At 36.2% G+C, this 143,320-nt stretch overlaps 12 protein-coding genes, 4 long non-coding RNA genes and 1 other non-coding gene across 19 annotated transcripts; 8 read left to right on the top strand and 9 right to left on the bottom strand.

The window, feature by feature from the left end:
* The first annotated feature begins 22,590 nt into the window (after window positions 1-22,590).
* On the top strand, window positions 22,591-25,496 carry LOC115976425 (peroxidase 55). Its single transcript, XM_031097691.1, has 3 exons — window positions 22,591-22,943; window positions 24,407-24,598; window positions 24,700-25,496. The coding sequence occupies exons 1-3, from the start codon at window positions 22,740-22,742 to the stop codon at window positions 25,273-25,275; spliced, it is 972 nt and encodes a 323-aa protein (XP_030953551.1). The 5' UTR covers window positions 22,591-22,739; the 3' UTR covers window positions 25,276-25,496.
* An 888-nt stretch (window positions 25,497-26,384) lies between these two features.
* LOC115976423 (protein NUCLEAR FUSION DEFECTIVE 4-like) lies at window positions 26,385-31,241 on the bottom strand. The gene is made up of 3 exons (XM_031097690.1): window positions 30,372-31,241; window positions 27,296-28,227; window positions 26,385-27,201 (listed from the first exon to the last, which is right to left on the bottom strand). The coding sequence occupies exons 1-3, from the start codon at window positions 30,726-30,728 to the stop codon at window positions 26,682-26,684; spliced, it is 1,809 nt and encodes a 602-aa protein (XP_030953550.1). The 5' UTR covers window positions 30,729-31,241; the 3' UTR covers window positions 26,385-26,681.
* Window positions 31,242-40,656: 9,415 nt separating this feature from the next.
* TRNAS-UGA lies at window positions 40,657-40,738 on the top strand. Its single transcript has one exon. It is a non-coding gene; the product is annotated as a tRNA-Ser (tRNA).
* Window positions 40,739-40,868: 130 nt separating this feature from the next.
* Window positions 40,869-44,077, top strand: LOC115976421 (nuclear transport factor 2B-like). Its single transcript, XM_031097688.1, has 2 exons — window positions 40,869-41,295; window positions 43,765-44,077. The coding sequence occupies exons 1-2, from the start codon at window positions 40,999-41,001 to the stop codon at window positions 43,837-43,839; spliced, it is 372 nt and encodes a 123-aa protein (XP_030953548.1). The 5' UTR covers window positions 40,869-40,998; the 3' UTR covers window positions 43,840-44,077.
* Window positions 44,078-45,456: 1,379 nt separating this feature from the next.
* Window positions 45,457-54,109, top strand: LOC115969839. The gene is made up of 3 exons (XM_031089464.1): window positions 45,457-45,874; window positions 51,725-51,948; window positions 53,721-54,109. Exons 1-3 carry the CDS (start codon window positions 45,663-45,665, stop codon window positions 53,933-53,935), a joined length of 651 nt encoding a protein of 216 aa, XP_030945324.1. The 5' UTR covers window positions 45,457-45,662; the 3' UTR covers window positions 53,936-54,109.
* On the bottom strand, window positions 47,964-48,518 carry LOC115976422. The gene has a single exon (XM_031097689.1). It carries the CDS (start codon window positions 48,323-48,325, stop codon window positions 48,119-48,121), a length of 207 nt encoding a protein of 68 aa, XP_030953549.1. The 5' UTR covers window positions 48,326-48,518; the 3' UTR covers window positions 47,964-48,118.
* Window positions 54,110-55,032: 923 nt separating the features above from the next.
* LOC115978224 lies at window positions 55,033-58,758 on the bottom strand. Its single transcript, XM_031100240.1, has 2 exons — window positions 58,426-58,758; window positions 55,033-55,401 (listed from the first exon to the last, which is right to left on the bottom strand). Exon 2 carries the CDS (start codon window positions 55,391-55,393, stop codon window positions 55,184-55,186), a length of 210 nt encoding a protein of 69 aa, XP_030956100.1. The 5' UTR covers window positions 55,394-55,401; window positions 58,426-58,758; the 3' UTR covers window positions 55,033-55,183.
* LOC115978223 lies at window positions 58,012-58,451 on the bottom strand. Its single transcript, XM_031100239.1, has one exon. It carries the CDS (start codon window positions 58,423-58,425, stop codon window positions 58,213-58,215), a length of 213 nt encoding a protein of 70 aa, XP_030956099.1. The 5' UTR covers window positions 58,426-58,451; the 3' UTR covers window positions 58,012-58,212.
* Window positions 58,759-63,998: 5,240 nt separating the features above from the next.
* On the top strand, window positions 63,999-64,733 carry LOC115957446. The gene has a single exon (XM_031075692.1). It carries the CDS (start codon window positions 64,013-64,015, stop codon window positions 64,220-64,222), a length of 210 nt encoding a protein of 69 aa, XP_030931552.1. The 5' UTR covers window positions 63,999-64,012; the 3' UTR covers window positions 64,223-64,733.
* A 1,764-nt stretch (window positions 64,734-66,497) lies between these two features.
* LOC115976418 (truncated transcription factor CAULIFLOWER C-like) lies at window positions 66,498-83,978 on the bottom strand. Of its 2 annotated transcripts, XM_031097685.1 has the most exons (8): window positions 83,660-83,973; window positions 71,202-71,277; window positions 69,540-69,601; window positions 69,301-69,400; window positions 67,489-67,527; window positions 67,289-67,405; window positions 67,089-67,205; window positions 66,498-67,005 (listed from the first exon to the last, which is right to left on the bottom strand). In XM_031097685.1, exons 1-8 carry the CDS (start codon window positions 83,842-83,844, stop codon window positions 66,886-66,888), a joined length of 816 nt encoding a protein of 271 aa, XP_030953545.1. In that variant the 5' UTR covers window positions 83,845-83,973; the 3' UTR covers window positions 66,498-66,885. The 2 variants fall into 2 exon arrangements, with proteins under 2 accessions (XP_030953545.1, XP_030953546.1); XM_031097686.1 differs by lacking the exon at window positions 67,289-67,405 and having other exon boundaries at window positions 83,660-83,978.
* Window positions 66,966-67,431, top strand: LOC115976419. The gene is made up of 3 exons (XR_004088311.1): window positions 66,966-67,055; window positions 67,140-67,255; window positions 67,340-67,431. It is a non-coding gene; the product is annotated as an uncharacterized LOC115976419 (long non-coding RNA).
* Window positions 71,295-78,443, top strand: LOC115976420. The gene is made up of 2 exons (XR_004088312.1): window positions 71,295-74,551; window positions 74,713-78,443. It is a non-coding gene; the product is annotated as an uncharacterized LOC115976420 (long non-coding RNA).
* Window positions 83,979-100,449: 16,471 nt separating the features above from the next.
* Window positions 100,450-104,629, bottom strand: LOC115978351. The gene is made up of 3 exons (XR_004088687.1): window positions 104,195-104,629; window positions 101,736-101,877; window positions 100,450-100,617 (listed from the first exon to the last, which is right to left on the bottom strand). It is a non-coding gene; the product is annotated as an uncharacterized LOC115978351 (long non-coding RNA).
* Window positions 104,630-105,618: 989 nt separating this feature from the next.
* Window positions 105,619-114,757, bottom strand: LOC115976417. Of its 2 annotated transcripts, none has more exons than XR_004088309.1 (3): window positions 114,534-114,757; window positions 114,290-114,374; window positions 105,619-106,264 (listed from the first exon to the last, which is right to left on the bottom strand). It is a non-coding gene; the product is annotated as an uncharacterized LOC115976417 (long non-coding RNA). The 2 variants fall into 2 exon arrangements; XR_004088310.1 differs by having other exon boundaries at window positions 105,747-106,264; window positions 114,538-114,577.
* A 6,965-nt stretch (window positions 114,758-121,722) lies between these two features.
* Window positions 121,723-124,476, top strand: LOC115969831. The gene is made up of 4 exons (XM_031089452.1): window positions 121,723-122,123; window positions 122,409-122,693; window positions 122,811-123,963; window positions 124,198-124,476. Exons 1-4 carry the CDS (start codon window positions 121,723-121,725, stop codon window positions 124,474-124,476), a joined length of 2,118 nt encoding a protein of 705 aa, XP_030945312.1.
* A 13,557-nt stretch (window positions 124,477-138,033) lies between these two features.
* LOC115969823 lies at window positions 138,034-139,662 on the bottom strand. The gene is made up of 2 exons (XM_031089443.1): window positions 139,474-139,662; window positions 138,034-138,348 (listed from the first exon to the last, which is right to left on the bottom strand). The coding sequence occupies exons 1-2, from the start codon at window positions 139,660-139,662 to the stop codon at window positions 138,034-138,036; spliced, it is 504 nt and encodes a 167-aa protein (XP_030945303.1).
* A 2,331-nt stretch (window positions 139,663-141,993) lies between these two features.
* Window positions 141,994-142,563, bottom strand: LOC115969814. Its single transcript, XM_031089433.1, has one exon. It carries the CDS (start codon window positions 142,561-142,563, stop codon window positions 141,994-141,996), a length of 570 nt encoding a protein of 189 aa, XP_030945293.1.
* Between the last annotated feature and the right edge of the window lie 757 nt (window positions 142,564-143,320).

Raw genomic sequence — 143,320 nt, 5'->3', positions numbered from 1 at the left:
TAGCATGTGTGCATGTGTGCATGTGTGTTAGGGAGATATAGTAGATTGGGTTTGTAACTGTATTTCCTACTTTAGTGATTGGGTATATATTAGAGAATGCTCATCTATATTAAGTGTTGAATTGATTCTTGATGCAATACAATTCTGTTAAGAGATTTTCCCTTTCTCTCTCTCTCTTTTCTGTTACACTTTATGGTGTGTGTTTCATAGCTTTCTCTGTGTTGTTACATAGTATCAGAGCTTTGATCCTTATCAATGGCTTCCACATCTTCATCTTCTACTTCTGGTTCAACCCCTGCTGTGACTAATACAACTTTACCTACAAATGCTTCATTGCTTCTTTTATCCAATATGTCTTCGATGATGACTGTCAAGCTTGACTATGGCAATTACATTGTTTGGAAGCATCAGATTGAGGTAATTCTTGAAACTTACTCAATGATTGACATTCTTGATGATTCAATTACTGCTCCAGATCGTTTTTTGAAGGATTCTTCTAGTAATCTCACTACTGAGATTAACCCTGGTTTCATTTCTTGGAAGAATTGTGAACAAGCAATGTTCACTTTTATCAATTCTACTTTATCTCCTTCTATTCTTGCTTTTACTATTGGGCAAAAATCTGCTAATGGAGTATGGAAGGTGTTAGAAAAGAGGTTTGCCTCAGTGTCAAGGTCTCATGTTATGAATCTTTGTAATGAACTGAGTGCAGTGAAGAAAGGTACTGATACAATTGATGGTTATTTCCAAAAGATTAAGCAGATTAGTGATAAATTGGCTGCTGTTTTTGTTTTCTTGGATGATGAAGAGCTTCTCCATATTGCTTTTGATGGTTTGCCCTTAAAGTATGATTCTTTTAGTTCTGCAATTAGGACTCGTAGTGATGTTTTTTCTATTGAAGAGTTGAATACTCTACTTAATGTAAAGGAGAGAGTGATCAAGAAAAGGTCTAATAATATTCCTTCTCCTTCAATGGCTATGAATGTGAATTTTCAGTCTCAAATCATGGTTTTTCTAATCAAAGAGGTAGAGGAGGTAGATATTCTAATCAAAGAGGAAGAGGTGGAAGAGGCAATTACAATAATCATAATGGTTTCAACACCAACAAAGGAGGATTTCGTAATTCTGGGTATAATACTAATCTAGGGCAGTCTTCTAAGCTACAAGGCACTCAAGGACCTCCAAGCCAGCCTCCATCTAATAGGCTATCTTGTCAAATTCGTGGCAAAGGTGGTCATTCAGCTCTTGATTGTTATCATAGGATGGATTTTGCATACCAAGGAAGGCATCCACCTACTAAGTTGGCTTCAATGGTGGCTAACTCTTCTCAAGTGCAGGGTTGCAATGGTTGGCTTACAAACACAGGTTGTTCAAACCATGTTACTCTTAATTTGTCTCAATTGTCTCTTCATCAACAACCTGTTGTGGGCAATGAAACTGTTACAGTAGGCAATGGACAGGAGCTTCCAATTACTCATGTTGGTCATGGTGAGCTTAAGACTTCTACTCATAACTTTAGGCTTAATAATATACTTAGGGTTCTTGATCTTGCTTCTAATCTCTTGTCTGTTCATAAGTTGTGCCTTCAAAATAATGATTTCTATTCTTTTGATGCTCACAAGTTCTTAATTTAGGATTTGCCTTCGGGGAAGATCCTTTACAAAGGATTGAGTAAAGATGGTGTACATCCAATTCCATCATCTTCCTCACTCTCATCTTCCACTACTTTCAACTCTACCTCAAATGTGTCAGCTTCTAAATCCATCAAGTTTGATGTTCTTCTGCTTTGGCATTATAGGCTTGGACATCCTAGTTCTAGGCTTTTATATTATGCTCTTAAGCCTTTCTTTCATTCTGTTACTTTGTCTCAAATTGAAGATTGCTGTTCTTCTTGTGAATATTGTATAAGTGCTAAGATGCACAAGTACCCTTTGACTAAAACTCCAATTGTGTCTAATTCTATACTTTCTGTGGTTCATAGTGATGTTTAGGGCATGGTTTTAAAAACCGATACAGTCAATGAACCGGCAAAGGGACTAATTACCGGTTTTATGGTGGTCAAATCGATGGTCGAACCTATGATGTCATAAATAATTTAATTTAAAATATTTAAATAAATTTTATGTGAATTTTTATTTTTCATAAATTATATTAAGAAAATATTTTAAAAAATAAAAGATTTTCTTTATTCTTCATTTTTTTTCCTAATAAATAATTGTTGAAAAAGTATAATTTGCTATTTAAGTTCCATATATATATATATTAAATAATATTTTTTTTGCTGAATTATATAAATAATAGTTTGATATTTAACTATCAACTTTTAACTATATATTAAAAAAAAAAAAAAAAAAAAAAAAAAAAGGGAAAACCAAAGTTCAAAAGATCAGAATGACTAGACAAGTCATTCATTACCTTTCTTACTTTCATAGCATACTTTCATAGCAATTGTCACACTCACTGACTCACACATGTTCACTCTTCTTTTCTTTTTTGTTTTTTTGTTTTATTTTTTTTTTCTCTTAAATCTATAACCACACATTACCACCTACCCTCAACCTTAAGGCCTCAAATCAGATTCAAACTCCTTTTTTAAATTTTACTCCTCCTTAGTTTTCTTTCCACACTTACTCAGTAATGCAGTAAATTTCGTCTCAACCACGCCCTCTCAAATCTCAAGTCTTTCTCTTTCTCAAGATAAGTTTTTGATGGTCTTTCTTTACATTTTATTCCAGTCAAAGCTCAAAGCACAAATTTCTTATACATATCATCCAATAGAAGTATTTCTTTTATTTTATTTTCACCACAAATTTTCCCCAATTTTACTTTAGTGCAATTCTAAGAAGTTTTTTCTATTTTATTCCAGTTTTTCTTCTTATTCTTCTTCAGATTCAAGAACCGGTTTAACCATAGCGGTTTTCGGTTTTTCTGATTTAACCGGTGATTTCCGGTTTTTTCTGGTTTTTCTTCTATTTTCAGTTTTTAATGATAACCAGACCAGATTGGTGTTCGGTTCTTAGTTGAACTGGCTAGTCCGGTCTGGTTTTAAAACATTGGTTTGGGGTCCAACACCTTTATCTTCTATTCTTGGCTTTTCCTATTATGTGATTTTTGTGGATGATTATACTCAGTTTACATGGTTATTTTTGCTCAAACATAAGCATGAAGTGTTATCTGTGTTTCAGCATTTTAATTTTTAAGGCACTTGTTGAAAATCAATTTTCTACTAAACTTAAAGTGCTTAGGACAGATAATGGTACTGAATACACCAATTCTGTCTTTCAAGCCTTTTGTTCCTAGCATGGCATTTTGCATTAAACTTCTTGTCCTCATACCCCTCAAAAGAATGGGGTTTCTGAAAGAAAACATAGGCACATTGTTGACACTGGTCTCTCTCTACTTTATAGGTCTCATTTACCTTACAATTACTGGTCTTATGCATTTTCCACTGCATTTTTTCTCATTAGTAGATTACCCTCTTCTGTGTTGAATTTCAAGTCTCCTTGGGAACTTTTGTACTCTAAACCACCTCCATTTCAAGCTCTTAAGGCCTTTCATTATGCTTGCTATCCTTATCTTAGGCCTTACAATAAGAACAAGCTACAACCTAGGTTTCAAGAATGCATTTTTCTAGGTTATCCTCCACTGTCTAAGGGCTATATCCGCCTTGTCCTACCAGCAATAAGATCTGCATTGCTTGTTATGCCTTATTCAATGAGTCCTTGTTTCCTTTTGCTCAGTCTTCCTTCTCAACTGAACCTCATACCCTTTTCACTACTACTTTTTCTCTTTGGTTTCCCAATTCCTCATTTGTTTCTTCTACTGATAGTGTCAATCTTGTCACATCTAATCCTTCTGCTTCTATTCCTTCATCCACTTCTTTAGACCTTATTGCTTCTTTACTTCCTTCTTTGTTACATGTCTCCATTCCTATTCCTGTGGTTCCTCCTTCATCCAATACTCCTTTTCCCATTTCCCCTATTTCTGGTCCTAGTGTGTTTGCCACTGTTATTCCACCTTCCACTGACCTTCCTAATTCCAATCCTAATCCTAATTCTGCTTCTAATTCTTCTTCCTCTCTTCCTATTTCTCACAATTCACATCCTATGGTTACAAGATCAAAATATGGTATATATAAGCCTAAAGCTTTAGTAGTTAAGCATGACTATTCTAAGACTAAACCTCCTTCCTATGCTATTGCTGCTAAACACCCTCAATGGGTGGCTGCCATGGACTTTGAATTTCAGTCCCTTCAAATATAGAAGATTTGGTCCTTAGTTCATTTGCCTGCTAATAAAAATATGGTCACTTGTAAGTGGGTTTACAAATTGAAAAGGCATGTTGATGGCTCTATTGCTAGATATAAAGCCAAGTTAGTGGCTAGGGGTTATCTTCAACAATATGGTCTTGACTATAATGAGACATTCAGCCCTGTGGTTAAGCTTGCTACTATGAGACTTCTCTTGGCCTTGGCTGTGAACAATGGTTGGGAATTAAGGCAGCTTGATATGAGTAATGCCTTTCTCCATGGCATTTTGAAAGAAGAGGTTTATATAAGACTGCCTCAAGGTTATGTTGATCCTTAGTTCCCTCATCATGTTTGTTTTCTTCACAAGGCCCTTTATGGTCTCAAACAGGCTCCTAGAGCCTAGTTTGAGAGATTTACATCTTATTTGTATCATATTGGATTCTTTGCTTCTAGTGCTAATGGGAACTTATTCATCTATAGACATGATTGTCATTTGATCTTTCTTTTACTCTATGTAGATGACATTATTCTTATAGGGAATGATTCTGTCTTCACTACTTCTATCATTCAGCTTTTAAGTTCTGCTTTGATCTTAAGGATCTTGGTCTTCTGCATTACTTTCTTGGCTTACAAATTGAGTACACTGATTCAGGTTTATTTGTGCATCAGACTAAATATGCCACTAATTTGTTGTCCAAGTTTGCAATGTCATATTGTAAGCCTTGCAAGACCCCTTGCTCTCCTAATCAGCATCTTATGCCTCATGACAGTCCTTCCTTATCTGATGCTATCTCTTATAGAAGTCTTGTTGGTGCCCTTCAATACCTTACCTTTACTAGGCCAAACTTGTCTTCTGTTGTTCAACAAGCCTGTCAGTTTATGGGTGAACCTACACAGAATCATTTGCAGGCCTCTAAACATATTCTGAGATATCTTAAGAGTACACTTCACTATGGCCTTTCTTTTACTCTTGGTTTTTCCTTCCTTGTCTGCCTACTATGATGCTGATTGGGCAGGTGATCCAATTTATCTTAGGTCTATTTCTGGCATTGTTGTTTTCTTTGGCAACTGTCCTATTACCTAGTCTGCTAAGAAGCAATCAACTGTTTCTAGATCTTCCATTGAAGCTGAATATAGGGCATTGGCTTCTACTACTGCTGAGTTGTTTTGGATTAGGATGCTCCTTCATGATTTGGGCATATTTCTTTCCAATCCTCCTTTGTTATGGTGTGATAATGTTAGTGCTTTGGCCATTGCTTCTAATCCTGTCTTCCATGCTCGTACAAATCACATTGAGGTGGATTACCATTTTGTGCATGAGAAGGTTCTTAGGAAGGATCTTCTGGATAAATTTATTTCTTCCAATGATCAGCTTGCTGATATTTTTACTAAAGGGTTGTCTTCTTCTCGGTTTCACTGGTTAACTTCCAAACTCATGTGGAAATTCCCATTTCGTTTGAGGGGGAATGAAAAGCACTAGCAATAGTTGTACACTTGAAGAAATTGAAGATGAGTTAAGTCCAGTCCCAACGGTAAAGAAGAAACAGGGCAAGTCAAATGGAGTCGTTTTAGATAAATAGAACGGAGTCATTTTAGATAAATAGAACGCAGTCATTTTTGCCATGTTTAACTTAAGTGTTAGCACGTGTGCACGTGTGTTAGGCGGATAGAGTAGATTGGGTTTGTAATTGTATTTCTTGCTTTAGTGATTGGGTATATATTAGAGAATGCTCATCTGTATTAAGTGTTGAATTGATTCTTGATGCAATACAATTCTGTTAAGAGATTTTCCCTTTTTCTCTCTTTTTTCTGTTACACTTTGTGGTGTGTGTTTCATAGCTTTCTCTGTATTGTTACACAAGTAATGTGAAATAGTTTGCATCCAAATGTCACCCCAGGGGTCTCAGTAAAGTATGTGCACATTTAATTTGACAACTAGTAAGTAACATTGAAAGAAGAAGATGAACCGCCCTCAATTTAGTTGACCTTGGCTTATTGATCGGTAAAGGATTATCGGCTGCACTTGCTTGTGCTCGGCACAGCTCACAGCTCATCTTTTAGAGCTCATGGGACTCACTTCACATGCGCACTTTAAGCGAATTGATAAATTACTTTTAAAACTAAATTCAATAGCTCTTATTAGACCAAGATAAACATAAAATAAAATTATATTAGTTTGATGGAGACAAATAAGAACTCGGAATCCTTTGCTCGGTCAATCTGTAAGCATTTCTCTTTAACCAAGTCTTATGTCCTTCTATTCAGTTGGGAAGAGACAAAGAAAAGAAACTTCCCTCTTCTATCACCACATAAAGCAAGCTATTTCTTGAAGATCACCCATAAAAAATATTCTGGTGAAATACATAGCCAAATAGTTAAGCATATCACTAAAGTATCCAATTCTCAATCATGGCCTTGTATATGTAGTTACCAACAAAAGAAATGCTGGAGTAAAATAACCATCTTGCAAGAAGCAGGACCGACCTTTAAGAAGATATATACTAGAGACCAAGTGTTACAAAAGTTCAATTTAATATTTAGCATGAGAGCTAGTTTATTTATTTTTATGAATATGAGAACAACTAGTTGGAAAATATGATCTGATGGAAAGAACAAATTTCTAATTTAGCAACAATGTTAGAAATCTATATTTAATGCATTTAAGAGGCAACATACAAGTTAGAGACCAAACAATTTGGACCTACATCTCATAGATTCTTAATAAGAAGATAAAAACAAAAGAAGACAGTTGCCTTTGGTGCGGACACCAAATATGCCTATTGTACCCGATTGATTCTAAATAATCCTAATTAATGTTGATTGATGCTGATAGATGTTGAGCACTTTTAGCATATAATTAATGCTGCCTAGGATTAAAACTTTCATATGGCAATGCTTGCACCATAGTATTGGAGTTGGAGTGTGTCTTGTTCAAAGATGTCTCAACACAAATGATGTCTGTCCTCTGTGTGAAAATGAGTCTGAAACGATTATACATAGACTTAGAGACTACCCTTTCTCCAAGAATATCCGGCACCGACTGGGCATAAATTCTAACAGCAACTTTTACGAGGATGGCCTTTAGCTTTGGATGGAGAAAAATTGTAAAGACCAGTCCCACAAGCTACAGCATTAGCCCCCGTGGAAGATTATTTTTCTGTTTTCTATTTGGTGTATATGGAAGCATAGAAACAATGTTATCTTTTGAGATCGTTCTGCTCAAATTGACATTCACCGAGATATTGTCTTTAGAGCTTCAGAATTCCAATACTGCGTTCTTAATCCTACACACATGGGCAACAAGACAGTGGTGCAAATTAGATGAGAAAAGCCCCAACCTAGGTGGATTCGACTCAACACTGATGGTTTAGCTCTTGGAATCTAGGTAGAGCTGGAGGTGGCGGTATTCTCAGAGATGACCAAGGGAACTGGGTTGCGGGTTTCTCTAGGAATATTGGTTTCTCCACCAGCTTTATTGCAGAACTTTGGGCTCTTAGAGATGGGCTTACCCTTTGCAACAATTTAAATTTAAATGTTGTTGACATTCAAATTGATGCTAAAGAAATTATTGTCTTGCGCTCTAATCCTTCTTACTCTAACGACTTTGCTATGCCTATTGTTGATGATTGTAGGCAGTTGATTTTTTGGATTCCCCAAGTCCGGATTGGGCACTGCTACCATGAAGCCAACTCTTGTGCGGACTTCCTTGCTAGGATAGGTTCCTCTCAAAATAGAGATTTCATTTTGTACAATGATCTGCCTGTGGATCTTCAGGAGCTGTTAAGCACAAACTCTGCTAGTTTTTATTGTAACAAACTACTATCTAAGCCCCCTTTCCCCCCTTAATTTGTTGGTTTAATGAAGTTTATTTTTGATAAAAAAAAAAAATGCTGATTGATTCTGTGATCATATAGGTTTGGAATTAAATTGTATTTTCCACCCTTAACTATAGTGTAATCATAAGCCTAATCTTTCAAAAAAAGTTTCTTTGTCGCTAGTGAAGTTTGGGTTCCCTACCCTCTCCTAGGCAATAGAACCATTGTCCCTCTTCGAAGGTGTTGTTTTGTCCCTTAGGGTAATAACGTTACACTAAGGTTTTGTTGTGGGTTTTCTTCTTCGAGGATAGGGAAACACTCATCATCTCTTGCACCATGGAGGATCTCACTATATAGTGGAATGGGCTCTCTTTTTCACACAGGGAAGGACCTAAGTTCCGGTTACACTCAGATTTGGCTTCTATCGAATATACTATTATTGTAAAAATTTTGACGAAGCAAGCTTTAAACACTGATGCAATTGCAGCAACTTTCAAGTCGTTATGGCAATCCAAAAATGGCTTCAGGGTGAAAAACCTTGGTAACCATGTTATCTTATTCACTTTTGACAATGAGGAAGAGGTGGATACGATTATGGCCAATGAGCCGTGGAGTTTTGACAAGCATCTTATGGTCCTACAACGATATGGTAAGGACTCAATTGTGGAAGAACTACCATTTAATCTTACTCATTTTTGGGTGCAGGTACATGGCATTCCTTTAGGATATATGAACTCGACAGTGGCGGCAGGACTTTGTGAAACTGTAGGGAAAGTTATCTGCCACCTAAAAATGCCCATTGAAGATGGTGGTGGTTTCATGAGAGTGCAGGTTCTTATCGATATATCCTAACCCTTATATCGGGGAAGGGTTATTTGCCTTGAGGATGATAAAGAACTATGGGTTTCATTCAAATATGAGTGGCTACCCAATTTGTGTTATTGGTGTGGCCGCCTAACACATAATGACTGTGATTGTGAGTTGTGGTTAGACAGTGAAGGTACCCTTGAGGAAACAGATAAGCGGTATGGTTCACGGATATGAGCTCATCCTTTTGTGAGCTCGCGCAAGGCAGTGATTACAGTACTGAGTTTCTATGTCAAAAATAAGGACATACCAAAAGGTGGTAAATCCGACGGCTTATCACGGCGGCTGCCGGCGACAGATGTGCTTTTGAAACGTACACAGGGAGCCTTTCAGACTAATCAGGAAACTACTAAAACGGTAGAAGCAATAAATGCAAATTCAAAAAATTCTTTCCTTACACAGAATGGTCATGCTGGCCATGATTAATCAGGTTCGGATTTGGCGCAATCATAGGTTAGCATGGAAACGTTGGAGAAACAAATTGAGGAAATAGACCGAGAATTACGTAAGTTTAACTTACCTGGGAATAAAGTTCACGAGCACAGTATGGACATTGAAGATACTTCCCCACAATATACCCCCCTTCAACCAAAAATATCCTCCCATAGCCCCCCTTCCTTCCAAAACTCTAATGAATCAGCTGAACACCAACAAAATCCCAACCTGATCCCATCACCCCTCCATACTCCCAACATGGCCCCACCACCCATTAATACTCCCAACACTACCAAATATAACTCGACCCCACCACCCTTCAATACTCCCAAAAATCCCACAAATAACCATGCTTTTCCCATACTAGACATCACCCATGCAAACACCCACCCCATAATCACACGTACCTCCTTTCCCTCCAAAATTCCTAACCAACTTACTACATCTCAAACACTTCCAAACCCAATGTCACCACCCCATCATACCTCCAAAACGGCCTCTGTTTCTTCCTCCAAAAATAGAGCACCAACTGACACCCCACCATCCATCCATACTCCCAACATAGTCCCACCAACCATTAATACTCCCAACACTAACACAAATAACCCGACCCCACCACCCCTCAATACCTCCAATAACACCTTTGGTCCTCCCTCCAAAAACAAAGCACCTAATGGCACCCCTCCCTTAGCTACTTGGAAACGTATCCCAAGACCTGGAACACAAGAAGCTCTAATTAAGACTGAACCACTGGGGCAGAAACGTGCAGCTCCTCATCATGCACATTAATCTGAGTTACCAAGTAAGAAATATATGGCTTCTCAAATTGATAATGAAAACATCTTGATATTGGCGGAGGCTGGTTCCCAGCCCTAACAGAAGTAATGAGTTTACTAGTATAGAACTGTCGTGGGCTTGGGAACCTATGTACAGATTATCGGCTTGCGGATATGGTGTGGGCAAAAGATCCCTCGGTCATGTTCATAGTCAAAACATGGACCGATAAAGCAAGGTTGGAGAGAGTTCAGAGAAAAATTCAATTCAAAAACATGTTTGAATCACCAAGGAGAGATAAGGCGGGTGGACTGGCCTTATTTTGGAAGGAATATATTCCACTAGACATTGAAACTTTTTCTCCAAATCATATTGATAGCACAATCAACAAAAATCAGGTTAATGAATGGAGATTTACGGGCTTTTATGGAGAACCAGCTACACAAAAAAGACTCGAATCTTGGGCCAAACTACGACAGTTGAAAAATAAGAGAGCTTCACCATGGTTGTGTGCTGGAGATTTCAATGAAATTACCTGGCAATCTGAAAAAAGGGATGGAAGACCAAGGCCACACAGTCAGATGCAACTTTTCAAAGATGTGGTGGACGAATGCGCTTTTATGGACCTTGGCTTTGTGGGCTTCCCTTTTACTTGGCTTAAAAACTTTGCTGACCACAATATTTGGGAACGGTTAGATAGGGCTTTGGCTATAAATGAATGGTTCAATATGTTTCCTGGAACAAAGGTCCAACACTTAGACACAACAGTTTCAGACCATAGGCTAATTTGGATCAATCTTGAAGGCATGGAAACAAACTTTCAGAAATCTTTTCGCTTCGAATAGATGTGGATGACTAACAAGGGGTGCGGGGAAACCATCGAAGCAATGTGGATTGAAAATAGCTTAGAACCATGGGACACTAGAGTGCTGAAAAAAATAGACAAATGTGGCCATGAATTATTACGTTGGAGCAAGAGGCACTTTGGCAATGTACGACGAGAGTTGGAGAAGAAGAGAAAAGAATTACAGCAGGCAAAGAGATTTTCAGTCTGGACTGGAGATTCTAGACGAATGAGAGTATTGGAATCAAAAATAAACATGCTTCTTGACAAGGAGGCACAAATGTGGAGACAACGGTCCAGGATTTTGTGGATGAAAGACGGTGAGCGTAACACTAAATTCTTCCACAGTAAAGCATCTCAGCGGCGCCGATGTAACTACATTACTAAATTGTATGACTCCAGGGGTAGGTGGTGCACAAGACAAAGCCAAGTAAATGACACCATTCTCGAGTTCTATAGGGAGCTCTTTACATTTGTAAACTCGGAAAACTTGGCAGATGTGTTAGAAGTCATTCCTCAGGTGGTCACTGAATCTATGAGTGACACACTTACAAGGACTTTCACCATTGAAGAAGTTGAAGAAGCAGTGAAAGAAATGGCACCCTTGAAAGCACCCGGCTCCGACGACATGCCCCCTTTGTTCTATCAAAGCTATTGGTCCCTGGTTGGTTCAGATGTATCTCAATCCATTTTACACTATCTGAACACAGGTACATTGCCACAATCTCTTGGTCATTCCTTTATAACTTTAATCCCTAAAGTAAAAAATCCGGAATATGTGTCTCAATTTAGGCTGATAAGCTTGAGTAATGTGCTTTATCGTATTTTTGCTAAAGTCTTGGCAAATAGACTGAAAAAGATTATGCCTTAGCTTATATCAGAACATCAAAGTGCTTTTTTGTCTAATCGGCTGATTTTTGATAATATTTTAGTGGCTTTTGAAACCTTGCATCATATGAGAAATTACAATAAAGGAAAGACAGGTTTTATGGCCTTGAAACTCGATATGAGTAAGGCCTATGATAGAGTGGAATGGTCTTACATGGAGCATGTTTTGGTTAAGATGGGTTTTCATAGTAGATGGGTGCACCTTATGATGCTCTGTATTACAAATGCATCCTATTCTATTTTGATTAATGGCAAACCCCATGGCAATATTACTCCTACAAGAGGACTTAAAAAAAGGGATCCCCTATCCCCCTACCTCTTTCTCATGTGCACTGAAGGCCTACACGGCCTAATAAAAAAGGCAGCCCATAATGGCGATATAAGAGGAGTATCTATTTTTCAAAATGGACCTAAGCTAACTCACCTACTCTTTGCAGAAGATAGTGTGATTTTTTACAGGGCCAAGGAAAGTGAATGCCAATGCCTACTTGATATTTTGTCTAAATATGAGAGTGCTTCGGGGCAACAAATTAATCGCACCAAGACTACTCTTTTCTTTAACAAATCCACATCCGAAGAGATGCAAACTTCAATAAAAAAACATGCTTGGAGTTTCGGACATTCAACAATATGAAAAATATTTAGGCCTTCCATCACTTTCGGGTCAAAAAAAGAAGGAGGGTTTCACCCATATTAAGCAACAAGTTTGGAAAAAAATTAGCCGGTTGGGAAGCAAAACTCTTATCACAAGTGGGAAGAGAGATCTTAATCAAATCCGTGGCCCAAGCTCTACCCACTTACACTATGACATGCGTCAAACTACCACTTTCCTTATGCCATGAGATAGAATCAATGATATGCAGATTTTTTTGGGGTCAAAAGGGTGATAATAGGAAAATTCATTGGGTGAAATTGCAAGATTTGTGTAAATCCAAAAGCCAAGGGGGTATGGGCTTTAAAGACCTTGCTTTGTTTAATGATGCCCTCCTAGCCAAACAAACTTAGCGTCTACTTCATAACACGGATTCTCTATTCTACCAGGTTTTTAAGGTGAAGTTTTTTCCAAATTCTACAATCATGGAAGCAAAAAATCTAGCAAATGCCTCATATGCTTAGAAGAGTATTTTGAAGGGGAGGGATGTTATCAAGAGAGGTGCAGCATGGAGAATAGGGTCGGGCCTATCTGTCAATGTATGGGGGGAGAACTGGCTGCCTACTAAACATAATCCTAGAATCATCACACCTGTGGTGGTTGGATGGGAAGGTGCAAAGGTTTGAGATTTTATTGATCAAGGGCAAAAAATATGGAAGGCTGATTTAGTTGATGGAGTTTTTTTATGATTTTGAAGCATCAATTATAAAAAAAAAAAAAAAAAAAAAAAAAAAAAAAAAAAAAAAAAAAAAAACCCTCTGTGCCGCTCCATTCAAGATGATGTTCTTATATGGCCATTCACGCCGAACGGAATTTACACGGTCAAGTTGGGATACCCTTTTTTTACAGGAAGCCTCTAGAGTGCAACAACCGGGTCAGTCATCAACCCAAGCTCTGAAACCATTGTGGAATAAAATCTAGGCTCTTGATGTTCCAAACAAAGTGAAGACACTGATATGGAGAGCATGCAAAAACTCTCTACCCACAAAAGCAAACTTGTTTCGGCGCAAGATAACACCTGATGTACGATGTGAGATATGCAAACAGGAAGATGAAGATATAATGCACACACTCTACCGCTGTCCTGCCTTGCAATCTCTCGGAAATTCCATACCAGTGTGGAATCAAGGCTCTCTCAAACAGAGCATATACTTCACTGACTTTATTGGTTTTATTTTTGCAGGTACAGTAGATCCGGCGCTCTTTTCCTTGGTGTTATGGAACTTGTGGAATCGGCGAAATAATCTTCTACTCGGGAAACCAACACTCCCACTGGACAAAGTACTGGAACACTCTTGGGAGTGACAACTTAAGTCCCATTCTAGTCCCATGACGTCCACAAAACAGAGAAGAACGCAGACAAGAACATGGACTCCGCCCCAAGATAATTGGTACAAGATTAATTATGTTGGTGCCACATTTGCCGACGATAGAAGTGTAGGACTGGGTGTTGTCATACGAAACAATGAATGCCGAGTTATGGCATCATTGTTGATGATGCCGAAAAATCGTCAGTGAGCTACACGGCACTCACGTGCTCGAAACAACGCCTGCACAACACAAAAAGAGAAGACCTCGCAGAGAGTACCGGTGTGGTACCGGCCAAACACCCTCCGAAGGTCAAGTTAGAACTATTCTCACTGCTCTAGAGTGCTAGAGAGGGTAAATTATGCGTACCTTGGTTGGTGAGGGTATTGGGGTTTTTATAGTGGTAAAGGGTTGACCTCTCCTTATTGGATTAGAAGTCTTTTCCTTATAGGAGTCTCTTTAGACGTATTTTGCGAGATCATTTCCTTGTAGGAGTCTTTTTATTTAACACCAAGCGTGGGGCGCAATATATTTATATATGCAAACGTGGAGACCAAGCAAGGCCACGTCAGGGTCGTCAGCTTCGCCTACCCCCTCGTCGGGGTCGTCAGCTTCGCCTACTCCCTTATTAGGGTCGTCAGCCTCGTCAGGGTCGTCAGCTTCGCCTACCCCTTCGTCAGGGTCGTCAGCTTCACCTACTCCCTCGTCGGGGTCGTCAACCTCCTCGTTAGGGTCGTCAGCTTTGCCTACTCCCTTGTCGGGGTCGTCAACCTCGTTAGGGTCGTCAGCTTCGTCTACTCCCTTGTTAGGGTCGTCAGCCTCGTCGGGGTCGTCAGCTTCGCCTACTCTCTCGTCGAGGTCGTCAGCCTCGTTAGGGTCGTCAGCTTAGTAGTGTCAGCTTTCCATTTATGACAAGTTAACCCCGTCTTCCTAAAGCTGTAGACGTCCTAAAGCTGTTCGACTGCCATTTATGACAAGTGAGGCCGACGGGTCTATTTTGAACGTCGCTTCATGATACTATATTCATGAATATTCACATTCACAATTTTATCCTTATCAATTGTCTCAAAAAATACCCCTGCCAATGTCAGTCATCGAGGTTGAGGTTCTTGCAACACGGAGAGCTCTTGAACTTGTTGTGGAGCTGGGTGTTAACCACATCATACTAAAAGGGGATTCTGAAATTTTACACAGGGCTTTGCTAGCAGAAGGTAGGAACTTCACACCCTATAGACATTTAGTGCAAGACATTGTATACCTTAGTAGTTTCTTTTCAGCTTTTAAAACTTCTCTTGTATGCTGCTTGGGAAATAAGTTAGCTTACTCTCTAGCAAGGAACTCAAAATCCCTCCATCATATGCAAATCTGGATGGAAGATGTACCACCAGATCTATTACTTGTTGTTCAGGCTGACCTTACTAGCCTACCTTAATAATATTCAGTGACCTTTTTCTATAAAAAAAAAAAAAGGTTTGGAATTTATTTTTATTTGCTTTTATTTTCATATTTAATGTAATAGATTCCTTCCAAATAAAACAGAATCACATGAAAGTTTAAATACTCATATCTAACCAATTATTCCATGTCCATTCCATACAATGATGTGTAACTAGTCTAAAAAAAAGGGCTGGGGTTCAAGTCTCTAGGAGGAAGCTTCACACACATATACACTTAGATTAGGTTAGAGTAGAAATTCTATCTTGTATCCAAAAAAATAATCTATGTTTATTGATGGGTTCTAATAAGAAATTAGTCTGGACATTTTTTTTTTAAAGCTTTGGATATGCCACCCAATACAAATTAAAATTTGGGACCTTTACAAGTCTTGTAATAGCGTATTGTTATAGTGTCATTTTCATCGCTCTAATTTTAAAGCAATCTCAACTTCTATGCCCTCAACCTCTCATCCAAAATAAAACATAAATAATTCTAAGTCCTCAACCCATCTACGCCAACTTACCAACTCAAGATTCTCCAAAAAAAAAAAAAAAAAACCAAGGCAACACATAGCTGCTACCAAATTTAAACTCCAATCAATAAGGCTGCTCTAATAAAAATAAATAAATAAAAAATAAAAAAGAAAGAGAAAAGGACCATTTCAAAGGGTCTGATTGTCACTTGGCCTAAAGGACGCTGATACAATTTGTAACAATGGTTGACCATGGTAACAATGGGCTTTAAGATTAAAAAGGGGAAGAGAGAGGGACACTTTATAAGGCATGGTCCTTAATCCAATTTGCTATCCCATAAGATTAGTAACATTACTTGTTTTTATTAAGATAAACCCAATACTAGGCTGTTGTAATATGAAAGCACTTTATCATCCCATTATGAAGTTGAAGGTGTGCACATCCTTCTAATCTAGGGCTTTATCAAGCTCTTGTTGGGTTTAAATCTGGAATCAAATCACCTTACCCCGTCCTTTGGTTGCAAACATTAATTAAAAAAGTGTAGGGAAAAAAAAAAAAAAAAAAAAAGTCATCACGTACTTTTTTTTGAGAAACCAGCCGAGGCTTTATATTAAATGGACAGAACATTTATGTTGATTATTACAAGATTGGTTGCATCACGATGGATGTCTTCTAACCAAATTTGAGGATCAAGCGAGTACTTTGCAAGTTTTGCGAGCTTATCAGCCACTGCATTACAACAATGTTTTACATGAGAAAAAGATGAATGTTGTAACCTTGAGACAAGTGACCGTGACTCCTTGACAATGTGTCCGAATGAGGCCAAGCAAGTCGAGTTGGTGGTGATATGTTTAAACACAACTTCAAAGTCTCCCTCGAAGATTACATCTTGTAGGCTTGTAGCCTAATTTCATGTGCTAAGGTGATCGATTTTCTGCAAGCCAGTGCTTCTAGATTTGATGGGGGTAAAGGTACTCGTTTCGATAATGCAGCAATTACCATTCCTTCAGAGTCTCTAATGACAACACCCAATCTGGCACAATTGATGTCAGGGAAGATTGCTCCATCATAGTTGGCTTTATACTGTGCAGGCGATGGTGGAAGCCAGTGAGCAAGGTAAATAGCTTCATTTAAGAGCACCCACAGTAGATGTGGGATATGTGCCAAATGCTAAATATTTGGCACATATCCCACACCAAACCCATTTTAATCCCAATTATCAGATGTGGTATATGTCATATATTTTGCAACATTGAACAGTACCGTGACAAATTTGCCACGGTACGGAACAAATGTGGTATAATATTTATTGATTGTTTATTTCTCTCTCTCTCATCTCTCCGTCGGTCTCAGCTCTCTCAAACCCAATCCTCTCCTCTCTCTCTCACCCCATTCCTCACTGCTCTTTCACACCCACGCCCACGCCCACACCGACGATCACTTCCACGCCGACGCCGACGATCACTTCCACGCCGACGTCGACGCTGAAGCCGATCTCTCTCTAACAATGGTTTTTCTGTTTTTTTTTTTTTTTTTGGCTGTGGTTTGATGGGTTCGGATGGGCTAGGCTATGGGTCGGCGATGTCGATGTGGGTCTATTGTGTGGGTTGGCGATGACGGTGACGGCAATGAAGATAGTGGGTTTGGAGTCTGGGTTATGAAGGTTTTGGGTTTAGAAGTGGGTGTGGGTGAGGGTGTGGAGGCGGTGGGTTTGTTGGGGTTTGTGTTTGAGGTGGTGGTGGTGGTGGTGGTGGGGCTTCCGATTTGGTGTTGGTGGGCTATGGGTTGTGGGTTACTTGAATTGTTTGTTAATGGGTTGGTTGGGGTCTGATGGGTTGGGTGGTTACTTGAGTTTGTTTGTTTGTTTGATGGGTTTGGGTTTAGAAGTGGTTGTGGGTGAGGGGGTGGAGGCGGTGGGTTTGTCGGGGTTTGTTTGTTGCGGCAGCGCTCGATCCACTTTCAGTAAAACCCAACAAAAACCCACACTTGCTACTTGCTAGTTCAGAATCGGAGACTTGGGAAAGGGAGGCCATTTTGCAAGAAGCAAGAACAATGGCGCTTCTTCAACATCTGGGGCGTTCAAAGAGCGTGGCGAAGAGGTCGAAGAAGTACTTAGAGGAAGCACTTTACACGAGGCTCTTCAAGGAAGTACTTGAATTGTTTGTTAATGGGTTGGTTGGGGTCTGATGGGTTGGGTGGTTACTTGAGTTTGTTTGTTTGTTTGATGGGTTTGGGTTTAGAAGTGGTTGTGGGTGAGGGTGTGGAGGCGGTGGGTTTGTCGGGGTTTGTTTGTTGCGGCAGCGCTGGATTTGTTTGTTGCGGCAGTGCTGGATTTGTTTGGGTTGGGTTTTGGCTGGAATTTGTTTGGGTTGGGATTTGGCTGGGGTTTGCTTTGAGTTGTGTTTTTGGTTGCGGAGGATGTGGGGGTTGTGTGGTGGTGGCTGTTGGTTGTTGGCAGAGAGCTGTTGGTTCTGTTGATCGGTAGTAAATATTATTTTAATAGGTAGTAAATATTATTTTAATATATAAAATTGAATTATAGAACATCTGATAAATGGGATGCTGTAAAATAATGTGGTAAAATAATAAAGTAAGCATTTGATGTGGTAAAATGGCATAATATTTAGAACATCTGCTACGGATGCTCTAATGGCAGCGGGGTATCATTGGCCATTTGATACTCTTGGAGTCGTTCCACTATGTCATCCTACATTCATACAATAAGTTTAGGGATATAACTTTTGCCATAATTTTTTCATAACTAGTTGAAATGATCTGATTGGGAGTGATAGTTAATCACTTTTAAATAAATTTATAATTTTTCTTTCACCACTTATAGATGATCATTTCAACAAGTTTGAAGCATTTGGGGCAAAAATTGTGTCCCTCCACTTATTCACATTCCAATATCATATTAAATACCTTGAATTGCCATTTTCCCCTCCATCTATTGTTGTCTACTGTGCACAAAGGTACATTCTAGGAAATTCTATATGTTGATTATTAGTCGAGTTTACTTATGGTGTGTCTTGGTAGGCCCACCCCCGGACCAAGAAAAAAAAAATTCTAAGTTATCTAATTTAGGATGAACTGAATGGTTCTCATTTCTCAGAATTACGGGTTAATAAGGTACAGTTTGTATTCGGAGTACATGTTTGTTTATGGTATGCTAATATTTAATGAACCTACTCCTCTATGTAGACATTGATGAATCGGTGACTTTATTGATTAAGAAAAATTTGCAATTTTAATTGCGGGGTGAAATTTGTCTTCAATGTATGACGGAGTCAAAATTTGACTTGAGGGGAGACAATTTATAATTGACACACATATTCTTACATATACCTACAAATATGGTTGTCAAAAATCCCAATCTAGATCCTACGATCCTACAATTTTATGATCTCACCTGTCTAAAATTATCCGGACCTTTCAAGGATCTTTGCGATCTTTCAGGATTAGTAGAATCGTATGATTATAACGATCTCAAACAATCTTGATTTCTTATAATCTTTTTTAACTTGACAGACAGCTCAGATAAAACCAAATGAAAATAACATCCTAATAAACCAAGTTTTGTCATTCCAATGTTGAGAGATATAGTGTTCGTTAGACCCAAATAAAAAATAACATCCCAATAAAGTATCATGTTTTGAGGTTTTTGGCTTCTTCAAATGATGCTTACAAATGGATGTAACGATGTATGGTAATTATATCAAATGGATGCAAATATTTGGTTTTTTTTTTTTTTTTTTTGAATGTATAATTTATGTGATTATTTAACATACCGATGTGTTTTTTTTTTTTTTCAAATAATGTAGGATCTTATAATTCTCGATTTTACATACCCCACGATTCTACATAGGATCTCAATTTTGACAACCTTACAAGCATATGTAACTACAAATATATTATGGCATAATTCACTCGCATATGCACACACATCTATATCTATATATATATATATATATATATAAAGTCAAAGTTAAAAGAAAATCCAGTTACATTCTATAAGTTGGATTTCAATTGTTGTTTAATTTTGCGTCACATGTCCTATTTAAGTTTTTTTTTTTTTAATTTTTGTTCTAAGTGAGTTAATATTGTGCAAAAGATGAATAGTCTAATATAAATAAACCGTAAAAAAATCCAAAAAAAAAGGGTAAACTCATGTGTATATAAAAATAAAATAAATAAATAAAAAAAGCTAGAGAGAGAGAGAGTAAAACTCATCTATGACTTAAAAAACGTGTAACTCTTACACTAGGTATAATTTGACCACAAATATATGTGTAATTGTGATTATTTTTTATTGTACTATGCATATACACAAGTTATACCACTAGTATATATAATACATATATACATAAAATGACACTTATATTAATATTCTTAATGTTAAAGTCCATAAAAAGATCGATAGCAACTACATTCTATTGAGTTTTTTGTGGGATTTATTTTCATATAAGAATAAACCATGTTATTTTATTTAATAGTCAAATTTTCACTTATTATTCTTAGGTAATGGTTTTTACTTTTTAGTAATTAAAAAAAAAAATTAATTACAACTTATATCATTATATTAAACTCATAAAATGATTTTTTGCAAAAAAAAAAAAAAAACTCATAAAATATAAATTATAACAATTTAAAATCATATACCATAAACCCTAGAGTTTAACTTGAAAACAATATAAAATCATTCAATTATTTTTTCCATTTTATAAATATACGCACTTTTATAAAAAACAGTAAATTATTATATAGATATTTGGGGGTCTGATTGAAAGATAACAATATTTTTTAAATAATTTTCTCTTCAATTAAATGTTTGCTTCTTTTTTTATTTATTTATTTTATCTTGAATTATATTTTATAACTTTTGCATTGTAAAAAAGATTCTGTTGCATGTGATGATTTTTGACAAATAATATAGCTATTTAAACAAATATAAAATACAAAAAAAAAAAAAAAAAAAAAAAAAAAAAGCATACCATGAGGGGGAGGGGCTGTTTGGGTGGGGCTCTACCTCCTCTGGCTCTGACTTTTTTTTTTTTTTTTTTTCCTTCTGAAAAACAAATACACACAACCTTGATAATGCATCTGTGTGTTTTTTTTTTTTTTTTTAATTATGGAGTAATTTAATTATTTCACGTCTAAAGTCTAAAGTCTAAACCATGGAATGGAATGATACCAAATTTGAAAATGAAATTAAACATCATTATTAAATATTAAGAAACGGTGCTCGTTTATTGACAAGTTCTAATAATATAGTTCAACTGTTTGCAATTGACCTCTAGAGACTAGACAAGTCTTCTTGAGCTAGCTAGTGGAACTTCCAGATTTATTTGGGATTTGTTATTGTGTCATTTTCATCTCTATATAACTTGCAAACAATAAGGTTATAAGGGTGATGCATCTGACCAATTCCCATAACCAGGGGCGGCCCAACATAATTTGGGGTCTAAGGCGAAAAATTTATGCGGGACCTTTAATATGTAAATATTAATTAAACAAAATTATTTAATACTAATCACATTATTTTCTTGAGAGACTAATACTAATCACATTAAGGTTAATTTGATACGTTAAATACATAAATAATACCAATTAGACTAATGTTAATTTCATATAGAGAATTAAATATCATAGTTGAACTATAAATATTAATAAAAAGAAATAAAAATATATTGCGATTGAAAAAGATACTTTATTTTGGATATAAGACGATGTATAGTTAAATAAAGTTGTAATCTAACTTTTAATTTTACATTTTGATTTTAAGAGAGAGAGAGATAGATATTATTTGGTGTGTGACTTTGTAAGATATTAGTTTACAAAAATCAAAGTCTCAAACTATTAGAGGAGATTAATTTATAATTGATGATTTAACACATTTGCAACATCTTTTTGAAATATTTTAGGGTTTCAATTGAGTTAAGGTTCTATTGGTTTCGTACTTTGAGAGTCTTAATAGAAATGAAAAAGAAAAATGTGCTAATTAAAAACACTATAAAATGTTCAAAATATAATGTGACATTGTCTCTCATTGATGAACTTTGTCAATTTAACTAATAAATGTTTATATCACTTTTTTGTGATTAATAACATAGCAATTTGTAAGCCAATAGTAAAATTTGTAGTATTCTTAACATCACTAATAAAAAAAAATGTACAACTTTTAGAAAATATATATAATTTTATAAAAATTTGGGTCTTTAACTATGAAAAGTAAGGCCTTTTTCCTTAAGAAAATTTTTGTTTTTTAGTGGGGCCTTAGGCCTAACTTGCCTAGGCCTTGGGCCGGCCTTGCCCATAACCCATGCATCTACACTTAGCATTTATACCAAAAGGACAAATTATTCTTATTGGAGTAAACTGTAATACTTATTAGAATACATATGAAAATAGTAATAATAGCATTTTAAATCAGGTTTATAATACATTACATAACCAGAGTATAACTATAAAAGGGTCTAACTTTTGTAGTTGTAAACTGGAGTTATAAATAGTGAACACTAAACACATACAACCAATAGATGTTTGGTAAAACTATATAAAACAATTTGTTTATGATAACTCTTTTCAAAATGATTGGTAAAGAGACATTTCATAGGCGCCTCTACAAAGTACCGTTTAAAATGTAGAAATTGATTGTTTATTTATTTAATATTTTAAAGCTTATTGGAGCTCTGAGCGTAGGAACTTGGAAGTCCACCATGCAATAATGGAATAATATAATGTGGCTAAATCTTACTGGGTAGGCGGTCCAATAGCACTATGACTAATACCCAATAACACGTTAAAATAAGGTTTGGTTATTAAAATGTTGAATCCTTCCACGCATAGACCAAGTAGGCAAAGCATGCATCTCGCTATGTTTCTTTCTTTCCTTATATATAACAGTCATTACTATTGAGCAATAGCTACAGAGAAAGAGAGAGAGAGAGAAACAACTAAAGAGGTGAAGAGAAAAGTTGAATATAGATAAGCGAGGGAAATGGGGTTATGGAGAGGGATAGTTTTGTTACTGGCTTTTATGATCATATGGAGAGGAGAGGGGCAACTAGTTGAAAATTTCTACAGCTCGAGCTGCCCAAACGTTGAGTCCATAGTGCAACAGGCAGTATCTACAAAGTTTAGCCAGACTTTCACCACAATCCCAGCCACTCTGCGTCTATTTTTCCATGATTGCTTTGTTGAGGTATTGAGTTTCTGTCTCAGTTGTATTAACCTGTTAACAATTATTAGGTGTTTGATATTGATACTCTTGAGACAATAATGGTATCACCAATATGCATTCATAGTTGTCACTTGTCAGTTGTCACAGGGTCTTATTGTTCATACAACAAGGAAGTTCTATATAGAAGGTGTAGTCATGGTGATAGTGGAAACCCAAAATTGCTTTTTGTAGTGAATACGCAATACATGAGGCTCTGAATTACTGATTTTTTTTATTATTATTAAAAAGATAAATTTATTTTATTTAATTATTATTGGAAACAGTCACAATTGGATGCTGTTGTATTCATGCACAACCTGGCATGACAGAACTTTTGACTAGCTATGAGGCAACTTGAAATACTAAATCACATAATTCTAAATGGATAGCGACATGTAACATTTAAGTCTTCAACAACTATTTGTTTGATTGAGATCACAAGGACACAAATAATTACTAGATAGTTCATCAAAAAAATAATTACTAGATATATATATATATATATATACATATATATGATATATCCAAGTAAAATGTTTGTGAGTTTCCTTGGATATAATTCTTTTAGATTTGTCAATGATTTCTGCTTTCTAGTGTCTACATGTGTTTTTCCATTAATTCCACAGGTTTGAAACTTTTACTCTTTTTTTCTTTTCATTCATGGAATTTATATATGGTCATTAAAGGGATAGTGAGAAATTGACCTGAAATGCAAAGGATTCTACTCCGCATGTAGGAAGGTCACGGTAGAGTAAAGTGCACAAAAGGTTTATAAGGCTTTGTAAAACATGACACGCATAAATATGCCTAACCTATCTAGAGAAAACTTTTAAAGCCTGCAGGTTTTTCAAATGCTATGATTGACTAATTGTTCATTAGTGTGTATTTGGGAAAGGATTATATGCTTAATTTTTTTTTTAATGTATTGTTGGCAGGTTTTACGTTACTTTTTGTCTCAGCTTTATTTTTAATAATTTAATTTTTAACATTTTGAAAATAAGTTAGTCTTTATACTTTTTGTCTTGTATCATGCAAATATGCTATTGGAAATGAGCAATTTTCACTTGTATCCAATAACAATTATAAATATGTTTAGGGAAAGTGTTATTATTTTTTTTAAAAAAAATGTAAGGTAACATGGAATAATATTTAAAAATAAGATAGAGATAGCATCTTAAGTTTAGGTTAAATAGAGAAAATAAAGGAAAAAACCTAAAACTTAGGAATAATAAATTACTCTTCTAACCAATTTGTCTTTTTAATTTAAAATTATTTAAATAAAAGATAGTGATATTTTAGAGAGATTAAGTATTTTAGTATATAAAATGTTGAAACTCAAACAGAGAATCCTCTTATTAATAAATCCTCTTATTAGATACATGCATACATGGGGTCTAAAACCGTTTACAATTGGCTATAATAATTCTCTATACTTTTCTTGGTAGGGATGTGACGGCTCAATCATGATATCATCGCCAAATAGTGATGCAGAAAAGGATGCCCAAGATAATCTTTCCCTAGCTGGAGATGGGTTTGACACTGTCATCAAGGCAAAGCAAGCCGTGGAACAAGCCTGCCCTGGCAAAGTCTCATGTGCCGACATTTTAGCTATTGCTGCAAGAGATGTTGTTGTCCTGGTAAGACTGGTTTGGTTGCTTATTCAATTATCTGTACTTCAAACCAAAGCTAACTACATTTCTATCTTACATAATCGAACTAATATATACAAAACTCTCAGGCTGGAGGCCCTTCATTCAATGTAGAACTTGGACGCCGCGATGGCCTTATTTCTCAGGCATCTCTGGTAGCTGGTAATTTGCCAGAACCAACCTTTAATCTCAACCAGCTCAGCACCATTTTTGCCAAAAACAATCTTAGCCAAAATGATATGATTGCATTGTCTGGAGCCCATACTGTAGGCTTCTCACACTGCAGTCGCTTTTCAAACCGCTTGTACTCATTTTCATCATCCTCTCCTGTCGACCCTTCTTTGAATCCTACTTATGCCCAGCAGTTGGAAGCAGGTTGTCCTCAAAATGTAGACCCCAGCATAGCTGTTGATCTTGATCCTGTAACCCCGCAAACTTTTGACAATGTGTACTACCAAAACCTGGTTGCAGGAAAGGGCTTGTTAGCTTCAGATCAGGTGCTCTACACTGACCCAACATCTCAACCTACTATAGTTGATTTTGCAAACAATCCTGGTGATTTCAATGGAGCTTTTATTGCGGCAATGAGGAAGCTCGGTAGAGTTGGTGTTAAGACTGGTAACGATGGACAGATTAGGACAGACTGCACAGCATTCAATTCATGAAGATAGGATATATCCTAGCAACAATTACAGGTTCTAGTGAGGAAAGTATGATCATTGTGAAATAATACCCTCCGAAGAACAGAAGAAGTTAATCTGTAATCACGAAAATTGATTACTATATATAATATAGGTAGCAATTGCTGCACTTGTATTATTATTCATTTAATTAGAATATGTCGGCTGGGTTGTAAGATATATTCAATTATAATGTGTTCCATTATTTAATTCTCGGTTATAAAATTGCTTCCAATAAGAGTGTTCATTAAGCTGGTAATAGATGCCTTACAATTTATTTATTGAGTTGTTGTATTGAGTTGTTGAAGTGGTACCAATTGCATTATTTATTTATTTTTACATTAGTTTGTAAACTTTTTATGAGTTTTTTTTTTTTGGGGTGTAGGAAGAAGATATTTCATTAAAACAAAGCAATACAAATTCAATACATCAGATTGATTTGGATTATGATTTTGTAGCCTTCTGGCCCAAATAATTTAATTAGTTTGTAATTGGACATTTTTCTTCAAATACATTTTGGATAAATAGGAGCACTAATTTTAGAATCCCATTATAAAGATATGAAAGAAATAATGTACAGGAAATATGCATACCTTGACCTCATTCTGTGAAATTTCGGCCATAAACCCAATCCAAGAAAAATATATAAATATATATATATATATATATATATATATATATATATACAAGCTAAGGGTCCAATAGGAGTCCACACGGTGAAGTGAAGAAATAATGTGGACCACGAGCCCATTTATGATGTAATTGAAATTAGATCGTGAGCCCATTCCCTAGAGGTGAAAACAATTGTGGACCACGAGCCCAACTATAAAAGTATAAAGAATTCTGGGCAAAGGCTCATCCCATGTGGTTGGATACAAGTTTGGCCTCATTTGCGTTGAAGTTCAAATTATCTTGAACTAAAAGCTCAACCTATGTGGCTGGATACAAGCTCAAATGAAATTACACCACATGGCATGAGAAAAAACAGCCTCAACACATAGCACCTTGAAAACAATGGTAAAGAACAGAAACCAAGAACATACTGGGCAAGCATGTTTTAGTCATTTGTGAAGCACAGTGGACAAAACTGGCAGTGATTCTAAAAACTTCAAGCCAATTAATGTTTGGAGAGGTAATAAATACAACATCTCAACATTCAAATGAGAAAATCTCACACAACACAACTAAGCCCTTGGTGACCAACTACAACACACTACACGGAGCAAAGGTCTCACTCTCAAGAGAAGTTTTTGGACCATGCTTCTCAAGAGAAGTTTTTGGACCATGCTTTCCTTCACATCATTCTCATGATGTATCATGAACGTTTATAATAACATGGAAGATAACTAGAGAACCTTGAACAAACCACAATAATTTGGATGATAATCTGGTTATGTAAGCCTAGTTGAACTTGATTTCCCATAGAGGTGAGCATATACAATCTTGGTCCGATAAACAAGAATCATGCTTAATACAACTGCAATAATGCAGAATCCAGACATTATTACTGAAGTTAGAAAGAAGCATACTGCACCTTCACACTTCAGTGGTTCATCCACACCAAACATGCCTGAGAAAATTGATACCCAATTCTGCTGCTGGGAATGGTGTTGATGAGCTTGCTTCTCTGCTTCACGGTCATATATACTGCTAGCAATTAGACCAGAGAAGACTAAAGAACCTGCAGGGTTTGCCATTGTGAGGAAATTGTACAAAGCCCCAAATTTTTTCAAACCAAACAACTCGGAGGCAGCAGCTGGCACAATCGCCCAATGAGCCCCATAACCAAGTCCAATCAACAGCGTACCAATGTACATTGCCCCAGGCCACCCCATTGCAAAGAAAATATGACCAATTGCCATAATGAATTGCGCCACAGCCATTGCCACCGGTCTTGGATAAGCATAGTCCCTATTGAATAAAATCACATGGGTGAGGGGGAAAAAACTCAAAATCAAAATTAAAGCTTAATATACATCCAGCAGGAAATGAGATCAACTTGTACCTCACAATAAGCTCAGAGAAGTAACCACCACCAATTCGACCTAAAAAGTTCCAAATGCTGATCATGGATACAAATATATGTGTGTTATCATACCCTAGAGACTGGCTCATCTGACCCAGATTATCAATCACTGTCAACCCAGATCCAGAACCCAATAGAAGTGAGAAAAACATAAGCCAAAAGTCTGCTTTAATTAAAGCTTGCATCAGGGTGAAGTCCTCCCCTCTATGTGGACCCCTCCTCCTCTTGACCCTTACTGCTCCATCTGCAGCTGCCTGGAAGAGTCTTGCTTGCAATTGGGCAATTCGTTTTTGCCTCTCTGATGCTGGAAGCAAGTCCACTTCCTTAGGCTTTTCATCTTCCAGCTCACTGAATATTAGCTCACTAGACTCCCGTTGAAGTCCGCCAGGTTCTTGTTTCTGTGGCTCAGGCAGAAGTGCCTCTTCTTCTGGAGGTCTTGGATCTATCAAAAAACTCAGTGACACGGGAATCACAATTGGAATCAGGAGAAGGATAAACAAAATTACAGTAAAAACTGTGATCACTGTATGGTTCAAATCAACCAGATCTTCAACAAGCATGACCCCCATCAAATAAGCAGCCAGTAGGATGCACACACTATAGATATATGTGAAGCATACGCCATCAGTTGGCCGGACTTGTTTGTGACCTTTAACAGGTCTGACAAGGAACATTAGAGCAATAACTACCATTGCTGGACCGACTGCAACCATGAAAATCAGAGATGCATGATCAGGGGAATGAATCACTGCATATATCTGAGTCAAAATTGCACCACCCAATCCAGCAAATCCTTTCAGAATTCCAACCACAGGACCCCTACTTTTTGGGAAGTTTTGCACACAAGAAACCAGAGCAACTGTGTTGAAGTATGTCTCACCATTTGTTCCCACAAATATAAGAATGCACATCTGCATACTGATTTCTGTTAATGATATAACCAGCCAAGATGGTATATAAGATTCAAAAGTTTTCTAAATATCTCAGACTCAGAAAACATAAGCACTGTTTCTCAAAAAAAAAAAAAAAAAAAACACAAGCACTAATGTTGAGCCTTCAGATAATTTTCTTAATATAGCAATACATTCTCGGAATCTAGAAGGGGGGAAAAGAAAATCATTACGAGTGTGAGCCAAATGTCTGGAGTCCTTAATAGCAGTCAAGTAATGTGAAATAGATTGCATCCAAATGTCACCCTAAGGGTCTCAATAAAGTATGTGCACATTTAATATGACAACTAGTAAGTAACATTGAAAGAAGAAGAAGAACCGCTCTCAATTTAGCTGGCCTTGGCTTATTGATCAGTAAAGGATTATCAGCTTCACTTGCTTGTGCTCAGCACAGCTCACAGCTCATCCTTTAGAGCTCACAGGACTCACTTCACATGTGCAGTTTAAGTGAACTGATAAATTACTTTTAAAACTAAATTCAATAGCTCTTAGACTGAGATAAACATAAAATAAAATTATATAAGTTTGATGGAGACAAATAAGAACTCAGAATCCTTTGCTTGGTCAATCTGTAAGCGTTTCTCTTTAACTAAGTCTTATGTCGTTCTATTCGGTTGGGAAAAGACAGAGAAAAGAAACTTCCCTCTTCTATCACCACATAAAGCAAGCTATTTCTTGAAGATCATCCATAAAAAAGATTCTGGTGAAATACATAGCCCAATAGTTAAGCATATCACTAAAGTATCCAATTCTCAATCATGGCCTTGTATATGTAGTAACCAACAAAAGAAATGCTGGAGTAAAATAACCATCTTGCAAGAAGTAGGACCGACCTTTAAGAATATATATACTAGAGACCAAGTATTACAAAAGTTCAATTTAATGTTTAGTATGAGAACTAGTTTTTTTTTTTTTTCATGAATATGAGAACAACTAGTTGGACAATATGATCTGATGGAAAGAACAAATTTCTGATTCAGCAACAATGTTAGAAATCTATATTTAATGCATTTAAGGGGCAACATACAAGTCAGAGACCAAACAATTTGGACCTGCATCTCATAGATTCTTAATAAGAAGATAAAAACAAGGATTTTACTAACGTGTGTCCTAAGGCACACTGTTGCCTTTGGTGCGGACACCAAATATGCCTGTTATACCCGATTGATTCTAATTGATCCTTTTCTTTTTTTTTTGATGGTGGATTCTAATTGATCCTAATTAATGTTGATTGATGCTGAGCACTTTTAGCATGTAATTAATGCTGATTGATTCTGTGATTGATTCTAATTGATCCTTTTCTTTTTTTTTTGATGGTGGATTCTAATTGATCCTAATTAATGATTGATGCTGAGCACTTTTAGCATGTAATTAATGCTGATTGATTCTGTGATCATTTAGGTTTGGATTTATTTTTATTTGCTTTTATTTTCGTATTTAATGTAATCAATTCCTTCCAAATAAAACAGAATCACATGAAAGTTTCAACTAAACTATAGTATCAGCAAAAATAATTCATTTCACTTTCTTGTAGTAAAACATCAAAACCAGAGAAAATCAAGATCTCTGTACAGAATATGAGTTCAAAAAAAGGGTAAAAACTAAAAACACAGAACGAATAAGATTGGTAATCTTTTGGATCACTGCAACTTTTCTTTTATTTTGAGTTCAGATACTAAAACAAGAATGGTACAGAGCAGGAAATTTTGAATATTCAACGAAAAAATTGAAATAAAAGTCTGAAAACATGTTGCATTAGAATTCTTCTCTCTTTCAAAGAAACATACAAACTGTAACACATGCAATTTTAAAATAAATCATCAACTAAATTTGTGATGAATAAAAAATAAGACACAGAAATTTAAATCATCGGAAGCTGAAATCATCAGCTAAACCTATGACGAATAAAAAATAAGAGACAGGAAAAAAGGCCATCTCTTGATTGAAAGTTGAAACTCACAGAGTCACATGATCCCAAAAACATCAAAACAGCCAAACACGATCAACAAACAAACGAAACATCGAATAGACATATGGCAAAGCTCAAACAAACAAAAACCCAACAAAGAGAAAATAATAAAAATTCAAATGGAAGTGGTACTTACAGCCCACAAAGGCAAAGTTGGGACTCTCCCAGTGACAACAAGCCAAACCCAGCCATACCCAACAAGATTCTGGACAGCACCAACAAGAAGAGCAGCCCACAAGGGCAAGACCTCACACAAGCTCCCAGCCAAGAACCCAACACTGTCACCTAAATCCTTAGCCACACCAAGCCTCGCAACCTGCCTCTGGTTATAGCTAAGCGAGCTCTTTATCACAGGTGATATGCTACCAAACAAGTACCCAATCCCTGCACACGACTGCAACCACATTGCTGCCACAAACACCAGCCATCTGTTGTTCACAAACGAACCTAAACTCTCTCTCCAAAAACCCACCATTGTTGTCGGATCTTTCATTCATTCACTCACTCAGACTCTCTCTCTCTCTCTCTCTCTCTCTCAGTCACTTCACACCATAGCTTCTGATTTTTAAATTCTCTGAGGAAAGAAAAGGTTGACGTTTTTTTAATTATTGGGAACAACGACAACAACAAAAGCAAACAAAGAGTGAGACACAGAGAGATAGGTGGGGTATGATGATTGACGATGATGATGTGTTGGGTTGGAACACTGAACTGGGTGACAGGCTTAGAATTTTTTTTTCTTTTCTTCTTTTTTCGAGATAAAAAAAGAGCTGGATTGGAATTATGTTCATAAATAAAAAGCCAAAACCAAAAGCAAATGTACTGTACGACAAAAAATAAAATTAATATGTATTCATTTCAGAAATTTACAGGCAATGACACTATGGTGACTCGGTGAGTCATGAGTGACTCGTGAGTGTTTAAAAATTAAAAATAGATGGGAGAATTGACAACGAAGCGACAACATAATATATACTGTATATTCTAATGGTACTGTGTGACAATGATGTTTTTTTTTTTTTGGGAAGAAGAAGAAGAAGAAGAAAGACAAGGGTTACTGTTTATGGGAAGAAAAAAAATGATGATGGTTGACCGTTTCCATGGCCGATAATCTTGGCTTCCAACCTCTTTGCCTTATTTTAAATATGGGATGACAAAGTTGAATTGGATACGCAATTTACATTTAGTACATGTTTTTAGATTTGTACTAATTGACATTGATTATTTCCTTTTTTAGTTTTCTTTTCTTAAAAAGACAAATGATAATAATAATAATAATAATAATAATAATAATAAAAGTTAAATAAAATAAGTAAGTAGCCAATGAAATTTGCAAATGATTGAAAAAATAAGTGTTAAGGACACGATTTTGTAACTACCCAAAATGATATTGGGCTCGCACGTAAATAGGTCCAAATAATATAATTTGTAGAGCATGGGTATTAAGAACTAGATTAACTTTTTTGGAATGAAAAGTTTCACCCTCATATATATTGAAAGCCCAGAACTGGCGCAACAATCGGTTTTTCTCTTGTAATTGATACAGTTCTTTTACTTTTCACGTTCTTCTTCTTTAGTCTTTCCTTCTCTTTTCTCTTTTTTATTCCAATCCCCCTTCTTGCATGTTCTTCTTTCAGTTTATATATCACCCTCTGTGTTTCATCCTCACCACACACGTGTAGGTTGGATTCGGAAGATTTCTTTCTGTCCCATCTAGCACCTCCTGGAACTTCCTATAGGCAGCTGTAAGGCTGCCTCCTTATTGTTCAGGTATCACCTCCACATTAATGCGGTCAGAGAGTTGGTTGAGAGGTAATTAATGCGGAGACAGTTGTAGTTATAGATATTTGTTTGTCTTTTCTTTCTTACCCTTGGTCTGTTATCCCATCTTTAGTGGTGACATAATTCCGAGGTCCGGTTGTAACAAGACCGCGTCCTGATCGTCCTCGGACGCATGCTGTCGAGGAGTATGGCGTCCTCGAACGAATACGGAACTCTATCTTCGTGATATTGACTACCACCCCCCCCTCGATAATTACCCTTATGACCTGACTTGGCCTCCTCGGGCGGATATGCATCCTCGGATGGGCCACAGGCCTAACGATCCTGACCTTAATGGGCCTGTTGATTGACTGGCCCCCACAATAAGTAATAAATTTATAAGTATATCTCAAACAAGTACTAAAAAATCATAATATTATTACATGCTTTGGCTATTGATACTTTATACAAATAGAACAGTAACAAAAGTAGATGGGGAGGAATTTGCATTAGTTACGGCAAAAATTTCTGTCTATTTTAGTATAAGAATCTAATTTTTCTATTTTACTTAACTACTTTCCAAAAACATCTACATCCTTTTATCTATTTTAAAATTTGTTTCAATAAAATATTTATTTTTTATTTACATAAACCACTTTTTAAAAACCGAAAAATGAAATGAGAAATAAATAAAATATATTTTTACACTTGAACAATAGCTGTGTAAATTTACAAGGGCATTGCAATTGTGGGTAAGATATTATAATTTTTGACAAACTAATGTGGATGCTTTTTTTTTTTTTTTTGGTTAGCTAGTTGAATTTTTTCGTTTATGCCATTTTGTATTGACTAATGCAAGTTCTCTAGTTACAACAATTGAGATTGAATGAAATTATGCTACTGAATTATAAACCTCTTTCATTTTTAAAAAATATTTTAAAACCACTATTTTTTTTCCCAAATATTTTAAGTATCCACTTTGAGAATTAGTTCATGAACATGGGCAGACTAATAAATTATTAAACATCTCATTTCCTCCTTTTGTTTATGGAATATTTCTCATGTGAAAAAGGGAAGCTATCATGACTCTCCCTACTCTAACTCTTTGATTCTTAGGTTTGTGTTTGTTAATTGGTTGGAGTTTATCCTCAGTTCTGCTTTTTATGCTTCTGTTTTTTAGGAAAATAGGGCAGATAAGGTAATAGGCAGATAATCATTTTGAGTGAGAGAAAGAACCTCCTCCCCATCAACAACCATAATTTCCATTCCTTTACAATCTACTTCAAACAACTCTCTACTAAAGTCTGGAAAGGAAAATTTCAATTTACAACTCACAAAAAGGCCAACAAGATCCAGCTTCAATTAACATGTTGTAAAACAAAAGATATGGTGGATTATGGAAATTGATCACTCTAATTTATCCTTCTGTTGTAACAAAGTTGACCAAAAAATATGGCAAAGATTCAGTCCACAAGGCTAGTGCATTGAAGCTCTGCACCCAAGCCAAGTCCAAAAAAAAAATTTAAAAATTAAAAATTAAAAACAAACGTTTTTATTTGGATTGGTGGAAGCAATATCCATCTTTGGTTTATTTATGAAACCTGCCCTATTTTTGTATATGAGCAGTATATTAAGGATAGTTTTCAAATAGACACTCATAGAAAAGTGCTTGTAGACGTGTGGTCCTGTAATTTATTTTCTTTTAAATAAAATTCCTCTTTGCACAAATATATATATATATATATATATATATATATAGATCCATCATTGGTCGCAATAATTCAAATTAGTTACTATTTTGTGTACTTCCTTTCCACCCTTCAATTAATAAACATTACTTTATACTGCATTATGTACAAGCGGTCAATCTCAATACTGAGTGGGGGAGAGAAAATTTTATTTGTAATTGGAGAGTTATCATTTAGGACATGACTTTAGAAAACCCAAGCACTCATATGTCATTGTTTACGTAAATTTGTATTTTTATCCTAAAAAAATAGGTCTGATAATTGATATCCTCAACAATTATGATACTACTTTCGTTTTCGTGCTTTTTATCTTATTTTATTTTTTTGGTACGTGGTTGTGATTGTTAGATTATCAACTTGATTTGTTTATTTTCCCTCGAATGGTAAAATACACGTCACAAGGCACAAGCTAGCATGTTTGCATATTACATTATTACCAATCCCATAACGTGGGAAGGTAGGATTTACTTTCCCAACCATGAAAGCTAAATCAAAATATAGAATGTTTAGAGAATAAGAGTATAAAAGATGGGAGAAGTGTTATACCTATAATATTTTCACAACTTTTTTATAACAAATCCTATAAGTGGCAGGTTGTTTTGGTTATTATGTGTAGGCAAAAAAAAGTAATATAAGTTGTGGATTCAAATTAGAACCAATAACAACTAACAATATATGATTTATTGTAAAATTGTTGTGGACATAACAATTCTCTTAAGGATTGAGTAATAAGTTATATTGAATCATTGGTATAATATTCAAATTCAAAATATAAATTGATAATTGACCTATTTCAAATTGCGTAAATTACTAAATCATAATATAAATGTTAGTTGCCTTGTAATGCATTATCAATATCAAAAAATTAACTGATTGAGTGATTGAGACCTAATTGACACGTTTTCATATACAAAGTGGTTGTGGGTTTAGGAGAAAAATGTTCAAACTGTGATGTTAGCAGTATATTGTAACTATCTAAAAAAATGTTATTATAAACACATTTATAGATAATGACAAAATTTGGTTACAAATTTAGTTATATCCAATGGCAACAACTCCCATTAAAAAAAAAATTAACATAACTATATATTTTGAATATAATTGTTAGATTGTATGTTCTTTATGTTCTTAACATGCATGTCAATAAGATATTATTTATTATTCAATCCATAAATTTTAATTTTTATGCATAATTTTAGATCACAAAAATTTTAAATTAAAACATTTGATTTACGACATAGTTAATGATCTTTAATATTCTAAAATTTTTGCAAGTATGAAGGATATAAGAAGAAAATGTAATTTAATTGTGGATTTATCAAACTTGAAATTCAATAAAAAGATATTGAATGGAGTTATAGCCGTTGGTTACAATTAAGTTTATAGCCAAACTTTTTCCTATAGATAATACTCAAGTAAAATAAGTCATAATTCTCTCCAAATATTAAATTAAAAAAATTCTTCCAAATATATGTCAAATGATGATACGTGTATATAATAGGTTATAAATATGGAAAAAATTTGGCACTAAACATGTTTGCAATTATTTTTTCTCACTCATTACGTGACGATTTATAAGACTACCTATGTATATTATTTAAACAAATCACATGACTTATTAAGAAAGTCATGTGACTAAAACAACACATGGATAGTCTCTTTGATCGCTACCTAATAGGTTGGAATAAGATAACTCTAAACATATTTGAAGTTAAACTTTTCCTATATATATAGCATTAGTGCTTTTCCGTCCTTTATTTTGTGTATAGTTTAGCAATATCACAAAGTGCTTGGGTCAAGGGAAAAATGATTCGAGCTGCATAATTAATGATATATTGTCACTATCTTAAAATAATAATAATAATAATAATAATAATAATAATAATAATAATAATAATAAAATCTTTCCAACATTTATTACTTTATTATCATGCCATTTAGTTATCAATTATTTTGATCACGTAATTACGTTTTATAATTGATATAATTACAATCTTGGTCCAATGTACCATCAACAAATATATTATTAAAGAAAATGTTTCATATAATATTCGTGTGGCTTATAAATCACTAAGCACGTGACATGTGATTTGAGAAATATATGGAGGAACTATTCTACATATTTAAATGATAGTGACAGCTTAGCAAAAAAAAAAAAAATGATAGTGACAGAATTTTTTTTCTAAAAACCTTTTTTTTTTTGACAAAGAAGTATATGATAAATGGTAAAGACCTGGAGTGTGTCATACATGTATAACATACAATTACAGCTAAGCAATCACCACCAAAAGGATCTTTACATTTTGTCGAACTATACGAATAAAATAATCGGGTACCTCTTGGAATAATTTGTCAATTTTTTCATAAATGTAGAAAACCATGTGGGGAACATGGTCACGGGGTGGCTATCAAACAAAACTTTAGGAAATATGGGATTTTTTTTTTTCAAAATAACCAAAATTTTCAAACAATTTCATTAGTTAGTAAGGTTTTGAAACTATTTAGCAATCTCTGTTACACTTAATTTTGCTCTTTGAAATCGAGCGAGCTGGAGTCAAGTTGCAGTTGGAAATTGAGTGTCTCACACTCGAGTTTCATACTCGAGAGTGAAACACTTGAGTTCCATAGCAAAAACACCAACCCAGAGTAAGGCGGAAACAAACTCCCCAAATCTCCTTGCGAGGCTACGAAATCCAATGACTTAGACAAGACAAAAAAAAAAAAAAAACCTACAACAACAACAAAGATCAAACATAGAGATGGAGGGCGTAGGTTTGTTGTTTTTGCTGAAGATCAAATGAATTAGAGGAAAAACATAGAGATGGAGGGCAAACTTCCCAAATCTCCCTGCGAAGCTACAAAATCCAAAGACCCAAACAAGACAAGAAAAACAGCGAAGATCAAACATAGAGATGGAGGGCGTGGGTTTGTTGTTTTTGCTAAAGATCTGAAGGCGTCGGTTTGCTGCTAAAGGGAGATTTGGGTTCAAAGCAGGGCGTGGGATCTAGGTTCTTGTTGCATGAGTTTCTACCATGTTTGTTTTAATATGGAACTCGAGTGTTTCACACTAGATTTCCAACTGAAACTCGACTCCTCCTGGATCGATTTCAAAGAGCAAATTTGAGTTTAAGGGACTCGATTTGTTAGATTGCTAAATAGTTTCCAAACCTTGCTAACTAATGATATTTTTTGAGGGATTTGGTTATTTAGAAAAAAAAAATCCGGAAATATGTCTTGGTCGAAATGCATGACGAGGCTGTCCTCAACGTTTCTCCCTTTTTTTTAATGTTGTCCTATATAGGAGCTGTGGTTTTTGTGATCTATTTAGTGTTTTTTTTTTTTTTGGCTGAATAATCTATTTAGTTTGTTTGTTCTTTCAAATTGGTATTATCATATTGTACTTTGTAATTGGAATTCGTTCCTAAGATTTTGAATTTTTGCATTACGACAATAATGTCTCTATAACATATAGTATTATTTAAAAACACTGACCAAAAATGCCCCATCAAACGGTCATATATCCCCAAGCCATGTACTTCTTCTCTAATTCATATCCAAAAATCTTCCATTTTTGGACCTTGAAATAGTTGCATACCAGTCTAGATAGCGTGGGATGGGGGCCTAGTTGGACTTTTATTTGGGCAGTATTGCTGCTATTGCATAAGATTGTATTTATGTTTGTTTTGTTTTGTTTTGTCTTCTTTTTTTTTTTTTTTTAATTGAAAAGATTTAATTAAATCATAATAATTGTAATAATACTCCAAAGGCAATGAACAACTATCAAACATAAGGTTTGTAAAAAAATTTATCAAACTTAAGGGCTTTTTCGACTCTAGAAGGGAAGGCTGTTGGCAATGGTCAACCAGAGAAATTACTAGGGAAAGTCCACTCTCCGAGAGCTTGATTTGCTGATTTTATATTTCTTGCAAGTTCTAACTTCTAACCCATCTAAACAAGTTTTCAAAAAAAAAAAAAAATATTAATGGTCTGTTTGGATTGAAGGGAAAGGAGAAGGAGTAGAGTAGTTTTGCATCAAAATTAGCCTATTTTCAACAAATTCTACCATACTCACGTCCACTTTCTCTCCTTCCCCCCTTAATCCAAACGGGCTCTAAAGGTTTCATGGATGAGTTTTCACCCTATAAAGAGGTTACATAGAGAGAACATTGTTTTAATTACACCTATGTACATGTAGAGATTATAAACTAGTAAAAATACATGTTTCAATCACCTTGCACTCTTAGTGTGATGGTCAATCTACAAGTACAATATTCTTATGGGATGGGGGGCAAGAGATAGGGTTCAGCTCTCTAAGAGGAAGTTTCACACACATATACAGTTAGATTAGACTAGAGTATAATTTCTATCATGTATCAATATATATATATATATATATATATATGTTTCAAGGGTGTCATTTGCTAATAGAATTAGACAAAAAGACCAAATTAACTCATTTGAAGCGAGGGGCTAAATTGACAAAAATTAAACTTTAGGAATTAATTTGACAATTAAATTAAAAGTTAGAAGACTAAATTGAATTTTTGCAAAAAAAATAAAAATATTATTAGGAAACATCTCTCAATTTGGTTGCATTTTGGAGATTATTATTATTATTATTTTTATAATTGTTACAACTTACAACAATAATAGATAAGGTTTGTGTGTGTGCGCGCGCGCGCGTCATATTGGAGTTTATTTTTGGGTCAGTCACTAGAGTTAGCATCCCATCAAAAAACTCTTTTTCAAACCTTCTTCCCTTGCCATATTGACATCCCGCTCAATTAAGTTTATTTCACATGAAAAACATTTAATCATTATATAACACTTTTTAAGTGGTACAGACCTATGGTGTAGAACTGGAGATACATTGGCACAAAATGATTGTTATTTAATATATCCTCTTTTTATTACTTGTAATAAATAATTCGACTTATTCCTCAAAAAAAACCGACTTGACAAATGCTCATACTCAAAAGAGGTGTAGCACCATTATAGAATATCTCCCATTGTTGTAACTTGTAACTAAAAAACAAAGAAGGGTAACATCCGAGAATGTTACATAATTCATATTTGATCTCAAGATTAAGATATATATATATATATATATATATATATAATTAAGTTTAAAATTCTTTAGAATTCTTACGGAAACTCCATCATAGAGTTTCCAAAATTTTAATTATCAATTAAAAATATGTGGATTATATTTTGTCCAATTTGTTTAGGACCACACTATTTGTCCCATCATGTTGGAATGGTTGACCGTAAATGATAAACAATCACTTTTATATAGATCAACTACTTTTTTTTCTCATCACTCTTGAATGTCGACCATTTCAGAGTTGTTCCATAAAAGTTGTGTGTATAGATTTTCTCTCTATTTTTTCTAGTCATTATAATGTTGATTCAAAATAAATGAAAATGATTTTAGAAATTTTATGGTAGATTTTTTATTTTTTATTTAGTTCGATGGTTATGCTTATAATAATAGTGGAGGGAGGATTTGTATCTTAAATCCCTTTGTAAAGTAGAGTTGACATTATCATTGAATTATAAGGTCCTTGACTTTACGCTCTGTTTGTTTCAGCAATGACGTTTTCTAAAAAATGAGTCATTTTCCAATAAGTATTTTCTATAAAACTATCTCATTTTCTAATGTTTGGTAGCAACTTTAAATAAGTTGAAAAATAACCTCTTAACTTCTCTTGTTTAGCTTGCTGTGAGATATAATTGTTTTCCAAAAAAATTTAATAGAAAATAATCTCTAAAAATAAGTCATACTTTTTATGTTGACCAAAAATAGTTTTCTTTTAACTTATCTTTTTTTTATGCTATCAAACACTAGAAAATATGAAAAACTATCTTTACATAAATTTTTCCATCGAAACTAACGGAGTGTTAGGCAGAATTATTTTCAAAATTCAAAATTCTTAAGAATGCTAACCCATTTGTTTCTCCAAAAAAAAAAAAAAAAAAAAAAAAAAAAAAAAAAAGCAAACCCATATCGTAATGTAGGGTTATACACCCGTCGCATGGAGCGCACTTTATGCAAGCATGCATTGTGCTGCCTATTTGTGTATTCTATAATAGGATCACGTGAGGTCCACATCGTCTGAGCTGTCTCTTCCTATCCCTAGCATTAAAAAAAGGTTATGGAAAGCAATTCTTCCAGTGAGGCCTACAGCTACAGGGACTAAACACACTGATATTATTAGCACAATAATATTTAGGTTCGGACTTCGGATCAAGTGGGTTGGAAGGGACAAATTAGAGAGAATAATCAAATCAACATACAGAATTTAAAATTTAAGTATTAAAGTGAAAGGGAGGTGTAGATTGTAGAGTATTAGTTATTATGATGATTTGTGTTCAAAATCAACAGATTCTGTAATATCTAGTAGCCTTGATTTTCGCTTATTCCCTGACAACAACAAAGCAACTTCTTCACTCTCCTTTTAAAGCTTATCCTGTTCCCCACCTTATTGGTTGTTACCACTTACCAGTGTCATGGCAAAAAGGGCCAAAAAGGGCTGTGACATGTGACCAGTAGAGTCAAATTCCACACGGTACTATACTTAAGAAACAAGGGGAATTTTAATGAATTACTTGAACACTGCCACTAATAAGTGACTTTTGTGTATAGAGATTTTGTTTGGGTTTTTATTTTTTTTGGTTGGGTAAGTGTTTATGCAAGGGATAGAACCCTTGAGTTGAAAGTCACTAGCATGGCTCGGTACCACTTGGGCCAGTAGGCCCGGTGGTAGAGTTTGTTTGGGTTGATTTTTAAAGAATACACACACATATATATATATATATATATATACACTACAGTATATATTGTTTGAACAAAGGATTTGTACTAAAAAGATTATACTAAAATTAAAACAAAAGAGCGATTTAAAAACAAGCGTCGATATGTCCGAGTGGTTAAGGAGACAGACTTGAAATCTGTTGGGCTTCGCCCGCGCAGGTTCGAACCCTGCTGTCGACGTAATTTTTTTATTTTCCCAATAAAACCAATAGGCCCCAAAAAAAAAAAAAACTACTCTTTTTTCTCAATCTGGCGGCTGTGATTTGCCTTTCTTTTTTTGCCCTAGCAGACACAATCAAATAATAAAAGGCCCCACAGGAATTTCCAATTCTCAAAAGGTCACACACTTTTGCGAGACAGTAAGAGAGAGAGAGAGAGAGGAGAGAGAGAGCCGCAAAGCAAAGGTGAGAGAGAGACTTGAGAGAGGATCGAAAAAAAAAATGAACCCAGACGAAGTGTCGAAGGCGTTTGTCGAGCACTACTACTCGACTTTCGATTCGAATCGATCTGCTCTGTCGAACCTGTACCAGGAAGGTTCGATGCTGACCTTCGAGGGGCAGAAGATCCAGGGCTCACCCAACATCGTAGCTAAGCTCACCTCCCTCCCTTTCCAGCAGTGCAAGCACCACATCACCACCGTCGATTGCCAGCCCTCTGGTCCAGCCGGTGGCATGCTTGTCTTCGTCAGTGGAAATCTTCAGATTTCCGGCGAACAACATGCCCTCAAGTTCAGTCAGGTATTTCTTCAAACACCTACCATGCCCAACACGCACACTTTTTTTTTTTTTTTTGATAAGTAAATCCAAACACAAACATTAGAAAGAAAACAAAAAACACCCAGATGTCCTCGTATCTTGTAATTGTATTCTGTTATATGATAGTCATATTATGGCTGCTTATTGTGAATTACGGAGCATTGTATTTGGTGAATGGATAATGATGTTTGGCATTTAAGCGTGAATGAATTGGGGATGCTGTGATCAATGGCATAGCAAGGTTGGAAATAAGATAAGGGAAGTGAACTTGATAGTGAAGTTGTGGTTGAGTGGAGTAAGTTAGTCTTGTTTTCAGGGTTGTGATGAGTGAGGTGGTGTCTCATGTAATGGGTGTATGCAACCTCTCTTTGACATGCATGTGAGGTCTAAAGATGTGGGTCGCATGCATTTGTGTGAAAGGAGCATTGATAGTGCAGGGAATGCGTTACTAGGGACTCGTCTTGTCTCTAAGCATGATGGGAATTAGAGGGTCTGACATTTTGTTTATTTAGGTAGGACTAGATGGTGTAGAGTATGAACTGAATGGGTATTGAGGCTTTTGCTATGGTCAACTAATAAACTGTATGAAAAGAGTGTAGTTGCACACATTTATGTTAATTGTTGCTTCAAGGGTTCTCAAACTGCATATTACATTATGTGGAAATTGACAAATATAAGAAAAGTGAAACTAATCTTAGATTGCCAATATTATTTTCTTCTTCTCCTCGGGCACTTTAATTGCCTGAAATATTTAGCGAATGCTTGTTATGAAAGGCGTAGCCATCGATTTATGCATGTGTAAGTATTCTATATACCTTAGTCCTAAAAATTTTAAGGTTGACTATGGATCTTCAACAAACAAAGTGAGGTCAGCCTCATTTATTCTTCTACACCATTCTATTATAAGTATAACCAAATTCATACTCTTTGTTGCATAGTAAAAATGTCCATCTTTGTTACTTCTAGTGTTATTTTTAAGTTGTCCCTACCTATTTTTGTTCCATGTACTTGAATCAAAATTATTCTTCTTCATTGGTGCATTAATTCCTCTTTGCACATGACCAAACTATCTCTAGGGACATGTAAGTTTGGTTTGTTTCACTGTAAGCCCACTCATTAATCTGTTGCCATCTCTCCTTGTTCATGAGATGTAAATTTTGATAGGTTTTGTATCTTGGTTGTAGTACGTGCAGTGTTGTTAAAAATGTGTTTAAACATGCTTAAAGCTCAAAACCACAGGTCTAAGCTTTTTTGCTTGGTTGAGGAGAAGCTTATTTAATGAAACGTGCTTCAAGCACACTTTTCTGGTGCCTTTCAAGGAAGCACAAAGCATGTCAAGGCTTTTTTATTTTATTTTAAAATTTTTACTAACAAATATTTGAATCATTAAAATTAAATGCTAAACCTTGAAGGCAATGACATGGACCATTGATTTAGTATATAAGCACTGTTCTTAAGGTGCTTTACAGCACAAATAATGTTTCTTTTACATATCCAAAGTATCGAACAAGGATAATTTATGATTTTTGTACTTTTTGGTCTTTGCCTTGTGGATATATTTTGATTGAGTGATATACTTTATTCTGATCATAGCTATCATAGAATTAAACTTTATATGACTAAATTCTTTTCATGTTGTCCATTTATTGAGATATATATATATATATATATTTTCAAATTTACTATAAAAAGTTTAAGAAATAGAAATAACTTGATGTAAAATTTGGGCTTACAAATCTTGTGCAATAGCACTATCCATTCGAGCTAAGACAGAAAATTTATTACTTTTTTGAGTTTATAAACCTTCATATATATATATATATATATATATATTATATGTTATGAATCTTTTTATTAGAGGTTATTATATCTAAAAATGTGCGTCTTCCTTCAATTAGCTGCATGCTTGCTTGTGTCTAGTCTCTAAGAGGCATGTGTATTCAAGTGCACCTGACACCTCTATCAACACCAATTACATGCTGAATAAGGAACACGAGTATTTAAGAGTATCTTTGCTGAGTCTTTCTTTCTCAATCTTATTTGTTGGTCACTGTACTTTTAGAATTTAACTGTTATGTACATCTAATATACATTCTATGTACTTGGTGATTCCTTATTTCTAATAAAACTTATTACTTATATGTTAAAAAGAGGTATATCTTTGCTGAGTCAAGAGTTAGATTTTTACTTCACACAATACTGCAGAATAGCTGGTGATTTTGATTGATTTTTCCAATGTGAAACTTACCAAAGGGATGAGATTTTGTTAAAAGCTCGCTACCAACCTGCCATAATGGGGGAACTTTGGGATTGGTGTGTTTACATTGTTTTCTGCTAGAATGGCGGGCACTTGGTGTTTGAATGAGTAGATCACTCATCAGTGAAAATGTTCTAGTCAGTCTGGTGTGATTCTTGCCTTCTAACCCTATTTACTGCCTTATTTCTGTGTAGATGTTCCATCTGATTCCAACACCGCAGGGGAGCTTTTACGTATTGAATGACATATTCCGCTTGAATTATGCATAAGGACTGTTAAGACATCAGAAACTCGACAGGAGGAGTTTTTTTTGGTTTTTATTGAACATCAAAAAACAAAACCAAGTTGTGTAGTGTTGTTTAGATTTTATGCTTTTGGAATGGGTAAGGCAAACTTTATCTATGGTTGGCAGCTTTGCTTGTTTTCTATGTTTGATCATCTGAAAGAATACTAATTTGATTGCATGCATTGTTTTCAAGTAGTCCACTTGTTTCAAACTTATGAGAATGAGTTGTGCCGTGCATTTGGATAAAATATGTGATTTTTAGTCTCATCTTCCTTAATTTGGATGCAAGCAGTAGCTTGGGAAGGTTCCACTTTTGTCATACTTGGAAAAGTTGGGATAGCTAAATTTTTTGGATAAAACTTATGTACAATACCTTAAGTGTTATTCTTTAGGTTCCCTTCTAAAAATTCTGCCATGTGACTGCTTAACAAAAAAATACACTTTCATCCCATAAGAAAAAAGCCACATGGCAGAATTTAAAAGGGGAACTTAAGGAATAACATCTAAGTACTGTATCTAAGTTTTGCTATTTTTTTTTGGGGTTAGTCAACTTGGCTAGTGAATTGTTTTGAACATCTTTTTATCCATGTTTTACTCAAACTTTGGGGTTACCCCTGGAAGCGAACAACGGCACCGCCTCCTTTCCTTTTGTTATAGTCAGGTGGTCAAGGTTAGTTTGTTTGTATTTATTTAAAAAAAACTAAAATTCAGTAGTTTACAACAATGGAGGTGCCTCCTTGCCTTTTGTTATAGTCAGGTGGTCAAGGTTAGTTTGTTAGTTTGTTTGTTTTTATTTAAAAAAAAACTAAAATTCAGTAGGTTACAACAATGGAGGAGGGATGATTCAAACCTTGATCAATAAAGGAGAGGAGACTATTCCGCTGAGCTACAAGCCCTTGGTGGTCAAGGTTAAATTTGCATTGGATACAAGAAATGTATATTATGATTACTTCTTTTCCTTGAAGATATGTGATGTTCAAATTTAGATTCGTGGAAATACATACGGTTCCCATGGAATCAAATAAACATTCAATGTTATAATCAGGTTGGACAGATGAGAATGCAAATTTATCTATGGTGTACATTCTAAAATATTGGAGGGCTATCTAGAAAACTCCCAATAGCACCATATCTTTGGAGATGGGATTAGAGTTTGAATGGTCCCTGTTGGAACTTCATGAGAATCATTTCTTACTATACGTTTTAAACCAAATCCAGTTTGCGGCCACAACATCCACATTTCCAGTATGAACTATTAGATAACCGACAAATTAGACTATAGATCTGTCATCTGTTTGGACTGCACAACTGGCTCGTAATTTGGTCCCACATCAAACTGCTAAAACATAGTAGTGGCTTGCTCATGGGGGTAGCTACGAAAGTCACCACTAGAATGTTGATCTCATGAGCAATCATAAAAAGTGCTTTTCACCCACAAAGTCTAATTTCCTCTCAAAAGCAACGAGATTATGGAAAAAAGAGGTTAATACGTCAAGCTTTTACCTATTTTTCGGATTAACTAATAGTTTTGCTAGGATCAATTCAATAATACACGTACTATATGAGTGTTACTTCGAAGTTTCCTTGACCGTAGTGCGTGTGAGGTGTATAATGTGAATGGGTATAGCTTGATGCTGTAACGTTCACTTTCCAAGTCATCAACTCCTTGTCTCTTCCTCTCTCCCAAAGCAAAACCCACATTTTATAATCATCTTTTAGTCTATTTTTTGCCTACTCAAAAGACTTTTAAGAGAGATAACAAAAGAGATCTGGTAGAGAGAGAGAGAGAGAGAGAAGGTGAAGAAGATGTCTGATTGGGGGCCGGTGTTTGTGGCAGTGGTGCTCTTCATATTGCTCACTCCAGGTTTGCTGGTTCAGATTCCGGGCAAAGGCCGATTCATAGAGTTTGGCAACTTCCAGACAAGTGGAGCATCCATACTGGTTCATTCCATCATCTACTTTGCTCTCATGTGCATCTTCCTATTAGCTATTGGGATTCACATGTACATCGGCTCATAGCATAGCCCCCCCACAATAAACAACACCCGACATCCACAAGTTTCACAGTTAGTAAGATTGTTGTGTTCTGCTCTTTGTTATCATGTCCTCTGTATCTTTAATGGGATTGAAATTATTGAGAGTTAGTCATAAATGAATTTAGTTGAATACAAGCTTGCAAATTCTCCATGAATTCTACCATTAACTAGAAATGGTTTTGTGTTTGACTGGTTGGTATATATGGTTCTTAATTACTCATCCGAATTTCAAACACAGGATGATATGCAATTTGACATAAATCATTTGTTCGAATTTTATCTTGGCTAATATGATTGTCAATTTTAAGGTAAAGAATTTTCTTAATTTTATTAGAATTTAATATACGTTGTTTGTTGCCCTTTGGTTCACTGATCAATATCTACTATGTGACTGTAAACGTTTTGCTCGAGGATGTCCTTTCAAATTCATTGATGAATCTCTTTGTGAGTGAGTAAGCGTACTTGGAGTGATCCGAAAGGATCTGGCATTATAAAGATCACATAAAAAGTTCTATATCTTACAATAGGCTAGCTTCCATTCCCATTGTATTACAGACAAATTTAGCAAAGATTCATTCCTGTAATTGTGTTGGCGATTTTATCTTGTTGAGAGGATAGCAATTACATAAATAAGGTGTGTGTTCATTATTCAATCTCATGCATAATTGGATTTAGCAATAAATCAGTAAGAGGAAAGACTGGAGAGGAGACCTTATCAAGTTGTTTCCTCGGTTCTGAAGGCCAAAATGGCAGGTTTAATTAAGAAACACTGAGTTTTGTATTGAGACTAGCGCATATGGTGAAAGCAAACATAACAATAATAGGTTTGGCTTACCTCTAGTACTTTTTTAACTGGAGGTGTCTTTTTGTTTTAAATACACAATAGCAAGTGATAGTGTGTTTTAATCTCCACTTTCTATTTAGTTAACGGGTTGATGTGACAGTTTCTCATTAAAAGAAAAAGAGGTTCCAGTTAAAAAAAAAATACTGGAGGTAAGTCAAACCCAACAATAAAAATGTTTTATTAATGAAGTTTTTGACTCTTGGATTTGGGAGTTGAGGGATCAGTTTTGTAGTCCAATGCAAAAATTTGACGCTTATATGTGTTTCCTGTTTGAGATTTAGACCAGTTGTTTATATTAATGTGAAAATAAAAGGCTAAATTTAGGATAAGCAAGCACATCTCAATGATAATTTTCCTTATTTTTACTAAGAGTATTAGGCTACTGGCAATCTTATTTAGATTGAACAAAGGCATATTACGGAGGCTTATTAAGGAGCGTGCCAAAGGCAAATATAGAAAAGTATCAAATGTTCAATTATAAGTTATAATGCACACATGTTAAATGTTTAATTACATGTTACAATGTATACATGTTAACTGGGGAAAAAAATTGCAATGATTCATCTATTTTGCACCCAAAACTTAAAGTATTGGTTGGTTGTGTATGCTTTTCTTTTAAATGATTTGCTTTATTTTTTAAAAATAGTAAAAAAAAATTATTAAATGAAATTTAACTTTGTGTTCTTAAAATATTCATTAATAACCAGGTGAGTTGAGCTTGATGATACCTACCTACTCATATTTTAAATTAATTGGATGAGAGAATACAAGAGTTTAGAGCATATTGAGGGGAGGATGAGATATTTATGTAGTATTTTTAAACGGTTAAAAAAAATAAAAATAAAAGGTACTCATTAATAAGGCTATTTTTTTAAAATAATAATAATAACCCGTTAGTGAGCTCAAAGGCTTAGGAGCATATAAAAATCCCCTGCGGCCCTGCCTATATTTGTACCTGTTCCCAAAACAACAAGGTCTCTCAGAAACCGATGCTTGCTAAAGAACATATCAAGTGAGGTTATTGCTAATTATTTGTCATTATCTTTTGAAATACCACACTGTGATTTGTCTTCCTGCTAGTTCTTAGTTCTTACTCAAATTGCTAGCCCAAGAAACATTCTAACCATGCGACAAGTAACTCTATATGACTCTATCATGAATGGCAAAGTAAATCTCTTTTCCCATAGTAATGATTAGCTTGACAAACCCTGCTGAAAATTGTGGGAGACTGAATGATAATTATAATCCCTTCATTAGCAAAAAGCTGATTTCTTGAGAGCTTACATAGACCAAAAGCAGAAAACAAAAATAGTATATATATATATATATATATATATATATATAGCATAAAACTCTTTGTCCTAGTAGAAGCCTATTGCTTCCTAGACATAGAGGTGAATGTTAAGAATAACAAGAAACAAAATAAGAAGCAAACCGTAGAGAACCGTGTGCACAAATATGGAGCCAATACTAGTCTTCATGCCCATTAAATCGAGTGGCTGATTCTTTCCGGGCATTTGAAACAGTGTTCCTGGTGACAAAAGTGCAAACAGTGCCGCAGCTATGAGTGGTGCAGCCCAATCGTTCATTCTCAGCCTTACAAAATTGTCCAAAACTTCACCTTCCAACACAGAAGAGGAGGAAGAAGAAGAAGAAAGAAGAATAATCACAAAGGCATAAAAAGTATTAAAAGGGCTTTGGATACCATATTATTACTATGTCCTCAAGACCATATAGGAGGAAGAATAGGAATCCCCTAAAGCAAGAACATAATAAGACCAATCTAACGTTATCAATCGGTCACTTTATCCTTCTTTTGAGTTTTTTCGTTTTCTTTAAAGTTTCTAGTTTTTTTTTTTTTTTTTTTTTTTTTTTTGAATTATTTAAAGTTTCTAGTTGCGCCGTTGGATAAGGCAAAGAATCATTTTCTAATGTTGTCAAACTCACAAGTGGGTTGAGTGGATGCATGATTTGCAGCTTGCAATCAATTACAGCATTTAAGTAACAACGTGGTTGGGTCACAATTCATCATCACCGTCCATTTTTGCTCACGTCACGCTTGTAGAAGTTTATTATAAGCATTCTTTTGAAAAAGAGGCTAGAGGCTTGGGGGAGGGTTTGGTCAAAATAAATAGCTTGAAATAAGGAAGTGGGTCCAGTGAAATGGCTTTATGCATATGGAAGGGGAGGCTAGGAGCACCGTTTTGCTCTCTCACCTTTGGGTTGAGACTTAAGAAATTTGAGATGGCTATGTGAATGTTTGCTTTAAGAGGCATGGGCAATCTTGCTTTTGTCTCTTTTGCCCACACTCCAAGGTCTCAATTTTATTTAATGGAGCACGGCTATCATCAAAATTTAATTGTTTCAATGGCAATGGTAGTATTGAATCTGATTTTTTTTTTTTTTTTTTTAAATTCAAATAAAAAAAGTTAGAATTGATCAAATGACCAACTTTGCAAAAATAAATCATGACAATCTAAATATTTTGTCTATGTCTATATATAAAAAAAATAAAATAAAAAATAAAAAATCACCGCTATTGCAACTTGTCTAGTGGAAAGAAATTTTTGATTGGTGCCTATTAGCTAAAACAACATTGTTTGCTATGCATGGTTGTCTTTTTCTATGCAAGGGAAATAGTGCATAAATTTTGGGGTGTGTATGCGTTGCTAGGTGGGGTTGGAGGGTTTGTTCAACCTAACCCAAACTTGGTAGGTTGAGATGTTTTTAACCCAACCCAACTCATCATATGTAGATATCAATGTAACTCCACTCATGTGGGTTGGGTCAAGGGTTAATGTAAAAAATTGAACTTTCATTAATTATTTAAAATGGTTTACAATTCATATAATATACGTAAATTATATCACAAGTATCCATCTTCATCATATCTAGTTCTCAAGATATCGATTCTATTAAAAAAAAAAACCCTTAAAATATCAAAATAAATCAAACTAAAAAAATTAAAATAGGAGTAGAAAAATAAACTTCTATTATGATGGACTGGGTTGGATTAGATGACTTGGAAAAAGTCAAAAAAATATTAATTTGAACTCAACCCAACTTGAGGGTCAAAATAAAATTCTAACCCAACTCAACCCGCCAACCCACAAAAACCAATTTGAGACGTTAGGTTGGGCTAGTTTCACTAGGCTAGTGGGTTGGATTTTCACCCCTATGCGTGCATAACATAATGGAGAGAGAAAGAGAAAGGACATTGGTAAAGAGAAAATATTAAAAATTAAAACTTAAAATGAAAATAAGAAAATATAAAATTGATATTTGAAGAGTCGAATTGAAATACTGAATACCAAAACAAATTCTTCATTTATTTTTAACACATATGAACATAATGTTTAGATTGTCATTACTCATAACATTTGGGATTAAAAATGAAAAAAAAAAGGATTTAATTTATAGTAACAGAGAAAAGTATGTTTGGTTAGAAAGAATGGGAAAGAAGGGAGAAGAGTGGACTCAAATTCCATTGTTTAGTTAGAAGGAAAGACATGAGAGAAAGGAAAAAGGAAGATAAATGGTTTTCATGGATCCCAATACTTTTTTTTGTTGATAATTTGACAGTTGGAGGATTTGAACCTGAACGTTTTCGTTGGAAATACTAGGAGATATCAACTAATTGTACTATAAAACTTGTGGTAGGTCCTACCACTTTTTTTTTTTTTTTATTACTTTCCCTCAAAATCCATAAAATTACTATTATATTCTTGGAAAGTTATAAATTTGTTGTGAAATTACTTTCATATCATCATAATTAATTATTAATTTACAAGGATAAATAGTAAAATAATATATTTTTTATTTATTTTTTATTTTCTTTCTCTTTCCTCTACATCTATATAGTGGTGTCAATATTTGACAAGACCCGGAAATACGACACGAGTTTTTATGAATTAGGGTTGTATCTTAGCAGGTTCAGGTCAAATTGAAAATGATAGGGTAAGAATTGTTTTCACAAGCATGTTGACCCGTAATTGATACTTTAACATACTAATTTATTCGTATCAACTTGAAATGACTCGTTTAACATGTATAACAAATAAATAGTCATTTTATTTTAGATTTTTCAAATACCTTTTATATCTAGCCTATTTTAAACTTAAAAATAAAAGTGAGTAATTATAAAATCTTATTAAAGGGTATAATTGAAACCTTAAATCTCTAAACCCTTCAATATGAACTTCTAAATGATATATTTTAAGTATAAGTCTGAATTTGGTAAGGATGGGGTGTTAAACCCATGTTTTATACCACCCAATAAGATATTGCCACATCAGTATTTTACTTTAAATTTAATACATTTTACCACACTTAATAACATCTCAATAAACTCCTAATTTGGTTGGATTTATATATGAGTATTAGAATTGATTAGGAGTGGTTGTGTTATTCTTAAATATGTGATAAGATAATGTGGTATGTTGGGATTGGAAGGATAAATCATGAGTTTTATACCACATCCTTACAGAATTTAATCTCATTAAGTATTTGATGTTATTGTTAACTTTCAAATTATATACTTAATAGGTATTTTAATATTATGAGTTTGTATTAAATTTAAAACAATATTAATCAAGTCAAACATGTTGGAATATAATGAGTTGCTTCTTTGAAGCAAGTGAAATGAGTGTATTTATGTCAACCCAACTTGTTTAATATTAAGAGTGTTAAGTTAGTCATGTCGTATCAACTTGTTTCATTAACAAGTCATGTTAAGGATGAAGGATCATGATATGATTATTAGAGCATCTCTAACAAATACTGTATCTCTATTTTTTGGAGATAAAATGCTACTCTTCACACTCCAACCGGTTCTCTAAACACAAAACTTTTCTAAATTTTTTTTGAAGTTGCGACAATACTTCTCTTAATTTAGAGAACACTGTAGCAACTCTATTCCCTTATTTTATCTTAAAAAATTGAACAGTGGTATTAATTTACTATTCTTTCTCTCTCATCCAAACCATCAGCTTCTTCCTCAACGCCACGGTCACACCATTAGCTTCTTCCTCAAAATCTTCAGAAAACCACTTCCGGCAAGCTCTACTGACCTTTTCAAACTCGAAACCCACCAACACTTCCTTCCTCTCTCTCACTCAAATTGGCAAGGAGACAACCCCATCAGATCGGCGTGGTTGTTGTGGCGTGGTTTTTGTGGAGAAGTGGTTGCTGCAGCGACAAGATTGGCGCGGTCGTGAGTGGTGATGGATTTCTAATCGGTTTTTGATGATGAGTTTTGGCCTTGGGTCGTTTTGGTCTTTTTTTTGGTTGAATTAATTTGGGTATGGGTGGTGTGTTATGTTGTTGATGGTGGAGATTGCATGGTAGTGGTTGATGGGTTGTGGTTTGTGGTAGTTGTGTTGTGGCGGTGGTTTTTTTTTTTTTCCTAGTGGTGGTGGGTTGGATAAGTGTGGGTGTGGGTGTGGGAGTGGTTGGGTTTTGTGACTAATGTGGTGGTAGTGGTGGGGGGTTGCCGTGTTGGTTGTGGGGGGTAGGGTGATTGTGGTGGTGGTGGTTGTGGTTGATGTGGGTTTGTGGTGCAGTGGTAGTGGCGTGGTGGTGACAACGGCAGTAGCATTGGTGTGATTGTGTGGAAATGAATAAAGAAAGATTAAAAAAGATTAAAGAAAGAATAAAAAAAGAATGAAGAAATAATATTTAAATGAGATAGAGAATGAGATAGAGAATTTGTTAGAAAGTGGATAGCTAAAATGTAAAATTCACTGTTCATTCCCAAATAGTACAAAAATTTGGAGAAGCTGCTGAAGATGCCCTTAAATGAGTTCTGTTTAGGTTGAGTCATTTAGTTGAATACCCCTACCTTGACACGATATGAACACGACATGTTAACATGAATTTACACCCTTATATCTTTTTTTTTTTTTTTGATAAAAAGCTTTGACAAACTTTCATTAATCGGAACTTGAGTTCATATAGATTACATCATATTGAATTTGATTAGCAATTATGGGTAGGGTATCCTCCACCCATATTACACAATTTGAGATTAACTTGGCATGTCTAGCCATGAGGTGTGTGGCAGAATTTTCACTTTTGCAAATGTGGTTTGCCTTCCATGAGTTGAAATAGCACAAATCTAGTTTAGTTCCTTCAATCACCTTCTAGATGGTACTCGGCGGAGGACCATGCTTAGTGAGGGCATTGACCACTAGTTGGGCATCACTTTCGATAATAACATCTTTGAGCCCAAGATCCCAAGCTAGGAGGGACACCCTTATATCTAAACACACACATATGAGTATTTTCCTTCCCCTTTCTTTTTCCTTTTCCTTCCCTTATTTTTTTTTTCTCTTTCATGCAATCAAACATGATTAGAAATCTTACCACTTTTTAATATTTCATTTCATGTTCTACCGTTCATAACTTGTATTTTTTCTTCTCTTTGTACAATCAAACATGATTAGGAATCTTACCACTTTTTATATTTCATTTCATGTTCTACCGTTCATAATTTGTCAAGTTTCTATTTTTTTTTTAAATTTTAAACTTTTTGATTATTTTGTAATAATTTCTTTTAATAAAGAATGCATAATAAGTTATAAGGGATAAAATATAAAATGAAATACGAAAAATTTCCCTAAATTTTTAACAGAGAAGAAGTGAAAGCCCGAGGCCCTTTCCTTCTGGACTTCCCCAGTACCCATCATTACATGAGTTCACATGTCACATGTGCCCCAATGCAGACAAAGCCCCATCCACATCCCCTAGTGACTCACCCATTCACTCACTCTACTATTAATAATTTAATAAACAATAAAACTCAATCCTATTCCTATTGACTTATTGAGCTTAACAAAAAAGCCTAATATTACCACCACAAAAAAGAAAAAAGAAAAAAAAAAAAGCTTTCTCTCACTTCCATCGTCCTCATCTTCATCTATCTGCGTTGCCTAAAAGCTACCACCTTCTCTTTACCCACAGCCCCTACATAACCCATTTTTTGAGAAAAAATGGCTGACTGGGCCCCTGTACTAATCGGTGTGGTACTCTTCGTGCTCCTCCAACCGGGTCTTCTCTTTCAGTTACCGGGTCACAACCGACAGTTAGAGTTTGGCAGCATGAAGACTAATGGCAAGGCTATAGCTATCCACACCCTCATCTTCTTTGCTATCTATGCTATCCTCATCTTAGCTCTCCACGTCCACATCTACACCGGCTAAACCCGGTTGTCTCACTGGCCTTCTCAGGGGGTTTGCTTTTTCTGTTCAAGATCTGTGTATGTGTTATTCTTTTCCTCAGTTATATATTAACATAATACTTGGTAAGTTGGTTTATCAAACATGTACAAGCACAGATCTCTTTGATTTGGAAATGTAGCTTTTTGCTTGTGTTAATGTAGTAACTTATTATATTTACTGGGGTTAAATTGCTCTTTGCTACTATATAAATTACAGTTTTAACAGTGATTTTGATTTGAGTTGAATTGATAATGATATGTCATCTCGTGGTGTTGAAATTAGTCCAAAATCACATGCTAAAGCTAAACAACAGTGAAAAGTAAGCTTAAATCCAAAAATAATATCTCAATCTCATTATGATTTGAATTTATATTAAATTTGTAAATTAAAAGCAATGCCGGTGAAATATGGAGTAACTTTTTAGCTTGTGATTGGACGAGTTTACTTTTGTGGACTTTTGTATTTATTTAGAGTAAATTGGGTTTGGTTATCTCTGCCTCACGTGTTAGGACTTGGGACTTGGAAATTTTGTTAGTTTGGTAACTAATTAAATAGGCACCAAACCTTAATTCCAGTGCCATTGTTGCATCCGAGGTTGAGTTTATGAACTACGGGTGAGATCTCACAGGATGAGTATGCACATGTTACATTATATGATTTAAATTTATAGCGTTTATTTTATAATGCTTGCTATTTACGATAGGCTCAAAAATATCAATTGAGTTCATTTATTTATTTTTTAACTTGTTTAGGCCGGGTTTGATCTCAGGTTTTCTAGAAGATAAAGACTTTTAACAATTTTAACAATTGAGTTAATTGAAATTTGAAACTCACAATTAATGCATTTAGAAAAAGAAGAAAAAGAACACTACCAAACTAGCAATCGTATAGAAAAAAAAAACAGTGTTACTCCTATTTCTGTGATACCCTTAATTACAGGTGAAATGGAGTCTTTATAAGTCGTAAGAGCAGTAATGCTAAAATACAATGCTGTATATATTTATTTTTCTTTCTTTTCCAATGTAAGACAATTAATGGAGTTTTCTTTTAATATGAACCAAACCTACTAGACACCCGCATAACACTAAACAAGGAGTCAAGTAAGGAACATTAGAGTTACAAAGAAGGAGAAATTAGAACAACATCCCTGTCTTGATGAGGAAGATTAGAAAGGAAAAAAAAAAAAGATCAAAACAAATAGGGGTGAACATAGTTTGGATCCAATCATGATCATGAATATATGTGAATGCCGATTGCAATGATCAAGATGGTGACTATGCAAAAGTAAATAATGGCATGAACCAGAATGGCAATCCCGCTTGTGCTCATGTTCCCGAACTCTATCACCCTTACTCTTGACGGTATTTGGAACAGCAACCCTGGTGACAAGAGGATGAACAAAACTACGGAGACAACGACTGGCCCCCAATCTGCACCCATCTCTCTCTCTCTCTCTCTCTCTCTCTCTCTCTTTTGCTTGAATTGAGAAGGAGATATATGGAGGAGACTATGGAATTTCTCTTGGAGTGTGAATGAGAGAAGACAATGATGTGCTAGCAACTAATATGTAGAAGAACGAGTGAGAGTTATTATCTTGATGGTGAAGGAGACGGGGATGCTAAACGTAGTGAGAAGGAAGTGAGTACAGGTTTCAAGGAGAGGAAAGGTATATTATGATACTGTGTTTGCTTTATGAAGATGGGTAGGAACATCTTTTATTTCATTTGCTTCTAATTGATAGTCGTTTACTACAGGACTTCATTTCCCTCGCAAATAGGCTATATTCTTGTAGTGATGGTGTCAAGACTACCTGTGTTTTGATTCTTTTGAATGCTTAATTCCTTGCTTGGATGACATATTTACATTAAAAGTAGAGAATAATGGGAGGAGTAGAAATATGATGAGGACCTGAAGGTTCTGAACTAGAGACTAGAGACGTTAGGTTGGCAAAAAATAATGTTAACTTTTGTTGTTATGTACTGTAGCTTGCAGAGTAGGGATTTGGACTCATGCAGGGTAAGGATTGATCAACAAAGTTACGGTAGTCACTAGTGGATTAGAGATATGATAGGATTTAAATCTATTATCATTTACTTTATAATGTTTACTCTTTACCAATAAGTCAAAACATCAACAGATTTGTTTTTTTATTTTTGTTTTAAATCTATTATCATTTACTTTATAATGTTTACTCTTTACCAATAAGTCAAAACATCAACAAATTTGTTTTTTTATTTTTTATTTTTGTTTTTGTTTTGTTTTGTTTTGTTTTTTTATTTTTTTGTTTTTTCTTTTAGTTTAGTAAGAGTTTAAGTGGTGGCTTTTGGAATTTTTTCTAAGGCAATTATTAAGAAACTTAAAATAAGCAAAATTGAATTAAAAAAAAATGAATATATCAATATCAAAAAAAGAAAAACATGCAAATAAGTGAAGTTTTTAAACACACAAATACACATAAAAGAATAAAGTAAAATTTATAAGTTCATTCAACATATTCAACTTAGGCATTTAACCGTTATATTAATTACGTTCAATAAAGCATTCATGCATTGTTTTATTACATATGTATTTGTACAAAATGTAACACATAATTTCAACAAATTAAGTTAAAGACTAAAGCAAGCATTAATAGAGTAATAATTAAAATATACCGAATAAATAAAATAATGTTGTCAAACCACTAATAGTTAATTTGGTTATCTTTTGTAAATGTAGATATTTCTGAGAGCAATGTATCTGCCGATCTTTTAGTTTAGTGGGCTGTCCTTTTGTTTGTTCTGGATTGGGCTGGTCCCCATCTCCTTCTTATCGCCTCCAATTGTCCAGCCTTTGGATTTTGGATAGAGACAGTCTCAGGCCCAGTTCTTCTAAGTGTTATTCCGGGCGTTTTCTATTTTAATAGAGTGTTTATTCATTAAAAAAAATTAAAGGAAAAAACCACTAACAGTTAAAACACCAATAGACCTCAGTCACCTCGCAATGACCCTTTTTTTTTTGGACTGAATAATCGTCGATATATTCAAGTTTCTATGCTCACTGTTCACCCCCCATTCCCCAAAGTCTAAAACTTACCCAAATCCCAAATTCCACCTCCCCCTCGTTACTTTTGTGCACGTAGTTAATAGGACCCGCACACGTTCCCTCCCAAGAATCTAATCAATCCATTCTTCTGTATGTATTATCCCCAGCTCATACTGCAGTATTTGTAAAGCCAAAGATATTTGGCAATTGGTAGCCACCTCTATCTAAATTTTAAATAGTATTCCATATTCAAATAATTTATTTCGTTTTGTATTTCCCTCATTTTAGAACATGGGTATGCTTGGTGTTTTGCTTTAAAGTGATACTAGCTGAAATCTTGATGGTCCAAGTCATGGCTGAAAAATCGAGGGATCAGAGCTGAACCCATTTGGGTTTAAGGCTTAAATCAAGGTTAGTGCACTTGGGGTTGTGGCTAGAGTTGCGGATCAGCCCGTTTCTAGTGTTTCAGAGTCACCAGAGGGTAATAAGGATTAAGGTGTACTCTAATTCAAATGGCTGCACTGGACAGTGGACACCCTGCCGTATTAGGTTTTTTTTGTTGTTGTTGTGAATTTCGGGAGGGATACTCTGATTATATGTATTTTATTTAATTTTTTGTTAAAGTTTTTGGGCTAATTTGTGTTCTTGTTTGGGCTGATTTGTATTTGTTTGGACAATTTTTTTTGGTTCAATCTTCAAGGGCCCAAGATTTTGGAGGATCAAATTTTATTTTTAATGGGCTTGTTATCTAGATGTTCAACTTTCTTTTTCAGGTAGTCTACAACCCATGTTACATTAAAATTTTTTTGTCAGGTCAAGTGTTCATGTGAACATCTTGACCAAGATGTAGTTGTGGACTTCAACAATTGAGCTGTCAGGTCAGGTGTTCATGTCAACACCCTAACCCTGCCTAATGCCCCTGGAGTTTTGATAGACTTAGACAATTGAGTTGTTTGAAATTTGAAATCCACAATCAGTGCATTTAGAAAAAAGAACACTGCAGACTTCAACAATTTGTTTGAAATTTGAAACCCAAATCAGTGATTCAGTGCATCTTTAAAAAAGGAACACTACCAATACCAAATAAGACAATTTATGGATTTCTCTTTTAATGAGAACCAAACCTACTAGGCATCCGCATAACACTTAACAAGAAGCCAAGTAAGGAACATTAAGAGGAAAAATTACAAAGAAAAGAGAAATTAGAAAAGTTACAAAGAAAAGTTACATAGTTTGGATCAATTAACATGTATGTGAATGCCAATTGCAATGATCAAGATGGTGAGTATGCAAAAGTAAATAATGGCATGAACCAGAATGGCAATCCCGCTTGTGTTCATGTTCCCGAACTCTATCACCCTTACTCTTGCTGGTAGTTGGAACAGCAACCCTGGTGACAAGAGAATGAACAAAACCACCGCGACAATGACAGGCCCCCAATCTGCACCCATCTCTCTCTCTCTCTCTCTCTCTCTCTTTCTCTTGCTTGAAATGAAAAGGAGATATATGGAGGAGACTATGAAATTTCTATTGGGAGTATGAATGAGAGAGAAGACAATGATGTGCTCCTAATATGCAGAAGAACCAATGAGTGTTATTTTCTTGGTGGTGAAGGAGACAAGCTAGGATGCTAAACTTAGTGAGAAGGAAGACAATGGGCTTAAGAGATAGGAAAGGTATGTTATGGCTAGTGGGTTTGCTTTATGGAGTCGGGAAAGAAACACTTTTTCTTTCATTTGCTTCTAATAATTGTTCAATACAAGGCTTCTTTTCCCTTGCTTTAGATATTGATGAAGGTGGAATCTTTATAAAAAGAAATCAAAAGAAATAAAATGGGGAAAGGAAGTGCAGGTGTAAAAGCTAAGGTTTTTTTTTTAAAAAATAACCATAAAACACATTCTATATTATAAGTTAGACAACGTTTGAAACATATTGCATATCTAACAATTCGAGTTCAGTAGACTTGATTTACCCAGAAAGGTGACGTGGACAAAGTACAAAATCGAGTTTACTGAACTCGATTTCTATACATAGAAATCGAGTTCAGTGAACTCGATTTCTGTGTATAGAAACCGAGTTTAACAAACTCGGTTTCTGTACATAGAAATCGAGTTTATTAAAATCGATTTCTATGTAAATCAAACACTCATCCTCTGCTCAAAAAATCCAGAGAACGAAGAAGAGAGAAGCAACGGAGAGTTCAAAATGAAGAAGAAAGAAGCAACGAATGAAAACCCAGGCGTCGATTCTGACCAAACCCAAGCGCCGATCTGACCAAACCCAGGCGCCTGAAGCTTCAGGCGATGCAAAACGCAGAGATCGGATCGTTTTTGCATCGTCGCGGCGGCGATTCTGACCAAACCCAAGCGTCGATCTGACCAAACCCAGGCGCCTGAAGCTTCAAGCGCCTGGGTTTGGACAGAATCGCCGCCGCGACGATGCAAAAACGATGAAGCTTTCGCCGCCGCGACGATGCAAAAACGATGAAGCTTCAGGCGCCTGGGTTTGGTCAGAATCGGCGCTTGGGTTTCATTCGTTGCTTCTTTCTTCTTCATTTTGAACTCTCTCCGTTGCTTCTCTTCTTCGTTCTCTGGATTTTTTGAGCAGAGGATGAGTGTTTGATTTACATAGAAATCGATTTTAATAAACTCGATTTCTATGTACAGAAATCGAGTTCAGTAAACTCGATTTTGTACTTTGTCCACGTCACCTTTCTGGGTAAATCGAGTCTACTGAACTCGAATTGTTAGATATGCAATATGTTTCAAACGTTGTCTAACTTATATAGAATGTGTTTTATGGTTATTTTTTTAAAAAAACCAAAAGCTAATGTCAAGACTACGTGTGTTTTGAATGCTTCCTTGCTTGGATTACATCTTTCACAGTAAAAGCAAATTGAATGCATTAAGGAATGTAAGAACTAGTAAAGAGTTAAAGTAGGTAGAGAATTATTGGGTAGAAAAATGATGAGGACCCGAAGGTCCGAACCAGAGACTTTAGGTTGGCAAAAAGTGATGTTTACTTTTGTTAATATGTAGCATGTAGATAGGGATTTGGACCCATGTAGGGTAAGGACTGAGTGAAAAAGTTATGTTAATCATCTAGGCAACATGAAGAACGCGTTGAAGCTATTACAAGGAAAACAGTATGCAAATTTTATCATAAGATATTTACTGTTAAGCAAAGTGAATTGCAAATTTTCTCGTGCCATTAATCAAGTCGGAGAGACTCTCAGAATATAATAACAACGTGCTATTCCTTCAGAGATGGAGACATGATTTTAACTTTGAGGGCCAAAGTATAACCCATTAAAAAAAAAAAAAATCACAAAAAAAAAAGAAAAAATACTAAAGGTTTGTTTGGCTGGAAGAGTGAAAAAGTGAGATGATAGAAAATATGGAGGGGATAGAAAAGTAGGAGGATAGAAGAGATTTAATTTTTTCCTATCTGTACTTAGTTGGAATGATGGAAAAATAGAGAGATAAAAAACTTATTTGTTTCGTTGAGAAAAAAATGAGAGGATGGAAAAATGAAATTGGTATAAATTTACAATTATGTCCCCATTAAATAAAACAAAAAGGCAACACATTTTTTTAGCAAAAAAATTTGTGCATGTGCAAAAAAAAAAAGTAACACATTTTTTTTTACAAAAATAATTGTGTATGTGCATGTGGAAAAAAAAAGAAAAAAAAGAAAGAGCTACGGGACGAAAAAAAAAAAAAAAGAAAAAGAAAAAGAAAAAAGAAAGAACAACGCCCATGGGTATTTTGGTCAACCTAGGTGCACACATTTTTGCCCCCTCTCCTTCCCAGTTTTCTCCCAATTTTGAGGAGAAAATTTTCTAATGGGTCTTGGGAGAAAACACCCGGACCCTACCATCTTTTTTTCCTCTCATCCTCTTAACTAAACACCCTCCAAAAAGCTTTCCTTTATCATTTTCTCTCATTTTTTTTTTATCCTCTTTAAAATCTACTCTACCGAACACACCCTATAATTCAAGGTAAAAATATACTATGAAAAATAGACTGGTTTTCATATAATATTAAAAATATAAACAAAAGATAATACACAAAATAATTATGTCTAAATACATTCTAAACTAGTCATTCATCAAACAGTAGCATTCTTTTAAATCCTAAAAGTAATCTATGATTAATTCTATATTAAATTTGGAGTATTTTCTCTCTTAATGTACAAAATCAAATAGTTCATTTAAAAAAAAATCATTTTTGTTGTTGTTGTTATGAAACATAGTTTTGACAATATTTATGATTACAATGCTTGGCTTGTAGTTATAGTAGAAAAAAAAAAAAAGAATAAGAATAAGAATAAGTACAATTACTCTATAAACAAATTGATAAATTTTTAATCTTTTAATCATTTCAAACCATTTTGGCACAATTTAAAAACAAATGATGGAGATTAAAAAAAAAAAAAACATGTATACTTCAGATCTATTATTATCCCATCAAAATTTTGAAAGTGATAAAAAAGGAAACAAGCATACAGACACTTAGACATGCATAGATCAAGATATTAATATAGAATAAAAATTTCTGATAGTTGAATAAGAGATCTGGGGTTCAATTCTTGTTTAGATCAAAAATTGATTGGTGTCTTGGTCTGATAATAAAGACCTATTATCAGAAGCAGATGTCATAAGCTAAAACTCTCTTTAAAAAAAAATAAAGAATAAAAATAAAAAGAGCAATCTTGCTAGAAGACCCTTAATTTGTATTTTGTTTCTTAGTTTGCCCTACTTTTTTACTTTTTTTTTTGTTTTTTTGTTTTTTTTTTTGTTTACTAAAGATTTTTTTTTTAATTTTTTTTAAATTTTTTTATAAATTTTAGGGAAAGTGTTTTTGTTTACTAAAGAATTTTAGATGCATAAAACACAAAAAACGTATAAACATTGTCTTAAAAAATATTTTACGTTGAAAAAGGTTTTTATTTAGAGAAAGACCAAAAGTTATAAGTTAATTAATTTTGTTGGACTAAATAAATCTTTATTAAGCTTTTTTTTTTAATTATTTTATTGAGAAACAAATCTTTAGTAAGCTAAAGCAACAATGTATAATTATTTTAGTGAAAAGCATTTTACTCATTAAAAGAAGCACTAGTCAGTGGGGAACAACCGCTGAAGTCATACTTCACACTATCTCTAATCTTTAGATTAATAACTCATAAAACACGTATAAACATTGTCTTAAAAAATATTTTACGTTGAAAAAGGTTTTTATTTAGAGAAAGACCAAAAGTTATAAGTTAATTAATTTTGTTGGACTAAATAAATCTTTATTAAGCTTTTTTTTTTAATTATTTTATTGAGAAACAAATCTTTAGTAAGCTAAAGCAACAATGTATAATTATTTTAGTGAAAAGCATTTTACTCATTAAAAGAAGCACTAGTCAGTGGGGAACAACCGCTGAAGTCATACTTCACACTATCTCTAATCTTTAGTTATAGTTTATCCAATATCCACTAGAATTTCAATATATCTCTCTTTCATTAAAAAAAAAAAAAAAAGTAAAAAAATTTGGTTGGGGGAGCCTAATTGGGCCAGTTAACGTGGCTTCATTCCCTCTAGTAAATGATGGATTTTACCATGATTTTTATTAATTGGATCTAGCATTATGTAAGAGGATGAAATGTCATATTACTGTAATTTCGAAGTAATGAATAATAATTTGATGGGTATCAATGTTGCAAGTGGTCTAATGGCCAAGTTTTGGGACAACAAGACTTAGGTCTTTGGTTTGAGTCTTCCTGATCTCCACTAATAAGTGAGTTGGTGTCCATCTTCCTTCGTATTGCCCTAAGCGTAGGAGTTACCATGCTCCCCCTCTTACATATTTTTTATTTTACCAAAAAAAAAAAAAATTGCTGTGTTGGTCTTTAATTAATACTATTGGCTCTCTCTCTCTCTCTCTCTCTCTCTCTCTCTTGTGGGTGACTGGCTGGTGAGAGGGCAGACAGATTTAGATGGATAACTTTTGTAGTCTCTTTTTCCTCGTCTCCAATGTGCAAGCCCATACTAGTATTATCGTCTAGTCCATACAGAAAGCTCATACTAAAAGCATTAGAAGTCCAATATTTTGTTGAATACTCTTTTTTGGGCTGATCTTGGACTTCAGACAACTCGGCCCAAATTGCAACTTCAAACAAAAGATCCATACAACATGATCACATAAACAAGGTCGGTCCAAATCGGAAATGTATGTATGTATGCCTATCTCTTTCTTTTCTTTAGTACTCAACAAATGTCACGCACACAACTAAGAACTATGTACCAATCAATCATAAGAAATTCTGCAATATACCGGATTCTTTTTTTTTTTTTTGATACGCAATATACCGGATTCTAATACTTTTAAATTGCTCTTTTGATTTTACGACCATAAACTTTTTATCTATATATATATATATATATATATATATATCATGCATTATTATAATTAAACACAGCCGACCAAAGCGAGGAAAGATGCCACGTGATGCCAACCACTGGGACCATGGTGTAGCTATCAGAGTGGCGCCGAATCTAATGCTCTTATTTTGCCGATTTCGAACCATTTCTTTAATTTATCCCTTCAACACTCCAATTTGTCTTCATCAATTCTCTACACGCAACTCTATTCCTCTTTCCAAAACAACTTGTTTTTTATAATGTTTCTATCGTACACTTCTATTGGATTCTTATAATATTTGGTCTAATTAGTGTTTAAACTTTGGTTTTATAGCATTAAATTTACAACAAACTATTTTACACAATTTTTCATACATCCAAAAAGAAGTTAAAATTGTGATTTGAAGTCATGATTTTTAATTTAGAATCGTGATTTCAAGTCACAATTTCAATTATTTTTAAGAGTATGTATAAAACTATATAAAACAGTTTATATGTAATAAACACAGCTTGGTTTTATAGTCTAGTCCACACAACAGGATACACATACCCGGCCACCAACTTTAAATACTAGTGTGTTCGAGTATCTTAAACGCACAAACTTTGGAAAAGAGAAAAAAGTGAAAAAGGAATGGCAGATTGGGGACCGGTATTGATAGCAGTGGTGCTATTTGTGGTGTTGACACCAGGGCTGCTGTTCCAGCTGCCTGGCCACAGCCGAGTGGTGGACTTCTGCAACATGAGGACTAGCGGGGTCTCCATATTGGTTCACACCATTATCTTCTTTGGACTCATCACCATCTTTCTCATTGCCATTGGTGTTCATATCACCACCGGATGATCATTGATCATTTCATACCACCTCTATCTTCTTCATATCTCGGGTGCTTCCATTTCATTTTTCTTTTTTTCTTTCATCTTTAATTAGTTCATTGAAAACGTAGTAGCTAATTAGTATGAATATGGAGTTATTGTAAAGCTGAGATCAGTTTTTTTTTTTTTTTAATGTTCCTTTGGCAATCACAAGAGATGTAAAGTTGGAATGATAAGATCAATTAGACAGTAAAATGTTTGCAGGGTAGTTAAGAGTTGCGAGTAAATTGGCTTGGGCTGCAACTATGTGCTTCCACTGGTTATAGACAGAAATGCTCAAGTATATAAAAAGACATTGTGAAAAGTAAAGAGGCATTAGTCCAATCAATCATGGCTACTTGGCTCGTGTTAGATTCGGATTAGGCAAAATGATCCCAAATATACATGAAGAGTCTTGAGTCTATACTGCTAGTGTGTTTATACTGCTAAGTCGGTTGTAGTTTCTCTGTTCAATGAAATTTCGCTTAATCAGGTGTCTTCACTTGTGTGGCTCCTTACTCGTAGCAACAAAGCTGAAACTTGTTCACATGCCCTTTTTTTTATTCTTATTATTTGCAGCTAATAGAACTTTGTATTGTCCATATTATTTTCTTTAGGAATAAATCCTTTGTTCTAAATTTTTGTAGGGAAATGTTAACAAATGCCTTACGCGTATTGGTTTAGTTATTTATTTTTTTAGAAATATTTTATGGAAAAATGACAAAGCAATTAATTATTTTGACATCTTTTTATATTTCCCATGAAAGCACCCGTTAACACATAACCCATTTTTGTATTTTACTTTATGTTCTAACAATTAAAACTTGCCATGTATTTGATTGCTACTAATGACAAATTAGCACATCCTATTTTTCAAATTTGTGCTAGTGAAGAGTTAAGTCTAGAGGCTCCTGACCAAATCAACAAATTACCACAAAGGCATTACAAAATTTTCAAGAGGATTTGGAGTGACTAAGAGATTGGTTTTGCAATTGATGGATCATTTTGTGGCATCAAGTGGTTATGAAGGAACAAGACAAGAGTTTACAATTGTTAGCAAGAGAAAGGAGTGTCTAACCACTTCTACATTGAAGTATTGTGAGTATAGTTTATACCACAACAACCTTGATAGTGGATTTAATGATTTGGGCTTGTCCAACAATGTGTTTTTATAGTTTGGATTTTCACTCCGTGGAAAAATACATTTATATGTGTGCGTGTGTTCATAATTTATCCATGAATATTGTTGTTCTTGAAATTAACTACTTGGATTTGATTTTGATTAATTTTTAAAATACATAGTAAGTCGTACTAGGGGTCTAAACAATGTTTTTCAATTATTTTAAGAGGTTCGGTTCACTATTGTAGGATTTATTTCCTTGTATTATTCTTGACCGCTGTTGTCATGCATAAAGTTGTGTGGGAATATACTCATAATGGTGTTAGTCTTGTAAATGTGATATGATCAATTTTATAGTTGTAATCTTTACTAATTTAATTGATAATAATTTTTTTTTTTTTTTTTTTTTTATATAATAATGAGAAAAATTACTCTTTTACTAATCCTAATGTATTAGGGGGCATAATAGTAAATTTAGATATATTACTTTTTTCATCCACTCATTTTTTTTTCCTAACCAGACTAAAGAAATATATACTTATTTTTTCATCATTCCACTTTTTTATCTTTTGTACTAAGTACATGGTGCACATATCTTTTCTATCCTCCAATCCTTTTCCATTCTCCCCACCAAACAAGCCTTATAGCACTTTAGAATTTAGATACTGTCACAAGAGCCTACAAGTTGCAACTTGCAACTTGCAACATAAAATTCTTCATTCTAAGAAACTTTCAGCCATAAATTTTCCTTTATACTTCAGATTCCATCACAAGAACCAACAAGTTGCAATATAAAGTTGCAATATACTATTACAAGAGCCTACAAGTTGCAATCAAAATTCTTCATTTTAAAATATTTTCATCCATAAATTTTCCTTTATAGTACTTCTGAATCAGATTCTACGAGAGCCTACAAGTTGCAACACAAAATTCTATACGGTACAGTCACAAGGCAAATTTCAAAGAATGAATGCCAATTATTTCAACAGATTAAAGCATTTCATTATCACACTGGAAGCTTGGAATTGAATACCCTTTATATCAAGGGAGGTTAAACTCATAGGACTCAATGATTTTGTTAGAAAAAAAAAGACTGAAATAAATAAAAACACAGAAACTCATTTTTTGTATTATTCTGAGTGTCGAAGTCAAAAAACAAATTATATTATTCTGCATCCACACAAGGTTTTTGCCATACTTAATGTCCAAAACTCCAGTTGGTTTGGGAGAGATGATTATTAGACAGCTTTATCTCTAAATTTTTTAGAGGGTCCACTCTAGAACTCAAACCTGCAATACACTGCTTTAGATGAAGTGCATTTGCAATCACACAAAATCCCAAACTCAATCCATAGAAAATTGCTAAGCCCAACAATATAACAGATTAGCAGTTACATAACATTTACATGTATCTGCATAGGCGAGTACATCATTCTATTATTATTACAAGTTTTTTTGGCCACAGAAGAGAATCACATCAGTCCAATAAGAAACCAAAGATATCCAGATACACGCAGCTACATTGGGAGTACCTAATAGAGATGGGGCATACCCTGTTGGAGTGGAGTGGCGTAGTTGATATCATGGGTGTAAAGCTCCAGTAGTTCAGTTCCAAAAGATGGTGATGGGTAGTCAGGGATCATTGCTGGCATCTGAAGCCATAACACAGAGACAAAAGATTAGCCAGACTACAAAACAATTGGTAAAGTTCTCAAAGGTTTGTTTCTTTATTTACCTCTTCCATGAAGGTTTTCTCTTCACTCAGCTGTTTCTCCTGGGTGTGAAGCTCTAGTAGTTCAGTTCCAGAAGATGGTGATGCAAAATCAGGATTCTCCATGATCACTGCTGCCATCTGAAGCCATAACACAGACCCAAAAGATTAGCCAGATTACATAACAATTGGTAAAGTTCTCGAAGATTTGTTTCTTTTTTTACCTCTTCCATGAAAGCTTTTTCTTCACTCAGCTGTTTTTCCTGTGTGTGAAGCTCCTGTAGTTCAGTTCCAGAAGATGGTAATGCTAACTCAGGGCTCTCATTGATCATTGCTGCCATCTGAAGCCATAACACAGACGCAAAAGATTAGCTAGATTACATAACAATTGGTAAAGTTCTCGAAGATTTGTTTCTTTATTTACCTCTTCCATGAAAGTTTTCTCTGCACTCAGCTGTTTTTCCTATTCAACATAGCAGATAAAGTTAGAAAGATTACATACAAGAAGTAGAGTAGTGAATGGGAAAAGCATGCATAAATCATTGGTATGATGGTATCACCACACTCCAAAAGAAGAACAAACGCTTCACTACAAACTTTTCTACTCCACTTACACATAAACACACATCAATTCTACAATAATTTATAAATCTTTTATTTACTTATTTATATACATACTGCTATATAAAAATCTAAAAACAGAATTACGTTAGAAATATAGTTCTTCCCGTATTCAAACTTTGTAATTGTGATGATACTTTTGCAGTGTAAATCTCAATAAACAATTCTGTCTGGAGTTTGAATTTTATTGAAACGCAACAGACAACTCTAAGTCTGTCAGACAAACAAAATCCTAGTAGAGTCATGTCTGTCATGCACAAATAAGAAAATTGGGGAGAGGGTTTCTTATTCTAATAATTCTCTCGGTGCTAGATAGATAGTCTCATTTTCTAATAAGCTTTTCAATATAGCCCAGTTAGGAAATTGACACACGTCCAAACCAATAATCAATCTACGACAGATTGACAAATTTTTAAAAGTTGAGGTTGATTTTCTTGTTTCTTTATCTTTACACATAAGAACACTACTGTCACAGTTCAAAAAAACGTTAGATACATCTAGGCTAAATTCCATATCTGATATCCCATAACAACTAAAGGTTTTCATTCAAGGGACACTTGACTGAGTCTTTCTAGCATCTTTTAATGAGAAACAAAACAAGGAATAGAACTACTACCAATTCCAAATAATAATCATTATTAACAAATTACAATTCAATCAAACAAGAAGATATTGAGTATTTCTAACGTATTAAGAGGAGCATAGTGTGTAAGTGCAAAACTTATACTAATTACCATGACTACAATTATGAACTAATACTCATTTGTCACAAATTTGCAAAAGTTGTAATAATTATAATGACTACCAATTATGAACAAAGATTCATTTGTCACAAATATCTTTTCTACTATTGAATACTTTGGTTATTTGCAAAACCCACCTCATCCCTAGAATTGGAAAATTATGCCAATAGTAAACTTTGATCAATGCTTAATATTTTAATGTGATGCCACTCATGGATTAGCTTGAAACATTCTCTCCATTAATAAAATTTCTTTTTTCTAATCTGTTAAAAAGAATATAAAGATTTCTTTTTGAGTTTTTCACCTTTTAGGTTGGGGGATGAGGAATAAGGAAAATAGTACTTGAAGTCAAATGGGTACAATTAATCAACACTTCATCAAATATTCAGCATAATTAAACTGCCTAACCTTGACCCCCTCCCTCCATCCATAATCCAAAGTATTAAAAGCTCCCTCACTTAAATCCTAAACCTCCTCAGTTAACTACATGACAATATCAAGTTGGCTTTAATACCATTTGTCATTACCTAAGGGAGCGCTATATGTGCATTATGCCCCAAATCATTAGTTATAATTGTGGCTCATCTTAATCACATGAATAGGCTAAATGGATCTATAGTACACGTTAAATGCGAAACTTAGGACATGTTGGTGTGGCACACACTCATACAATCAATCCCCACAATCTGGAGTATCACAACAACTATCTATAACAAAATTTTATTTTTATGCTACTTTGATTTCTTCAACTGTGACTACTGATTTGATGACACCTCAACACTACTAGTTACAAATCACGGCTTTTACTATTTCACTGATACATTTATTGGGGGGGAAAAATAGTAATTAACAGTTAGCTTGTAAGGATTCACCTTATGAAATCTGGTTTCAATATATAAGGCATCCAGTTCTTTCTCTAGTCTCGTGAGCTCTATCATGTTTAGCTGTTCAATGTTTTGTGCTTCTATTTTCCTGCCAATAGCACAAAATAAATGCAAATTAGCTGGATTCATTGGAGCACATCTAGACGGTTCCTCAAATATGTCATGTAACTGAGGAACATAGAATTTGTGCAAACAGTACTTTAAGAGAGGACCCCGAAAGATTTTACCTTTGAATCATTTGCAGTAGGTTAGCTTCTGTCTGATGATTGGAACATTCAGCATCATACTTCTACATGATGGGATATTATTGAATAAGAGAGAAATTTCATAAAAGGAATACTCATCAAAACATTAAAGAAAGATGTTTATAAGTTAATAACCACAAATGACTAGAAAATAAAAGCCCATGAAAAGTTTTGCACACATCTATACTATGTATAATAATTAAAGTGTTGCATTTAATTTTGCAAAGCTCATGTTGCACCACCTCATCATCTATATCACTCATTTTACTTAACAATTTTTCCTTTCTTTTTATTGAAAATTTTCCTTTTTTTTTAATATTAAATATAAAGAAATATTAATATCTATACAATATATAAGAATAGAGATTAAGTAATTAAGTTTGCTAATCTTACTCTTCTTCCAACCCTTCTTCTCCATTTCTTAACTCTTCTTCTTCCTCATTACTTTCCTCCAACTCTTCATCCCCATTTTTTTGACTCTTTCTTCTCTCCATCTTATTTTTTATAATTTTATTTATTTATTTCGTATAGATATTTCTCCTATTCATTCTATATTTTTCCTACAACAAAAAAGTGATTACTCTCTCTTTGTGTTCGATTTTTTTTTCCTTTTTTGTTGGTGGATTTATTATTGGCTTTGCCATATTTGCGGTGAATTTCTAATTCTTCTTAAAGCTCTGTTTTGTGTTGATGCATTTTGGTGTTTTGATTTCCCATCATGGGTTCTTTCTTATAAATTTGGTTTGAATTTAGTCTGGGTTAAGATTTAGTTAATTTAGAAGCAAGAATTTGAGTTTATGTCATAGCACACACAACTTGGCTATGTAATGAAATGTGTCTACCAATTATTTGAGTAATCAATTATTACAAATTCCATCTCTTATGGCTTTAACCACATTTTAATTTTGGGTTTTGTTATAAATTTTATAGATACTTTTTCTCTGTTTTGGATCTTAGGCAGAGAAAGTTTGGATTTTAACGTGTCATTGTAGTATTGTACCTTCTTTCAATGCACAGCATCTTCCATAAATCGACATGGAATATTGCCATAGAAAACCAAAAAAATGCTACTAATTGTTGTGCCAATGAAGTTCAGATACCATCTTGTTAGGCAAAATTTAGCAAAATCTTCAATATTCACAACGCTCTGTGATTATAGTACTCAAAAACCCCCACTTAGAGAAACCCATAAATTTATTTTCCTTGTGTGACTTGTACAAAAGTGAAAAACTCATTTCTTTCTTACATACTTTGGTGTGGGCGAAATGTGTTTTTTGCTAAATTCCTCATACGTACTCTCTCCTGTTTCAAATTTCAATGTTCTCTCTCTCTCTCTCTCTCTCTCTCTCTCTGTAAACTTTTCTCTTTTGAAATTAAGCTTCACCATTATGCATGGGTCAGAATCTAATTTTAACAAATGTAAATGGAAAAAAAAAAAAAAAAAACGCTTTTGAGCTAGTAATTTAAGATTTTCCTGGATTTAAATTCTGAAATAGCAACATGGTAGCACTAGGTTAAAGCTGAAGTTTCAATTTTCTTGGCTAGAAGTAGAGACCTTTAAAAACATGGAAGAGATGGCTACTATCTAGTCTTCTTTTATAATACTCAAAAAACTTTGCATAGAGCTGGTAAATCTTGACTAACCTTTTTTTGATCAGCACTATTGCAGACAACGTTTTTGCTCACATGTCTCCTGTAACGCTCAAGGAGTTTTCCTATACTGTAGCATGAGGAAAACATAATATTAATATAACTTAAAAGGAAAATTCTTAGTTTATATATATATTTTTGGTAAACTACAATATTATAAATCAAACAGAAACAGATAGAGACAAGGCACCCTCCTTACAAACAAAGGCCAGAGAGGCAGGAAGATTGCCAGAAACAAAACAAAAAGAAACTAAGGAAACTAATGTGTACTTTGCTGCCTCATGAGCAGCAACATTTCCACTTCTACACACCCAAAGAAAAGAACATGAAAGGAAAGACTTAGCAAACAAACAAATATCAAACACCAGAGTAGAGATAGGCCATAAGGGAGAGTCCAAACAGTCCAGGATGACATCAATGGTGAGCTTGGAATCACTTTCCACACAGATATACCTCCAATGTTCCCCCTTAGCAAGTTGCAAAGCCCAAAGAATTGCTTCAGCTTCAGCCCTGAGAGGAGAGGACTTTGGGATGATCTTTGTCTAGACTTTAATCACAACACCAAACTCGTTTCTAGCAATGACTGCCAAAGCCGCTTTAGAATGAGAGATGGTTGCGTCCACATTCAGTTTGATAGTGCCCAACGGAGGGGTGGACCACTTGGTGACAGAAAACCCAGGGGAAGGGGCTTTAGAACATGCAAAAACTTGAGAATATTCAATCATCTTCATATGTATACTTTGGGTAGAGGCATGGAGATCAATGGGGCCACTTTGGTGAAGGACTACATTCCTGGTGCGCCAGATCTCTTCAAGAGCGAAAGCCATGGTGAGGGTCACCAGCCAACGGTCTTGAGCTTGATAGATTGCCTGGGGGAGGGGGGGGGATCTAAGATAATCTTGATAATGTCAAGAGGAGATGTTGCTTAGATAAAATCTGGCTTGAAACCCCAGCAAGCAGAAAACCAAAGAGCTTTAGCAGCTGGGCATCTGAGAAAAAGGTGAGAAGTGGATTCCACTTCTTGGTTACAAAGCACACAACAAGATTCCGGGATGTCTATACGGTATAACAGGTTTTCCCTTGTAGGAAGGGCATTAACCGCTACCCTCCAAATAAACATTTTAATCCTTTTTGGGCCTCTAATTTTCTAGATCTTAGACCAATTCACATCAGCAGAAGCCTGTGGCTGAGGGCTTTGAAGCAACTCTTTGAAGGCAGTTTTAACTGCAAAACACCCTTTGGAATCCGGCAGCCAAATGAGCTTGTCTGGTCTAGGCCTTGAAGGGATAGGGATGGATAGGATAGCTTGGGCTGAGCTGGGATTAAAGAGATGTAGAACTAGAGAGGATTTCTAGGTGTGTAAATCAAGATCAATGATTTCGGATACCTTCATAGGGATCAGAGCAAAGGTTTCATCCCTTGGGGATGGAATGAAATTCTGAATCCAAGGTACCCATGGATCAAGCCACATGTCAACAAACTCACCATCTTTAATAAGAAAGTAAGCTCCTTTCTTCACCACTGATTTTGCCTTCTCAATAGCTTTCCATATGGGTGATGCGAGCTTTGGAGGTTCTACCTGAAACCAGTCATCTTTGACCTTATACTTAGCTCTAATGATACTCATGTAGAGGCTGTTTCTTTTGGATACAATCATCCATGCTAGCTTTGCCAACAGGGCAGAGTTTACATTTTTTGCTTTCTTGAAACCCAAACCCCCCACATTCTTTGGGCAACAAAGGTTGTCCTAGGATTTCCAAGCCATAAATCTGCCCTTACTCTGGTTGGGTTTCCCCCAAAACCTTCTAGCTAAGGAGTCCAGCTTCTCACATACTTTATTGGGGATGCTAAAGGTGGACATGGTGTAGTTTGGGACGGATTGCACCACAGCATTGATGAGGGTTTTCATCCATGTCCAAGATAAGTACTTGCTTCTCCATCCCATAAGTTTTGCTTTGAGTTTGTCTTAGAGAAAAGTGAAATCTTTGGATGGTGCTCTAGTCAGAAACATCGAGGCTCCAAGGTATATTGCATCCTTTTTGAGGCTCTTTACTTGGAGAATTTCCTTGTCAGACCTTCGGGTTTGGTTTTGGGTGTGCTTGGAAAAGAAAACTCCCGATTTGTTTCTATTAATAGCCTGCTCAGATCAGTTGTAGTATTTCTCCAAGGTTCTCATTAAGCTTGTTGCATCTCTACTGGATGCTTTTGAAAACAAAACTATGTCGTCGACGTACATGACATGGGAGATGGTAGGACCGCTGATGCTAGTCTTGATTCCAACAATATTTTTTAAGCTGAGTTCTTTTTGAAGCGGCTTGGATAACACTTCTTGCCCTAAGATAAATAGATACAGCGATAGTGGATCGCCTTGTCTTAATCCCCTACACAGCTTGAAAGATTCTGATTTTCCCCCATTGACGATCACTTCGAAGGAAACCAATGAAACACAAGCCATGATCCATTTAGTGAAAGTTTCATTGAATTCGAAGTGGAGCAGCACCACTTGCAGGAACTTCCAATTGACCCTGTCGTAAGCCTTTTGAAGGTCGAGTTTGATAGCCATTAGCCCCGGATTTGTTTTACGGGTCTTGAAACTGTGGAGGAGCTCCTGGACAATTATTTGATTTTTTGCGATCCACCTGTTTGGGATGAATGCCAATTGAGAAGGGGTAACCATTTTGTCTAGCAACGGCCGGAGTTTATCCACAAGGAGTTTGGAAATGATTTTGTAGACCACATTACATAGGCTAATTAGCTTGAAATGATTAACAGATGTGGGATTAGAAATCTTTGGAATAAGAACTATCAAGGAATTGTTTATCTCTTTTGGCATAGAGCTCATGGTAAAGAAGGAGGTGACAGCCTTAACAACATCAAAACTCACAGTAGACTAGGCTTGTTTGTAAAAGAGAACTGGGAAGCCGTCCGGCCTCGGGGCCTTTAGGTCCTGCATCTGGAACAGGGTCGATTTGATCTCCTCCGGAGTGGGGGATGGTTTGTAGTACTTCATTTTCTTCCTCAGTGATGCAAGGCAGGATCAAATGCTCTAGGTGGTCAGGGAAGCAGGTATCCTCTTCTTCAAACAAATTTTTGTAGTTTTCCCGGAAAAGTAGTCTAATCAGGCTTGATTCATGGATCCAAGTTCCGTCTTCATTTTTTTATTGCATCTATATGATTACTTCTCCTTCGAATTATCGTAGACAAATGAAAGAATTTGGAGTTTTTGTCTCCCTGCTTCAGCCATAATTCCCTGGATTTTTGCTGCCATAACACTTCACTCTTGAGCAACCATTCAGATAGCTGAGATTGGAGTGCACTCTCCACAAGCTCATTTTCCTGGGAAGGTATCTTGTCTTGCACCTCCTTAATTTTCTTTACTAAGAAGTTTATTCTGTCTTGACAACAGCCAAACACCTTCTTGTTCCATTTGAGAAGTGCATTCCTAGTAGAAGCTTGCTTCTTACATAGTTTGATGAAGTCTGACCCTGTTACTTTAATGTTCCAGGTACTATCAATGACTGCCTTGCACCCATCATCCCTAAGCCAAACTGCCTCGAACCTAAAAGGCTTGTGAGCGAAACTATCAGACAGGTTTGTGTCAAGTAGGATCGGGGCATGGTCAGAGTTAATAGCTCCCAGGTGTTGAATAGTTTCGTTTGGAAAAGCCAACTACCAGGAGATGCTTGCCACGCCCCTGTCAAGTCTCCTTTTAATAGAAGCTTTTCCCCATTTCCCTCTAGTCCAAGTGAACTTGTTCCTAAAATACCCGAAATCCACTGCATTTAGCTCAAACATTAGCTCTTTTAGATCATTTGCAACCGAGGATCCTCCTTTGTTGCCACCCATTTGCTCATCTTCATTGATAATGAAGTTGAAATCTCCAATGCATGCCCACGGCTCTTGGTGGGATTCAGTTAAGGCAAAGAGATTACCCTAGGATTTTCTCTTTTTTGAGTGATAAGGAGGTCAATAAAACCCCACTAGAAGCCAGTCCGTGCACTAATTAGAGACTCTGGCTGCTATAAGGTTTTTGTCAAATTCAACTTCACTAATGGATAGGCCCTCCTTCCACAACATACATAGACCACCTACACTTCCCTTAGCTTCAACAACAACTCTATAATTAAACTTAATAAAACTTTTAACGAATTCCATACGAACAACATCCACTTTTGTTTCAGAGAGGAAAACCACATCGAGTCTTGCCCTTTTTATTTGAGCCCCAAGGGCTCAAACTATTGAGGCGTTGCAGATGCCTCGACAATCCAACTAAGAATCCTTATGGGGAGGTTGAAGGCATGATAAGGCCCACCTCTACGGCTGTAGAAATAGTGGTAGAAATAGCTGAGTTAGAAAACATAGAGTACGGAGAAAAGTAAGGTTTTGGGTGGAGCTCACCATGGTTTTTGGGTATGTTCTTTTCCTTTAGCAAGAAGGATTCCAGCCTTGACCTTGGAATGAAAGTGGCAATGACGAGGTTGAAATACACTGGGTCAGGACCTTCGACGGCATACCTTAATCTTTTGGAGAACTGATCTAGCACAGAACTGGACACCTTCCTTTTAAGAATGTTTGGGTGAGATTTTGAGGAGGTTGGTGATAAGGGGTCTGTGGTAGCGGTGTGGTATTATGAAGGGGTGTCGGATAGAACATTTGGGGTTGATAGGATCACAGGTTTCGTTGGATTTTGGGATTTAGGTCAGTATGATCGAAAATGAATTGAGTCGTGGTGTTGGTAAGTGTTTTTGGGCTAGAAGATTTTGGACTTTGTAGTAAGGGATTTTTGTGTTGGTTAGTTTCATGGGATGGGCTTTGTGGTAAGGAAATCTTGTGTTGGTTAGTTTCAGGAGATGAGTTAAGTGGGGGGTTGGTAGGGGAATTAGGTGGGCTGGGGCTTTGGATAGAAGTAAGCCCAATTTTGACAGGTGTCAAGAGGATAAAATCATGATAGGGCTGGCTGATGTTGGTATGCAACTTAGGAGATGATAAGCCTTGATGATCGTGCGCTAGCTGTGTCGAATCAGCCCCTAGATTCCCGGTCCTTGGTGAGTCCTTGCTCTTGTGCATAGGTGCTCCTTTGTCACTAACGGTTTTTGTACCTTCCCCAGTTGTCCACGTGTCAGCCATTTGAAGGGGACCACTAGAATGAATGCACAGTGGTGCTTTCTAGTACTCCGGTGTGGCAGCTCCCTGCGGGTAGGAGGTGGACGATGTGTCATTGGACAAATCCTCCAAAACACCTTCTAGGATTTCTTCACTTTCTGATCTAAGCAATGGACCAGCTGCCTTAAAGGATTTTCCAGTTGGGGTGCAAAGGCTAAACAACTCAGATGAGCAATTATTTTGATCATGCCTAATAACACCACAATGATAGCAAATATCCACAACTTTCTCGTATTTTAAACCAATCCACAAGTCCTTCTTGTTTGGCCAAGGCATGAACTCACTAGGGATTAATGGGGAGTCAATATCCACTTCTACTCTAACCCTTATAAATGTTCTCCATGCTCCACCAGCATCCCCAATCAGGTCCACATCCAAGACAAAGCCCACTTTGGAACCAACCTTCCTAAGGTTTTCCTCCGTTCTCCAGAGAGTGGGTAGACCATGGACTTGAACCCAAATAGTGGAAGAAGAGAACTCCACTTCCTGCCATGTTAAATCTGGGCTCCACCTTTTTAGGACCATATGCCCTCCTCTGATGGACCATGGCCTCTTTGTGAAAACTTTGTTAAGATCTACTTCATGTTGGAAGATGAACATAAGGTATTCTTGCCAAGCCTTTTGATTTTCGTCGGAAAAACTAGTTTCCACACCTTTAAAGTGACTTCTTTGACCATATTGAAACTGATGGTTTTGTGGGTGATGATTTTTGCTATAAGGATGAGGTTAGGTGGTTTTTGGTTATCTTAGTTTGGAGGGAGCTCTATTATAATGTCTTTGTAGGAGCATTTCTCCGTCCTAGATACTAAGTCGGAGACCTCCATGGTGGAGGCTAGGACTATGAGGAGATATGCTTGATTGTGTGTTTACAGGGAGAGAAAGGACAGGTATGGGTATGGTGGTAGAGGCTAGGAAAAGGAAACCAAAAAAGTACCAAAAAAGGGGAGAGACTAAGACTAGCTTAGGTGAAAGGGGAAAGGGGAGAATGTATCAAAAAAGTACGGAGAGAAAGAAAAAGAAAAAAACAGTTGAACCAATTAAAATGGTTGTAATATAGTGAATTTTAGAGAGGGAGATTCTTCTTAATTTATATTGTACTATTAATGTAAGATTTACATTATTTCTAAATAAATGTGTACAATATAGTACACTTTCATGCAAACGTGTACAATATTGTCCAATCTACAATGTAAATTTTACATTGATAGTACAATGTAAACATATAATAACTGTCCATAACTTAAATATGATAACAATTAAGCTTAAATAATTGAGCAAATACAATGATAAACCAGTAACATATATTGTGAACTGATGTCACGTAATGTACTTAAATATTACCAAAGAGAAAACTCAATTTCAGAGAAAGCTTGAGGAAAATTGCCTTTGTTACAAGCCAAGGACTTGGAACCTAAGGTTAGAAACAATATTAACTCGTAATCATTTGTTAGAATTTGTTGTATTGCAGTGATAACGTAGATACCCAACAGTAACACGATGGAATGATTCTAATACATCTTGGAAACTTGAACTTTGCAATGACACAATGATGGAAGGGTTCTTTTACATGTACATCTTTGTGATAATTATACTGGTTGACATGGCTAGTAGATTATATCAGTATTATAGCTCTGTTTTTTAATACCTATCCATGACATTAACATTAATAGTGAATGGTATATAAAACAAAACAAAGAAAGGAGACCGTAAAGTAAAGGACTAGGTGCGGCACTTTCTCCTTTTTATCTATGTTTCTATTGGATTGTACATGGCAGCCAACATCAATGAATAAAGGCAGGAGGCATCTACAATGGAAAAGATATAAAGAGTTTAAGATACAAATTTGACACTTATTGATATGATAGATTGTTAGTGGCAAATAAAAAAATGATGTCAATAGTGAACTTAAATGAGAACCAATTCAAGCTTGCCTATTCAATTTTTATAAAAAAATGTTGTCAAAAAATGGATGGGTATGACAGGAACAAGAATAACAAGACTCAAGAAACTAAGCAAATCTATCCTCACTAGCAGTGTATCATTATGTGTATGTATAAATAAAATTTCTACTAATTTGAGTAATTTTCATCCTTGGAATGCACAAGATAGAGGCTGGGTTGTGGTGTGATGGTGTAGACATCATGTTTCACAGTCTCTATTTAACCCATCATAAAGGCAAAATCGCCATTTTAGAACAAAGAAAAAAAATTGTAATTTTGACTTAAGAACTTAAATGCAAAATGAACCTAAAATTCCTTACCATCAAAACGATATATCATGTTCTTAAATAGGATCATTGAATTGCAAGATATAGAGCCATATCAAGATTTAACAATTACTACACATTCCTGTTATTAGGACTAAACACCTATTATTGTGATTAATTTGTTATGTTTGGTCCTATAAAATGATTCATTATTTATCATAATCCCATTGGTTTAGGCTTAAGAAAAATGTACAAAAATTAACATAGAAAAATAATTAATTCTAGTGGATAATTGGGATTTTTTAAAAATATTTTTAATTGATTTTCTTAGAAATAAGAGTTTCAATTAAAACATTAAAGATTCTAAATATCCATTAGCATTGTCTAACCCTAAAAGGTTTTTTATGTTTTATATTTTATTTTTATTTTTTAAGTATCAAGTTGAATTTATCTCAAAAGCTGATAAAAAATTGAAAATGTATAAGTTTGAAGTCACTGAGTCAAAGTGTCATTCGGCTCTCAAAAACTACAAAACAACACTTCAGTGTCCTCACTTGAAATTTCCGCATTTTGCACAATTTTGTCAATAAGCGCACTTATCCAATCATTTTCAAAGATGAATTTAAGATAACTCTAGCTTTGGATAGTTTGTAATTCTCCCAAACTCATCCACCAATGATTTCAACATCTATAAATAGATAATGGATCCTCATTTTCAAAGCACATTCGACAATTGAGTCCTAAAGAGACCTTTTGAGAAAGAAACATTAGGTGAACACAATACTTTGTAAATGCTACCAAAGTTTTAGCTATAGAAGGCCTTAGATCCACCTCAAATTACTGCCTACCTGCCTCCATAAAACCTAGACACCAAGTCTTACTGTTAGGATCGCCCATCCATTCCTTAACCTATTATCAAGCCTTTACTCTGTGCATGCAAGTATAAATCCTATACCAGCTAGTGAAGATCTGTCATCATTTTTGAACATGAAGGGAAATCTTTCATATTTACTGCACACAACAAAACATAGAGCTGAAAAAAAATATAAGAGGAAGAATAGTTAATCCCTAACTTGTAATGAGGATGATTACGATGAAAGAGTAAATGGAGTAAATGGGGACAAATCAGGTCAACTTGTTGATTTGCTTAGTGTTAGAAAAAAAATATGGGAGCAAATGGGATTTCAACATTGAACGAGGGGCATATGCTTCAATAAACAAGTACAAAACTTGACTTGTATCAAAATGTTACACCCAAAAGAAAGGTGTAAAATCTAAGGAAAGCTTTTTCCCCTTTGGTGAGGTTTGCCTTTATAAAGCTAACCTTGATCAAGTAGCTTACTTGGGCCTAGACTTTATCAAACTAATGTTAAGACTACTTATCTCAATCGAGAATTAACCTTTGAGCTTTGAAGCGCAAGATTTGCAAGCTCAAGCAGTCCAAATATGACCTAAAGGAATCATTTAGGTAGTATTACATCAAATTTCATTCGGTTGTAATTTTTAATGACTTCTAATGATTGAAGTGAATTGTTGCATATACATCGTCAATAGGTCCAAAAGAAGTAAGTTGATCTTAATGATATATGTTGACGGCATAATATTGGCTGATAATGACAAGGAGTTCATTAAACCACAAAGCAGCGGTTGTTCTCCATCTTCGAGATGAAAGACACGAATGGAGTATGTTTCTTTGTCAGAATCAACATGTTAAGAGATTGTTCAAGAAAACTTCTTAGTTTGTTTCAAGATGTTTACATAAGGAATATGCTTCACCGGTTTTGGATCCATGAATTGTAATAACCCAAGCATTTTGGTGTAAATTCACAATTTTGAGTAATTTTATCATTAGAATAATATTTAAAATACAAAATATTTCCACAATCGAGCTACAAAACGGCACCGAAAGAACTTAATTTCTGGAATTCGTGATACTACAGATCAGTGGCAGACTGGTCCTGAGGAGATTGCGTCAGTTTTAATTAATTATAATCAAGGTTTGTTTTCCGCGGCTAGTACCTCTCTTATGCTTGATGTGTTAGACCAAGTCCCTGGGGTTATTACAGAAGATATGAACAACCTTCTTTCCGCTGAATTCTTAGTGTGTGAAGTTGTTTCTACACTTAAGCAAATGGCGCCCTTCAAAGCACTGGGGCTGAATGGGTTGCCACCACTTTTGGAGTACGGTTGATCATGATGTAGTCGGGTCAGTTCTATCTTGGTTAAATACAGGTACTATTCCCCACCCTGTTAACCATACTTTCATTACTCTCATTTCCAAGATTACAAATCTTGAACAGGTTCATGAGTATCGCCGCATTAGCCTTTGTAATGTTTTGTATAAGATTTTTTCAAAGGTCTTGGCAAATAGGTTGAAGAAAATTATGCCCAAAATTATCACTAAACATCAATCCACCTTTGTCAAAAATCGTCTTATTTCGGATAATATACTTGTTGCTTTTGAGACTTTACATTGTATGAAGAATCATAACTCTGGTGACTCGGGTTTTATGACACTAAAGTTGGATATGAGTAAGGCTTATGACCAGGTCGAAAGAGATTTTTTGGAAAATTTAATGCAAAAGATGGGATTCTCTAAACGTTAGATTGGTCTTATTATGATTTGTGTGAAGATAGTTTCTTACTTAATTTTGGTGAATGGTGAACTTAAGGGTTTAATCCATCCTTCTAGGGGGATTCGTCAGGGCAATCCTTTATCTCCTGTTCTCTTCCTCCTATGTACTAAGGGTCTTCATGGTCTTATTAGCAAAGCAGCAAGGGTCAGGGATATCACAGGTTTTTCTCTTTGCAGAAGAGGTCCAAAACTAACTCATTAATTGTTTGCAGATGATAGTCTCCTCTTTTGCTGGTCAACCCCAGGGGAATGTACTAAAATCATGGACCTCCTTTCTACTTATGAGATAGCTTCTAGTCAAAAAGTTAAAAGACGTAAAACGGCTCTTTTCTTCAGTAAATCTACTCCGGATCCCACAAAGGACATCATCAAGAATATTCTAGGAGTTCAAGAAATTTTTCAATATAAGAAGTATCTAGGCCTCTTGTCTTTGATTGGACGAGGTAAGAAAGCAAACTTTAATTATATAAAAGAAAGGATGTGGCGAAAGTTACAAGGATGGAAAGGCAAGCTACTCTCCCAAGCTAGTCGTGAGGTGCTTATCAAGTCAATCATTTAAGCTATTTCTACCTTTGCTATGGGGTAGCAAGATATCTCTTGCTTGTTCTTTCTCTGTTTCTTATCACATAGAGAGTTAGAGAATGTTCTAGAATCAAGTAGAGAGAGAGAGAGAGAGAGAGAGAGAGAGAGAGATCTGGAATCAAGTAGAAAAAGAAAATGAATGGAGTTAGAGTGGATATACATGTGTGATGGAGAAAAAACAAGGAGAAAAAAAAAAAAAAAAAACATATGGATGAAATTGAAAGGAAAAATAATATAAAGAATAAGAAATGAGAATTAAGAAATGCTACTACAATATTTTCACAATAAATCTTAAGTAATAGATTGTTATTAGCTAATATTGGTGAGTAAAAAAATAATTTCAGTGGTGGGTTTAAATTAAAACTAGTAACAATTTTCCACTTAAGATTTTGTTGTGATTCTTGTGAAAGTATTGTAAAAAATATTGTGAATATAACACTTCTCATTAAAAAATATAGTTGTTGAGAATGAACATATAAAAAATAAATGATGATTAAAAAAATAATAAAGAATGAATGAAGAAATAATATTTAAATAAGATAAAAAAAATGATAGAGAATTTGTTAAAAAGTGAATTCGAAAAAATAAATAAGTAAAAATTAAATATTACTATTTACTATTTAAATAATTCAAAATTTTAAATAAGCAGTTAAAGATGCTTTAAATGAATAAGCATAAATTCCTGGAATTGTTTCATTTAGATGGTTAGGCTTCTCGACGCATCTCGCACCAAAACTGAACTCCAGGGAACTAATGATATTATTCTAAAGGAAAATAGGACTGTACGTAACGTCAAAACAAAGCAACAGACTTTGACCGATGACCAAATTATTTAGACCCATCGGCAAGTAGGGCTGAGAAAGTCTATAGGTTAGTGGTAGGCAGAAAAAAAAAAAAAAATGATATTTGCAGCGGCTCTAGTGGGTCCAAGTCAGATTCAACTGTTGAAAAAAAAAATTGTGAAATTTTTTGTATTTGTAACCTTGCTTAGTAGGGTTAAGGGCTCTCAATTAGCAAGGTTATAAGCTAAAATTCATGTCTAGTTGAAAAAAAAAAAAAAAGGAAAAAATAGAAGATATTAGAAAAAATATTGCAAAAAATAGACTGTTAAAAAAAATATTGCAGCTGTCTGAATTTTGAACCTCAAAGTAAGATATTGATGGTACGGAAAGCAGAAAATTTATAAGATATTACTTTTATATACGATAGATACACAATTTTAATATTCTCAATTGTGAGCAGTGGGAAAAAAGTAGTGGGTACATTTAAAAATAATTATTGATCACTTCAATAAGTTGTGACAAAAATTATGATCATAGAAGAATTGTAGTGTAGCATACTAGCATAATGAGTTTTACAATCGGATTATTGTTTATATGTTTTTCAAATATAATAGAAAAGAATTGTCATTTTTGTATTCTTTCCTTATTCGTTGCTACGGTGGAGTTTACATCTATATATTTCTTCGTTTTAAAGTAAGATATTAATGAATACAAATCTTCTGTATTATGTTTGATATTCTACTTTATATTCTACCTATCACAATTTGTCATATATTTGTTTAACTTTCCTTATAAAATATCCAAAGTTTAAAATGAAAAAAAAAAAAAAATCATGACAAGTTGTGATTAGTGAAATATAAAGTAGAACACAAAATACAGTATATAAGATCTGTATTCAATATTGACGGTATGTTAAGCAGAGATCAAGATACGAAAATTGAAAGCTTATTTTAACCATCATAGAGCACTGGTTGGCTAAAAATAATAATTAAAAAAGAAGATAATAAGTAATGTAAGCTAAGGAGTCCCAACAGTAAACTTGGTAATTAAGGGGAGTGTAGTGAAGTTGAAGAAAGGAGAGAACCTGCCGCTACTACAGTACTCATAGAGCTTTCCTGTTGAGGAAAAGATGAAGAGCGCAACCTCGACGTCGCAGAGAATGGAGAGCTCGCGAGCCTTCTTCATGAGCCCATTCCTTCGCTTCGAGAACGTCACTTGCCGGCTGCTCTTGTCCTCGATTTGATTCAGCCGAAGTTTCCCTCTCTTCATTATTTTTCAACTCTCACACTCTCACAATATATTTTAGTCTCTTCGATCCCCTTCTCTCCTATATAAGAGCTAGAGAGTGATCTTGTGGAGCAATTTGAGATTTAACTTGCACAAAACTAAGCAAGTGGGGGTTACATTCGAGTGCAGGGTCACATCGACCATTGCGACCCATCAGAAGCGCCAAGGGTCCTCCTCTCACTGCCCTCTCTAGTCTCTATCTATCTTTGGGGTACTTGCATTGATTCTTTGAACTTTAAATATATATGCTTTTGTTCCTCTACTATTTTTCTAAAAATAGTACTACTACTATGTACTCGTATCTGTCTTTTTGTAGCACTAATTCAAGCCAGTGCAGTTACGCCTTGATCTGTTGATTAGGTCGTTTTGGAGACACGCTAGTGGTGACTTCAATAGTGTAAAAGAAAGATGTCATGTAAATTCGAAGGCCCCATGTATCATTTACCATATTATATATTCATAGAATTTTCAAAGTGTCCTATGAACGAGAAGCTATCACATAATATGGTATAATGAGATCTCTTTCTCACAAGACATTGTCATCAAGCATAAAGTCAGGGTGTCAAGGTTGGGCAATTGCCCTGGCCGCCAGGGAAAAAAGATTCAAATATAATATATGGGCACAGGTGATCAAGCTGAGCAAGACAAACTATTCTAAACTTTGAGCAATAGTCAAAAGCCGTTAAAGCTAATAGTAAAGTAGTTTTAAAAGGGCAATATTTGTTGCATACATTTTGGCTTAAAATCACATTTTCAGTTATACTTTAGTGGTGTGTAAATTTCCACTTGTGTGCAACATAATTTTCCTTTTTAGAAAATCATATATCAATGTGTAGTGCTCTCTTGTCATCCATGCGCATGAGGGGAAAGCCAAGAATAGTTGACAGATGGTCCTCTTTTAATTCTTGAGGTTGACACATGTACGTGTAATCTATATATAAATTGAAATAAAGTTCTGCATTTTTATTAAAAAAAAGGTAGCTTACTACTTAGTTATTTCCCCTCCCCTCCAATAATTATTTTTTGGTTAATTTATTTTATGTATTTCTTGTTGACATGTTAGATATTTTTTCATACTTATAATCAGCACGTTATAATCTTCATTCAAATAATGAAATAAAATATTTCATTTTTTATCATTTTTTTAAGGTTTAAAACCTACAAAAAGAAAATGAAAGTAAGGGAAAAGGAGGAAAATTAAATAATGAAGCTAGAGCTTTAAAGGGAAGGAAAGAAGAACACTATTGTTGTCTTTCAAAAATGATATTTTTGAATAAAAAAAAATTAAATAGGACTATATAATTCATATTATTTAAGTGATAATTTATTCTATTTTGTAAAAAACTGCGTAAGAAGCAATAAAATTTTGAAATAATTTAATAATAAATTGTAAATTTACCTTAAAATATCACTTAATATTTAAGTGCATGTACATACTTATTTATACAAATCTTGCTCCTCTTAAACCCAAATGCTAAGAAACCACCTAACATTTTTAAATAACGAAAAAAAAATTATGCTTTCATTAGTTAGGAGGAATAGTACTCTCCACACCATATTAGTTTTAGATAGAAGGAAGGAAAGGAGGAGTAGAGTAGAATAATTCCAGCCAATTCTATACTCTATTTCCAGCCCACTTAACTTTAATTTACTCCTCTTTGCTGCCTATCCCTCCCTCTTCATCCAAACTTGTTAGTGCTTCGGGTTAACGAGAGTCTCGGGTTCTAACTCTAGGGAGCATATCTAATAATTAATATTTCTAACCCCTCTACAAAGAAAATTACAAACAGTCAGCCATCACGTGGCCGGTGATATCTTATCACCAAGCCCATCCTACTCACTCCACTTGGCTACTGCTATTTTGAACAGTCAGTTCTTTTTTTTTTTTTTTTTTCCTGAGTGTTTCTACTTTCGTTCCCAGATTCTCGATGGTGCAGTGGTGATAAGTGATTACCTTTTTTTTTCCTCTCATAACAGCTAAGACTAGCTATCCTGTTCTCGACACGTTTCACAGACGAAAATTCCAAAAACACGTCTTAGATCCTCTTACAACTACATTATGGTGGGAGTTTGTAAAACAAATGCTGCCGACGTATTGGATTTCCCTTTTTTTTCCATTGTGGACCGCAACTTACAAAAGATAGGGAGGAATATGTGTCGCACTTGTGAGTTTAGAATAATGCCAATAAATCCTATCAAGATCAAAAAAAGAGAATAATGCTAGAGTCTCGTACGTATTTCATAATCAGTTCTTATCCCCAACATAACATTTGCTACAACTCCATGCACAACTTACATAATATTTACTACAACTCCATGCACAACTTATTGAACTGGTCAACATACTTAACTAACTAATCATATATTATATGAGACTTCAACACTTAACTAACCACGTAACTCATAGTCACATTTAAATATTATAACAAATTTGTCCCTCGTGAACCTTAAACCAAGTCATCACTGGCACTTTGGTTTGCATCCTCTTGAATAGAGTTTTTTTTTTTTTTTTTTTTAACAATCCAAATGTCATGTCTTACAATCACCAATAGACCGTTCTTTACTCAATCATGGCTGGAGTGAATGTGGGAGTCTTCCTTGCACAACTATTGGAGTCACTAACATGTACCAAGTAAAAGGTTTTCTCGACCATGGGTGGAGCTGGCATGAAGTCTTCTTTATTCTATTTGATGGGATCCAATAATAAACACTTGCCTAATCATATCATCTACTCTGATATAACCATGGAGTAGTTGATGTAACATATAAGTATAAAATTGAAACTTAAACCAAAAAGTTTTGGCTTAATTATGTTATATTAATCACTTAATTGAAGTTTCTCTAATAATTATGCACTAATCACTGTACATTACGGTCAATATTTAGAGTTGGAAAAATTCCATGACCTTTGTATGTGTAAAGATCAAGTCATTGAAGATTTGATCAAGTTCTAAACAAGACACTGCCAGAAACATCTCAAGAAAATCAAGTCTCTCAGAGTTTGAATGTTGTTCAATCGACTCCTACGTTATCAAATTGCGACAGCCTTTTTGTCTGTTGCTCAATCAATCGAAAATTATGGTTGGCATGTTTTAAGTTTTAGAAAGTCTTTTTCTTTGGATTTCGTACCCCAGCTACTGCCAGTATAAAATGGACTACTTAGCATGACTTTCTAAGAGGCTTGAGAGGCTATAACTGTATCCTAGAGAGAGAATGATGTGGGAGATGCAAGAAAATTATTATTTAATATTATTTATGTTTGTAAGTCAATTGTATTTTTATGTTTTAAGTCCTAGTAGTTTATTAGGCTATTAGTAATTTAATTTGGGAAGTAAGGTTATTTTTGTAATAAGGCAATTAGTGTTTCCTAGCCAATTAGAATTAGGATTTAGCAATCCTTTATAAGCAACCTATTGTATTCCTTGAGGGGATAGTTGATATTTTGATGAATGAAAAAAAATGTTGTTTGGTCTTTCTTTGGTCTGGTGCTGACTCCAGGTCTACCCTAGGTGCTGACTCCTAGTAGTTTCTCCACTTAGTGCTGACTCCAGGCAAGGCCTAGGTGCTGACTCCTAGGTTATATCCTTTTATTTTATTGTTGTTTCAATTTTCTTCTGGTTGTCTTGCATCAATTTTGGAATCAGAGCAAATATCGATCTGTTTGAAGCATCATCGCAGTCAATCTAGAACCAAAAAAAAAAAAAAAAATTATTGAACCACCGTCACAACCCATTGGAAATCCCAATCACCATTGCTTCTTACCACCGCTAGAAGACCCCAAAAAAAAAAAAAAAAAAAAAAAATCCTACCAGCATTACCACCATGTCGCCACTATTGACAATTTGACACAAACATCCCAATCACTCCAAGACCCCAACCCCACGGCCACAGATCCTAAGCCCATTCACGAAACCAGTTGCAACCACGAAGATAGAGAAGTTCTATCATTGCTAACCCTATTTCATCAATTTTTGGTCTTCCTCGCACTGGAGATCCACCTCCATCGGTTCTCGCTTGCCGCCGTGACTACCATTATACGCATTCGCAAGCCCCAGTTGCAGCGACTCACTGCCAGCAGCTTCGATCCTCATCATCACCTCTGTTCCGCGCCGCCATGATTTCAGTTTTGCCCATTGTCACACCGCTCACAATCTCATCAGTCTCCATCGATTTGATCTCATAAGGTAACCCACTAGCCTTGTCTAAACCTATTCTTAAAAAAAAAAAGACCCAGCCCACGAAATCCAAACCTATCAACCAGCCCAGTCCCAACAACTATTTGAGAGAATAGTCTTAGAAGCCTATTCCAACAATCTGTCTAGAGAGCATCACAGCAACTCAGGTTCTTGTTCCAACTTCCAACTATTTGTTGAAGCACTATTTTAGAGAATCATGGTAATATTAGAAGCACCTTATTTTGATGGTTGTGAAACTTATCCACGAGATTTTGTCAATTGGATGAATGGGATGGAGCAATTCTTTGAGCAAGCAAATTTTGCAGATAACAAAAAGGTTCGGTATGCCAAGTTGAAGTTAAGAGGTAAAGCACAAAGGTTTTGGGAGAATCTTGAATATTTCCACTATATGCAGTATGAACCTATCATTACTGTGTAGGAAGATATGAAAGAAAAGTTTTGTGATGAGTATTTGTTACCATACTATCGAGCTAAGTATCTACCCCAATCTCAGTGTGGTACTTTTTAAGTTGAAGCAAATACGATGAATCCTCATCCTCATCCCATTTCATGTCCTCAGCACACTTTTGAACAATCTACTAAGGAATTAAATGAATTATCTGTAAAGCTCATGAAAAATGTTCAAGACAGGATTGCTCAGATGAAGCAAAAGAAGACTCAAATCGATTCAATTGGGAAACCAAGGATACTAGATCACAATGAACTTATTGCTGCCCTAATAAAAGACAACATTGATGATGATATCTTGGTCGTGGAGAATCCTCCAGCAACACCAAAGCCTAATGTTGACACAGGCGTACATGCCTCGACAAGTGTTGCTTTAACATGCGTGCAAGGAAATGAATCTATTGAAGAGCAGCAAGGTAAAGAGATGGTGCCTAAAGAGAGTATTATGTTAGAGGGTGCACATGATGTGAAAGTTGAAGTTGTTGAACGTGCTTCTGATCAACCCTCCACAGTCCTTGAAGATTTACATCTTGGTGAAGTCGAAGAGGTTAAAACCACAGTGCTTCCTATGGTTCATAAGGTTCAAGAAGAGATTATACTAATTCCACACATTGATTTTGTTATTCTAAATGAGTTTGATGTGGTGGAATTCAAGATTTTTCTTTTCCCTGTGCTCCCTAAGGCGATTTCAGACTTGAAGCAAGTGTTATTTGTCAGCATCCTAATCCTTCAATGCTTTAAAACTCGAGGTTGAGTTTTCTCCAACCAAAGGAGAATGATACGGGAAATGCAAGAAAATTATTATTTAATATTATTTATGTTTGCAAGTCAATTGTATTTTATGTTTTAGATCCTAGTAGTTTATTAGGCTATTAGTATTTTAATTTGGGAAGCAAGGTTATTTTTGTAATAAGGCAATTAGGATTTCCTAACCAATTAGAATTAAAGTTTAGCAATTCTTTATAAGCAATCTATTGTACTTCTTGAGGGGATAGTTGATATTTTGATAAATGAAAAAAATGGCCGCTTGGTCTTTCTTTGGTTTGGTGCTGACTCTAGGTCTACCCTAGGTGTTGACTCTTAGTGGTTTCCTCGTTTGGTGTTGACTCCAAGCAAGGCTTAGATGCTGACTCCTAAGTCATATCATTTTATTTTATTATTGTTTCAATTTTGTTCTGGTTGTTCTGCGCTTCAAAGAAACAACACATGCCTATTATGTTCATCCTCTGAGACCGAAATTGAGAGAAGATCTTATAGGGCAATTCATGCAATTGAGCTGTGAAGATTTAAACACATAGGTTCTAGTATTGCTGCAGTGAGGAAATCTCTCAAAAGTTCTATAGTAGTAAAATAATTTTACTGTACGGTGTCTAAGAGTCAATATGTTTCCCCTTCTAGTTTAAGAATTGAGATTATGCAATTTTTATTTAAGTTCAGTTCTATTGGATCTCGCCTTGGCTATTTTGTTAGTTCTTATGATTCGACTTGTTTCTTCATCAAGCAAAATGAGATGTCATTCTGCTAGTGATATATGTTAATGACACGCTTATGACTAGAAAGAATTTGCTTGATACCATGGAGCTTAAATAGTTTCTTAAGCAATAGTTCGAGATGAAAGATTTTGGCTCATTCAATTACTTTCTTTGTCTTGACATTTCCTCCTCTCCCTACAGCAAAATATGTCTTTGATCTCCTTTAATGTAGAGCCTAATACAGCTAACACACATCTAGAGCCTAATAACGGACTTAATACTCATGATGGATAAGATAACCACTTCAAGACACGCACTATACAAACAATTAGTTGGGAGTCTCATATATTTATATATATATATATATATATACATATATATATATATATATATATATATATCATTGTGTACACGTCCCAACATTTCATATGTTGCTCATTTAGTCATATTATCAATTAGTTTTTATGGCTTTAACTATTTCACTCTGATATTTTTATTAAAAAATTAATAGGTAACTGACCTTTAAAATACGGCATCCACTTCTTTCTCTAGTTGGGTGTGCTCTGCCATGTTTAGCTGTTCAATGTTTTGTGCTTCACGGTACCAGCTGAGTGAAAATAAATATGAATTAGCTTGTTCATTGAAGCACTTCTGCATGGTGACTCAAAGATGTCATGTTATTGAGAAAACTAGAATTTGTGCAGATAGGATGTTAATTCAGCTTATTCAGGTCGTATATTTCGAGAAAGTATCACATAAAAAGGGAAACTGATCTCCAAGAAGAACTTACAGTTATCCTTGTTACACGAGTTGTTTATTTTCTCTGGTCAATAATTGCCCACGTATACTCGAGCATGATATTTCTGCATGATAGACAAAAGGTGAATAAGGGAGAAATTTCATAAAAAATAATCTTCAAAACATAAAAGGTTTGGAACGGAAGGGGAAGGAGAAAGAGAAAGGGTTTATTTGGAGTTTCTCTCATAGTTTTTTCCATTAAAGGAAAAAAGGGTTTTTCTCATAAATTTCTGTATTCTTATTTGTGATTCATATCTTGGCTTGGTGATTTTGGTAATAATGTTTGTTGGAGATTGATTTAAATTATTAGTTGATTTTTTTAGTTCACACAAGACTAGATTGGGACCCAACAGCTTCACCACCATGCATGGGTTAACATCTCAACGCATTGTGTTTTAGAATTAGTAATTCAGGATTTCATTGGATTTAAATCAGAAATAGCAACTGGTCGCACAATGTCAAAGCAGAAGTTTCAATTTTGTTGGCTAGAAGTGGAGACCCAAATTTTAAAGATAATATGGATATTTTTCGATCTTCAGTTATAATAGAAAAATGAAGTTTAAGAATATTTTTATGAAATGGGTTAAACAAGTTATGAATCTAAATTATTAAAGTTTTTATTCTTTTGTTTTTGAATGAATTTTTTGTTAAATATTTTGTTTATTGGTTCTTGCTTAGCTCAATCTTGTTACTGTTTTTTGCTGTTATTTAGGCTAATTTTTATTTTTATTATTTAGCCTTTCATTTTTTTTATAGGGTTAATGATTATGTTTAGGGGCCAAGATGATTTTTGTGAGAAATACTAAGTACACAACATTTTCACAATAAATCATAGGTAACAAGTTGTTATTAATAAATAAAAAAATAATGTTAACGGTGAGTCTACCTTAAATACCAATAACAGCTGGCAAACTAGGATTTTTTATTTATTTATGGAAAATAATGTTAAAGGTGTTGTGGACGTGCAAGTAGCATTATACTAGTTTTGTTGAACCCACAGTCTTTGTGATTCTCTAGTTAGGGTGGTCAACAGTTTTTTTGTTAGGCAAACAAAACATACTAATAATTTATATAATTTATATTTTTGCAAGTTTTTTTTTTTTTTTTGGTCAACTCAGGGTGGTCTTGTGACTGCATGGTTGTAGCTTTTTTCTTAAATAAAAAAAAACCTTGAGCCACAGAGCAAAGGTGACTCAACAGGAAACTGAAGTTGAAATTGACCTTTATAAGGTCTAGCACAACACTCCTCCATTCCAAGATCTTATCCTCAAAAATTGTCTCCAAGAAAGGGTTCTCCATGTCAGTTAGCACGACACTCACCAGGAAACGAAAGAAAATCACACGAGACCAGCCAAAGATCCATAAATAGTTTTCTGGGAAACAGTTATACTCGCGTTATAGTTAAAACAAGCAAGAAATGGCTGCAAATCATCACTTGGGTCTTCAACGGAAGTAACTTTAATGGCTATGGTGTCACGCCAACTCCTTGCCCATCCTTGGAATGGGTGAACCTACAATGATATAGTAAGAAGGATAATGATCAAGAAAGAGGAAGAAGAAAGCAAATGGAAAGGAGCCTAAGGAATGATAGAATACCTGTATCACTTGAATCAACGTCCGTCAATGTAGAAACCCCAATGGTCTATGTATCTTGTGCTACTGCTTCCCCCATGATCATATCGGCTTTGTCCTCCTTATATCAAAAACAGTTGTGTCAAGATCGTCCAAACTCATGTCAACCTCATTGGCTTATCTTGGGGATGCAAGTATGTTTGCAAAAGGAATCTCAAGGGGAACTCTCTTAGAAACAAACCGTCTAGTAGCCATGCAAGTGAATCATAAAAAATTAAGAGTAGAGAAGCAAGTGTAGTCATCACAGTAGAAAAGGGAAAAACATCAAAGGTAAGACCCTCACTTGATGAGGATAGAGGCCCGTCACTGGATCCAAGTAGGGCATCCTCTAAGCTTAGGAATGCATTTATACCCTCAAAGTAGGATCAACAACTAATTATTTATTGGATTCACACCACTCCAAGGGAAAGATTTTACCATAAATTACCCAACCTCCCTCAGCTTTATGCCACTCTACAAAACCAAATTTCTAGCTATTAGCATAAGCCACCACGCTCTGATTAGACAAGAAACTATCATTTTTTCGAGGAAGGGGGAACACAAACCAGGTGGAGGGGTTTCACTCTTCTCTTTATCTTGAACAAACTCAACAAAATAAGTCATGACCTTCTTCAAATGTAAGTCCATATTACTTTTGCAGATATTTGACCTCTTGGAGCTAGGCATCATTACGAAGAAGCAAAGGGGCTTAAGAATGGGCCCATAGAAGGGAGGTGATCATGGTTGTCAAAATCTCAATCTGGATCCTACGATCCTACAATTTTACAATCCACTTGTTCAAAACGATCTGAATCTTTCAAGAATCTTTAGTAAAATTGTTGCAATCATTTAGGATCAGTAAGATCGTACAATCTTGATGATTCCAAACGATCGTAGCGATCCTAAGCCACCACGCTCTGATTAGACAAGAAACTATCATTTGTTCGAGGAAGGAGGAACACAAACTAGGTGGAGGGGTTTCACTCTTCTCTTTATCTTGAACAAACTCAACAAAATAAGTCATGACCTTCTTCAAATGTAAGTCCATATTACTTTTGCAGATATTTGACTTCTTGGAGCTAGGCATCATTACGAAGAAGCAAAGGAGCTTAAGAATGGGCCCATAGAAGGGAGGTGATCATGGTTGTTAAAATCTCAATTTGGATCTTACGATCCTACAATTTTACGATCTCACCTGTTCAAAACAATTTGAATCTTTCAAGAATCTTTAGTAGGATCGCTGCGATCATTCAGGATCGGTAAGATCGTACGATCTTGATGATTCCAAACGATCGTAGCGATCTTACTAAAGATTCTTGAAAGATCTAGATTGTTTCGAACAAATGGGATCGTACGATCCTGATGATTCCAAAAGATCCTGGTTTCTTGTAATCTTCTTTAACTTTACAGAAAGTTTAGTTAGACCTAAATGAAAAATAACATCCCAATAGGCCCAGTTTTGTCATTTTAAGGTTTATGAGGAAAAAAATTGAGATAGAAATTTTACAAAATTTAAACAAAACAAACCCACAACAATGATATCTACATGTTTACAAAAGCGAGATAAATACATATCAAGAAGTAGATTTTTTTTTGAAATAGATCTTTATTCTTCCTATCCATCAATGATTCATAGTTCATAATTAGAGAGACTGAATTGAAATGAAGGAGAAAATGAATAGTAGAAGAGGGAGATAAAGGAAAGTAAAGTAACATAGGAGAAAAAGGAGAATGAACGGTGGGGGTAGGTGGGAATGGGAATATGGGTGGAGAGTAGAGTGCCAAGTTTTGAGGTTTTTGGCATCTTTAAATGATACTTACAAATTAATGTAGTGATGTATGGTAATTACATCAAATGGATGTAAATTTTTGGTTTCATAAGAATGAATATATAATTTATGTGATTATTTGACATACCAATGTATTTTTTTTCCCCTCAAATAATGTAAGATCTTATGATTCACAATCTGAGCCTACGATCCACAATCCCACCTACCTTCCATGATCCTATGTAGGATCCCGGTTTTGACAACTTTGGAGGTGATCAACTTCATCCAAGTTAGCAGGAACATCTTGATCAAAACCAAACTATCTACCAACTCAACGAGGAGTCGGGGACAATAAGGCATAAATCAAAAAGAACTTGATTATAGAACTGGAAATCACCCCCAAAATTCGCAACTACAAGGCAAGTAAGGCTATTTTCATCACCTTGCTATAGATTGTAGGATTGACTAGCATAACTCAAAAATGGCACCAACACAGAATCACACACAAAACCATTTCCATATTCTCTAATGACACACCAATTCATATTGTTCTTCATATCAAACAACTCAACCAAGTCCAATTTCAGAGCTTTCAAATTTACCCAACTAAATATGATAGGAAAGTTGTCAGCAAAGCTACCACAAAACCCTTTAATTGCAACAGGATATTTAGCAAACTTATCCTGGGTACTACAAATATTCTTACACTTGTGCAAGTACTCATTGGAGTGTTCCCACATGGAAGCTAATAATGTGGTACAATGCAAAGAAAAAGTGACTAGATGGCAAGAATTTCCATTTATCTCATAATAAGGCAACTCATCCAACTAGGAATAAGATGGCCTAGAAACAGTTAAGCTAAAGGAAAGTTGGTACTCCTAGAGATTTTTATGGCTAAACAAAAAATAGGTTTCACTACATAATGTTCGTGCATGCAAAACACAAAATACAAATCCAGGAGACTGTGAAAGAAGCACGACGGATTGTGGGTTAGCTTTTTCTGAGAAAGTTTTGATCCAACTGGTCAATTTTGCATTCTTTCCACTGTAAGAATGAGCTCAAATGATAGTAATCTATTGTGAGCTTTAGTGGGTACAGTTATCCTGAAAAGCATCCATACCTACTAGGTGAAATGGGCAGGGTGTGACAAGTCATCTTCCTCTAGAAAGAGCTAATCCAAGCAAGACCCAATGGCTTTTATGATCTTATTTTCACGGTTCTGACCAATGTCAACATTGTCTTGTTGTATTGCCTAGCTAACTTAAGGAGCATCTTCTTCCCAAAAAAAAAAAAAAAAAAACCCTTAAGAAGGATCTCCCATATTAAGGTAAAATCATGAGGCATTTTTGTAACCTGTGTAGCATTGTGAGTTGCACCCTTTTGTGCCTTATGGATCCCACTATTGCGCAAGTGGGGTATGCAGTACACGATTTTCCTTGCTTCGAATTAAGCTTATTATCGACAATGAGCCCAGGAGTACACAGGCGCCTCTAAAAATAGAGGCACGAAAGAAGTCGCCATTTGGTTATGGGTCCAAGAACTATTTGATAACTCCATGTAGGTCTACATATTAGAAGAAGTCTAGAGTAAGGGTAAGATTGTGGGAAGAGATTAGGCACCTCATACCACCTAACCATAGCTTGCCTTCATTTGTTGTTATTGGTGGTCAAGTGAGGTCTACCTAACGGGCTTGTGTGAACACGCGCTTGCATCTAAGTCCTAGGGTTATCAACAGGATATGTGAATCAAGATAATTTAGAAAGATGGTGTGAATTATGTGAAATCAATCAAGCATGTGAAAGTCAATCAAGTATGTGAATAGTTAGACATGTGAGCAACCAAGCATGTAAGCATGTGAGTGTCCAAGCATATGAACAAGTGGACACCTAAGCAAGTGAGCATCCAAGTATGTGAACACGAGTATTCAAGCATGAGGGTATCAAACAAGCTATGAGATCCTTAATTGGAATTAATATTTAAGTCTTATGAAGTACAGACATTAATACTTAAGTCTTGAATGTCTTCCCTTATTAAACTTAATTAATTAACTCAAGTGTTCTTGCCTTGTTAAGAAGTGGTCTTGGATGCTTAATTAATCATTAATATTCTTTGAATTCAACCTCATTTGAATTCAAACCTCAAAGTCTTTTATGAAGTGTATGTTCCTTAATTATCCTCAAGAATGATTCTTTATTTGACTCTTAAGTTTGAATTCAAATGCGATTCAATTCAATCATTAAATTTTAATTAGATTTCCTTATGAAAAATGGTTCATCTTTGACTTAGTCATTTAAGTTTAATGGATTATAATCTTGAAACAAGGTTTACCTGTGTAAGAGGAGGCAAATTGTGAAGGTCGCATCAATTCTAAGTCCCAAATTTCATAGTTTTACAATCCTCAGGCTAAAATTGATAAGACTCTGAAAGTGGGGGCTAAGACTCTCTACAATGCAATCTGTTAGAGATATATTAGACATATTAGCCCAATGTAATAGGCCCAATCCCACTCTTACTTGAACTAGTAGTCTAGGGTTTAGTCTCCTATATATACTCATGTTATGGTTCATTGTAACATAGGTTATTGTACTACATTTTTACATAATAAAGATGTAGCCCTTAAGGGATTCCTCTGTAAATGTAGGATGACAAAGCTGAACCATGTAACCCTCGTGTTTTCGGTATTCCTATTTTGTGCTTCCCCTTCCGCATCCACTCTAGTATATACAACATGGTATAACACATTGCGTTGTTAATATATTTAACATGGTATTAAAGCTAAACTTCGTTCTTGGCATTAAACAACTATCTCTACAAAGCAAAGAAGTTTCCCATGTGCACAACATAGATCCACCACAGTGCCACTGCTTGCCCACAAATTTGGACTCCACGGTTTCACACAGCTCCCACAGAACCACCGTTGTTGTCTCGCCGCCATGTCTCTGATCTCTCAAGCATGTCGTGCCTCCCTTTTCAGATTTGTGCAAATCAAGCTTTTGACTGATGAAACCAACCACACAAACATGCTCCTTGGCCTCCCGTGAGCAAAACCTAAAATTCAGTAACCTATCACCCCCGCACATGCCACCATGCGCTTCCATAGTTTTCACCAAAATTCACACGTGCCACTTTAGATTCCTCTTGCTCAAATCACCTTACAGTCACACGCGCTGCCCTGTTGGCCTTGATGTCTGCCGATCTGCATGTGGAAGAAATTCGACGGTCATCCATTAAAGCACGTGCCTCCACACACCGGTAGATTTTTGGTCTCGCCTCCACATGCCAATAGACACCTCATGCGCCATACACACACCAGAAGACTCACTAACATCAAGACTGACGTCATCTTGCCATGTCATTAGACATGCAAGCATAGCCACGTCAGCCCTAATCCATGTCACTGACACGTCATCGTATGATGTCAGCGGCTCTGTAGCCCGATCCGTGACCTAACCCAGACCGTGTAGACCGTTGACCGTGTTGACTGTTGACTTATTGCATTGACCTTTTACCAAAAGTCAAAATTTTCAAAATGACCTATCTTATTCAGTTTTTCGCGTAGATTCTAATTTTAAACTTCGTTTCTTCATTTAAAACTCCAAAATCAGTCAATTGCACATTCTTCATCGTGGTTTCTTCAAACGCATTCTTTAATGCATCTCCAAGGAATCTTTTCATGCTTATTCAACCTCGAGCCTTCATTGAGCGTCCGCCTTGATTTTGAGGGAAGGTGTTAGAGATATATTAGACATATTAGCCCAATGTAATAGGCCCAAGCCCACTCCTACTTATACTAGTAGTCTAGGTTTAGTCGCTTATATATACTCATATTATGGTTCATTATAACACAGATTATTATATTACTTTCTTACATAATAAAGATGTAACCCTTAAGGGATCCCTCAATGAATGTAGGCTGACAAGGCTAAACCATATAACTCTCGTGTTCTCGATGTTCCTATTTTATGCTTCCTCTTCCGCATCCATTCTAGCATATACAATATGGTATAACACATCACGTTGCTAATATATTTAACACAATTTGTATTATTATTTGAGCAGTATAATAACAAATCCATCGTTAGAGCATCTCCAATAGATTAGCTAAATCTATATTTTGGAGAGTAAGCCCAAAAAACTAGCTCCAACCGATTCTCTATATGCAAAACTTTTCCATTTTTTTTTTTTTGAAGTTGCCACAGTCGTTCTCTTGATCTAGAGAACACTGTAACAACTCCAAATGAATTTTTCTACTTAAAAAATTCATACATCTCAATAAAATAAATAAATAAAACAATTCTTTCTCTCTCCTCTCACAGCTACAAACACAACAATCTTTCTCTCAAACATCTCTAAACTCAAGCATAATCTGATTATTAGAATACAAACTCAAAAACACAATTTTAAAATTAATCAAATCGTAACAATAAAAGCAAAAAAAAAAAAAAAAAAAAAAAAAAAAAGAAGAAGAAGAAGAAGAAAAAAGAAGACAGAAGACGGAAGCCATCTGACCCATCTAGGCTGCGTTGGGGACGAAGATGAGTGACAACACAGTGACCCATCTCTCTTGTTCTTTCTCTCTATACCTTTTTTCTTTCTTTTCTTGTCGCAGAGAGAGCTAGTGAATGTTCTGGAATCAAGTAAGAAAGAAAAAAGAAAAAGAAGCCATCTAACCCATCTAGACTGCATTGGGGACGAATATGAGCGACAACACAATGACCCATCTCTCTTGTTCTTTCTCTCTATACCTCTTTTCTTTTTTTTCTTGTCGTAGAGAGAGCTAGTGAATGTTCTGGAATCAAGTAAAAAAGAAAAAAGAAAAAGAGAGAGCTGGAGAAAGAAAGAGAGATTGAGAGCCGGATTCGTTGGAATGTTCTTGAATGAGGGAGAAAATGAAAATAAAAGAAGGGGGGGGGGGATAGAGATAGTACACTGGACATGTGTGTGGAGGAGAAAAACAAGAAAAAAGAAATGAAATGTATGGATGAAAATGAAATGAAAGAAAGGAAAAATAATATAAAGAATAAAAAATCTTAATTGAAAAATATTATGGACGTAATACTTCTCATTGAAAAATATAGTTGTTAAAAAAAGAATAAATAATGAAAGAAGAAATAATATTTAAATGAGATAGAGAAAATATAAAGAATCTGTTAGAAGATGTAATTGAAAAAGTAGGTAAGTAAAAGTTAAACGTCAATATTCACTGTCTAAACAATACAAAATTATGAAGAAGATGTTGGAGAAGCATTATTGTCTCTTTTCTTGTTGGTTCTTTTTGGATTTGCTAGCTGTTTGAGCTCAGGAACCAACTCTCCTCTTGGCCTTAAAAACCCAAGATCCAGCAGGCCCTGAATCTAACCACTGAACTTGGGCTTGACAAGTTACAAAAAAAGGGCCGCACATAGTGCCAAACTAGATTCAACTGTGGAAAAATTTTAGAAGCCCTAGAAATTTTTTTTTTTTTTTTTTTTTTTTTTTTTTTTTTTTTTTTTTATCAACCCTAGAAAAACATATTTAAGAAAGTGAGAGAGAGAGAACGTAAAAGACCAAAGTTTGAAAGGCTGTAAAACCTTATAGTGAACTAGTCTAATAAAAACATATTAACCCTTTGTTCTACTACAACGACTCATAAAACCTTAATGCAATCTTGTTAAAATGCTGTCTTAAATTATAGGACCCTAGCTGTTTGTAAAGTTTAGAAAACTATCAGAACGAATACAATTAAAACATGGTTAAAATTAGATGGCGCTGCTTATACACTTATTATGAGCCCATATAGAAAGTGTCCCAAAGGTTAGAATTGAGATAGATTTGACTGCAAACGAGTTCTGGCATGAGACAAAACACGTCTAGGTGGTGAAATTTTAGATCATTATTTCTACATCTTTGTAGTTTTACTTGAACTGTCATGATTAATTGAACTATTGAAGAAATAAGTAGCAATCTTTGGTTCAAACAACTATTACGAGTTTCTTGCAGTCAATAATAAAATTTGGTCTCTCACCTTTTTGGGGAACTTCAAGCAGGTGCACTTAATAGTTCTGCAAAAACCAAGTCCAAACCAGCTCCTTAGTATTCTTTGGTTTTAAACAAGGACTTACGATTTCAGCCAAAAAGCAAAAGACTTGTGAACTTTTTTGGCTTAAAGAAGAACTCCCATCTGTTTCAATAATCACATTGGGGTTCATAATTTTATGGAACTTCTATGCAGTGCAATTATAAGAATTTAGGAAAAAAACAAATCTCAAATAATATAGGTTTTTTTTTTTGGTTTTTTAAGTTCAATACAAGGACTTCGATTTGACCAAAGATAGCTAAAATAAAGGAAACAAAGATATTCCATTCTAATAGATAGGTGGTAGACAATTAATTAGGCAATTTATAGTTGATGATCACCTCCCATCATGCAATCCTTTTTGCAACATGACCAGGTTTAAGTGAATTTAATCAAATTCTAGAGACCTGCAACCCAGAAGAAAAGGTTACTACATTCATTATGCACCATAATAATTGCACGATTATGTAATAAAACCCAAAGCATTACTATAAAATGTGCTTCATTCTTTGGAAACAAGAACTAGATGACTGGAATCCATATTCATAAAATTATAGATGCCATTACTCTCTCTCTCTCTCTCTCTCTCTCTCTCTGCGCTAAAATGAAGATTTAATGCGGAAGATAAAATTTTGTTCATTATTATTGTGCAAGAAGTTCACGACTAAGATACCATCCAAATGGGAAAAGAAAAAAGAAAGTTTAAAAAAATAATAATAATAATTTGTCTAACAAATGATAAAAGGATTTGACAAATAGAAAAAGCTACTCTTTTGTATACTTTTTTTCCCTTAGTAAATAAAGAGTAATGTTAGTATGTTGCAATCACAAATTATTTTACAAACTATTGATGTGATAAAATCTTACTTGTTTTCATGTGGACTTATTACTACATCAATTTCTTTTTTACTTACCAATAACACTCACTGCATTAACAATTTGTAAAAATAAAAATAAAAAACTGTAAAATAATTTATAACTTTAGCATTTTTCTTAAATAATTTACACACCTTATAAGGGTTTTACCGACAATCTTATCCATCACCCCTTCTAATGTTGGGAGCAGGAATCATTAGACCCAAATACCATTAAATTTGTTGTTATCATATTTTTTAAATTCTCGGGTTTTCTAATACTATCAATTAATTATACTTGTGTGATTTAAAGTCTTTTAAGAGCTTGAATTAAGTTAAGGTAAATTATGAGATTTATAATTAAATAAAACTTATGTCCTCAAACATGATAAAATCAAGGGCTTTGCAAATATCACATTACATTGACGTGAGTAGTATTCTCACATGATAGTCTTTATCAATTTTGTCATCTCCTTAGTCCTTATGCTGATAAATTTTCATTTTCATGTGAGATTTGCTTTCGTGAAAGTTTTCATTCATATTATAATTTGGAATTATAAGAATTATTAATGATACATAAATTTTTAATCAATCATGTTATATTAACATATGTCACATTACAATCAATAGATGCATGACAGTCAACAGAAAAACAAGCCTGAAAGTATTACCGAATAAATAAGCATATTCCTGAAATTGACTCGTTATAGCTGAGATGAGCATATTCTTGAAATTGACTCATTTATAGAGATGAGCATATTCCTGAGATTGACCTATCTATTGATTGCACCATATTTCCTATGATATTTATTCCTGCAAAATGCACGTGTCAACACCTGGTAAGAGTAAGTGGGTTAACAAAAGTTTTCTTTAAGTAAAAGTCCTAGACAAGTCATCTCTAAAGTGTTGACACGTGTACATTTTGTAGGAGTTTGTGCAACTTAATTTACAGCAAATCTTTCTCTTTGATTTTATATAAATTGAGTCATTAAGTTTTTATTACTTATTAGTACACATTTGAAATTATTAAAGAATTTTTGTTTATAATTATTTGAAAAAATAAAAACAAAAAATTTTATGGACGGAGAAAGCCTTCATGTCCATCTGACCTATATCTTCACACTCCAAAACCCTAACATTATTTTGATGAAAGATAGGACAGTGCTTGCTGTCAAAATGGAGTGACCGACTTGACCGACGAGCATATTATTAGCTCCATCACCAGGCAGGGTTTAAGAGCATTATTCCTATCCGCAAATGTTAAAAAAGATAGGTAAAAAAATTACTTTATTTATTTTACTTACTATTTCAACAACTTATATTTTAGGCTAAATTACAAATTATACCCCTAAAATTTGAAGGTGATTGGATTTTACACCCTAAAGTTTTAAAATTTGGAATTTACCCCTTGAAGTTTGACGGTGTTTGGATTTTATACCCTCAAATTCTAAAACTTCAGAATGTAAAATCTAAACAACTCCAAACTTTAGAGAGTAAAATCTAAACACTCCTAAAATTTAAAGGGTAAAATTCAAATTCTAAAACGTTAGAATGTAAAATCTAAACACCCCTAAACTTTAGGGGTGTAATTTGCAATTTACCCTATATATATTTTATTAATAATAACAACAAAAAGCAATACTCATATTGCAAACCAAATGATCTAAATCCATTGCTACACAACCACCACTGTCATAAATTAAACCCAAACCCAAATTGCACTAAAAAAAAACAAAAAAACAAAAAAAAAAAAAAAAAACCACTGCAGACACCTAGATCATGAAGGCACCAGTGGCAACTTTAAGATTTTATTTTTTATTTTTTATAGTATTGTCATTAAAAACTTAAATTATACAAAATCGAATAAAAATATAATTTCATATATTGACAATGACAAAAAAATACGCAAATACATAAAATTTATAATTTCTTTCTACGAATTTTAATATTTTGAAATCATTGCATAATAGTCTCATTATCAATGCTGCAATCTACATTTCTTTCAAATTTCAGTTCAATAAAATATTTCTTGAGCTTTTTGTTTTTGTTTGAGAGGGCCTAATATATCATTAAGGGAACCAAAGTTTAATTTTGTTAGGCCTAAAAATATTATGGGTGATCACAATTTTTTTAAGGGTAGAAAAATCATTAAACTTTTAAAATTTATATATAATATTTTTTTTCTAGGTCAGGATGGTCTTGTGACCACCATGCCTTCAACATGGAGCACTACCGACGCTCAAATTGCCACATCCAGATCAACTTCCAATGACGTGGCAAATGGTGGTTGGTTCCTCTAACGGAAAGGGAGAGAAGTATTCCTGAGAATAGAGATAAAGAGAATGATATGTGTGATAATGAAATATGAGATTTTTTTTTTTTTTTTTTTTTCATGTGTTATAGTGATAATATACTTGTGTTGAATCTCAAGCTTAAAAGCTTGATATTGAGCTCAAATTTAGCTTGATTAATGAATCAAGGCGAGTTCAAACTTTTATAGTTTTTGACGAACTCACGCTCGATTATCATTTATAGGCTTGATTCGGGCTCAAGTCAAACTTGATCATTTTACATTCGTTATTGAACAAAGCTTAATCCCTCATTACTTGACAAAACTTGACTCCTAGAATGAGAACACTCTTAAGGGTTCAATAAACTTGGCTAAATTGGCTAGGTGTTTTTTTTTTTTTTTTTTTTTTTTTTTTTTGAGATAATTTGCGTGTTATTTATTCTTGAATTCATTTATGGTACGAGGGAAAAAAAATGTATAAGCACTCAAAAAAATAAACATGATTTAAATGAAATATATATATATATTGGGAAAATAGTTGTCCTTAATATTACTAAAAAAAAAGTTTTTGTTAATGGATGCCATAAAACATAGTTTAAAATACATTTAATATTTCATTAAATAATATTTATATATATTTTTTCAGAAAAATAAACAATTTTTATACAAATATATATAAAAAAAAATTAAAAAAAACATACACGCATTAACATCAAATTCATGCGTGGAACTTAAATTAAAAAAATTGTCTGTAACCCAATAATTATCAATAATAACAAGTGTATTATTTTATGTATTTTTTTTTTTTTTTTATGGAGTGAAAGTTCTAGAAAGGCCAACCTGTCGTAGAAGAGCTTGCCTGCCCTTGCCTATATGATGAGCTAGCTTTAATTCGCTTCGATCGAGAACGTCACTGCTTTTGCAAGCTACTTCAGTCTCGTCCTTGATTCACACTTCGATCAAGTTCACGAAACTCAGCATTCCTTTTCAATGAAGATCCAAACCCAGAGATTTTGACTTTGTGGCCTGAAAGCCAATTTGAGATTCTGTTTCTCGAATGACACAGTCACACAGTTCACTCATCTGCCTCCTATATTGCAATACCCCAAATGGGCTTTTGATTGACACCCTCGAGCACAGCCTCACTCGTTCACTCTCTCGACTCACTCCCAATTGTTTTTTCTTTTTCTTTTTTAACTTAGCACTACATAACTTTTTCCGTTCACCAATCACAGCAATGGGAAGAAGATATTTTGTTTTTGTTTGAGTTATGCCTTACTAGTGCTTAGGGACCATTGGAAGGACCACATGAACCTTTAATTCTGATGAGTTCTGTGTTTCCTCTTGTGGTGCGGGTGTGGTCATCAGTTGATAACCTTTCCTCATATGACAACCTAAAATTTGGCGTAATATATGCCTTTGGATGAATTTCCTTTTTACCAAAATATATATTTATATATATATATATATATATATATTCTTTTGGCAAAAGCCCACTTTTTTATTTTATTTTTATAAACAACTAGTTTGAGATACACGTGCTAGCCATTATAAAGATTAACAATTAAAATAAAATTTAGAATTCATTTATAACACAAATTAAAAATATAATCATTTGAGCGTTAAAGTGCTTAGAAATTGCACCATTAAATATTTCATTAATTTGATTATATAATAAAGAAAAAAAATTCTAAAATGAGGCATAATACATCACAAGCTTGAGGAAACTAAAATCAGTGAAAAATGGTGGTATATCATTTGGAATTATTTAAAGTAAAATTTTCCATTATATAATTGGAGTAAATTAATACTACAAAAGCTAATCCTAAGAAAGAAAAAATGTAGCAAGAAAACTGAAATGAGATGAAGCACCAAAAATGAAGTACATTTGTTTGCCATTGCTATTTTTCATAGTATATAATTCAACTTTGCACTTTGCACATCCCCTTTCAGGAGGTATTAAGATATATTAGCTGATAACTTTCGAACCAAAATACTAAAAATGTTATGAGGGGTGCTAGTATCAAGGTTAACTTCATGTGTCTGAAACTTAACTTTTGCCAACCTTGCACTAACAAGGTAACACTCAACTATTCATATAAACTCATTTTCCTATTCTAATTAATCTCAAAAACCATAATTAGACATAAAATTCTAATAACAGTTAAGTTCATGCTTTCAACAATGTCTTAATCGCTTAAAGATGAAACTTTTTGGTAATATATAAATAATAATTGGTGGTATCTCAAAAGTTCCATAACAACTTTCCAAAGCTAAATCACGATAAACTAATCACTCCAAGACTACGATCTTAACAATATCAAGAGGTTAAAGAAAATCTAACTATCATTCAAATTTTGATAAGGAAAATTATATTATGGAGGTGCATCAAGCTCAAATACACTCAAGAAGTTAACAATTTATCACTAGTATGTGGTTCCTTTCAATGACTCCTTTCCTCCGCAGTGTATTCATCTTCTCTAAGATTAGTTTAAGAAACATGCCCAAGCATTGTTGCAAATTTCAGCATGCCCTCCTGAACTTATGGAGACAAAAGCAATCTTTAACGTAATGCCAACCTTGTCAGCTACAAAAGTCCAGGCAAGCCAAAGAGCTTCAGCAAAGCTACTCTCACTGATCGCATAGAATCCCAATTTTCCAAATCTTATAAGGAATATTGTTGCCAAGGAGAAGTGCAAGCAACTTTGCATAAGGATATACAGATATAATACACATCTATCATGTATGCAACTCTTTTCTTCCAGGAAACCTCTTCTTTGATAATCTTTGTATACTCATCGAAAGTCTTTTCATTTTGGGGAATATGGTCCAAATGCTCGTAACACAGAAATTGAATCAAGATTGTGAACACCACATAGCACAAGGCAAAGGTTCTACTATCAGCATTACCTAAATGAGAAATTGAACTTTTATCTTCAAATGGAAAGACCTTAATGGTGCCATTAAAAACAAAACCAAATTAAAATTTTGTATAAGACTCAACCAACAAAAAACAAAAGAAATGTCCAACACTTAATTATTATTATTATTATTTGATAAGTGAAAATAGGGTAGAATATAAATTTATCATTAGGCTAAGAAGCAATCAATTTTTTGTGTAAATGAGATTTGAATCCAAAATCTCTTATTCAACAAATGCTTAAAAAATATACCTAAACTTTTGCAACTCTTTTTGTAGATAAATTGCATAAGGTACAGACACTATATAAAAGTGAAACTGAGCTGCAATAAAAATTATGAACAAATTATTACCAATAACAAAAATTGAAAAGCACATCCTCAACCATTGTCTTTGAGAAGCTCTAACAAAAAATAGGAAAAACAATTTGACATATCTACATCAATGGCTAAATAGTTTAAAGGAAAATTTATATTTAACATAAGTAGAGTCACCCTGTTGTATAGATCTCCCTTGGAACCATGATTTGTATCAAGCAACCCCTTTTTACGAAATAACGTATATAAACAGAATTATAAGCACAAAAGGAAGGAATCATACTTTTTTATAGTTCATCGTGTTTCTTAACCCTATGCAGTACTTGGGAGAGGGCTCCCAATTCTTCTTCTTCTTCTTCTTCTTCTTCTTCTTTTTTTTTTTTTTTTAAAATTTTTTTTTATATATATATATAAGATAGAATTTCTACTCTAACCTAATCTAAATGTATATGTGTGTGAAGCTCCCTCTTAGAGACTTGAACCCCGATCCTTACCTCCCACATCTGATAAGCATTTATATTTGTGGAGTAACCACCGCACTAAGGATGCGCAGTGGTAGGACTCCCAATTCTTAATTGACTTACACCAAGGTGTAGTATATATATTATTTTAGAGGAAGTTTTTGTTTAAAGTAAAACAATGGAGTAAGTGAGTGTTAATTTCCCAAAATTCATGGGAGGTCATTATAATTTTCCGAAAAACAAAGTCCAAGCTATAATAAAGAGGGGTTGTTTGGCATGTCATGGAACTCCTCCAACTAAGAACAATATAATTGGTTTTAATTGTTTTCAGTTTGATTAAAAAATTTATTCAAAATTGGACCAAATATATAAATGCTCTACATGAACCAAAATATTTTCTTCAATCATACAGAAAGAAGAAACCATAAAAATAGCATCAAAGTCAACTGCCAAAAGAATCAAGTCAATGACTATACACAACTTTAAATATGTATATGACTCAAAAAGAAATAGCAAAGGAAATAAATAAAAAATGTAATTAACAAATAACAATCCACATCATGTTTCAAGCAAATGATCAATTAATACTTGAATTAAAACAAAATGAAATCACCAAGAATTGGCATTATAGAACATTAAGAATGTGGAATTAAAGCCTCTTGTTCATAGATTCCAAGTTAGAGTAGCACATGTTACAAAAAGCTAAAAAGATGTTGCACAAATAAGACCACAAAAACTACCCTCCATACAGATGGGTACATTATTGCCGGGAACAATTTCATCCAGCTAATATCCCACTACATAACTCCCAACAACAATATTTCTCACATCCTAAGCACCCTACTGCATATGATACATAATTATAATAGAAAACTACACTCAAATTTATCATAGTACATACACAAAAATTCTTCAAGGAGATTTACCTCATCAACACATGAAGAACCCAACAATGGTTCTACATTTGCTATCAAGATAGCCATGTTCGTACTTTATTACCTCTAGTATTTTCAAAGTCAACCTTGTTACCTTCATTTTTTGCAGAAATCCTATTTTATTTCTTCAATTCCTACCCTCCATATAAAATTCTTAACTCACAATTCAGATTTAATCATGTAAAGCTACACTATATATATATATATATATATATATAACTCTAACCTGGTTCACTTAGAAGACACTAAGCTACCTGTTGGATCAAAGAATAGAAAATGATTAAAAAAAGAAGGAAATCACGAATATACAAGAACAAAGAAAGAAACAAACCTTACAGCTCCATTAGGTTGCTAAATTATAAAATCTTACATTACAATGAGTTATTATTAAAACCCAAGAGAGAGATAGAGATAGAGATTTTGTTGTTGGGATTGAAGGATGAAGGTGGATATAGAAAAATGAAGCTTGATGATTTTTTATGGGACAGTGCACTATTGGTGCCTGAAAACTAACAACTCACCACAATTATATTAAGCAAAGAACATGATCAGAAAAATTCAGTCTATAATGAATAAGAAGGAAATTAAACCAGTTACAAAGAATCTTAACTCCATATCTTTTAATGAAACAAGCATGTGCAAAAAAAATTAATCATGATCCAGTGTTTTAAAATTAAAGCGCAAAAGGATATTGTTAAGGAAGTTGAAAACCATAATTCTTGCTATTTGACATAAATGAAAACCATGATGGCTCAGAGCAAATAATTATATGAAATGGGTTGTGAATTTTGTGTTAGGGTTAGAAATTGAGAAAAACATAGGGCTTTCCTAAAGTTTCCATGACCCAATTCCCTTAAGCAGCTGTGATGGACCTGAGAAATGAGAATACCTACCGTATGTCTGTTTGTTGAGTTTAAATAAATACCAAAACCACAACTAATTCCCTTTTTATCATCTACTCCTCTCTCTCTCTCCATCTCTTGTTGAAATAAAAAATGCAAGCTCAAAGAAGGTTCAGCAATGGCGGAAAGCATGCAGAGACGTGAAGGCATGCAAAGAGAGAGAATGAACATTCTGGAGTTTTGAGGAAATGATTCCGTATGTATAAATATCTAACTCTGTTTCTTTATATATAGCAGAAATAGAGTAACCAATTTAACCAACAATATTCAATCCCAAGTCAGCCAATACAAACATGACAAGTGGCATGTAGCTTAACACTCTACTTACAAACTACAAGATAAAACTACTAAACTAAACTAATATCTACAAGATATTCTATGCTGTGACAGATAGCTACAAGACTCACAGACTGCAAAACTCTACAAGACTCAAATATCTACAAGATATTTAATACTCCCCCTCAAGATGAACCGTATATGTTAATAAAGTTCATCTTGGAAAGTAAGTGATGAAACTGCTTCTGCCCAAGAGCTTTGGTAAAGAAATCTACAATCTGGTGCCGTGTAGGAATATGAAATGTTTTAATAACCCCATCTTCAATCTTTTCCCGAATGAAATGGCAGTCTATTTGAATGTGTTTTGTTCGTTCATGATACACAGGATTAGCAGCTATATAGAGGGCTGCTTTACTATCACAATAAAGGAAAGCAGGTTGAGAATGATTTAAGCCAAAAGTTTTGAGCAAAGTAATGAGCCAAACCACCTCACTAGTGCCTGTTGCCATTGATCTATACTCTGACTCAGTAGAGGATCTAGACACCACCTGCTGCTTTTTACTCTTCCAAGAGATTAGTGAATCTCCTAAAAACACACAAAACCCTGTGATTGACCTTCTGGTATCAGGGCAGGCTGCCCAATCAGCATCGCAATAGGACTTCAATTGCAATTCTAATCTTGCAGACAAGAACAAGCCTTGACCTAGTGTTTTCTTCAAGTACTTGAGGATTTTGTAAGCAACTTAAAGGTGAGGTATTCTAGGTGAACTCATGAATTGACTTAACTTGTGGACTGAATAACAAATGTCAGGCCTAGTCAATGTCAAATACAAAAGTCTTCCTATTAACCTTCTGTACAATGAAGCATCTGGGACTGCATCACCAACTGAACTACTGAATTTAGTTGATTGATCCATAGGAATGTTTGTTGGCTTACAAGCTAACATACCAGCATCAGACAGAAGCTCAAGAGTGTATTTTCTCTGTCATAATGAGATTCCATTGGTAGTTCTTGCTACCTTAAGACCTAGGAAAAACTTCAAGGTTCCCAAATATTTGAGCTTGAACTTGCTGTCCAGAAATTGTTTAAACACATTCACATCATCCACATCATTACTGGCAATAAGAATATCATCAACATAAACGAGTATGATGATCATAGAACCTCCCTTAATCCTGGTAAAAACAGAATAGTCTACCTTTGATTGTACAAAGCCTTGATCCACAATTGTAGAGGATAACTTTGCAAACCATTGTCTGCTTGCCTGTTTAAGCCCATTAAGGGACTTTGTCAATCTACAAACCTCCCCCTTGCTACCAAACCCAGGTGGAGGGAGCATGTAAACCTCTTCATGTAAGTTCCCATGCAAGAAAGCATTGTTGACATCTAACTGAGTTAAATGCCAACCATGAATAGTAGCAAGAGCCAAAAGAGTTCTGATAGTAACAAACTTAACCACAGGAGAAAAGGTCTCATAAAAGTCTATACCTTCAGTTTGTGTAAAACCTTTGGCCACTAACCTAGCCTTATACCTCTCAACAGAACCATTAGCCTTCAACTTGATTTTATAAACCCATTTACACCCAATTGGTACCTTACCAGGAGGAAGCTTGCACATAACCTAAGTATGGTTAGCTTAAAGTGCATCAATTTCAACCTTCGTGGCATCAAGCCACTTAGGATCATTCAAAGTTTCAAGTTCCTTAGCAATGGTTAATGCAAGGGCAAAGGATTTATGGGAAGAAGAAAGTTTGGCATAGGAAAGTGTTGAAGTAAGAGGATAAAGAATACCTGTATCACCAGGAGCAGTGGAAGCATCTGATTGAGGAAGTGAAACCGAGGCAGACACATGCGTAGAAGCCAAGTTGCAATAATAGTCCTAAAGATAACTAGGAGGTTTCCTAACTCTAGTGGACTGCCTAGCAGGTTGATCATCGAGTTGGGATTGAGGAACATCACAAGAAGAATTAGAATGGTTAGAATTAGGATGAACAAGGTCAGGGAACTCATCAGGAGGTATAGCCAAGTCTGTGGAGAAAGAAGGAGTGAATTCTGCAGTGGGAAAAGAAGAAAAGGAATCTGGTATGATAGGTTGAGAAGGAAACATGTTGGGGTAGGAAGAAATGGGAACAGACTTAGAATTGGACAACCAATATTTAAAAGGAAAGATACTTTCTTTAAAAACATCTCTATAGACAAAACAAGTTTTAGTAGCAAAATCATAAACCTTATAGCCCTTAGTGCCAAAAGGATAACCAAGGAACATACAAGGCTTAGCCCTGGCATCAAACTTAGTCCTATCTCTAGATAAGGTTTAAAAAAAACACAAACAACCAAAAATTCTTAAGTGACCGTAGGAAGGTGAATGCCCTAACAGTTTTTCATAAGGAGTGAGATTTTGAAGAAGTGGACTAGGTGTTCTATTAATCAAATAAGTGGCAGTGAGAACACAATCACCCCAGAATTTGAAAGGTAAATTAGCTTGAAATCTCAAAGCTCTAGCCACAGTAAGAAGATGTTAGTGTTTCCTCTCAACAACTGAATTTTGTTGAGGTCTTTCCACATAAGATAATTGGTGTATAATTCCTTTAGAATCATAAAAGGAATTCAAAGCAAATTCAGGTCCATTATTTGATCTAATGACCTTTATAGGAAGTTTAAGTTGAGTAAGAATGAGATTATAAAAGGATTGAATCAAAGATGAAGCCTCTGACTTGTATTTCATCAGAAACACCCAAGTACACCTACTATAGTCATCCACTAAAGTAAGAAAATACCTAGAACCATTTAGGGAAGGTGTGGAGTAAGGGCCCCAGATATCAACATGTATTAAATCAAAACATGCAAATGAATGAGAAGTAGAAATAGGAAAAGACAATCTCTTTTGCTTAGCTAATGGACAAATAGAACAATCAAAGTTCTTATTATTGCAAGAAATGATGGTAGGTACAACAGATTGCAACAAATCAAGTCTTTTGGTAGAGGGATGACCTAATCTACAATGCCATAGACTAGTAGTATCAACAGAATTCACATCACAAGAATTAAGAGTTGTTATAGTAATTGTTACAGTAGGAAAAGAAGCTGAAAGCTTGGAAAGAGCATTGGAAACACATGATGGCAAACTATCTGGCAAGCTGCTTTGCAATGTGTATAATCCACCTTGATTTCTTCCCAACCCAATCATCTTCCAAGGTTGTAAGGCTAACACCTCCACTTGCATCATCTTCAGGAGCAATTACATTGTTGGCAAAAGGTGGTAGAGTAGTTGCAACCTGGCCTTTAGTGGACTTGAACTTATAGCCAGGAGGGTATCCATGCAACTTATAGCATTTTTCAACCACATGACCCATTGCACCACAGTGAGTACATTGTGGCCTACCCTTCTTGAAGTTCTTGACATTCTTTGCTGCTAATGCTGATGCCAAAGCAGCTGCTGTGTCAAGTTGCATTTTCTTGGCAACCCCAATGTTCCTTTGTTTCTCATCTTGAAGTATAAGAGAAAACACCTTGCTCAAGGGAGGCACATGATCCATAATCAGAATCTGTCCTCTAACAGCTGCATAAGTCTCATTCAACCCCATCAGAAAAGATATAGTACACTCCTCCACTTGATGACCACAAGTACATGTCCTATAATTGGAAAATTCATCCCAAAGTCCCTTAAATTTGGTGTAATATGCATTGATGGTTAAATTGTCTTGAGTCAAAGAACTAATCTCCTTTCTCAACTCAAAGATCCTAGGGCCATTGCCTTGTCCAATCTGAACTATAAGTCAATCCACACATCTCTGGAAATAAACTATGCTTGGTTGTAAATCCTTGGAGACAGAATTAAACAGCCAAGCCAAGACTGTGCTGTTACATTTACACCAAGCTCTGTAATAGGGATGATCAACAGATTGAGGTTTGGGAATAGATCCATCAATGAATCCTAGTTTGGTCTTGGCATCTAGAGAAATGAGGATTGCCCTACTCCAGGTGCTATAATTCTCCTTAGTGAGAGGTTGAACCACCAATAAAATACTAGGATTATCACCACTAGATAGAAAATAGGGGCTAGAGGAATTTTCCCAAGGCTGAACAGTTGGAGCAGTAGCACTGGAAGTACTTTCAGTCATACTTAGTGCAATGTTTATCAAGAAAAAGATGAAACTTGATTGAAGATTCAAAGTCCCAAACAGGATTTAGCAAACGAAAATCAAGAATTGTCCTTTTAGAGAAAAATCTTCAAAGAACAAGTAATGAACACTGTAATACAATGTAATATCAGATCAAATCAAGATTCAATTTACAATCTTGATTAACTCACTGCAAATTGAGAATTGAAACCCTAAGATTGAAAGAAATCAATTTCCAATTATGAAGAGGGGAATCTAGATTTCAATATGCTAAAGAAATCAAGATCTAGAAGATGATGAACTTAGTGCAAGAATCAATCAGAAACACAATGAAGAAAATTTCTAATTGATCTGAAAGAAGCCCCAAGAAATCAAAAAGAAAACGAAATTGAACTAGGAAGAATCAGAGAATACCAGACTTGAACAATTCGCTAAGCTAGTTTGGCTCTGATACCATGTTGAAATAAAAAATGCAAGCTTAAAGAAGGTTCAGCAATGGCAGAAAGCATGCAGAGACATGAAGGCATGCAGAAAGAGAGAATGAACATTCTGGAGCTTTGAGAAAATGATTCCGTATGTATAAATATTTGACTCTGTTTCTTTATATATAGCAGAAACAGAGTAACCAATTTGACCAACAATATTCAATCCCAAGTCAGCCAATACAAACATAACAAGTGGCATGTAGCTTAACACTCTATTTACAAACTACAATATAAAACTACTAAACTAAACTAATATCTACAAGATATTCTATGCTGTGATAGATAAATACAAGACTCACAGACTACAAGACTCAGATATCTACAAGATATTTAATATCTCTCAACCTCATGTCGAAACCCATCAATCATAGCATTAGATAGAATGTATGCACAAACATAAGAGTAATATATTATTGAAGGGAATATTATCTCGAGCAAAAACAAAACTGAGATTAAAGAATTAAAATAAGCAGAAACAAACTCAGAGAAATATTTATTGAAATAGTGCAAAATAAACCTGTAGTGGCAAAAAGAGAATGATGAATTTTTGGATTGTTGCAGCAAATGCAACAAGGTACTGTTTGGAGGAGGCGAAGCTTTGGCTGTAGATTGGATGAATGATTGTTCAGGAGTGATAACAAATAATGAAACATAAAAATCAAAAATAGAGGAGAGAGTGCTTACCTCACCTGGAATATGAAGATTGAGGAGATCATAACACCAAAAATTCAAGAAGAAAAAAGAGAAGTAGAAGCCCATACTTACGGAGTAGTAAAATGCCCATACCCTATCATTCCATTCCCTTCAACTCTCTCTCCTCTCAATCTCATTCTCATCACCCAATTTCTATACTACCCTCAGATGGCAAAGTGATCTAAAATTGGGAAAGTTTAATACGCACCTTTTTGTCTCACCCACTTGGCCAAACCAAAACACTGTTCCTTGGTTCATTCACATAGACAAGATCAGCCTTACTTCACTTCGATCTACCCATCCCCCATTGCTCTATTCAGATTGGCCGATATACCTTTTACTTCGATCTACCCATCCCCCATTGCTCTATTCAGATTGGCTGATATACCACCATAAACGTCCACAAACAGCCATTTGCAACCTTGGATTTGGAGAGCGGTGGATTACTTCTTTCGGAGAAAGCTCTCTCTCTCTCTCTCTCTCTCTCTCCCTCTCTCTCTCTCTCAGGCTCCAAAAATTCTCTGGACATTGAGAAAGAGAGAAAAAAGAGAGGTAGAGAGGCAAAGAGAGCTCTGGAACCAAGGTTGTCAAAAACGGGATTCTGCGTAGGATCGTGGGAGGTAAGTGAGATCGTAGATCGTAGGATTAGATTGTGGATCGTAAGATTCTACATTATTTGAGGGAAAAAAAAACACATTGGTATGTTAAATAATCACATAAATTATACATTCATTCATAAATTTGCATCCATTTGATGTAATTATCACACATCACTACATCCATTTATAAGCATTATTTAAAGAGGCTAAAAACCTCAAAACGTGACACTTTATTGGAATGTTATTTTTCATTTGGGTCCAACTGAGTCTTCTATTAAGTTAAAAAAGATTATAAGAAACCAAGATCGTTTGGAATTGTCAAAATCATAGATCCCACCAATCCTGAATAATCGCAAAGATTCTTGTAAGATCCAGATCATTTTGGCCAGATGGGATTGTAAATCATAGAATCCAGATCAGGATTTTGACAACCATGTTTGGAACTCTAGCCCTTTCACTCACTATCCCTACCTTCATTTTCTCTTCTTCTTCTTCTTCTTTTTTTTTTTTTTTTTTTTTTTTTTTTTTCACACTTTAGCCAAATGAACCATTTTGGCTCCAAAAAATTTTTTTTGATTAAACAAAAATACTGTAGATTGAACACTGTAAATTGAGTGATTCGCTCTTTTTATATAGTTAATACATTCTATTTCATTCACAAGCCAAAAAAATAGAATCTCAATCAACATGTCACTCTCCCAAGCTTCCCATGTGCACGAGAAGGGAGGGAGTAATTATTACACTTGAAATATGGGAAATGGAGACAAACAACCTTAGCTAGAACATGAGTTATAATGCACCGTACACTTTTAACGTAATGGTCAAACCATAAGTATAAGTGCTGGTGGGGAGTTGGGGGTAAGAACCGGAGTTCAAGTCTCTAAGAGAGAGTTTTATACAAACAAATAGATTAAGCTAGAATAGAATTCTATCTCACTTAAAAAAAAAAAAAAATGGATTAATGTCTCTCTTAACTAGATGGGTTTTGTGTTGCTTTCTAATTATAAAAAATTAATTAATTAATTAATTAATTTAAAAAAAATCCAAGAAAACCTGGTGTTTAGGCGTCATAACCTTTTCCACTGGCAATCTAATATTGTGTGAATTAAAAAAAAATTCAATGGATAATTTTAATCAATCACCAAAAAATATTGACACCAAAATTACTAAGCCAATATATCAATCACACATAAGAACCCAAATTTGTGTGAAAATCCCCTTCTTTTTGAAGAGAAAAACCACGAAATAAACTCCAAATAAATCCACTATTATAAAATCAATAACAATATCTTCTCAAGTTTATGACTAACTTGAAATTCACAACAAATATAATAACATCTTCTCTTTAGGAATAAAAATTTCAAATCTCCTCTTGAAATACCCAAATTAAGAATTGTAAATTATGGTTGACACAAAATCCTACCAGCTAGATTTTGCAAATGAGACTAACAATCTAAAGTGAATGGACTAATAATTTCATTTCCTTCTAGTTAACATCACACAACTTTTATTTAGAACAAAATACACTGTTAATATTTAAAGTTCATCTACTGAGTTAGAGTGGTTTTGATTTTTGAGATTTCCAATAAGTGTTATTGGTGCCTTAAATTTTAAAAAATGAGTGTTATTAATTTTTCTATCAACTTCCATTAGTTTTTGTACATATGTGTCTAATCAAATAATGATGTAAACATAATGTAACAACTCTTTTTTATATTACACATATGCTTGGGTTTAACCATTTAATAGAACATCTCGTTTCTATTTGGGTCTTTCCCTAATTCAAACCCAAAAGAACACAAATTTCCCAAATTTAAAAAAAAGAAAAGAAAAAGAAGAAGAAGAAGAAGAAGAAGAAGAAGAATGTGTTTGTGGGCTAGTGCCAACATCCCATGCTCCATAGCTGGTGCGAACTTCACTGAGCTTGCTTTATATATTTATTTCTAGGACACGTTATTGGCCACTGCAAATCTCTTTAGCTTACCTATCACAATGTAAGAGCGTTCACATCAAAGATGTAAAAATTACTAAAATGCTATTTTATAGCTCAAAACACTAAAACATGCTCCACATCAAAGGTGCCAAATCTAAAAAGTTTTAGCAACTTGCTACAGTAAGTTGCTAGTAGTAGCTACTTATTGTAGCAAGTTGCTAGTGTTTTTTATTATTATCTCTCTCTCTCTCTCTCTCTCTCTCTCTCTCTCTCACCCTCTCCTCTATCTTTCTTTCTGACTCTCCCTCTCTTTCTTTGACTGTTGATCTTCCTCCTCTCCCTGTGGGTCACAATCGTGGGTCGAGTTGATTTCGTAGGTGTTGGTGGATCGTTCTTGTTCATGGTTAGTGGATCATCCTTGTTCATGGTTCATGGATTGTCCTTGTTCGTGATTTCATGGGTTTGGGTTGATTTTGTGGTTCGTGAGTCTTTGTTGTGGGTCGAGTGTGGCTAGGTTGTGGTGGTTCAGTGAGTGTGGCTGGGTTTTAGTGGGTTTTGTGATTTGATTTTGGGTGGTTTTGTTGGGTTGAGTGGGGTGGCTTTAGCTTGTGGGTGTGGGTTGATTGATTCGGTGGCTTTGGGTTGTAGGTATGGGTTGATTCAGTGGTTTGCTGGTTGTAGGTGTGGGTTGATTGAGGTAGCTTTAGGTTGTGGGTGTGGGTTAATTGATTCGGTGGTGGGGTTTTGATTTACAGGTTATAGGTGGCAGTGATGGTGGTTTTGGATGATTATTATATTTTGGATGTAGAGGGTTGCAATTTCTTGTGATTGTAGTGGTTGGGGGTTGCGGTTGTGGGTGGTGCTAGAGGTGGCTATGACAATGGCTAAGACAGTGGTTGTTGTGGCTGGTAGTGGTTATTATGGCTAACCGTGGCTGAGGCGGTGCTGGTTGTGGCTATTGTATATTGTGTTAGGATATATTATTTTATTGTATTATTTATATTATTTTAATATGTTGTATGTTAAAATAGAACATTTGAAATTGGGTGTATTGTAAAGTGAGTTATTAAAATAGATAAAGTAGATTTTTTTAGTTGCTAAAAGCTTTTTTTTTTAGATCTTTATTGTGAATGCTCTAAGCAAGATATTATAAGTACTAAGCATTTGCATTGGGGGGGTGTAAAACCACCCCCCCCCCCCCCAGTTGCTATTGTAGCAACCTACCCACTCAAATTGAGTTTTATCCAAGTGTGGGTTGCTAAACATTTTTAGCAACCATGAACAGCAAGTTTGTATTTATACAACTTACTATTCATAGGGTTGTAAAGAAAAAGAAATATACACACACAAATATTTAAATCTCTCACACTCCCTCTCTTTCTTTGATAATTAGTTTTTTTTTTATTATATATTATTTGATGGTGTAATTTATATTATTTTAATAAGTTGTGTGTAAAAATAAAAATTAAGATGTTGGGTGAGTTATAAAATGGTATGGTAAAATAGATAAAATAGGTTTTGAGGATGTAAAATATATATATATATATATATATATATTTTTTAGGTGAAACTACACTATTAGTCCTTGAAGTTTACCCTGTGTGCACAATTGGTCCCTCAAGTTTAAAAAATAAGTTGTATTAGTTATTTTGCTAACTACCGTTAATGATGTTAATTACGTGACTAACGGAAAAATGACTTGACATTATTTTTAATGATGTGCCATTTTTTTTTAATTAAAAACTTACAATAATTAATTTCCACATTAGATTAAATATAAAGCAAACTGACCCGGTTGAAATCAAATCTAAAATCAAAACTAGTTACAAATTAAATCCCATATATTTTTTTTATTTTTGTTTCACAAAGGCTCGAAGGCACGAGAGGGAGAGAGATTGACGGACCCTAGACTGTCGCGACGCCGCCTCCCTCTACCGGCGACGGTGGCCTCTTGCCTCCAAGTAACACATCCTTCTCAGCCACTATCTTCGTGTCATTGTTCTGTTAGTCACGTAATTAACACCATTAACAGCAGTTAGTAAAAAAACTAATACAACTTATTTTTTAAACTTAAGGTACTAATTTTGCTCAGTTAAAACTTGAGAGACCAATTGCGCACACAGAGTAAACTTCAGAGACTAATAGTGTAGTTTCACCCTCTTTTTTTTTACATCCTCAGATGCTAGTGCTTAATTGAAGCAATTTCCTATTGAAAATCATTAACAATTTCAATGACACATGATGGGAATGACGAAATTACATCCCATAGACGAAGATAACATTAATGACGAAGGAAGCATCCTTAACGAAGTCATCCGGAACAACGAGGAAAGCAGTCGTCACTGACGAAGGCAGGGTTAGTCATTCAATGCAGACAATCAATGACCGGGACAGTTACGAAATCAACCAAGCAAACCGTTGGGAACCTCTTAAAAGTCCCATTATTGGGCCAGAGGCGTTAATTGAGGAAGCATTAACAACCACAACGGCTAGCCCCTAAGGCCGCAGGTATAAAGCCCTCATACAGTCAACAGAAGGTACACACATATACACTGACACTTTGAGAGCACTTTTTGATTCTTCATCTTGTTTGGTCATTATTCTAACTTTGGCATTGGAGACGTTGTGGCAGGCACCACACCGGTGACCTTCATCGAGCCTACCCTCTCATACCACCAAGGATTCCATCTGCTCACTTTTACTGTCGAGCTTGTGCTTCATCAGTTTGGCGCCGTCTGTGGGAAACGAAATTTTCAGATTCATATTTGAAAACGTGGTTTCCATTAACTCTCTACATCCAGATGGAATCCAACCCAGATTCAGCGGCCTTGGCCCAACAAGTTCAAGCCCTTACAGCCACCATTGAAGAACTCACCAAACAGAACCAGGAAATGCAGCTACGACTCCAGCAGGTCCAACAGGCTCAACAGGACGAAAGCCGGTCCAAGGGTAACCCGGAGGGAGAAGGGGGTACCCCTCAAAGGCCAGTCACTCCGGACGAACAGAACTCAGATCTTCTTCGAGAAATGAGGAAAGAGATGAACGAATTAAGGAGCGCTATCAAAGAGAAGACAGACCGGAGCGTAGACAAAATGGTAAGGGCTACGGATTCGCCTTTCACCGTAGCGGTACTTGAATGCCTTGTACCGTCAAAGTTTCGCTTACCTCAACTAGAGCCGTTCGACGGACTCAAGGACCCTCAAGATCATCTTAATACCTTCAAGACAACTCTGGGTCTTCAACAACCACCTGACGAGATACTGTGTCGTTCCTTCCCAACCATTCTCAAAGGAGCTGCAAGAGAATGGTTCACGAAGTTGCAGACCTCGTCCATAGACAACTTCGACCAATTAAGTAGTGCCTTCTTGCGCCATTTCATAGGGGGGCAACGTCCAAAAAGGCTGGTAGACTACTTACTCACCGTAAAGCAGGGAGAGAAGGAAACTCTGAGGTCATATGTCAAATGATTCACTCGGGAGACTCTGGAGGTGGACGAAGCCGATGACAAAGTACAGCTGATGACCTTCAAAGCAGGGCTGAGGTCCAGAGATCTTGTGGCCTCCCTCGCAAAGAATCCACCAAAGACAATGGCGGAAATGCTCCTGAAGGCATAGAAGTATATGAATGCTGAAGATACTTTAGCTTCCATAAAGGATGCCGAAAAGCCAGGCGACAAGGCCAAAAGGGAAGACAATCCCAGGGGGCAGAAGAGAGATCGACCAGATCGTCGGAACAACGACGGGAATAGGAGGAAAGATGACAAAAGTCCTCGAACGGTAAGATTTACCCCTTTGGTCATGCCTGTTGACAAGATTTTCACGCAGATCAAGGACGAGCATTATCTCAAATGGCCCAGACCATTGCACACATCCCCTAATGTCCGCGACAAGAACAAGTATTGCCGGTTCCATAAAGATCACAGCCACAACACGGAAGACTGCAGGGACATAAAGGAGCAAATAGAGGAGTTGATACGGAAAAGGGAAGCTACAGAAATATGTGAAGAAGGGAGAATATAGCAAGTTCAGAGACGACAATAAAAGCTAGCATGAATCCTTCTCCCAGGATGACGACCGTTCGTCCCAACCTTTGCACAAGGTAATAGGGGAGATCAACACGATTACAGGAGGGCCGTTTTTAGGAGGGTCATTTAAATCACTCAAAAAGGCATACCAGAGACAGGTTAACAGCGTCCACACCGTACCCTCATCCAAGCACCGACGAACATACCAAGACATGTCCTTCAGTGAAGGAGACGCCATGGGAGTGAAGCGGCCCCACAACGATCCCTTAGTCATAATGCTAAATATAGAAGGGTTCAATACCAAGAGGATCCTCGTCGATAATGGCAGCTCCACTGACATCATCTACCTCCCAGCCTTTCAGCAGCTGAGACTGGATCCAAAAAGACTACGCCCTTTTGACTCTCCACTCGTCAGTTTCAGCGGAGACAGGGTCTACCCCAGGGGTATAGTGACGTTGACAGTGACAGCAGGGACATACCCAGTACAGTTGACCCGGCAAGTAGACTTCCTGGTGGTGGATTGTCCCTCATCCTACAATGTCATCGTTGGGAGACCCACGCTCAACAAGTGAAAGGCGGCAACGTCAACTTACTATTTGAAGGTAAAATTCCCAACGGATAATGGTGTCGGTGAAGTGAAAGGAGATTAAGTCTTGGCAAGAGAATGCTACCAAGCAGTCCTGGCTGGGAAGGAGAACCACATGTGGATGATTGAGGAAAAGGAAAAAGACAGGATAGAGGCCCTAGAGACGGTGGAGTTGGTAGAAGGAGAGGCGAATAAGACGACCAAGATAGGAACGACGTTGAGCCCTGAGATGAGAATAAAACTCATAAGGTTTCTCAAAGAGAACCTAGACGTCTTCGCATGGAGTCACGAGGACATGCCGGGCATATCTCCAGAAGTCATCCAACATAAGTTGAATGTGGACCCAGAACGAAAGCCCGTCCAGCAACGACGAAGAACCTTCGCTCCAGAACGAGACCAGGCAGTTGCAGAGGAAGTTACCAAACTCCTGACGGCAGGGTTCATCCGGGAGGTGTATTATCCTGAATGGCTAGCAAATGTAGTTCTGGTGAAGAAAACCAACGGGAAATGGAGGATGTGCGTAGACTTCACCGACCTGAACAAGGCATGCCCAAAGGACAGCTTCCCCCTACCTAGAATAGACCAGCTCATAGACTCCACAGCCGGGCACAAGTTACTGACATTCATGGACGCCTTCTCAGGGTACAACCAGATAAGGATGGCTGAGGAAGACCAGGAGAAAACCGCCTTCATCACAAGTTAAGGACTCTACTGTTACAAGGTAATGCCATTTGGGTTGAAGAATGTCGGGGCAACGTACCAGAGGTTGGTGAACAAAATGTTCAGCCAACAAATTGGCAGGAACATGGAAGTGTACGTGGACGATATGTTCGTCAAGAGCAAAGAAGAGCTCGCACACCTGGACGACCTGAAGGAGACATTTACAACCCTAAAAGCACACCAGATGAAATTGAATCCAAGTAAGTGTGTCTTTGGGGTTGCTTCGGGGAAATTCCTAGGATTCATGGTGTCCCAAAGAGGAATAGAAGCCAACCCCAAAAAAGTACAAGCCATCATCAACATGACATCCCCCAGGACCGTGAAGGAAGTTCAAAAACTCACAGGAAGAATTGCAGCTTTGAACAGGTTTGTTTCTAGGGCTACAGACAAGTGCCTGCCCTTTTTCAAGACTTTGAAGCAGGCCTTTGCCTAGACCGACGAGTGCGAAGCTGCGTTCCAGGAACTAAAGCGTTATCTGAGCAGCCCACCCCCCCTAAGCCCGTCCAAGAAAGGGGAAAATCTATACTTATACCTGGCAGTGTCAGCCTCGGCAGTGAGTGCAGCCCTGATCAGAGAAGAGAACAAGAAGCAGCTACCGGTTTACTACGTCAGCCAAGCCTTCCAAGGAGCTGATTCCAGGTACCCAAAAATCGAGAAAATCGCGTTTGCGCTGATTGTGGCTTCGCGCAAACTAAGGAAATACTTCCAGGCAAATCCCATTCTCATAATGACGGACCAACCAATCAAAAAAACAATGAACAAGCCAGAAGCTGCAGGAAGAATGGTCCAGTGGGCGATTGAACTTAGTCAGTTTGATATTGAATACCATCCTAGAACGGCGATCAAGGAACAAGCACTGGCGGACTTCATCGCAGAGTTCACTCTTCCAGACGAAGACAGGATTACCAACAAGGTAGACAGATGGATAATACAAACTGATGGTTCGTCAGCTCAGAGGAAGGGGGGAGTAGGGGTCGTCATAACCACCCCTGACGGAGAAGTGCTGAAATATGGGGTCCAATTAAGATTCCCGGCCACCAACAACGAAGTTGAATACGAGGGGATACTGACGGGACTGAGGATTGGAAGGGCACTTGGTGCTAGAAACTTGTTGATTCAAAGTGACTCAAAGATAATGGTCGGACATATTAGGGGAGAATACGAGGCAAAGGAAGAAAGGATGCAGAAATACCTCAAGCTGACGAAGCATCTGACTCAGGAATTCGATGTAGTGGAGTTCGTGCAGATCCCAAGGAGTCAGAACATAGGGGCTGACGAAATCTCAAAACTAGCTTCATCAGAAGAAGGGAAAATTGGCACAGATCTGGCAATGGAGGTCCAAAAACACCCCAGCATTGAAGAAGTTGCAACATTCACCATCCAAGGCACAGACAGCTGGATGACGCCCATATTATCCTACCTCCAGGACGGGCACCTCCCTTTGAGCACGGAGGAAGCTAAAAAGATCAAGAAGAGGGCAGCCAGGTTCACGATCCTTAATGACGCCTTATACAAGAGAGGCTTCTCTATGCCTTACTTGAAGTGTGTCGACGAAGAAGAAACCAGATACATCCTAGAAGAAATCCATGGAGGAGTTTGCGGCGACCAAGCTGGTCCCAGATCCCTGGTAAACAAGGTAATTCGAACAGGATACTTTTGGCCAACCATGTAGGTAGACGCAGCTGAGATCGTCAAAAGGTGCGACAAATGCCAGCGATATGGGAATGTGCAACGGCTTCCAACGAAGAGACTAACGACTATAACTTCTCCATGGCCGTTTGCACAATGGGGAATGGACATCGTCGGCCCGTTACCCTAAGGTAAAGGTCAGGTAAAGTTCCTGCTTGTTGCTATCGATTATTTTACTAAGTGGGTTGAAGCAGAGGCTTTTGCAACGATTACTGAGGCTCGAATTCGGAGCTTTGTGTGGAAGAACATAATCTGCAGGTTCGGGATTCCCTTGACGATCATATCTGATAATGGGAGGCAGTTTGACAGTCAAGGCTTCAGAGAATTCTGTTCAAACCTTAGAATCAAGAATCAGTTCTCATCCCTAGGGCATCCCCAAGCAAACGGACAGACGGAAATGACGAACAGGACGCTACTCAAGATTATCAAAACCAGGCTGGCCGAGGCAAAAGGTGCTTAGCCAGAAGAACTACCAAGTGTCCTATGGGCTTACAGAACCATAGCCAGAACCCCGACAGGAGAGACACCCTTCAGGCTTACCTATGGCACAGAAGCAGTAATCCCAGTAGAAGTTGGGGTAACAAGCATCAGACGAGGAACTTTCAGCGAAGGACTCAATGACGATGAACTGTGACTCAACCTGGACTGTCTGGACAAAGTAAGAGATAACGCATCCAGCAAGATGACAAAGTATCAGAAAAAGATGGCCGAGTACTACAACAAGAGGGTTAAACTCAGGCGACTGGACATAGGAGACCTCGTCCTACGCAAGACCACTACAGCAACTAAAGACCCTACTCAAGGAAAACTGGGTCCTACATGGGAAGGGCCTTACCGCGTCATTCACTATTCAAGACAAGGAAGTTATCACCTGGAAACCATGGACGGACAAAGGCTCCCTCGACCATGGAACATTGAGCATTTAAAGAAGTACCACGAGTAAATGTAATAGACGAATGCATTCGTTCTTGAAATTAATCAAAGAATTATTCCTCTGATATCTTTGTGCAGGCAATTCTAACCAATCATAAGGTCCATAAATCACAAAGTAACAAGATTCCGCCTTGACGGATGTAAGTTACTGACGATCACCGTAAAAGGTGTGGATAACCAAGTAACAAGATTCCGTCTTGACGGATATAAGTTACTGACGATCACCCTAAAAGGTGTGAATAACCAAGTAACAAGATTCCGCCTGGACGGATGTAAGTTACCGACGACCACCGTAGAAGGTGTGAATAACCAAGTAACAAGATTTCGCCTGGACGGATGTAAGTTACTGACGACCACCATAAAAGGTGTGAATAACTAAGTAACAAGATTCCGCCTAGACGGATGTAAGTTACTAACGGCCACTGTAGCAGATATAAAAGCTAGAAAATTGATAAAACGACTAAGTGACAAGATTCCGCTTTGACGGACATAACTCACCACAGGTACAACCCCTTAACAAGTACAAGTGACAAGAGCCTGTTTGACGGGTTCACACAAAGAGAAAGGGGTAAAGGGAAAAACCATACATCAAATCAAAACAACACTCAGAATGTGTTCAAAATTGGCAAAACAATCAGTTGACAGATTATTGACGAATAAACAGATCGCAAGGTACAAAAATATGGACGAGTACAAATCAACCAAAGCATCTCCGGAAAAAGTAAGTATGCTTCATGTAAACCCATAACCACTGGGCAACTGACATTGTTTCCAAAATAAAATGGATTGTTCTGGAATTAGATTTACAAAAAAGAAAAAGGCCCAAAACAGACGGGCATCCACCAAAAATAAAACAAAAGGAAAAATTTTCTAAGTGTCAAAGTCAGGCATCAGTAGCAGCATCCTCACCGGCAGGGGCGTCAGTAGCAGGCTCAGGAGCATCACCATCCGTGGCAGAAGACTGAGCAGCTTCGTCCAGAGCCATCTCCTTGTCCACCTCCTCCAGATCCAGGCTCTCCATGTTGACCCCAAAAGGGTGCTTGACCAGGTACCTCCTAAGAAGCTCGAAACCTTTAAAATACCAACTGAAGAGTACAGTATTATACTCGTCAGTGGTCTGGAAAGCCTCCACGGATCTGGCAGCGATGGTTACGAGTTTCTCTTTGGCTGAAAGAAGCTACTCATCCTTCTCCTGAGTCAGCTTGCGCTCAACCCTGAGGTCGTCATCCAGCACTTTGACCTTCTCCTTCAATGAAGTTGCCTCGTCCATAGAGGCAATCAAGTTCTTCTTCAAGTCTGAGTTCTCTCTCTCCAAAGCCTCCATCCGGGTTGTTAGAAATGCCACCTTGGCCTCTTGAGTAAGGTATTTGGTGGTAATATGGAGGCTCTCTCCCAACACCTGGAGGAAATTGTGGAGTCGTCAGTAAAAAAAAAAAAAAAAAAGGTTGAAAGGAGAACACCGTACCTGGACGAGCTTGTGAACATGACAAGAGGCGACCTCATTTAGAGACATGTCAGAAAGAGCCCTCAAATCTGCTGGGGTGACAACCTCGTGAGCCCTGTCCACGGCCAACCTCTCGTCATCCCATATTGTGGACGAACGAGTGTCAGCCTTCTCCTTCTCCTTCTCTTTGCCAGTCACGCGCGGCCTTTTGGAGCCGGGAGTAGGGATCTCCTCTATTGACGTGGTTGGAGAGACCGTCCTCGTCATCTCTGAAGCTATGGGATGAACGTACTAGGGGGAGTAGGAGCGGGGCCCTTCCCAGTCACACGCACAGTTTTCTTCCCCAGATTGGACAACGGTTCGTCCTTCTTGGATCTCATTTTTGCGTACATGTCCTTGTTAAATTTTGTCGTCATCTCTGCAAGAAGAAAAAACGTTTATTAGGAATTTCTAAGTGTACATAAGAAGAACCAGCACTGACGAGGATAATACTTACTCTTTTTTCCCTCAATACCGACTTGACGAAGAACGTAAGGAGACGGGTCTGGACCAAGGTTGTAGAAAGCGAGGGTCCGGGGGTTAACCAGTTCGTCCCAGTTTTCAATCGTCTCAGCGTAACCGATCGCAGTCTCGATGCGTTCCTTGTGCCGACTCTTAAGCTTAGGTCGTCTCTTAACTATACCAAACAAGAAACAAAGGAGTTAGCAATACTAAAGCCTCAAAGGTGGCAAAGTTAAAACGACGGAGAGAAATACTAACGCACCTAAGGTCGGGGTTCCCCACCGACGGAGCAACCTCGGGATATCACCCTAATCACTGTTGGATTGAGTCTCGAAGTCGTCTCCAGACACAAAGAAAAAGCGCGACTTCCAATACCTGAAGGACGAGGGTAAGCCCTTGACAATCCTTGTCTTTCTCTCCCAAGGGACTAACTCATAATACCCCCACTCCTTGGACTCTTTCAAACGATATAGATAGGTGAACTCACCCATCCTGATCATATCCCTGTTTGAGGCCAACCATATTTGCATACAGTTGATCATGATCCTCCACGAGTTAGGCATGAGCTGCCCGGGAGCAATACCGAAGTGAGCCAAAAGTTCCATCAGGAACGGATGGACGGGGAGTCTAAGCCCGCAGGAGAAGGTTGACTCGTAAAAGCATACTTCACCTGGAAAAAAGTGGCAGGCCCTATCTTCGTCCCTAGGTAGACGGACACGAACCCTAGACGGAAACTGGAACCTATCCTTAAACCTATTTACGGTGTCGGCGTCCAAACCACACACCTCCCTGAGGGCGTAAAAAGCCCTAACCTCCCGGGGACCAAAGACGGCTGTATCCCCTTCTGCTGGGTCGCCATTAGACGACAACCCAGTCTCGAGATCACTAGACCTAACGTCAGACATCAACTCTCTCCTTGCTAAACCCTCGAACCAATTAAGCGATTGATGGAGCAAAGGCAACAAATCGCCCAAAACCACGCTCAGACAATTGCCCTTAAATAAAAAATTTTCTAAAAATGGGTAAGTACCCAAAGACCCTCCTAGACGCGCAAAAAGAAATGAGATCGACGGGCAAGCTATCCTAACCTCCAAACTATCAACCATGGAAATATAGAAATCGGAGGGCAGAGAAAAACGACACAAGCTAAATCCCCAGAAAATCAAAGACCAACAAAAGAAAGAAAAAGAAACAAAGAATCAGAAACTACACTGCAGTAAAAAAAAAAAAAAAAAAAAAAAAAAAAAAACACTAGTAAAGAGAAACGTACCTCCAATGGCGGAAAACCAAAAGCACAGCACAAATGATTTGAAGAAGAAGGAAGTCTCAAGGAAAAATGCTCGGAGTATTACTAAGGTATTTTTTCTGTTTTGCTCTCTGAAAAGTAAAAGAAAATTAAAAGAGGAGAAGTTTTAAACTTAAGCCAAAGAACGATTAAAAAACCAGCGGGAAACCCAAGGGTCATGCCATAAATTTCACGGATCAGCACGCGCCACATGGCCACATTGCGTACAGCGCCGCCACTAAGCATTAAATGCGGAACAGAACCCCAAGAGTCACAAGAAAACTTTTCATCTTCCGTGATCGTCGTGACACGTCACAGACGACCCTAGAACCTGGGGAGCAACTGATGGGAATGACGAAATTACATCCCATAGACGAAGATAACATTAATGACGAAGGAAGCATCCTTGACGAAGTCATCCGGAACAACGAGGAAAGCAGTCATCACTGACAAAGGCAGGGTTAGTCATTCAATGCAGACAATCAATGACGGGACAGTTACGAAATCAACCAAGCAGACCGTTGGGAACCTCTTAAAAGTCCCATTATTGGGCTAGAGGCGTTACTTGAGGAAGCATTAACAACCACAACGGCTAGCCCCTAAGGCCGCAGGTATAAAGCCCTCATACAGTCAACAGAAGGTACACACATATACACTGACACTTTAAGAGCACTTTCTGATTCTTCATCTTGTTTGGTCATTATTCTAACTTTGGCATCGGAGACATTGTGGCAGGCACCACACCGGTGACCCTCATCGAGCCTACCCTCTCATACCACCAAGGATTCCATCTGCTCACTTTTACTGACGAGCTTGTGCTTCATCAACACACACAAGAGAGATCAAGTGGCCTCATTCTAAGTTTGTAAGGAAACCTTCATGGGCAAATGCTCTGCCAAAGATCATTGAAGTATTTTATTTTATTTTTTAAATGAAGTAAATAATAATGTATCTTAGCAAATTCATATATTTTGGCTTAGTTGAGGTGAGCTTATTATTTAAAAATTTAAAAACTACAAAAATTGACAGTTTTCTTTTTCAATTTTATTCTCAATAAGTAAATAGAACAATCAAAGAAGGATTCAGAGAGAAAGAGTAACAGATGAGACCAAACCATCAGTATGACTTGTTCTTTGTTGTTGGAAGGGAGAGAAATTTTCAATGAAAGTGTCAATTTTTTTTGGAAAAATTTCAAAATTGAAAAAAAAATTATTTTGCAATTTGGGAATTTTATGTTTCAATGGATTTGAATTCGGAAAGACCCAAATAGAAACTTGTTGCTCCCAAGGATCCATTTGGCTAGGAGATGGAAAAGTGAGAGGATATAAAATATTTTATTTATTTTTTATTAGTGTTTAGTTAGGGGAGTTGAAAAGTGGAGGGATGGAAAATATGGTTTGTCTAAATTTACTCTTATGTCTTTATTTCATTATATATAAGAAATACATTTCTTTGAAATAAAATATTACTTATTCATCAATTAAAATTAATAAAATAGCATTGAATAAAAATTAAAACATTATACCTATTTTTTTTCTCTTTATTATTATATTTATTACATTTTTTTATAAAACAATGGGAAAAGAAGAGCATAGAGATGAGATGGGTATTGAATCAGCAAAAAGAAGAAAGAAAACAAACAAGGAAGAAAAAAGTTAAAAAAAAAAAAAAAAAAAAAAAAAACCACACACACACAAAAGAAAATAGTATATAAAAAATTAAAAGAGAACATGAAAACTAGAAAAGAACAAGCACAAAAATGGGACATAAAACAAGAGAAAAAACAAAAAAGAGAGAGACTTAAGTTGTTAAGTGTAAAGAGGGGACAAATATGTATCTCCTCAGTTACAACTTTGTAACCCGTGTTTTCTCTCCAAATTGGAGAAAAAACATTTTGGTAGGCTTGGGAGAAAAGATTTAAGTCCTACCAAAATCCTTCCAACTTTTCACCTTAAACCAAATAATTTCAAAATCACTTTTCTCTCCTTTATTTTTTATCCTTTTTTGTTTCACCCCCTACCAAACGGACCCTTAGAGCCAAATAAATGCATACCTTTTTAATAATAAAAAAATTATAACATGATTATTCTACTAAATATATAGTCAAATAAACCAATGGAAATTGGTGTAAAGACCAATAACCCTAATTTTTTAAACTTCAATAAACAAGTAATTTTAAAAATAAAAAGGTTGCAACGCCATTACTTCATTAGATGCATAAGGTAACTAAAGAAAGTTGATTGAAGGATCAATCATTTGTAAAACTTTATAAACCAATATTGCTTATCTGAAACTTAAAGACCAAATGTACAAACTATGTAAACTTTAAGCGATTGACATTGTATTTCAGCCTTCTATATAGGATTATCCAAAACCCGATCAAGACCTGCAAAACCAACAGAACCAAAGAGACCCAAACCGTTGCCGACAACTTCAGTAGTCAATGGCAAGCCTTCCTCTTCCATTACTAATTTCATCTGAATCCGATCTATCCAATCCATCTCCCTTTCTAGTCAACAACAGGTCTCTTTCTTCTCCACTAGATCTAATTGGGTTGGGTGCAGGTTGGGCAAAAATCCAACCTAAACCAACTAGTGGACACCCATACTTCTATATATATAAGAGGAAGGACAGTGCATTCATTAATTTAGGAAGGCCAAATTAGCCTAAACAACAAGATGAACATCTGGTGGTACACCTTCCATCTAAATAGTTAAATTGGGCGAGTTAATTGCCCTTCTAGAAAGAGAATGAGCTACATTATTCCCTTGATGACGAAAATGTGGAAAAACTTATGCAAGAAAATAGAGGAGAGAGTATTTTCACATATTGAATTAAGTGTCCATGTAGAGCTAGAAAGGGTTGTCTGTTTATAAGATCAATAAAAATAATCTCAAAATCCCGCTCAAAAGTTGCACAATTGATTCCCACTTCTAGAGCGAATTCCACTGTGTGTTTTGCTGCTAGTGCTTTGACTTAAGAGAGAGAGAGAGAGAGAGAGAGAGAGAGAGAGAGATCACTAGACCTTTAGAGCTGCAAATCACCACGCCTAACCCAGCTTTGCTTTCCTTAGTGAAGAGTGCTCCATCATAATTCACTTTGAAGCTATCTGGACTTGGAGGTCTTCATAAGCTTGGCTAACCAATGGACTTTTTTGCCAAATAGCATAATTTTAGAAAAATTTTAGGAAAAATTTTTGGAACTCGAGTTTGGAAAACTTTAGTTCCAAAAAAGTGCTACATAACTAAATAAGTTTGACCATTTTTTTGATGATGCCAAAAATTGTTAGTAAGTCACACAGTCCTCACATGCTCTAGACAATACCTATGAAATAAAAACAAAGAAGACCTTGTAGAGAGTACCGGTGTGGTACCAGCCAAATACCCTTTGAATGTCAAGTTAGAGAACTTTCACAACTCCAAAGTGACAGAGCTGGGGTAAATTATGCGTACCTTGATTTGTGAGGGTTTTGGGGTTTTTATAGTAGCGTAGAGTTGACATCTATTTCTTGGTAGAAAGGTTCTTTCCTTGTAGGGAAGATCCTCATTAATGCACATATCTTGAGGGATTCTTTCCTTGTAGGGATCCTCTTGATTAGGGTTAATTGTGGAGTACAAGATGTTTCCTTATATACACATTCGTGAAGATCAAACAAGGCCATGCTGGACTTGTCACTTGTTTCTTTCTCCCTGTCAATTTCCTTCCGTCAGTTTTGATAGTTTTTAGACCCCTTAAAAAACATACAATTGGATTAACCTAGGTAATTAGCCAAGTTATTACTTAATCCAAATTCCAAATCTAGGTTATCACAATCAAACAATCATATCATGCAAAGCAACGGAAAAATAAATAAGACAATGATATGATCACCCAGGAAACCAAACCGGTAAAAACCTAGGGAGGATTTAACCTAGCTATCCTCAAGGTAAACCTGAATCCACTATGAAAGAATCGAAGTTGTTCAACAGGACTTAGACCGCTAACATCCTATTGCTACCCACCAGTAGAAACTTACTGACACAATCACGTGCAAGCTCCAAAACCACGAACTCCTTCTTTCTTGGATTCTCTAGCAAGTACAAGCACACCTGCTTGTGTTTCTTTAAGTTCTTGTGGCAGCAACTGAATGATCATCAAGCTCTTGAAGAAATCTTCTTGATAATCCTAAGCCTGTGTGTTGAGGTCTAAAAAGGGTCATAATGAAATAAGCCCAAAACAGAAGAACAAGTCAAGCCCAAAGGAAAAATCTCAGGCTAAGCCCAAAGTAATAGGCACAGATGACCCATGGGGGATAAAAGGAAGGCCCAGAGGATCCTGAAGCCCAGAAAAGGAAGAAGCATCCCAAAAAGAGACCACGGCAAAATATAAAGAAGCAAGGATCCTCAAATCCCTTCAAACACAAATAAAAAGGAAGACTGGGACAGATCGGTAGAAAGAAGACAGGAAAAGAAAAAAACAAGAAACGCGAGCGACCTCTCATGGCACAGACAGCAAAAGAGCCTCGGGGAACCAGGACAGGGAAGAAGAATAGCAACGAATGACTTTCAAAAATGGCAGAACAGGATTCCGCCCAAATAGGAAAGAAAGGGAAAAGAGGAATGCGCCAGAAATGGGGATGCCGAGAAGGGCATACCTCAGCACGTCCCAAAGAGGATGGCCAACCAGAAGCTTTCGAAGGAATCAGAACCAAGAGAAGGAAAGAATGAGAGAAAACGGCAAAGGGACTTACCGAGGCGACAGGGACAGAACATGCTCTGTTTGCAAAAGAACAAAACAGGGGAACCCGGGACACCCAGAAAAACTCCATTATAAAAGGAGGGGACGGGTTGTGAAGAAGGTAGCGAAAAAAAAAAAGAAAGAAACACAAAAAAGAAGAAATTCTCTAGGAAGAACCATCAGAAAAATCTATGCAGAAAGAAAAATACTAAGGGAAGAACAAATACTGCTTCCCGATATCCTGTAAAGGCCACTATTGCACATACTCGGATTCAACGAGAATCAAACTTTGCAAGTTTTGAAGGCTGAAATAGCCATTCAATACTACAATTTTTGAGCTTGATTGGACCTTGTATCACGTCCTAGTGAGCTTTCTGTAATCAAAACAGATAACTTATTAATGAAACACTGCTTAATAATTCCCGGGATCCTCACAGCACTATTTCTTTGTTTTATCGTTTTGCTAATCCTGCTTTGTTTCCTTCTGAACTTACGTTGTTAATTTTGGTACTCCTCGATATCCTTGTTTATTGTCTTTCTGTATATTGTCAGGAGTATTCTCTACATTCACTTGATTCTTAAACAGCTCGTTAGCTGCGGTGAATCAAGGCCCGGTCCACCAAATCCTTCCTTTTCATTCAGGCCCAGGATCCTTGGGCTTGAGTATCCTAAAAAAGGCACTCTCACACTGTGTAAAGGAAAGCTCCTCACAAATCTCACAAGAGATTTACACAAATAGCAATATGAGTAACAATAAAATGTAGCTAGGGTTTGCCTTATATACCTAAGGCAAATTAGAAAACCCTAAACATTTTAAAATAAACTAGGGCTAAGTTGGAATTCTATAGAAAATGCATCTGACCCAATTTTCGAATGATCGAGCCTAAGCTTCGATCGATCGAACCAGGCCGAGAAGCATAAATAATTTCTACATCAGCTTGTTCCAACTTTACATAAATGAACCAACTTTGAGCAAGTCTAAACACGACTAAACATCTTGTTTTGATCATGGTTTGCCAACAATACACATTAGAGTTCTAAATACATAAAATCCTAAGTCTTTAGAACCTAACAAGTTTCCTATCTAGGCGTCCTGGTTGTCTTACAGACGCTGTTGGGTTGGAGGTGAAGTTGTTGGCTTTGAAAAGGACTTGTCGGCCTTACAATATCATCGTTTTCTTCTCTGAATGCACAGTATGGCTGACGGGTTCTTTGAGACTGACGGCTTCACCTTACGTGAACGAGTTTAACACCTTTTTTGGAATTACCCTTATCAACTGCCCCCTACTCTATGGCTCCATCGGCTTTAGCTGACGGATTATGGAGTTTAATTTGTAACTTTTCTGTTATTTTTATTTATTCAGGAAAATAGGTGTTCATTAATGGTTCCTCGAGCAGCCATCATTAAATGCTAGGACACGTGGCATAAGCTGTTTGGCCTCATTTCTAAACAAAAGCGTCGCTTCATTTCCTGTGTATTTTCATCCTATAAATATCTCATCTCCTCCTCTCATTTTTCCATATTTCATCTTTGCAAACCCAGAGAGAGCTGTCATTCTGTCATCTTTGCTGCCGTCTACTTGCTAATCCTGTCACCTCTTCAGACTCGTCTATTAACTTTGTAAGTCCTTTTCTCTTTTTCATTCCTTTTTTATTTCCTTTTTTCTGGTTGGTCGTTGCTACTATAGAAAGACCCGTCAACTTAGGCTCTTAGGATACCTTCGTTGCTTGTGGGTGAATAAATGTCAGGAGATAGTGAAGTGACGAGTGAGCAATCATTAGGTCATAAGGAAGCAGGCTATGACGAAGTCTTCCCGTCAGGTCATGGGCTCGAGGAGGGTTTGTCCTGGTCTTCAGATAGGGAACCGTCTGCCCATTCTCCTGTCGACAAGGAGGAAGACTATGATGGAGAGGAAGTAGAGGAAAGAGAGGGAGATAAGGATGAGTTCGACGAGGGTGAAGGAGAGAACGAGGGGGTGTTAGAGGGAGAAGATGACAAGGATGAGGATGAAAGCGACAGGGGAGCTTCAGTAGAGGGAAGTTCAGGAAGCCCAGGGGATGGTCATACCCGTCCCTTCATTCTTCCCGCTATATGGACTGTCAATGACTTTAAACCAACGATGAAGACCAAGATTTTTAACAACTTAAGGGACCGTTACCAAATCCCTAATAACATCCCAATCCGTCTACCTGGAAAGTATGAAAAGTGCTACTCTGGGAAAACCGCAAACGTCGGCATGTATAATGCTATGTTCGAAGCAAGATTGAGATTGCCTTTAACGGTGCTACACCGTCAGTTGACCATTTTCCTTGGTCTTTCCATCATCTTAGTGGAGGGAACTGTCAGCTTACACTGGACAAGTTCTTTGGTGCTATAGACCCCAACATATCTCCTCGTCTCAGGGGATATATCATTTTGCAATGAGGAAGAAGACACTTAGGCTGGTGTCTAATATGCCCGACTCCAATAAAAATTGGAATAACATAAAATTTTTTGTTCAAGGGACGGACTGGGTATGCTGTCGAAAAGAGTGGGTTATGATGCCCCATGGTTTTGACAATACTTGGGGTATTGTCAAGGATTCAAGTCTAGTATTGTCTGCATTTTCATTTATTTGTTCAAGTGTTTAACATTGTTTGTTTTTTTTTTTTTTTCTTTTATTTATTAAGTGTTTAGCGTTGTCTACTTTTTTTTCTTCTTCAGGTAGCGTTCATCTGCGCATAACCGACGAGTAGGAGGCTTTCATCTGTCGGGTGCTTGAGATCCCATTCGACGAGCGGAAGTGTAGGGACTTGATTACCCTTGGCATGTTGCACACCAACTACAGTGGTCCTGCACCGAGCCTACAGCTCGCAGATTAAAACCTATTCCTGACGGTGTAAGCTTGTATTTATTTATTTATTTATTTTTTATTCCTTCCGTCTGCATATTTAACGTCCTTCTCTTACCTTTTGTAAAGATGGAGGCAGCGAGGTAGAGAGCCCTAGTAAGGGTGTCAGTTGCAGCTCGAAAGTAGAAAGAAAAAGAGGGGGCTTCCTCGTCAGCTCCCAAGGGCGTCACCAAAGGGTCGTCCAAATGAAAGAACGAAGGGAAGGAAGACCATCCACTTAAGAAAGGACCGGCCCTCCTTGCAAATGACAAACCAAAGAAGTTGTCACCTCCCAAGCCTAGCCACGGAGTAGGCAAAGGTTTAATGACGGCGACTAGTCTCATCACTCAGGAAACCGTCCATCGTCTTCTCACACATAAGGAACACGCTGTTGAGATGGTTGAGTCAATCATCATAGACACAGACTTGGATCCTTATGCTGAGCAGACGATAAAAGAGTTAGGAGCGTTAGGTCTTTTTGACCTTTCTAGGGTATGTCTCTTTTTTTAACTTCCTTTTACTGTTGTTCATTTATTTGCTAAAGGTTTTCTTGTTTTTTGGCGCTGGTGCATATGAAGGTGCTTCAAGATAGGAGCGTTGCTCAGGAAGGGGTGATCAGTCGTCTGTGCAAGCGTAATGAGACCCTGACCAATGAGCAAGAGCAGTACAAAAGGGGTCCTCGATACGCTTAACAAGGAGGTGACGGCTTTAAATGAGAAGCTAAAGGAAGAAGTCATCTCCAAGAGAAGGCACAAGAGGAAAAAACGAATCTAGAGACGAAGCTGACAGCCATTTCTGGACAGGTAGGGACGGCTTGGGCTAACACCATAACATAGTTTAAGGCTTCCCAACCTTTTATCGATGCCTGCACCGTCTACTATGGTGACGGGTTTGAAGATTGCCTGAAGCAGGTCAGGTCCTTCTACCCAAACCTAGATCTATCCAAGGTCACCATGGACGGCCCACTGCCGATGACCCCTGCACACGGCGACAACGTTAGTAAGGAGACCGATGACTCCATTGAGTCAGAGAAGGATTCAAAAGATGATAGTGTGGTTCTTGCTCAGCCAACTATCGAAGGGCTCGTCGTTCCTTTGGCTCCATCTGCTAATGATCCTCCTGCTCATGACGCCCCGAATTCCATTGCCCAGGACGCCCCAAACTCCTCTACTCAAGACACCCAGAACCCAATTGCCCAAGATGCCCCAAACATTTAGCTTTAATCCTTAGTTTTTCTTCTTCTCCTTTTTATTTTTTTATTTTTTTTATTTTATATATATATATATATATATTATTATGTATCCACTCTTATTTCCAAACAATAGTAAATTCCCTTGTTTTTGGGCTTTGTTTGTAAACACTTTCTATTTATGACGTCTATTTAACATTTTACATCCGTCACTTTTAGTATTTTTTGCTATGTGTTGATCTTTACTTTGAGATATGCGCATGTCCGCTCATCTTTGTGCATACAAGTTGGGATGTACTTGTCCTCTAAGATAAATAATTAGGATGAACCCATCTACTTTGATGTATTCGTCCATCTATAGACTCAACAATGAATTTGTCCACTTAACAATGAACTCGTTCGTTTGGACTTAATAATGAACTCGTCCACTTGTTTACTTAAATAATTTCATGGTATTCCCATGGGATGAACTCGTCCACTTATGGACTTTAATAATTTCAAGGCATCTCTATCTGATGAACTCATCCACTTATGGACTTAAATAGTTTCAAGGCATTCTCATGGGATGAACTCGTTCACTTATGGACTTAATGATGAACTCATCTACTTGTGTACTTAATAATGAACTCATCCACTTGTGAACTTAAATAATTTCAAGGCATCCCCATGGGAGGAACTCGTCTACTTGTGGACTTAAATAATTTCAAGGCATCCCCATGGGATGAACTCATCCACTTGTGGACTTAATGATGAACGTGTCCACTTGTGGGCTTAATAATGAACTCGTCCACTTGTGGCCTTAAATAATTTCAAGGCATCCCCATGAGATGAACTCGTCTACTTGTGGACTTAGTCACAAATGTAGTTTTGTAGAGACATATATATACACAGGTCATATCTGAATAACTCCTCTTATTATGATAAATGCGTGCATAAGTAAAAAATTGTCCTTGAAAAAATAAAAAACTGCTTTTATGGCTTAAAAAGTATTATAGATAGCAAAAATTAACTAAAAGGAAGTAAACTGGTAGCAAAAATTTACTAAAAGGAAGTAAACTGGAAATGAGGAGTATTGTTCTTCATGCCATTGTATATTGGTAGTATTTCTTCAAGTGCTTTGTGTTCCACAGGTTGTGCAACTTTTTTCTGTCTAGCGTCTCCAGGTGGTAGGTGCCTTTCCTCTGCCATGAAGCGATCCTGTAGGGTCCTTCCCAATTAGGTCCTAGCTTTCCTTGGGAGGGATCTCTTGTAGCGCCCATCACTTTTCTCAATACGAGATCCCTAACCTGGAAGTCTCTGTGCTTGACTCTTGAGTTGTAATGCTTGGCCATGAGGTTCTGGTATCGCGCTAATCTTTGTTCGGTCGTTGCTTTAACCTCATCCACCAAGTCAAGCTACAGGCGCATAGCTTCATCGTTCTTGCTCTCATCATGGTTTCCCACTTTATAGCTTGTGAGTCCGACCTCAACTGGGATGATGGCCTCGCTCCCATACGCTAGCCAAAATTGCGTTTTTCCTGTAGGTGTCCTTGTTGTCGTCCTATACGCCCATAGTACACTTGAAAATTCTTCTGGCCATATACCTTTTGCCCGCTCGAGCCAAGTCTTGATGATCTTGAGTAAGAATTAGTTCATAACCTCAACCTGTCCGTTGGCCTGAGGGTATGTGAGGGAGGAGTAGTGGTTCTTGATCCTTAACTGTGAGCAAAATTCCCTGAATGAGTTATTGTCCAATTGCTTCCTGTTATCGAAGACCAAGACCCTAGAGATCCTGTACCTACAAATGATGCTTCTCTGAACGAAGCTTCATACATTCTTTTCTGTGATGGTAGCCAAAGCTTCGGCCTCTAAACATTTCGTGAAGTAGCCTATGCCGACTATTAGGAACTTCAGTTATCTCATTGCTATTGGGAATAGGCCCATGATGTTTATTCCCCATTGAGTGAAAGGCCATGGGGCCGTCATTGGGGTGAGCACTTCTGCCGGCTGTCTAATGACGTTGCTGAACCTTTGACAATTGTCGCATGTTTTAACATAAGCCTGGGCATCCTTCAGCATAGTAAGCCAGTAGTATCCAGCTCGACTTAGCTTGTGCACCAAAGACCGCAACCCTGTGTGGTTCCGACAGATCCTTTCATGGACTTTTCTCATGATATAATCTACTTCTTCGGGGTTTAAGCACCTTAGGTACGGGCGAGAGAATCCTTTCTTGTACAAAACATCCTTTATCAAAACGAATCGTGAGGCTTGGACCTTCAACTTTCTTACGACTTCCTTACCGTTAGATAGTGTGCCTTTTTTCAAATAAGAAACTATTGGTGTAGTCTAGTTGCTTCTTGAGTCTATTTCCTACACACCGACATCATCTATCAAAAGTGAGAGCTGAACAAAAGAAAGTACCTTACTAAGGATGAGCATGTGTTCCGCTAAGGCAGCTTTGGCAAGACGATCAGCCTTCTTGTTTTCTTCTTTAGGAACTTGGACGAACTTGGCCTGCAACTCGCCTACTCATTTCCTTACCTGCTCCAGATACCTTTTCATCTTTTCCCCTTTGCATTCAAAATCACTGTTCACCTGACTAGTGACCACCTGGGAGTCGCAATACACAATCACATTTGTTGCCCCCATGGCTTTAGCGAGATCCAGTCCTTCTACTAAAGCTTCGTACTTTGCTTCATTGTTTGTTATAGGGAAGTCGAGATGAACCATGCATTCGATCTCATCCCCTTTTGGGGAATGGAGCACTACATTGGCTCTACTAGCTTGTCTGTTAGACGACTCGTCTGTGTGGATGATCCACTAAGGATGTTCTTCTGCCCCCCGGCCTTCCATATTGGTGAACTCTGCAAAAAAGTCGACGACCGCTTGTCCCTTTATGGTAGTACGGGGGCAGTATTGTACGTCAGATTCACTCAATTCTATTACCCATAGCGCCATTTGTCCGACGGCTTTGAGATTACTCATTGCTTGCCGTAAAGGCTTGATAATCAGGATGACCATAGTGTAGGCCTAGAAGTAGGGCTTAAGCTTCCAGGCTATAGTAACTAACGCGAAGGAGAGCTTTTCCATCGGTGGGTACCTTCCCTCTGCGCCTCAGAGTGCTCGGTTAATGTAGTATATGGGCTTCTGCACCCTGTCTTCTTCCCTGACTAAGGCGTCGCTGACGGCAACCGGGGATACGGCCAAGTAAAGGAATAATTCTTTCCCTAGTTTGGAGGGACTTAGCAACAGTGGGGAAGAGAGGTAAGCCTTCAAATCTTCAAATGCTTGTTAACCCTCAGCCGTCCACTTAAAAGACTTCTTTAGCGTGTGGAAGAAAGGTAGACACTTATCTGTTGCCCTTGATACGAACCTATTCAGTGCAGCTACTTTGCCGTTGAGGCTTTGTACTTCTTTCATGTTTTTTGCTGGCGCCATCTCCATTATGGCCCAGATCTTGTCTGGGTTAACTTTCATACCTCTCTAAGACAACATGAACCCCAGGAACTTTCCAGCCGTCACCCCAAATGCACACTTGCTTGGATTGAGTTTCATGTTGCAAGAGCAGAGGGTGTCGAAGGTCTCCTTAAGATCGTCCAAATGGTCATCCTCCCTTCGGCTTTTCACTAACATGTCGTTAACGTAGACTTAGACATTTCTTCCGATCTGATGTGCAAACATCTCATTCATGTGCCTCTAATATGTTGTGCATGCGTTCTTAAGGCCGAACGACATTACTTTATAGCAGAAAAGGCCTTGGCTGGTGACTAACGAAGTCTTCTCCTGATTAGCTTCGTCTAGTTTTATCTGGTTGTAGCCAAAAAAGGTATCCATGAAACTTAGCAACTAGTGTCGGGCTGTAAAGTCTACTAAGACGTCAACCCACGGGAGAGGATAGCTATCCTTAAGGCATGCCTTGTTCAAGTCCATAAAGTCTACGCACATCCTCCACTTACCATTGGCTTTTTTGACGATCATCACGTTGGCCAACCAGTTGAGATGGTAAACTTCTCTAATGAAGTCTACATCTTGCAACTTGCGAACTTCTTCCGCTATGGCTCGGTCTTGTTCTTAGACGAATACTTGCTTCTTCTCACTGATAGAGAGAAAAGTGGGCGACATATTCAACTTGTGCACCATAACTGAAGGGTCGATCCCGGGCATGTCTTCATGGCTCCAAGCAAAGACACCCTGGTTTTCTTTTAGAAACGTGGTGAGCACCTGACGGATTGGCAGACTAGTGAGAGTGCCAATTCTAGTCATTCGCTCAGGCCTTGAGTTATCGAGGAGTACCTTTTTTAGCCCTTCGATGGGTTCTGCAACCATCCGCTATTCTTCTATGCTCATGGTCTGTAAATGGTCGTCCATTTCTAGCGTCACTATGTAGCACTCGTGTATTGCCACTTGGTCCCTACGTACCTCTCCTACTTCGTACTCAGTGGAGAATTTTATCATTAGATTGTTGGTCGAAGTCACGACCTTCCACAAGTTAAGAGTAGGTCGACCTAGGATGGCATTGTAAGCAAACGAGCGGTCGACAACAAAGAATGTAACATCCTTAGTGATCTTTTGAGTGTAGTCACCAACTGTTATAGGCAATGTGACTGCGTCGAAGGGGTATACCCTTGTTCCTCCAAACCCAACAAACGGGGCATTGGTCGGAACCAGCTGTTCTCTCTCAATTCTCATCTGCTGGAATGCCAAGTAATAGAGGATGTCAGTAAAGCTCTCGTTGTCAACTAAGACTCGATAAGTGTTGTAATCCCTTACTTGTATACTAACAACAAGCGCATCGTCGTGTGGGTGGTAGAGACATCGAACATCTTCCTCTGAGAATCCAATTATGGGGTTATCGACCTGCACCATCTTTGGGACGAAGCCCGTTAGTTGGATGTTCTAAACCATCCTAAGGTAAGTTTTATGGGCTTTTTTAGATGAGCCAGAAGCTGCAGTACCTCCTACAATCATTCTTATGTCCCCTATAGGTGGCCTGGAGCGCTCGTTATCCCTTCTAGCAACCTGCTCTTATGGTGGATATGCCCTTTCTTTGCTGATGAATCTCTATAGTTTCCCTTGTCTAATAAGGGCTTCAATCTGCTGCTTTAGGTCATAACATTCGGACGTGTTTTGACCGTGGTCCCGATGAAAGCAGCAGTATTTGTCCCTGGACCTCTTGTTAGGATCTCCCTTTAACTTGCCAGGCCATGTCAAGGCCGTGTTGTCCTTTATCTGCATCAACACCTGATCAATCGGGGCAATCAGCAGGGTGAAGTTAGTGAACCTTCCAATGGGGGGTTTGAAGCGCCTATCCTCCCATTGGTCTCCGGTTCTAGCCATCTTCCGTCCCCTTTCTTGTTGGGTATCTTCTTGCCTTTCCCTCTTCTTGGGCTTCTCTTCTCGAGCTAGTAACACGTCTTCCGCATTCATGTACTTAGTAGCCCTATAAAGTACGTCTGACTTGGTTTTTGGGTCGTTTTTGTATAAGGAAAACAAAAACTTCCCTTTCCATAACCCATTGGTAAACGCAGCCACGAGTATTTTGTTGTCAGCTTCATCAATCGAGAGGGCCTCCTTGTTAAAGCGGGTAATGTAAGACCTCAGCATCTCATCCTCCCATTGCTTGATGGTCATTAGGCATGCAATGGACTTCTTATACCTATGCCCCCCAATAAAGTGCGAGGCAAACTATGCGCTCAACTCCTTAAAGGTACTGATGGAGTTTGGCGTCAACCTACTGAACCATATCCTTGCGGGACCTTTCAACGTAGTTGGAAAGGCTCGGCACATGATCTCATCTGCCACGCCTTGCAAGTGCATCAGGGTTTTGAAAGACTCCAGGTGATCTAAGAGATCCTTAGATTCGTCATAGGCCTCTACTTGCGGCATACGGAACTTTGGTGGAAGGAGGAACGAAGAAACGGATGCAGTGAATGGTGAATTTGTTTGATGGACCAACTCGTCAAGGTCGCTCAACACCCGTCCTCTGAGGGTGTTCGTCATGAAGTCCATCCGCTCCTTCATCATCTGCATCTCTGCTACCATGTATGGTGGAGCTGTCTCTGCGGTGGATGGATGACTTGTATCCTGTTGCTCTGGTTTGCTTGGGGCATTGTTGCCTTCCGACCCTTCCTGGTCCTTTCTCTCGATGCTGGTGCCCTCTTGCTCCTCCCCGTGACTATTGGGCCCAACATCCCTTTGGCGCAGTTGTTCCTCTAGGTCTTGGTTCTACTTGGTAAGGCGCTCCACAGTCGTGGCTAGGGTCTGTATCTGTCTTTCAAGGGTAGTAGTGTGTGGTTCTTCCCCAGTATAGTTATTGGTTGTCATCGAGTGAGTGAGTACCATACAACTCTTTGTCTAGGAAGCAATAGTATGGTTACAAGAGACTCCC

The sequence above is a fragment of the Quercus lobata genome, chromosome 2 (assembly GCF_001633185.2).
Source record: "Quercus lobata isolate SW786 chromosome 2, ValleyOak3.0 Primary Assembly, whole genome shotgun sequence".
Taxonomy (NCBI): domain Eukaryota; kingdom Viridiplantae; phylum Streptophyta; class Magnoliopsida; order Fagales; family Fagaceae; genus Quercus; species Quercus lobata.
The sequence above is the reverse complement of the archived record's forward strand: the minus strand, read 5'-3'. Positions and strand labels throughout refer to the sequence as shown.

What these genes read in the sequence shown, in the direction of transcription:
- LOC115969823 (XM_031089443.1), bottom strand. Translation starts at nt 139,662, where the DNA reads ATGGTTCATCTCGACTTCCCTATAACAAACAATGAAGCAAAGTACGAA. An exon ending in TGAAAAGGTATCTGGAGCAG is followed by an intron (nt 138,349 to 139,473) that starts GTAAGGAAATGA and finishes ATGCGCCTGTAG; the next exon opens with CTTGACTTGGTGGATGAGGT.
- LOC115976423 (XM_031097690.1), bottom strand. Translation starts at nt 30,728, where the DNA reads ATGAAAGATCCGACAACAATGGTGGGTTTTTGGAGAGAGAGTTTAGGT. An exon ending in CAACTTTGCCTTTGTGGGCT is followed by an intron (nt 28,228 to 30,371) that starts GTAAGTACCACT and finishes ATCAGTATGCAG; the next exon opens with ATGTGCATTCTTATATTTGT. An exon ending in TTCTCTGAGCTTATTGTGAG is followed by an intron (nt 27,202 to 27,295) that starts GTACAAGTTGAT and finishes TTTATTCAATAG; the next exon opens with GGACTATGCTTATCCAAGAC.
- LOC115978224 (XM_031100240.1), bottom strand. Translation starts at nt 55,393, where the DNA reads ATGGGTGCAGATTGGGGGCCAGTCGTTGTCTCCGTAGTTTTGTTCATC.
- LOC115969831 (XM_031089452.1), top strand. Translation starts at nt 121,723, where the DNA reads ATGTGGATGATTGAGGAAAAGGAAAAAGACAGGATAGAGGCCCTAGAG. An exon ending in ACCAACGGGAAATGGAGGAT is followed by an intron (nt 122,124 to 122,408) that starts GTGCGTAGACTT and finishes ACAAATTGGCAG; the next exon opens with GAACATGGAAGTGTACGTGG. An exon ending in AGAATTGCAGCTTTGAACAG is followed by an intron (nt 122,694 to 122,810) that starts GTTTGTTTCTAG and finishes TTATCTGAGCAG; the next exon opens with CCCACCCCCCCTAAGCCCGT.
- LOC115976421 (XM_031097688.1), top strand. Translation starts at nt 40,999, where the DNA reads ATGAACCCAGACGAAGTGTCGAAGGCGTTTGTCGAGCACTACTACTCG. An exon ending in ATGCCCTCAAGTTCAGTCAG is followed by an intron (nt 41,296 to 43,764) that starts GTATTTCTTCAA and finishes ATTTCTGTGTAG; the next exon opens with ATGTTCCATCTGATTCCAAC.
- LOC115978223 (XM_031100239.1), bottom strand. Translation starts at nt 58,425, where the DNA reads ATGGGTGCAGATTGGGGGCCTGTCATTGTCGCGGTGGTTTTGTTCATT.
- LOC115969814 (XM_031089433.1), bottom strand. Translation starts at nt 142,563, where the DNA reads ATGACCATCAAGCAATGGGAGGATGAGATGCTGAGGTCTTACATTACC.
- LOC115976422 (XM_031097689.1), bottom strand. Translation starts at nt 48,325, where the DNA reads ATGAACGATTGGGCTGCACCACTCATAGCTGCGGCACTGTTTGCACTT.
- LOC115976418 (XM_031097685.1), bottom strand. Translation starts at nt 83,844, where the DNA reads ATGAAGAGAGGGAAACTTCGGCTGAATCAAATCGAGGACAAGAGCAGC. An exon ending in AGAAAACTTTCATGGAAGAG is followed by an intron (nt 67,406 to 67,488) that starts GTAAATAAAGAA and finishes TTATGGCTTCAG; the next exon opens with ATGGCAGCAATGATCAATGA. An exon ending in AGAAAACCTTCATGGAAGAG is followed by an intron (nt 67,006 to 67,088) that starts GTAAATAAAGAA and finishes TTATGGCTTCAG; the next exon opens with ATGCCAGCAATGATCCCTGA.
- LOC115957446 (XM_031075692.1), top strand. Translation starts at nt 64,013, where the DNA reads ATGGCAGATTGGGGACCGGTATTGATAGCAGTGGTGCTATTTGTGGTG.
- LOC115969839 (XM_031089464.1), top strand. Translation starts at nt 45,663, where the DNA reads ATGTCTGATTGGGGGCCGGTGTTTGTGGCAGTGGTGCTCTTCATATTG. An exon ending in CACATGTACATCGGCTCATA is followed by an intron (nt 45,875 to 51,724) that starts GCATAGCCCCCC and finishes CCAAACCATCAG; the next exon opens with CTTCTTCCTCAACGCCACGG. An exon ending in GCGACAAGATTGGCGCGGTC is followed by an intron (nt 51,949 to 53,720) that starts GTGAGTGGTGAT and finishes CCATTTTTTGAG; the next exon opens with AAAAAATGGCTGACTGGGCC.
- LOC115976425 (XM_031097691.1), top strand. Translation starts at nt 22,740, where the DNA reads ATGGGGTTATGGAGAGGGATAGTTTTGTTACTGGCTTTTATGATCATA. An exon ending in TCCATGATTGCTTTGTTGAG is followed by an intron (nt 22,944 to 24,406) that starts GTATTGAGTTTC and finishes TTTTCTTGGTAG; the next exon opens with GGATGTGACGGCTCAATCAT. An exon ending in CAAGAGATGTTGTTGTCCTG is followed by an intron (nt 24,599 to 24,699) that starts GTAAGACTGGTT and finishes CAAAACTCTCAG; the next exon opens with GCTGGAGGCCCTTCATTCAA.